Here is a 144,179-nt window from a genome sequence, read left to right as displayed (position 1 = left end):
CCTGTTGATTTTGTCACATAACATACAGATGGGCTGAATATTCTACTCTGCTCTTCCAGGATGGATTTCAAATTACAGTAAAACTTATCAAGAAATGTAATATAAAATTGGATTTTAACATTCATTCTCTTTGAGTGTGCATCTGTGTTTCAGTAATTTAGCTAATCCATATTAGAATGTAATAACGAGTCAACAACTCTTATGAATGCATTATAAGGGCAATCACGTAGTGATAAAGAGGTGAAATACTTGATTTTTTGAAAACAGATTTCTACTTTTTTTGTTTTCTAGGTAAAAATAAAGAGTATATATATTTTTTCACAGACATCTCCCTCTCAACAATGACTTCCCCATTAGCCAGTTACAATGTTTTACATATAATGTATTTTCTTCCTTTAATGACTAGTTTCCATTGTGAATGAGAAAGTTATCATAACAGTTTCCCAGAACCCCAGGACATATGACTGAATATATAAAAAAGATAAATTAGGAGATTAGGGGTCAGTGAGATTAGTAATCTGGTCTGCACCCCTCCTTTTTTTTTCCTCTCAGATTTCACAAACTGCTCCCACTTCATGTAAGGCAGGGAGTTTTAAGTTGTCAGTCCTGGCCCAGTTAACTTCAGAACAACACAGGTGCTTTGTGGAGACCTGAAGCAGCAGGGAAATCATTTAATTTGAAAATGCATGTGGCAAGCACAGACCATTCAGACTCTGAAACATGGAATTGTAAAATTTTGCTTTTTTTTTTATTGAGTATAGTAGATGGATGAGAAGCGAATATTTTTATCTGTATCCTGGGAGAGTTTTATGAGTAAACCCTTCTCACAAGGACAGAAAACGTAGTCGTTGATGGCTAAGTTGTTTGTTTAACATTTGTTGAGCATCTGCTATGAGTTAGACATTATTTGGGGTACAATAAATGAAGAGGAAGATGTTTAGGAGAAATATGTAGGGAGAACAATGCCATTTAAAATATACATATTAAATATACAAATATTAAAATGTAAGTATCTACCTAGGTGGAATATTATTCAGCCATATAAATTAAATTCTTTCATTTGTAGTAGAATGATTAGAACTGTAGGGTATTATGTTAAGCAAAATAAGCCAGACTCAGAGAAGTAAATCATATTTTCTTTTTTCTTTCTTTTGGTACTCACTATCTCATGCTTACTAGGCAAGTGCTTGAGCCACTGAGCTAAATCCCTGGCCCATAAGTCATATTTTCTCTCATATGTGGAGACTAAAATAGCAGATCTGAATATAGTACATTGAATTCTAGTCCTGGATGGGGAAGGGTCAAGGTGGATATGGGAGGGTTCAATAATAGGTACTAAAGCGTAGAACGATAAGTTTTGGTGCTCTGCTACACAGTGGGATGATTACAGCTCACAATAACCTACTATATATTTTATGAAGATGTAGAAGATTGGAGCTTGAAGGCTCAAAATGTAAAGAGAGAAATGCTAACTGAACTGATTGGGTCAGAGTATGCTATACGCATATGTTGAGACACCACACTATCCCCATTCATATGTACATTGGATGCACATTAATAAAAGTAGAATAAATCTCCAAAGAATACTATGATGAAAATAAAGCAAGTAGGGAGTGGAGGTTGAGGCACCATGGAGGTTCCCGCAGTGTGGGAGTGAGGGAAGAGACTGCTTTAGATAATGACTCAGGCTCTGGATAAGCCTGAAGTGGACTTGGTTCTAAAAGAAGGACAGGATGCTTTGAAGAGAATTAGAGGGTCCTGGATAAGCTGGAAGGAGAGTGAGAACACGGCCTGAGACAGAACAGAGGGGGAGATACGTGTGTACTGCATGCAAGTGTATTGGGTGCAGCTGTTTCCCCAAGAGTGACCAGACACAGGGGAGGTGTGAGCAAGAAGGGAGATGACTGTTCATGGTACATCAACGTGCTTGGATTAAGAGATGCCTACCAGATTAGTAAAGCACGCTTTGGGGTGTGTCTATGTAGGCCATGGAGGTGGTACTGTATATGGTTACTGGCCCTTCGCAAGCATGATTCCCTGCTTTGCTTTTGGGCATCATTGTTCTGCTACATTCTTCAGCCATGATGTTTCTGCTTTGGAGTCAGAGATTACCAGGTGATTGGATGCCCTGAAACCATGAGCCCAATTCAATCAATCCTCTTGGTTGTGAGTGTTGAGTCCTGTGTTCCACCAAAGGGAGAGCTGATTAATACAGACAGCATCCAAGTCTTGGATTTCAGCCTCAGTAGACTTCCATGTCCCACTGTGCCAAGGATACTGTGGAGACTGTTAGATTTGAAGTACACTGTGAAGACCAACTCACAGGCATGAGCTGTTTGGGCAGAGACCACTTACCAGAGCTGTTGTTGAATTGTTGCAATAAGAAAAAGCTGGGAGCCCGTCTCAGCCCTGGGAGCGTGTGTGGAGCACCAAGAATGCCTCAAGGTGTGTTTTATGCTGAGTGAAAATTACAAGCATTTTTAGTAAATAGAAGCAATTTTTATTGCACAGAGGGCATGTTGATTGAGATTCATATTGGTTTTATTTAAAGACTTTTGAACTGTATTTCATCCACTTTTACCCACTAGAAATGGTAAGTATATTTATTTGCCTATTTCGACCTGAAGATTGCTTGAATAATCTTGTTCCCTGGGGTTCCACCAAGGAGTTGACCTTTTATGGCAATATTTCAGCAGCTTAGGAAAAGTTCACTAGGGTAAAAGGTAATTTTACAGCTGAACTTTATGATGTCTTTCACATGTTAAAGTGCTCTGTGTTTTTTAAAGATGCCTGAGTTTAAAGTCTAACTTTTAAGAAGTTACTGTTTCATTGGAAAAGATCATGGAGAAACAGAATGCTACTGATGACTACAGAATGCTACTGATGACTACAGAATGCTACTGGTGACATCAAGGAATATTCTTTTTCTTTGGCAGCTTTGAATCTGAGAAAGGTCTAAATGATAATTCTAATCCCAGAAAAATGGCTATGAAGAGATTTTTGTGGTAACATTCATTATTGAACCAAAATGATTATCTGTTATGATTCATAGGACTCTAGTGTTTAAAAATCTGTGACTTGAAATATCCTGGTAAAACATGATTGATGTTTTCCTGAATGGCTGTGAAAACTTTTCTCCCTCCCATCCCTTGCAAGGAGGTGCTAAAGTGTCCTAGTTTGTCTGAAATTGAGGAATTGGAGTAGATTTAGATAATGCTTTTTTTCATTTTTATTCAAGCTCTAAATGTGGGGTCTGGGAATGAAATGTATACAGATAGTGGGAAATAATTTAGAGGAGAGGGAAATACCTTTCAAACAATAAAAGTTCTATTAGTCTTAGGTCCCAGCGAAGTGTGATCTATGTTCTGCGCTCCATGTTTATCACTCTATCTTTGGTATATTCACAGATACACTTTCACATTCTGTAGTGGGAGGAACTGCCAAATAGCCTTACCTAATCTTTCCATCAGAGAAAGATTCTAACTGAAAAGGATACAACCTGAGCCAGGGTCACTACCTGGGAAACAGATGTGGCTGGGTGACTCTTGTGCAGCTGCCTTGTCTCAGCCCAATTGAATAGAACCTCAGTGTTTCTGAGCTAAAATGGGTTGCCTGTTATGTGTTCACAGCAAGGCAGAGCCCTGGCACTGGGGAAATGTTCCTGCTTCCATATAGAGCCTTATTTGTCTCCAAGGAAAGCTAATGTTTGTCACCGAGAAAAGTGCCTATTTAATTGGTCCCCTAGTAAGGGAATCAGCAGGCTTGTCACTATCACAGGAGGGAAGCTGGAATTAGAATTGGGGGACACATGTTCACACTGGTTAATGAACTGCAGTAGGGGGGAGCACCGTCACCCCTCATCATCTGATCTGAGGAAGAAATTGAGAGCAGTTTCTTTTCACCCATGGAGTGAAAAAGGGAGAAATGCAGTGGATGAGTAGCTGAATTAGTGAGCAGAGTTAATGTGAGGGTTGTGAGACAAGGGATTTATTCCAGGAATTAGGACTTACATAGTTTAGGAGCTGTTGGAAATCTGGAAGGGCAGTTGCAGGATGGGAAAAGAAATGACTTTTTGAGAAACCTCTATATGCTTTTCCACAATGTCTATACTAATGGTCCATTTGAGAAGCTAAACATGTCCAGCCACCAAAGCGGGGCCCCAAGGGAAAGCACATGGGAAGGTCTGTGCTGCTCATGTCCCTACGTGTTGCTGCCTCTGGAGGGCCCAGAGTTAATAATGCCAACTTTTGAGAAGGAGTTGGATGCAAAACAGGATATTAGAAGAAATGAAGCCTACTAGTGCCGAAGTATTTATTCATCTCTGTCTGTTAATAATGACCCTCAGAGCCTAATGGTCATTGCTTTACTTCTGTCTTTAAAATCTAATGTACTTATTTTTTGGACAGTTTACCTCACACAGGGAAGAGGATCCAGAGAAATATGTAATCAAAACCTCCAGGGCAGGGCTAGGAACCTGAGAGAAGAAGGTCAGATCAGGAGCAGAGGGGGCTTCAAGATAGTCACCCTCATTGTGCAGGATGAAAGCCAAAGAATTGAACATGGAAAAGTTTGTATTAACTAGAATGTTAATTTTGTTCATCCCACACTGTATATTTCTCTTCTGAACTTCCTTCCATTCATAATCACATTGTGACCTAGTGTATTAGTTTTTTTGGGGGGGTTTGTATTAGTTATAATTCTGCAATTAGCAGAAAACTTAATGAGTAACTTAAAAAAGGGATTTAGTTTTTGCACAGGGTATGAAGTCTGGTGAAGTCTGCCTAGGGCTGGATCAGGGACTCAGTAAGATCCTGTAATCCTCAGGTTCTTTTGTTCTTTCTGTCTACTGGTTCTCAGCATGTTGGGTTTTGTGTTTGTGCTTATGCCCCATAGTCTCAAGACTATTTGTCCCAGGTTCAGGCTTTACCTCTGCTTTCAAGACAGGAAAAGGAGAAGAGGACCCAACGCTGTTTCTTGTTATGGGGAAACCTTCCTTTCAGTCCCCTATTAAACTTCCCTTTCTGCTTCATTGACCAAAATTATATCAGATAGTGTTTTTAGTTGCAAAAGAGACTGGAAAAGAATGTATCTGACAAAGTGAAAAGGCATTAAGTAAACTGTTTCAAATTGATCACAATCACTTTATGGGCTTGAGGGAAGGAACGCCACTTCCCTTGTCTATTTGAACAGAAAACATATTCTGATTGCACAGGGGGCAGTGTGGTGACAGTGGGGGATGGGATGTCTGTGCTTGCCAGACAACAATAGCTACAAGGTGCTTTGCTGTTCCTCATTTTTTCTTTGGTCCCAGGATATTTTTTCATGGATCGAAATGGAGAGATATCCCTTCAGTTCTTACTGGCAATGTAGTCTAGAGAACTGTAATTCTGATGGTCCCGGAGAAAAATTTACCTGCTGTGGAGAAAATAGGGCCTAATGTTCTGAATAACCTTACAATCAACAAATACAGTCTTCTGAAGTGGAAAGAGGTGGTAGTGGGGTTGGTTGTCATCTGAATTATATGTCTGTTACAGGACTTATTAAATAATACTGTGATGGTATTCATGTTTGGGTCCTCCAGGAGGAAGCAAGATCCTTTAGGGTAGGGATATCATGTTGTCTTTCTGTGCCCGTGTCCAGCATGGCTATCTCCCTTAGAGGGAATATTGGTTGTTACAAAAATGACTTTAGTTGGGTGTGGTGGTGCATACCTGTAATCCCAGCACCCAGCACTTGAGAGACTGAAGCAATTTCGAGGCCAGCCTGGGTTGCAAAGTGAGTTCAAGGCCAACCTGAACCATATAGTGAAACCCTGACTCAAAAAAGACCAAAAGGAAAATTCCTAGAAAAATGACTTTATCCAGAGAGCTCTTGTATCGATGATGATGTCTACACATCTAGATCACTGCTGGGAAATTTAAAAATCTGAAAGTTCCAATTCATAGGCCTAATAAGACATCTTGACTATGAATCTGGGATAGAACCCAGGCATTAGTGGTTTAAAAAATTAGTATTTTTAAAGCTTTTAAAAGGTGATTCCAATATGAGTCAAGATTGAGAGTCATTGTAATAGAATCACTTTATTTTTTTTCTTTTTAAAAAAACTCCCTGAAAAATACAAAAATGATAAGCAAATATCCAGTGGTGTTAAGTCTTGAGGGTGGCTGGTGCATGGGAATCTCAGGTAGGGGTTTATCCCTTATTGGGGTTTGGGCAGCAGTTATAAATTTCCACCCCCCAAAAGAGAGTGTACTCTTTTAAAAATACTTGATCTTGATAAGCACTCTTCAGTTAACCCACCAAAAATCTCCATAAGGGGAGACTCTCTGGCTTTAGGAATGAGATGACACTCTCAGAATTATGGCAGTATTAATGATAATACATAAAATAATTATCCCATTTTTTTCTTTATTGATGTCTAAGAGTGACATAACCATGACCAAGGTTTAAATCATACCTTCATTCCTTTCTTCCTGCTCTGTAGAATACAATCTCTTTGCTTCTCCTTTCTCAATTCCTGGTTGTTTTAGACAGTTTAAAATTTCTAGACAACTCTAAATTTTCATGTCACTATATAAAGTTGGCAATTCTAAAGGCATACTAGATAAGAGGACAGATTCTGTTTATATGAAGTGTCATCATCAATTTAACTACTGAAAATGTCCCCAATCCTAGTTGCATTTGAATGATGACACCTGGTCGTATATATATAGTTGATCTGCATGCGTATTTATTGAAAGGCAGCATGGTTGTTATGACTTGTATCTAGGTGTCCCCTCAAAGTCGCACATGCTCATGGGTGGCTCGATCTAGGGTGTGTGAATGTGGGTTAAGCATATGGGGCTGGGATTAAGGATGTGTACTGCTAGGTTAGTCTGCTGCTAGTCGTGGCAATGGGTGGCGGGAAGCTCCAGCCTGGGTGTGGATGGCATCATCCCTAAGGCTTGTAGCTCGGATGGGGTAAAAGGGAAAGGGAGCCTGGCTGCTTGCTACTTGACTGTCACTGCCTGTTTCTCCTCTGTGGCACCCCTCTGCCACGCCACCCTGCCCTGGAGATAGCTGGAGATAGCTGACCATGGACTGAGACTGCTACAAACTGTGAACTGAAAACTTTCCTTCTTTAACTTGTGGGTGTTGGGTATTTTATCTCAGCAGTGAGAAACGTAATCGAGACACTGGCAAAGCAGTGTCAGACAGCCCTGTCTTCGAGACCCTAATAAACTACTCACTAGTTGTGTAATTTAGGACAAATCCCTTCATCATTATGATCCTTGGGTTCTGGATCTATAACATGTGGCCTAAATGTCTTTCTTTCAACCTGTGTTCCTGTCATCTTTAAGACGTATTCCTATATTGTACCACTAAGCCAAGCTGAATCAGACAAAACGTAATAAAACCACACAAGTACCCATTGTGTTGGTCCGCTTGCACTCTTGCAACAAATACCACAGATCAGATGCCTTCAACATTTATTTCTTATGGTTGTACAGGCTGAGGATGCCAAGATGAAGGTGCCTGCAGATTTAGTTCTTGGTGTTAGCTCACTTTCTGCATTGTATGTGGGTGACCTCTGTCGCATTTTATCTCACATAGTAGAGAGAGGGAGCTCTGATTTCCCTCCCCTCTTTTAAGGGTGTTAATTCTTTCATGGATGCTACACCTACAAGATGTCCTGTAAAGTTAGTTGTCTCTTAAAGGCTCCTTTGGGATCAGGGCATCAACATGTAAATTTTGGAAGGCTACACTTACTGATGTCCCCAAAACTCACAAAATTCACAAAACTCAAAAACTGTAACAGATCTTCCGTCAGCCTCACAGTTATTTTTCTCCGAGGAAAACATTTCAAAATATCTGCCTGTTTTCTTTCTCTTTCTTTCTTTCTTTCTTTCTTTCTTTCTTTCTTTCTTTCTTTCTTTCTTTCTTTCTTTCTGTCTTTTTTTCCTTCTTTCTTTCTGAAATTTCAAGAAAAAATTTATTGAAGATCTGAAAAACAGTTCCTAAAGGACTGATTTTTCTAAAAAATTGTAACTATACAATGCAGAGCATTAGACACAAATAAAAAAACATGAAACAACTCACCATTCTTCAGTAATCTGAACAGATAAAATCTCTATCCTTTGCTTCATAAATAAGAGGCCCATGAAAGCACAGTACTCGTTCACCCTTCTGGAATTTGAGTTCGGGTCCTGCTTGGGTGCCATTAGTAAGCCAGTTGCCACCTCCTTCTCCTGCCCCTCTCCGTGTCTGTTTTCTCTCTTTTCATTTCTCAGCTCAATCCTGATGGTGCACACCCTGGGTTTGCTCACTTCCCTGTTCACGCCTCTGTTTCAGGAGTTCCCTGAACATAGCCTTAGGCCTTCCTGTTCCCACTTTGTTCTCATTATGAGTATTCTCACATGCACCCAAGCCTTCAGTTACCACTTACATGTAAATGACTGCCCAGTTCACATCCGCACCCCAGCTTTCTTCTCTGGGCCCCAACTTACCTAACTAATTTTCTGACATTTCTGCTTGAGTGTTTCAAAAGTCAAATTAAGACTCCATCAGTTCAAATTAGAGCTAAAATTTTTTTCCTCTCTAAATCTTGTTCTCATTTACTTTTCTACTTTAAGAATATGGTACCATTTTATCCTTATATTTTATAAGTCAGAAATATTGTAATATCTTTATCTTTCTCCCCTCTCCACTAAGTCATTCCTGTGTCCTGTACTCTTAAATTTCTTCCTTTTAAAACAGCTTTATTGAAGTATAACTGAAATACAAAGAACTCCCCAGATATACAGTGTATAATTTGATGATCTTGGACACATGGAAGCACCATGATATAATCACCAGCACTAAGGTACCAGTCATAATCCCTCACAAAGGTTCTGTGTCCTTTTTTTTTTTCCATTTTAGTGTTAAGAGCATTCAACATAAGATCTACCTTCTTACTAAATTGTGAAATGAGCAATATTGAATTTTTCTTTTTAATAAGTTTTTAAGTATATTATACTATATTGTTAACTGTGGGTACTGTGCTGTGCAACAGAACTCTAGAACTTAACATGGAGCACGACTAAAACTTCTTTTAGCATAGCTGAAACTACACTCAGTGAACAGCTACTCATTCCCCTCACCCCATCCCCTGGAAACTACTATTATATTCTGGATTATGACCAAACTAATTGAAATCAGAATCTTGAAGATGGATATCTGTAGTCGCATGTTTATTATTATTCATGATAACTAAGAAATGCAAACACTGTATTCATGAATAGATGGCTAAAGCAAATGTGGCAGATACATACCATGAAATATTGCTCTGCCTTAAAAAGAAGGGAATTCTGCCATTTATGAAGATGTAGGTGACTCTGAGGACATTATACTATGTGAAACAAGTCATTCGTGGAAGGACAAATACTGCACGATGCCATGTAAATGAGGTTATCTGCAATAGTCTGGCTCTGTCACTATCTCTTGAGTTGATCGATACCTACCCATTTTCACTGCTATCACTTTTGTTTAGTATATTGCTCCTCCACCATAGCCAACTGCAATAGCTCCCTAATTGGTCTCCCCATTTCTTTTCTTGCTGTCCTCTGTTCACCCTACTTCAGCTGGAGCGACCTTGAAAATAGAACTTATTGTATGATTTGCTGATGAAAACACAGCAATGCCTTCTAATTTTTTCTAGATAAAGCTGAGGATCTTTAAGTCATAATCTACAAGAACCTATGAGATCTGGTGGAAGAACACCATGCTCTTCCTCAGTCTGTGTGCCTCAGCTCTATTGATTCTCCATCAGGATACATGCACTGCCTCCTTCTCCTCGGGGTTCTGTACCCCACTCCCTCTGCAGCCTGGAATATGCTTTTCCCTTTCTGATTTATAAGCCTCTCTGTGCTCTTCAAATGCTCTATTAAGTGTGCTCACGTTTTGTGAACCTTTTCTGCATGACGTTTTACCTATTTATTAGCTTGCTGTGATTTTCATAGCAAAACACTGCAGACTGGGTGGCTTAAGCAGCAGGAATTTATTTATTTATCGCAATTCTGCAGGACAGAGGTGTGGGCAGCTTTGATTTTTCCTGAGGCTTCTCTGTCTGGTTTGCAGATGGCCACCACCTTTCTGTGTCCTCAAATGATGTTTTCTTTAGATGTGTGAACGCTTTGGCATGCTTTCCTGTGTTAAAATTTCCTTTTCTTATGAAGACACCTCAGTTTGGATTCAGTATCCACTGAAATGTCTCCATTTTCACTTCTTTAAAGACACTGTCTCCAGATACAGTTGTATTCTGAGGCACAGGCAGAGGGGCTTTGACATCTAATTTTAAGGAGATACAAATCGCCAACATAGCATACAGTTTTAATGCTGTGTTCAGTTGAATACTTATTATCTTCTCTAGTACTTTATAATCTCAGAGAGGGCAGAGGTCAGTCTGTTGTGAGCCCCATCGCTATTAACATGCTTCAGGAGTGTTATAGTCTGTTTGTTAAATAAATGAACACTTATGAATGAGAAGTGCCTAGTAGGATGTGCTCAATAATAAATGTGTTAGAAATGCTAGATATTATTAACTATGACGATGATAAACAGGTGGCTGAGCTGACTCAAGGGAATCACATTCAGTTTTGTTCTCATGATTTAGTTGCTCTTTTGTTGGTTTTTACTTCTAAATTCCCGCTCAGTCTTTGTAAAGGTTTGACTAAAATGATTATAGTACAGGGCAAAATAGTACTAGCACATCTTTGATAAATGATAATGATAGATTTTTTTTCTTGTGGTTAATTGCCTAATTTACATGTATGAAATTCTCTTAAAGCTTGCTTTATGATGAGGGAGAAGAAGGTAAACTCTTATTTTATTGTTGAAAAATATACATGAAGCCAAAAAAATGCTTGATTGGTTTTATTTTATTTCACACGATCATTTCTGTTCTTCATTATAAAGTTGCATAAGAGAATATCATAAATTAATATATAATACTAAAGGTCCATTGATATATTTTGAACCTGTTATATATTATTGTGTTAACTTATATTACTTTGCTAGACTTTTAATTTGCCTGGAAAGGAAAATGAATGTGATTTAATATTTCTCCCAAATACTGTTCATTTCTTGGTTTTTCAAATTTTTAAAGTAAACAAATAAATGCAAAGAACAGAGGAAAGTTTGATGTAGTGAATACTTTGGACTTTAGAATATGTAGCAATGTATGTTGGATTTGACGCATTTCTTCTAAAATAATTATTGGGCCAAGGCTATATGCCTTCCTTCTGGTCCATTTATTTGCCAAAACATGTTCTTCATCCTCCTGGTCACTAGGTGTCAGTGTTGCTTCATTGCAAACACAGAAGCTGGCTCTGCAGCGCCTTGGAGGATTTTATATGACTACTGATAAACACTCTGCACCCTTGCTGGCTTCCAAGGGTCAGGAAAGTTCTTTTAGAATCACAGAGCTGAGAGAGATCTTACTACCTCACAGGCTGCACAGAAAGCACATTTTTTTTTAATTAGGCAGATGAAGGAGGAATTGCAATAAGTTTAAAAGAGCCAGCTACCAACAGATTTTCAAACACTTATTGTGTGCTAGGCATGGTGCTAAGCATTTAAACACAGATTTTCTTATTTAACGTTTGTTTAGAACTGTAAGAGAGCATCACTTTTATTATACTCATATTTCAAGTGAAGAAATTGAGGCAGAGAGAGGTTAAATAATTTGCTCACCACCACAGAAGCAGAAAGTAATGGAAAATGATTCAAACACAAGGCCAACCACTGAACTTAACTTTGCCCTTAACTTCAGCACTGTGTGACTTCACCTTTTAAATTAATCACAGTGATGAAGGATCTTGTTAAAAACGGTGTGCAAAATAGTTACTTTGAAAGAAACTCCATTAGGAGTTACTGTAAGTATAAATTGTAGAGTATGGCTTATGGGGTATTGTAGAATCTGTCTATACTTTTGATTCTGTTTCTTTATCGTGATTATTCCTTTTAGATGTTTTTCTTTTAATGTGAGGTTGCACAGTCCAATGGTTCTGGTTTATTTTATGTGTTAAACATGAAAATCACAATTCTAATTAGACATGAAATGCCCAATTAAACAATTCCAACATTATAGTCTCAAATTTTTCTTTTGGGGATTTTACTTAGTGATTTTGTCACAAATATATTCATCTCCTTTAAAATACATTTCAAGTTTTGTGAAAGCTTTTGTCATGAAATTAATCTTTTATATTGGAATTATGTTGATTAAAGTATAAAGTGCTAAATGTTATGGAGCCTCTGTGTCCAAAGCCAAGGCTGTAGATGGGCACCTTTTTGTTGATCACAGCTTGAACCTGAGCAGAGGATGGAAGGAGCTGTGACTTTACAAGCGATAAATCTTGTTGAGTTTGTCTTTGATCTTCTGGTCTCTGCCTTACAAATGCTATTGGTGACAGTTCTGGGTAAATCGATTAGTTACCATACTGAAATTCATAACTCTGATGCTAAATTCATAATCAAGTTGAAAAATTTTAAATGTGTTGCAGGTAGGAGTCTTGTGTGTATGTGTGTGTGTAAATAAATACACTCCCTCTTGCTTGCTCTGTATTTCCTTATTTAGCAAGGATACTGGATTGATTTTTCCTCCGAGTAGGTATGAAATTTTAGCCATTGGCATGCTTTGGTTCATCCCATTGTAGTTGGAATTACAGCAGGCGAAGTAAATGTTGACTTGAAATCAGGATTCAGGAGAGTTTCCCACAAGGAAAAATCTGAAGTTCATGAAGTAGTGCATTGTGTAGCTGGTATCAAACCTGGTTAAATCAAGTTACACTGAGTCATAGCTGTAGCATGCAATATAGCACTGCTCAGACTGACCCTAGCTTCTATTTTCTTCCATTAAAATATCCAAAATTGAAAGTATCACAAAGAGACGCATTTAAGATAGCTATTTGGATAGAAAATGGCACTATTAGTGGCATCATTTTGTACTGGCTTACAGGGTTCAGTAACTGCAACCAATTTTTTTTCTTACTTAGTATGTTCATTCTTCAAGGCACAAGTGAAAAAAAAAAACCATAATGAAATAACTGAGATTACATAGGTTTCCCTATGTCACTGAGGACAAGAGCATGTTATTAAGAACAAGTCAATTTTTGCAATAATCCACTCAACTGTAAGTCCTTTTGATAGATATTGTGGTGTTTAGGGGTAAAGAAAGAGATAAGATGCTTATCTAAAAAGTACAATTTTGGGTTTCATTTTATGTTGTAGCAAGTAGACAAATGGGGGCCAAAGGATTCTCCCTTTAAGAATGTAAGGTCCAAAAAAATGAGACAAGTGACTATTTTAAATTATAAATGAAAATGGTAGATTACGTCCTAAATTTTAAAATTAATTTACTTAACAACTATAGACTTTGTTTACCCAAGCTGTTTAACCTAGCCTGTAAGGGGCACTATTCTAAGCACGTTCACGCTTTCTGAACACCCACTTACTTACAACATTATAGATATTGGTACAATATTTACTAGCAACCCATTTTATAGATGGGTACTAGTCTACATTGAAATTGCTAATAGTCCGAGGCAGGATTCAAGTCCAGCATTATCCCTTGGTCCCTATAGTAACTGATGACTATTGTCAGACAGCTGGGTTCGAGGAGGAGTCTGGGATTGCTCAGTGGTGTTGGCCCAGAGTTGCGAAACCAAAGTGACTGCATTCCCAAGCCTAACGGCAGCTGTGATCACCAGTCCTCCTAACAAGTGGATTCGGGTTAATTCAACAAAATAACTATTTTTCTTTATGGAGCAGCAAGGAGAGAATTTCCTTTAAAATGGGCAGAGGACTGAAATTAAAGGAGTGAAATAAGAATGTGGTGATCTTTCATATTTTTAAAAAAAACCTTTTCTTGCCCTTCAGTGTCCTTTGAAGGCACAGAGTGCTCCCTCGGGAAGGAATTAAAGCTCCTTTTCCACCTGGCAGTGTGGCCCTGGCAGTCACTGCCTAGTGCCTGTCCACCCCTCTCCTCCATTCTTTTTTTCCTACCTACCCATCAGTTACCTTCTCCTACTCTGGTCCTTTCTTCCATCTGCTGACACATTTATGGTTTTTCCTACCCAGCAGCATAATCGGCACACCTCTGATTTAGACACCTACTTCAGAAATGCTTTTGAGAGGCTTCATGGAAACTTACCGTTAGGTGCTATTTGGGTTGAAGCTTGCCCCGAAGTAGCCAGTAACTAGATTTCTATAAGGCGCAGTTTAGAAAATAGGAAAGAAATATTTTTAAGTTCTTAATTTGCTCTTAAAGTCAAGAAATCATTGTACAACTACAGAATTAGATTACAAATTAGCGACAATCAAATATTGTTTTCTCATTCTGATATCTTTTTGCAAAATAAAAAATAAAAAAGTAGGTTTTTATCACCATTACCACCACCATCATCAAGATGTTTAGAAACCAAATTTTTCAAGAAAAAAAAAAGTTTATACTGTTTTGGAAAAGACAAATTATGGTTTCAGAAATTTTTCCAGATTGAAGCCAGAACTCAGAAACATTGTCAAACAATCATTTATGTAAGCATTTAAATTTTAAATTTTGTACATTTAGAGATCCTTTTATTCCATACTGAAGGATCAGTAATAGTCTACTTAGTCTCTGTCATTTTTTTCTCCTTGAATTAACGGTATGTGGTAAGGTAAACTCACAGCACTGTTTCTTTTTCCCTTGGCTGAAAAATTTGGCTTTAGGTGAAACTGACACTGCTGTGCTGACCCTGGGATTTTTAAAGCTGTGTTGTATAAGCTATAAATGGTTTCGTAACATGCCCCTCACATCTCAAAAATCTTTGCCCACAATGACTCTGGAATAACAAAATATGCACCCAAGGATCTGGCACAGACAATGAAAATAAAAAGAAGAGAAAGGAATTTACTTCTGTGTCAGGATAGCTTAAGCAAGGGAGAGGACGAGGAAAAGGGAGGAATAACCTCATTGATCTCCATAAAAGAATCGAGGTGTTTCTTTCTCTGCAACCCTCCTAAAGATTCAATTGCATAAGGCAGTGAATGAAAACATACCCAAATTTGAAGGATTTTTTAAAAAGTATTTTTTTCTTAAATGTCCTTTGTCTCCTTAGTTTTTTCTTCAATCTCTTCTTAATGCATATATCCACTAGATTCTGTAAGGGAAAAGAGGAGACAACCTCCTTCTCATGAGGTATTACTAAGGGGCAGAGATAGGGAGACAAGGGGAAAACCAGGAAAGGATGAGAAACAAATGGATAGAGAAAGGCAATTAGTGCCTTGTAGTCATCCTGGAAAATGTTTGGCCTCCGGTCCCAGTGGGATCAATTTTAAAGCTGTTGTTTCTAGTCTCTGTGTAGGAGAGACACATAAAATGAACTTGCCTGAACACATACTTATGACTGAGTTTCAGACTCCGTATGGTTCCAGTTCTATATGTAAAATGTGATCTTAGTCTTTATTGAAATCTTGCTTTAGTAACTCAGGGACTTAGAGAGTTACAAAGCAAAACAGAATGCCAGAAGATGGCAGCTTTTTAAAAATATACCTTGGTACAAGAGACCCTTGAAACACCAGTTTTGATCCTAGAGACTCTATTAATGAGAAACTTGGCAAAATTGATTGAAGTTATTTATGTAAGGTCTAGGGCTATAACCCTGAAGTCGTGTGGAGTTAAGATCTTTTGATCTCTAGTTTCCAAATGTCCTATTTAACATCAAAACAGCAGTGCAAGCAGATCACCTGCTGTGGTATGTAGTATACCCAGAGAAAAAAATAGGTCTCAGTAATGCAGGGTTCTGAAAAGTGATGTTTGCTTAGACATTTGGCATTTTCCTCTTAAATCCTAAAATCCTAATTATGTTCAGATAAGACCAACCCAGTTTAGAGCCTAGTGGTTTATATATTCTGAATTTTAATGCAAATACGAAAGGACATGTTGACAATTATAAGAAAAATACATATTTTATTAGTTGTACATACATGTCTGCATAAACTGTAACCCTGTGAGGGACATTCTGTGGTTTATAGTTCATCTTTGAGTTCTTGATTATTAGCACAGTTGTGTGACACAGTCACAATATATGCTTATTAAATAAATGAATGAAATAGTTAAGTTATGATAACAATATCTCTCATATCCTAATGATGACTATCACTGAGTGATTGAGCATGATTTTGAGTATTTTGTTTCATTTGGATTTCCCTTTCTTTTTTCTTTCTTTCACTCTTCAATTCTTCCTGTCTCTCAGCCTCCCTCCCTACTTCTTTTCTTTCTCACTCTTTCTTTTGTTCATTCTAGGGATCCACCCTTACATTTCTCACCCTAATTGTTCTGAAACACCAACTACTTGTTTTAGGACTTTAATTAAATTCATAGTCTTTGCTTAGTATTTGAGTAAAGTCTGTTTTTAAATAATGCATCTCTATCACTTGGTATTTTGCTACTTTCTCCTAATATGCTCTTCAGAATGTGGGTGTCCTACTTGATTCATTTATTTCTATTGGGCCTTCATTATATGATTCTTCAATAGCTTCTTCTATAGCAGCACTAAGAATTTTCATACCTCCAATAGCAGTTTCACATGACTCAGTTATACTCTATTATGCAGTGAGTATCACATGGATCACACAGGTGCTTGTTGAGCTCTTATTGTATGTGGAGGACTTTTAGAGTTACAATATAGGATGTGTATTCTCATATGCCAACATTAGAAGCCAGAAGAATATAAGGAAGATAAATAAAAATGTCCAAGTTGTTGGTAAAAACCATAAGCCATCAATGTTTCCTGGTTCAGAATTATCAAGATTCTCTTACATTTGAAGAAATATTTTATATACTCTATAATTCAGTGCAGGGTTACTCTCAAGAAGGGATGATTTTATTTTTCCAACTTTGTCAAAAGACTTTTTTTTGCTGAGCATGGTGATGCATACCTGTAATCCCAGCTACTTAGTGGGCTGACACACAAAGATCACAAATTTGAGACCATATTGAGGTTACAAAATAAATTTTACAAAAGGGTAGAGATGTAGCTCAGCACTACAGTCCCTGTGTAGCAGGTGTGAGGCCCTGAGATCAATCCCCGGTACTGTGGAAAAAAGGTTTTTTGAATGAATTATTTAATACTATATGTCTATTTTTCTATTTAAAATCAGGATTTCTGAATTGTGGACTGAATTGTGGCCTTCTGTCGCTGCCATCATGATATTGGGTGGATTCTGGTTTCTATGTGTTCCTTTGCTATTGTTTATACCTTTGTTTTATAAAAAACAATTCTTCATTGTTGGTGGGGATGCAAATTAGCACAGCAATTATGAAAACTGAAATGGAGATTCCTCAAAAAACTAAAAAATAGAGCTACCATTTGATCCAGCTATACCACCGTTCAATATCTAGCTTGAGAGAATTGAACTCAGCATACTGCAGAGATACCCATGTTTACTGCAGCACAGTTCACAATAGTTAGGGTATGAAAACAGCTTAGGTCAGTGGTGGTGAACCTATGGCAGGCATGTCACAGTGGGCTGTTTGTATCATTGAAAGCTCTAAGAGGTTCACCATCACTGGCCGGGGTGCTGATCAACAGAAAAATGGACGAAGAAAATGTGCCATGTATATACAATGGAATTATTCAGACATGGAGAATATCATTTACAGGAAAAATGGATGGAACTGGAGACTGTCATGTGCAGGACTCTTATATGAGAAATCCAGAAAAAAAAATTAAACAAGAGAGATGACATAAAAATAGAAAGGAGATTATTAGGCAAGAGGAGGGGGATTGGGAGAGAGAAGAGGAAAGGAGAAGGAGGTAATAGGGAGGTGATCAAAGAACATGCCACTAATTTATATGCACTGGTAAAGAATTCTTCAGCAGCTGCTTAAAAATGATTAAGAACGTGTTGGACTTTAGCAAAAGCTTTTTCTGTGTCTATTGAGATGATCATGTGGTTTTTGTTTTTGGCTCTGTTGATGTGGTGTATTACATTTATTGATTTGTGTATGTTAAACCATCCCTGCATTCCTGGAAAGAATCCCACTTAGTCGTGATGTATAGTATTCTTGATGATTTGCTGCATTCTATTTGCCAGTATTTTATTGATAATCTTTGCGCCAATGTTCATTAGGCCTATAGTTCTCCTCTTTGGTTGTGTCTTTCTTTGGTTTTGGTCCTTTTCTTTCTTTCTTTCTTTTTTTAATCGGTACTGGGAATTGAACTCATGACCACACACTTGCAAGGCAGGCGTTTATGCCGCTGAGCTAAACCCACAGCCTCTGGTTTTGGTATCAGAGTAATACTTGCCTCCAGGAATGATTTAGGGAGGATTGCTTCCTTTTCAATTTCATTGAAGAGTTTAAGGAGTATTGGCATCAAATCTCCTCTAAATTTCTTGTAGAATTCAGCCATGAATCCATTAGGATCTAGGCTTTTCTTTGTTGGTAAGTTTTTAATTATGTTTTCAATTTCAATAGCTGATATTGGGTTATTCAAAATTGCTATATCTTCTTGGCTGAGCTTTGGTAGTTTATATGTCCTAGAAATCTGTCCATTTCCTCTATGTTTTCCACCCTATATGAGTAAAGATTTTCAAAGTAGGTATTCATGATCTTTTGAATTTCCATAGGATATGTAGTAATTTCCCCCTTTTCAGCCCTTATTGTGTGAATTTGTATTTTTTCTTTCTTTTTCTTGATAAGGTTAACTAGAGGTTTGTCACATTGTGTCTCTAGTGTAAAAAGTAATAAGAACTATTGGAGTAATAAAACCCAAAATGTGTAATTGCTATTGTAAAAAAGAGAGGAAAGGAAAGTGCTCTAAAGGATATAACTGCATGTATGTTTAAGTGTGTAAGATAGATAACCATATTACTAAGTTTTTGTTGGATCATTGAGCAGAATTGTTTGCAGTCTCACTGTTTGAATGTCTACTTTGTATGCTTTAATTTTATAACGTGAATAACTATTTCTAAGATGATAGTATGTAATTTATCAACTAGTGATTTCTTAGTGTATATTTTTTTAGAATTCTATATTGTTGCTACCCTTTTTTCTGTGTTGCTTTTTTTCTCTTTAAATAAAATTTTGAAAAAATTACTGAGAAATGAATTCTTATGATACTTTTGTATATCTTAAGATATCTATCTGTATTTTACCTTCATATTTGATCAGCAGTTTGTTTGATATGGCATTCTGTATTGAAAACATATCTTCCACAGAATGTTCAAAACATTGATTCCTTGTGTTTTAGATTCTAGCACTGCTATTCAGAAATGCTATTCCATTGCCTATTCCTTGTATGAAATATGATTTGTTTGATGTTTTTTGCTTTCTAGATCTTTTATGATCTTCATCCTCAGTGTTCTAAATTTCACAGTGGAGCATGTTGATGTGTGCATTTTTCAAAAAATTACACTGAGTCTCTTAGTTTGCCTTTTTAATCTGGGAAATATTCTTCCATTCTGGAAAAGTTTTTGAATTATTTATTTGATGAATTCCTTACTTCTGTTTTCTCTCTTTCTGGAAATCTATTAGTCAGATAATACATATTTTAAAGAATAAGATTTCTTTAAAATTTTTTTTAATTTTTATATCCGTGATCTGTTTGTTCTACTGTCCAGATCTTCACCTTTACCTTCCAAACAGTTTTTAAAAATTTACATTTCAATTCTCAAATTTTCAAAGTCTCTTTCTTTTCTCTAATTTTACCTTTTAAAAATATTTTAAAGAGAACAAAACCAAGCAAAATAAAACAGAACAAAACTGATCACAAAACTGATCAAAACAAACCAGTGTAAGTGACACAGGTCTTCAAAACAATATGAAATTAATAGTGGTTACCATAATGCCTCTTGTCTTCCAAATAGCTGTAGATACCTCCAGACATAGTAAAAATCAAACCATACAGAGCAATATAGAGCCGATAAAAACAAAACAATGAATACAATAAAGGACTTCAAAACAAGACAATAGGAAATCCAAAATGGCTACCATAATATATCTTGCCACCTTTGAAAGAACTGACTATGCCATCAGATATAACAAAATCAAATAAAACAAAACAGAATAGAATCCAATGCAACAAAACAATGAAAATGATACAGGACTTTAAAACAAGATAATAGGGAATTAAAAGTGGCCACCACCCCCAAAAAGAGATCCCCCATAGATGCCACACTGTGAACCATGATCCTCTGAATAGATGATCACACCACCAGCCCTAGACCTGCAAAGTCAGTGAAGCATCAACACCACAAGCATCAAATTGCATTTCACCTCAATAGCATGTTTCTCTGGATCAGCTAGTTGCTTACGGAGTCGGGGAGGGAGCGCAGTGTTGGCTCTTGTTTCCCAGCCTGTGTGCTGGAAAGGGCTGGGGTCTGGCTGTTCCTCTTTGGTGGCAGTGGTACACAAATAGCAATGATTCATGGGAAAAGGCTGGGTGGGGTCTGGCTATCGCCCTGGTGGTAGCAGTGGTGGCAGCCTGTGCATGGTGCTGGTTGGCAGGAGTGGCTTCTAATTGTTTTCAGAGTTTCTTTCTTTTCTCTATTTTTACTTTTTTTTTAGGAAAAAACTTTGCTTTAATAAGTGCTTTTTAAATGCCTAAGATGTTGCTTCTGGAGTTTTTGCATCCTTCACTGTCTGTGTATTAGTCACTTTCTCTTCACGGACAGGCAATACCTGACACCCACAATTTAAAGTAGGAGAGGTTTCGTGTGGTTCATGTTTGCAGTCCATGGTTGATTGGCTCCAAGACAGGAAGCACTTTGTGAAAGGGCCTAGGTGGAGGAAAGCTGCTCACATCATGGACCAGGAAGCAGGGAAGGAAGGATCCAGGGAGGGTGCTATATCTTCCAGGTCATGCCACTAATGACCCTTCTAATCAGGCTTCACTTCTTAGCAGCAAATCAGCTTTCCTGCCCCTAATCTAATCAGCTCCCTAAGTCCCACCCCGGAGTGCAAGAGGGACATTCTGGCTCCAAGCCACAAGAGTCTCTTTCATCCAGACTTCTGTTTTCAGTCTATTTTCTTCTCTACCTCTGTACTGGAGCCTTTTAACTTTCTGGTGATCCTTGCATGTCCACTGATATTTACATGTAGGCCTTGAAGGGAGTTTTCTGTATTTGAGGCCAAGACTTATTTACTGATGGCTACCATTTTAGGGTACTTGGTAAGACAGGATACAGTTTTAGAATAAAAGTTTAAAAAGGTATTATTATGTGGCTCCAGCAGTAGACTAATAGTGTGTGACCAATAGGGATTCTGGTAACTGTAATTACCTTAGGTATAAGTATATTAGACACTGAATTCATTTGAAATCTTCAAAAAGTGTTACTGTTAATCCTAAAATGGTGCTTACTATAGTTTGACATTTCCGGTAGGTGCATGCACTGAATTACTTTTTATCTGAGCATAGTAGGGATTCTGTACCATTATTATTAAGGATTTTAGTGGCTGTCTTCACTTTGCACTCTTTATTGGCAATTTTGTTTGTTTGTTTGTTTTCCTGAGACAAGCTTTTGCTATACAGTGCAGGCTGGCCTTGAATTTGTGGCAGTCCTTCTGCCATGAGTGTGAGCCACCACACCCAGTTTATTGGTTATTCGTGATAAGGTTCTTTATAGTTATTTTTCTGTCATTAACTATTTTAGTAAAATTGAAGTTGCCCATTCCTGCTCCTGCCAAGTGACTTGGAAGAGCTTGAAGGAGGCCTTGTGATCCAAATAAAGTAAATCCTATATTAAAAGTAGAAAATTTATCCCTGAAGGATACAAACCCACTGAAGGCCAAGAAAAAAGAGCTGACTCCTAAGCTTATGCTTTGGTTTGTAAAAAAGTCCTCAAGTTGGTCTTCTCAAAACAAATATAAATGTATATTATAAAATCTTCACTCCAGCTTTTTTGTTGCTTTGTGGAGGGGGGATGGAGGAGGGAGGAAAGGGAAGTAAAAAGAATTAAGATGTATTATGTCCATCATTTCTATGATGAATAAAACAATTATGTAAAATGTGCTAATAAAAGTAAAACTTTAAAACAACAATTTATTAGTCATTTTCCCCATTGCTGGGAAAAATGCCCTCACCTGCAATTTGAGGAGAGTTTATTTGGCTGATTGGTTCACTGAGCTCAGCCCATGGATGACCATGGCTTGGAAGAGAGCACAGCAGAAGAAAGCTGCTCCACTCAAGGGAGCTAGAAGGCAGAGCGGGAAAATCCAGAGAGGGAAATATGCCCTCCAAAGCCACTGTGCAGTATTAACCTCCTCCGCCAAGCCCCATAGCATATTTAGCTATAACCTTAACTATAGACTAATCTACTGATGAGTGTAATGTCCAGTGATCCAGTTAGCTGCCAGAAGCGCCACTTCTGAATGCATGAGATTTTTGGGGAATATTTGATCTCTGGCCTCCAAAAAATTGATGTCCATCTGATTATGCAAAATTCATTTAGTCCAGCTCTAGGAGTCACTAAAGTCTTAACAATTTCAGCACTACTCAGAAGTACAAGTCCAAAATCTCTTCCAAGACTCAAGGCAAACTCTTAGCTGTGAGCCCATGTAAAAGAAAAATGAAAGCTAAACATTTTCAACACACAGCAGCACAGGGTAACCATTCCAGTCTTGGAACAAAGCAAGACCAAAATCCAGCAAGACAAACACTAAACCTGTGGCTCGGTGTCCAGCACTCCTGGCCATGTGTTGGCAAAACGCTCTATAGGGCTTGGTCTGTCCCACACCAGTGACCTTGCTTCTTGTGGCCCACCTGGCCTCTTTTTTGGGTTATGTCTGCTTACTGCCTGCAGTTTTCATTGGCTGCTGTTTAAGCTTTTGGAATCTCCAACTTCCTGAGGTCTCCTTGGATTTTATTCTTATAGCTTCATGAACTGCTTTCTTGGTTGGGGTGGTGCTCCTCACCTGGCCTCCCTTTTAATTCTGGGTGGAAGTTTCCTGATTCCACAACTCTTGTATTCTCCATGCTGTTAATATCATTGTTATGTGGATGATACCAAAATTTGCTGCCAGCAGGAGCCATAATCAGGCCCCTGGGACCATGATTGTAGCAACCTCTGAGGGCTTGGAGGACTGAGCATTCTGAAATGAATCCTGGAGAACCAATTCCCTCAGAGGCTGTTCTTGAGCAGAGGGCCCAGGAGGTGGCTTTTCAAATGAAAGATTTGCCTTTTTGCACCCTTAAGCTGCAGTGTGTGAGGTGTTGCTGACTTCTGAGAGCCCCCAAAGCATTTTATATCTTGTCCCTATACAAAATACTTGGTTTCTTTTTATGTTTTTCTTGATTTCTTCTTAACAGCACTAATCTCTTCAGTAACAACACCTCCTTTGACCCCAATTTTACATGTGGTTATTTTTAGGCCAAAATTTATATTTTTCAAACATTTATACTCTGCCATTTGTTCTTAATTCTCATTGCAAATCAACTGACAGTAGCTAGCAGTCCCAATTTATGTCTTCTTGAATATTGGAATGCCTTGACATCTCCTTTGGGAGATTAATTTATCCACCACGTTTAAATTGAGGCACACACACATTTTAGGACTTGGACAAAAGGACAAGTTAGTTGCCTGAATGTAACATGTATTGACTCTACCTCATTTAGTAAGAGTCCTTGTTCCCAACTGAAATCCTTATCACCTGACCTCTGAGTCACATATTAAACTCTACTTTCAACCTTCTAGGACTTCTCTAGCCCATACCAAACCTTTCCAAACTCCTCCACAAACCAGCTGCAAGCGCTTCTAAATCCTATGGTTAGGTGTAGTCACAACAATGATACCATCTTATTTTTCAGTCACTTTTTCATACTGGGACAAAATGCTGATATCCACAAGTTTAGGAATAGAACTGTTCATTTGTTTCATTGTTTTAGAGGGCTCAGTCAGCTGGCTCCAAGGAGGAAGGGCCATGGCAGAAGCGCACAGTGGGGAAAAGTGGAGAGAGAGAGAGAGAGAGAGAGAGAGAGAGAGAGAGAGAGAGAGAGAGAGAGAGAGAACAAGAGGGAGAGGGAGAGGGAGAGCAAGCAAGAGAGAGACACAAACCACCACCTCTGAACAGTACATTTAGCTATGAACTCATTAGTGAATTAATTCACTTATGGGTGTATTGTCCCCATGATCCAGTTGCCTTTCCAAAACCTCGCCTTTGAATGCATGAGAAGTTTGGGAGGTGTTTTAAATCTAAAGCATAACATGCAAGCAGTGCCTCCAGGCCTGCCCCTGTGCCCTTCCTTGCTCAGGAGCTCCTTATCCTCCTCACTGAGCAGATCCACATCCCCAAGACCATCTTCATGCTCAGGCAGACAAGTTCCAGTGCATCACTGAGCAATCTGCCCTGGATCTGACAGTCCTTCGCCTGGTTCATCTTCACGGATGAGATCCAGCTCCTCACTGGCTATCACATCCAAACTTCACTCTTCACCTGGCATGTCTTTTACTGTTTATTTAATAGATTGATCAGTTTCTTTACTAGGCTCCCGGTCTCTACGTGCTACTCCCTGAAACCTGTGAGCAGGCTGCACATTTATTTCATACTCATAGTAGCCACGGGGCAGCTTGTTTTCCTGAGTGTAAATCCTGAGAGACTGAAAATAGAGGTCCCTAAGCATGCGGGGACCCTACCATAGCATAGGAAGCAGGGAGGTGAGGCTGTGATCTGGGTCTCCTGGCTGTAGTATGACTGTGCTGGTTTTGTCAGAAAAAGTGTCTCAAGATCCTAGTCAGAGACCATAAGCCTGGTGACCAGCATCCTGGGAACAACATGAGTTGAAAGGTTAGGTTAAAAGGTTAAAAGGTTATCTAAAAGGTTAGAGTTAAAAGGTTAAAAGGTTATCTAAAAGGTTAGAGTTAAAAGGCTGAGTATTTGGCATGCACACTCTTATTTAGAGTCACATTTCTAACTCTTTGCCTCATTCTGCTTCTTTGTCCCTGGTATCCCAGGGTCCGAGACCTCCTGGTTTATTCTCTGATAATGCTCCTCTGGTCTGCACTGATGAGCAGAAGGTGGGTAAAGGATAGTGGGCAAGGCAAGCATCACTGCTGCTTGCAGTGAGGGAGGCTGACTGTAGAAGGTCACACTCCTTTGTCACAGACTTTCAGTCACTTGCTCCATTTTAAACCTTTTGTCCAACCCCTGTGTCTCCTTGCCCTGTGTTTTTATGCTTTTCTTTTTAACATTTCTGCCACTTGAGTTGGTGCATTGCTTAGGGAGAAGACAGATGTATGGGGTTCATCTTGCAAGTGTAACACAAAGTTAATTGGTGGATTTTAAGGAGCTCTGTTAATGATAAAGAGATCTTCTGATGAACTTTGGAAGAAGTGAGGACTTATGCTTCTAAATCCTGCCTAGGTTAAGTCAGTGATGGAGCTGAACTGACAGGAGGCTTGCGTGCATTTATCTGATGTGGAATGTATAGAAGGGGTAGTTAGTGATATAGAAAAAGGTGATGGTAATGAAGTGGTTTGGGTTTTATATGTATAAAAGCAAAATGGAAAGTTTTATTTTAAAACATATTTTGTGTTCTTTGATCAGGTATCTTGTGTACTATTATGTCAGAGTAAAACTGGATGAGTATAAAGAGCTATTATATATTACCTTTCGTTTAGCTTTGCAGGCCTAGTTGATCATAAAAAGACCCAGTCAAAGTCAAAGTTATTGCTCCATCAGGTCAGCTTTGTACAAGAGTCTTTCATCATAGGTACAGATTTATCTCTTGTTGCAACTTCTGATCTCACTGTAATACCAGTGTTCACAAACGGACACAGTGATTAGGACGGTGGCTGACACCAGTGCCCCAGAATGAGCTATGACACTATCTTACTTTTTACTCATTGATGAGATGAGAGGAGGAGAAGTTTATCTAGCTAACAGTTTGTAGAGGTCTCTGTTCATAGTTAGCTGACTCCAAGGCAGGGTGGCATTGCAGAGGGGCATAATAGAGGAGAAACAGCCCATGGCAGAAGCAAAGCAGTGAAGAAATGAAGATGCAGTAAGTGACAAGAAGAGGCCTTCTTTTTGTCCATTATCCAGGCTGCTCACTGTTAGGATGGGTAACACCAGGTGGGGCAGCCTTAATCCTAGTATCACCTGTGACTCATTCCCAGCATCACATCCTTGATCCCAGCAGCACACACCCTAGATCTAGTCATCTCTGAAAAGCTCCACTATGACTGAATGAGGCCTTGGGGGCATCTAGGCACAAACCATAACAGACACCATCCCTGCCTATAAAAATAAATACCATTATTTTTGTCAGAATGTTTTTTTTTTTCATAGTTGAAAATTAAAACATTTATTGTCAGGTATCATCTTTATACTTTGATATTCCAAGTATTAAATTTTATTTTTTAATCAACTACATTTTTACAAGGCATATAACCTAATGAGGCAGAGGTCATGTTTTCTATATGGATAAATATTGAGCAAAGCAGAATAAAACACAAATCTATCTTACTTTTATTTTTCATTTACCTTTTTAGGTTTCAAGACCTCTCTTTAGGTTTTAAATTCTGTAATCTCTAGAATTATACATGAGCAGTTTCTGTGTAACAAAGGATATTTGCGTTCTTATTTGGTTCTTTTTTATGTATTTGAATATTAAAATGCAAGCTTATAGTTTTAATCCCCAGTTTTGCTTTATAAGCGGTTATTATACAAGTGTTATTTTCAGATGTACATGAAGCTTAGTCTGTCAGAAGTGGCTGAGGGATTATCAAAATGTAATTATCCCTAAATTTTTTAATTTAAAGGAACAGCTAGTTAAACTAAATGAACTTAGATTGCTAACAAGTTTTTGCCTGCAACGAACTGCATTTAGATGCTCAGACTGGAAGTCTAGTGAAATTTTGTGACATACTCCCACTTCCCATATACGGTTGGGTATTGTAACCCCTGAGCAGGAAATAGCACTCATTGCAAGTACTGATGTGAGTTTTAGGTATGCTAACATCCAGCTGATTGAGAACGCTATCTGATAGACGGGCACGTGCCAGGCAAGTGGGACCTTGCTCTCTGTGAGCTGAGAGGCTGGTGAGCTATAAAGGGAAGAGAAAGCTTCAAAAAAGCTGGAAGTTTAGAAAAAAATAGGTTTGCAAAGGTTTACACAACCTATTTTATAGAAAATAGAAAACCACTTTGGCAGTCCTGTGTTTCTTTGGCATGTATCTTGGGTCACTTTTGTCTCGGTTCACCTGGGCACTTTAACTGGAGACAGACAAAAGCGATATGCTAAATTTTATTAATGGTACATAAAATTTGGGAGGCAAACAGTCCTGGCTCTGCCAATTCTTAACTGTGATCTGCTGCAAGGGTCCCAAAAAAGCAATCTTGGTGAGACCCATAATGGCTATCAAAAAGATGAGAAGTGGTGAAGGGCAGGAAAAGATGGCCAGGATGGTCACACTGTGAAACAGGAGTGGTTCAAGATACATATGCAAGGAAGTGACAGAAATTTGGGGCTTTTCAAAGGCAAGGGTTGGGGTGTGCATAGCTGGCATTGTAAGTGATCCTGATCAAGGCAAGATTGGTATCTTAGGACTGGTTCTGTGAGGTCCTGGGAGAGCCAGTCACTTAAGGGGGCAATTTGGTTCCCATTGTGCAAGACAGCTACTGCTTAGGGAGCAGCTTCTGTTCCTGTCATGGGGTAATTGCTTCTGCTTAGGAGGTGACAACATCTTGGGTTGGTTTGTGAGGCTCTGCTCTCCCTGGAACCTGATGTGATTACCGCTGGAGGACAGAGGCTGGAGAATTCTCAGCATGGCTCTAGCAGATCTGGAACTGAATGCTGGAAAAGCTGGCAGTTGGAGGTCCCTGCGAATCCTGAAAATTACTGTATTATTATCTTGCTGTCCTTAGTCCTGAAGTGTGATGAGATAGGCTGGGTGAGTTGTGGGCTAATAAATCTTGTAATATAGACACTCCTTAAGTGAGTGACACACTTTTGTGCAGATCTGAGCAGGGATCTAATCCAGTTTTATGATAAGAAGAGAGACATGGCAAAGACCTGGCAAAGAGACAAGGCTGACATGGCAAACTGTATCCTGCTTTTAGCTACTCATTAGTCTTCTGCAGTCTCTAGGTCCCTGTTACAACATTGCAGGTTGATCTAAATAGTAACTGCTACAAAATCTGGGTAAGATTTATCATTCCAGTGATCAGGTGAACCAAGAAAGAATTGGCATTTCAATGGGAAATAAGCAACAAAGATGAAGGAGAAGGACTTGGTGAAATGTGGGGAAGAGGAGAGATATGATGAAGAATTAAACCAGTAAGGAAACTCAAATTGAACTTGTTTGGGTAGTGAGTTCACTTAATGCTATTTTTGCTCAGGTAACACATGCATGCAATGAAATAGTAAATAGTTTTAAAAAAATTTAGCATAAAGTAAAATCATTTTTATTAGCTCTATTGTCAGCTAATTAAATGAGATATGGAAGCATGTTAAGGATGTAATCTTCAAGGCATTTAATGATTTCTTTCCCCTAGAACTGATATTTTGTATAGCAGTTTAAGTGTGGAGTCTGTATGATTTTTAGTTAACCATTTATTTTCTTGTCATCTATTCACCTGACCAGTGATAACTGAAGTCCTCCTAACTTGTGGTGAATGTTTTTTTTTTTTATTCCTGGTTATAAGAACTCAAAGGTTAGTAATCATAGAAGTGACTTATGTCTTCAATTTTGTATTAAAGTACAAATGATTGATCAAGCATTATATTTATATGAATATATATCACAGAAAGTGAAAGATCATTTGACATCTGAGAGGGTAAAAAGAGTGATGAAGAGGTTATAATTTCCTATGGAGCTACCTTTATTATATCTATCTATCTATCTATATCTATCTATCTATCTATCTATCTATCTATCTATCTATCTATGGAAGGTATCATAGGATATAATACTGTGTTGACTTTGGCAGAGTATATTAGTTAGGGTTCTCTAGAACAACAAAATCAAACTAAAATATATGTAAATTAGACAAAGGAATTTATTAGAGATGGTTACAGGACCAGAGGCAGAAGAGTCAACAATGACCATCTGCAGGATCAGAAGTACAAGAATTCAAAATTTCCATGTGTGTCCTGGAGACCAGGAAAATCTAATAGTAGTTAAAGTCCAGGCTAGGAAGGTCAGTGGGAATAGTCACCAATGTGAGTCTGTACTGGAAGGCTGATGAGAATGAAGATCAGTGTCCAAAGGCAGTGGTGAAGACTGGAATTGTTCCAAAAAGAAAACACTTCTGCTTTCTTTCCCTTTTTATTCCATCCAGGCTAGAAGCCTATTGGTTGGTGCCACCCACGTTGGGAATGGGTTTTTGTTTTCAGCTTGCAGCCCTGAATGTGAACATTCAGACATACCCAGTACTTCACTAACATGCTAAGTGGTTCTTATTGAAATTAAACTGACACATCACATATTAAAACCAGAATGAGATTAGTGAATGAGCTATCATTTAGTAAATTTTATTTGGTATTCAAATTATTGGGTTGAAATTTAAAAACAATTGGTGACAAGTTTGTTTGTCAATATTATTGTGACTATTGCTTTTGTTCCCCACTCCACTCTTCCCTTATAACTCAGTTTAGGCTATGCCCTGAAACAACCTCATACCATACTGCAGGATTGGCAGGAATAGAAGTGAGTTGTTCAGGGGGAATGATCATGATTGTTAGGGCTCTGGAGAGAGGAGAGGGTCTGAAATGATTTAAGGCCCAGAGTATCTGAAATTGAGTGTTTGGCTCCAGCTAAGAGCAAGAAACAGTGTATTTGAAAATGAGCTCAATTACAAAGTAGTGATGCTTTCTCTAGTGGCAGTTTTAATTAAGATCATAGTCAAAGGAAGGAATGGGAATCTCTTTCATAGCAAGATAAAAATTAAAATGAAATAGAGGCAATTCTCTGTCTTTAGATTATTTGGGCATATATAATTTCTTTTTAAATTTTTATTTTAAAGATAGTAAAATTCAAAAAAGCAAACAGAACAAATCCAATCAAAACAAAGCAGCAAACTTGGTATAGAACGTCAAAGAGGATAATAGGAAAGCAACAGTAGATACCACAGTATATCTTGTTATTGTCACAATAGTTGTCCATTGTACCAGGTATAGCAAAATCAAACCAAAACCAAAAGAGAATAAAACCAATCAAACAAAATATTGGATAAAGTAAAACAATTAATCAGAGCAAAGCAAAACAGTGAGAAGAGTATTGGATTTCAAAGACAAGATAGGAGGAAATCCCCCATATTTGCTATATTGCACGCTGTCATCCTCTCAAGAGATGCTCAGACTGCTGGCCCCAGGCCTGTAAAATCAACCAGACAATGCAAGCATTTAGTTGTTTTATGTACCTTATGTACCTTAGGTGCTATCAACTCAGCCTGTCCTCTGAACCTTCAGGTTACTTTTGGGGGGTGCCTTGGGGCGTGTTTGAATTTCAGACTGCACACCGGTAGGCTCACAGGAGGGACTGTCTGACTTATCTCTCCCTGGAACCTGCATGGCTTGTGCACCTTACCAGAAAGGCTGGCCAGTTGACTTCTTGTTGGGTCCTCCCAGTCCCAGTGTGGCCAGTTCTCAGGAGGCGCTGACTTTTTCTCTTCATGGAACCCATGTGGCTTGTGAGGCTTACCAGAAAGGCTGGCTAGTTGGCTTCCTATTGGGTCCTCTCAGTCCCAGCATCGAGATATATTATTTCAAGTTATTAACTTTTTCTTTTTTAATTTCTTAATAAAAAAGATGTACTGGATGTTCCTAAGAATCCCCTTAAGGGCTGAGTATATAGCTCAGTAGTAAAACATTTGCCTGGCATGCAAGGGGCCCAGCACTGAGAAAAAAAAAAGGAAAAAGAGAGAGAAGATGGGGAAGAGGACAAGATGAGAAGAAGAAAGATCTCCTTAAAAGTTCTGTTGTATGTGTGTAGGAATGTGGGAAGAGGGGGAGAACCACGATCGCTGGCAGCCTACCATGGTCAAGCTCTACTAGTGCTATAGATATTATCTCACTTTAACTCTAGAATACCAGATGAGAAAAATATTATTTCTCCCATGATATAGAGGAAGAAACTAGATTTTAACAGTTTTAGTAACCTTTTCTGGGCCACATGGCAACTAAATATTAGGGTTGGATATGGATCACATATCTGACTCTTTCTGATTCTATAAATGAGTGATTTGAAGCTAGGGGTCTAGTTTACAAGAGAACTAGCAGTCTCTCTGACTTTTTTTTGGTACCAGGGATCAAACTCATGACCTTGCACTTGCCAGGCAGGCACTTATGGCGCTGAGCTAAATCCCCATCCCTCTCTGACCCTTGAAAACAATGGAAGGGAGTGAAAGAAAAATCTATAAGCAAATATACTATATGTGTAATTTAAATAATCATTTTTCTAACATGCTCATTATGTCTATATAAATGAACAAATCTTGATGCTATTTGTTAGTGTTGGAGAATTTGATTCACCAGAATCAAATTTATGGTTCTATTTGTTTGCAGGTTAAGTTAAATGCTTTTTGCAATAACTAATGTTCCAAAATCTAGCCGAATGTGTTTTAATGTAAATATTGAGGGAAAAACGAATGAAAATAACACAAGAACCTTTGAGAATAAGAAAGAAAATGCTCAAATCCATTCTCTCATCTTGTAGCATGTAAATTCACAAATACTAGAAGTCTCTGAAGAAGGTGGCATGGAGCTCGCTCTGGCGTTCTTAGCTGTGGAGAGGTGGTGATGGCTACCTCGGGCTGCATTCAACTCTCATGCAGGGCAGGAGAGCTCTTAATAGATCTTTCTTTGATAGCAAGTTTTCCAGAGGTAGCTAAATTCTCCAGCTGGGTAGTTTGGATGCAATCAGATTCTCTGTGGGAGAATAAGAGGATAAATGACTCACCTCAAACACATAGGCAGCCAAGATAAATTCATTTTAGAGCAACGAGTTTCAAATTTTAATGCAGCAGATTTTCCTGTTCATACATCTACATTTCAGTGGAGCAATTGGAATGATAGAAAGTCTATCAAAATAAAATCTTCATTTTGATACACGTTAAAAAGCTCAACCTACTATTTCTGACCCTGAAGAATATGACCCTTTTAAGGGGTACTCTTTCTGACCTACCCTGAAATTGAGACAGGATCTTAATTTTCTTCACACAAGCAATACTCTTTCAGAAAATTATAGGCTAAAAATTTCCAAGGGTTGAAACTAGTACTTAATATGGGTGGCACATTTCTTAAAACTTGAGATTTTGAAAGTACAAGAAATATTTGACTGCTATCACTTTTAAAAAAATTAGTAATATATGAAAACAGAGTTCCTCATGACCAGTGAGTCAAGGACTCAGTTGTTAGTGTTTTATGAAACATTCCATGTAAGAAGCTTCCTCTCTAACCACCTGGGCACACAGCCTTTTTAAAAAGCTTGATAATCATAACTTAAAATGTAAGTGGGAATGTTAGTGTTTCAGTTATTTGGCAATGAGAGTGGGTGTTTATTTGGGCCACTTCCCACTTTGCTCCTCTAAATGTCAAGATCAAATCTGATCTTTATATGTCACAGATGAATATTGATGAACAATGCGATGTGACCCAATCCTATTGTTTCAGACTTGGAGCACGGTCCAGCCACACAGAACACTGAACACATCACTCAGGCTAAGCAGCCTCACAGAACTCTCTGTCATCCACCTTACATCACCCCTCTCCTGACCTGGAAGGTTCTGCTGCCATTCAACTTTTCCTCTCCAGCACTGAACATTCTTTAGCTTGTTTACGTATGTTTTCCTTGGCAGACTGCAGACTTCTTAGAGCCAGAAGCTTTGAGAATATCATTGACAGCACTATCTCTGGGACCTAGAACACTGTCTGACACACAGTAGGCATTTAACAGGTATTCAATGCATGAGTCAAAAACCTTTTATGTATGACTATGTGTTTATGAGTATATCTGATGTTCTGGAAATTAATACATCCAGACAAAGTAATGAGACAGCCATATAAAAGGATAGATACACAGACTGAATCATTATTTTCACAAAATTCTATGCATTTCAAAGACTATGCTATTCTTAGTCATTGCTTTCCTTAGGGACTTTTACAAAACATAGCCATTATTCTCAGAAACAGCTCTGTTGGACTGTGCCTAATTTTTTTTCAGTGTTCCACTGTGAAGGAATCTGTCTTTGAAGATGCCAGCCTTCCTTTCTTTTATCGTTTTGTCTCTCCACTGTTGATGTGTTCTTTTGAGACAATGCTCACAAAATTTTCCTATCTAAACAAATTTGAACTTGTCTAATGACTTAATGAGGTTCTGCAATTTAAAATTTAACAAAAATTCTTGTGTGAAAAGCAGTGCTATGCTTTTGTACAGATAGTTGCATTGGGTAATTTCAGTATGGGACCCAGTTTGCTAGTATTAGGGATTCAGTTCAGCAGAAAATAAAAGAGAAAACCTAAAGAAGAATGGCTTCAACTAGATGAGGCTTACTTTTCTTATGTAGTAAGTAAAAGGATTTTGCCCTAGACAGGATATTACAGCAGTAGGAGATGGGACCAAGGGATGTGTACCTTGAGGTCACTTTCCCCTCCCCTATGACAACTTACCTGTGGCGTGAAAAAAGTCCCAATCAGCTGCCTGCACATCAGCAATGCCACCTTTAAGCACCACCCCAGTTGGAAACTGTATGATTGCCGCCCAAACTACGTTTCCAGCAGAGAAAGCCAGGCCCGGATGGTCATGGGGTTCACTCCGCATTCATACAATAAAAGCCATTTTTACTTTATATTTTCCCTTTATGGTGCCAAAAATCTTATCAATAAGAAGCCTGGTTGATGGCATTTGTTAGTGTAGGGCATTTTAGGTTGAGCTGTCTGCAATTTTTGGCCCTATATCAAAGTCAAAAGATGTAAAAAGGAAGGTAATCGATCAAAGGGCAAAAATACCTACATCGGCAGAGGCAAATTCCCTTTTCCTGAAATTCATCAGAAACCCCAACCAGGTCTACTTCCATGGCATCGATCTATTCAGTGTCCCATGGTTACGTCAGTCTGCAAGAGAAGTTGGGTAACATAGGCACTGGTTTTGTTTGTTTTCTGAAAATGAAGGTGCTATAACAAAATTAGAAGCTACTGAGTGAGAAAGGAGGAGAAAATGAGTATTGAATAGGCAAGCATAAGTTTCTGACAAAGCAAAATACCTAAAAAGTAGATGAAATTTCAGTTTGCCTTTTTCATAGAACAGAAATGATTCAGGGCATACCATTTTGAATAACAGTGTTGGAAAAATTACTTATAGAAAATTATATTTCAGTATTTTCAAAAGAATGCAAATAAAATGTCTTTATTACAGAGTACCGTTGCTCATTGTAGATTGAAGCAAAGAAGGCATGTTAAGTATTACAGCAAAAAACAATGATTATAACACCCATATGCTTTCATTCATTGACAGACATTACCCAGAAATAGTTCTAAATGTCAGCACGAATAACTGTATACTGCAAATAATTCTAGATGTATTGGTGTGAATCATAAAGATTATAGTTTATGAAGAAATCATATATGAAGTAGTTACTTAGATCTATAGTCCATTAAGTATGTTACTTAATAATTAAAATTAATACTTTACAAAAGAAATTATGTTATAGTTAAAAATAACTATTTTATAAACAGAAACAGTTTAGAATATCGGTAACATATGTTTGGTAACTAAATCAGGGAAAGTATCTCAAACAATGAATTTATGTGTCTCTAAATGGTTATTAATCCATTTAGAATTATCTCAATAGAGAATAATTTTTAATTTTTTAAATCTGAGGATATAATTCTTTAATTTAAAATCATAGTAATCCAGAAAATATATTGGGAATTCATTGGTGGTGATGAGTAGTTATTATTCCAAAGAAAAATCTTCACTGTATTTAATTAAAAAATAAGCTTTTTATTCTTACAGCTACTTAGGAAGTAACTTTTGGGAGATTTATCATTCATGCTATAAAAATAGTAAATGGAATGAAAAGCATTAAACCCCTAAAGAAGCAATGCATTTTATTTTTTAAAATGTTGCCTATAATTGTACAATAATATGTTTTAGTCCCAAGGGAAAAGTTGTTTGGGTCTTATTCTTTAATTTTAAGTGAATTGGAATCTTATTGAACTTGAGTTAAAGTTGCACAATGGATTGTAATTGTCTCCATTTGTCCTCATTTTAAATTATAGATGAGAGCTGATTTATGTTCTGTGATTTTTTTGATTTAGGAAATAAATTACAGGTGTGATGTTATTTTAGATTGAATAAGGCTCAGGAGACCTAAATGCGATTTACAGGTAGTCTTTAATAGCTTCTGTCTAATGGAGAAAAAAATGCAAGATAGTCTCTTCCTTTGTGTTTAACGGTTGTCTTAGTCCCTTTGATCACTATAACAAATTGCCATGAACTGGGTGACTTATAAACAGCAAATATTTATTTTGCATATTTCCAGAGACTAAGAAGTCCAGAATCTAAGTGCTGGAGGATTGGCTTTCTGATGAGATTTCCCGCTTCTTGGTTCATCATTCTCTCACTGTACCCTGACATGGCAGAGGGGAAAGGCTCTTCTCTGAGGTTGCTTTTATAAGGGCACCAAGCCCATTCAGAAAAGCTCTGCTCTCAGGACCCAATCACATTTTAAAGGCTCCATCTCATCATACTGGCACCTTAGGAGTTAGGATTTTAGTGTATGAATGTGTGAGGGGGTATAGACGTTCTGAAGGTATTTTACTAGATGTAAGAGTAAGGTTTGGGCATCTCAGAGAGCCAGCAGATGGTAGAGGATGAGTTGCTGCTGCTCAGGGAGTGGGAGCATATAGGGATGGTGCTGGATGAAGTGGAAGCTGACCGGAAGGGTCTTTTACCCCTAAGGACTTTGCATTTCACTGGAAGGCAGTGAAAGATTAACAGTTGTTAAGCAGCGCAGTAACAAGGTAAGATTTGGTTTTAAAGGATTTGACCTTAATGAGTCTGAAGAGGATGGATTAGGGCAGTGGTCAAGAACCTGTACACACATGCTGCAGTGGGCATGCACAGCTCTCCCATGCACAGCATGTGAGTAGGTCACCCCAGCAGCTGAGCCTCAGGTAACATTTGTTTCTTCTGAACTAAAACCTCCGCATTCAGATTTAATTGCAGTATTGGCACTTTGCAATAAATAAGTGGGTTTGGGGTTACAGTTTGGGCGCTGTATCGCTGAAAGCTTTGCCATCATGGGGGAAGGACATAGTGATGGCTGGTAAAGATCCAATTAAGAGATTGCATAGGAGCCCTGGTGAGATGATCAAAGCACAGACAAAGAGGATAGCTATCAGGACATCATCCAGAAGGGAGTGTTGGGAAATATTTTTCTCGGGGTTAAGTATTGGCAATTCAGATCAGTTATTTAATTTCTTTAAGCTTCTGTTTCCTCATATATAAGGTAAGAACAACCTTCCATATATTGTTTATGATTAGTTTCATGCAAAGCACTACACAAAGGCACAGAGATACATTATCACAATGAGACAGTCATCGAAAGTCTCTAAACAAGGCATGTTAACATTACATATTGAAAACATGTACAAAACAATAAAGGGATGGAGGGAGAGAGGAGAGAAAGGAGATGAAAAAAGGAATTAAGGTGTGTTATGTGCGTGTGCCAACTTCCCACAAGGAATGTAAAAAAACATGTACTAATAAACTAAAAAAATAGTAAATACGGAAAAAGTCTCTTAATTTTTTCTTTCTTTCTTTTTTTTTTTTTTTGGTTTACAAATGCTGATAAGGGCTGACAAAGATTCTCCTTGGACAAGCTCCTGTGAGCTCTTTTCTCGTGTGTCTCATTCTTTTTGGCCTTTTGAATTCAGTCTCAGCTAGAGGCCTGGTAAGTCCTTTTAGGGGACAATCTCCCCACTCTTGATATCTGATAACTCTTGATATATGGTCAAATTTCCCATGCTCTGCTCCTTTTTTGAGGGAGATTTTGAGACAGAGTCTCATTATATATTCCGGGCTGGTCTCTAACTCATAGTTACTTTCCTGCCTCAGTCTCCCAAGTACTGGGATTATAGTAGTACACCCCATCTTGCTTTCATCCCCTACTTTTGACCTCTAATTGTCCTAACCTGACTTCAGCAAAGATCCTGTTAAGTTCCTACCCTCGATGTCTGTTAATAACTTTCCATTGGCTGCTCCTCTCTACTTCCAAATATCAGTTCTCTTTACTGTATTTGGAGTTGAGCTGGATTTCTTTCCCCTATTGTAATACCCTGAGTGAAGTCCTCCTTACCACTCTAACAGATGTCAGTATATGTGATCTTTAGCAGATCTTTGATATGATTTTATCTAATAATGTCCAAGAGCGTCTTTAATTATGTGGCTCTCTAGAGTTCACGCAGGGGTCAGAAGCAGTAAGTATCAAATAGGCATCGGGTTGAAGCTGGGAGCTAAGAAACTGGTACATGAGGGCAGTGAGTTTGAAAACAGGGTCACCAGGAAATGGGGAGGGCAGAACAGTTCAGCTGGAGCTGTGTGTGCAGGAGAAGCCTGGAGCCGGAGAAAGAGCCAAGGCCACAGAGACAGGAATGTGAGAAGCAGGTGCTAAAGTGATCCATCTAATTCCACTGGATGAGAATCTTTCCGTGTCCAGGGATGCTTTTAACAGGCTAAGTGATTTTTTGGCTCTGCTGTGAAGCGTTTTTTGGCTATGTCAGAGTCTGACGCACAATAGACTCTGTGGGGCCTGGAAGTTGGCCACGTTGTTCCTTATGCGCGCTTGAAACTCAGCACAGGGCAGACCATGGTCCTACATGGCCAGTTAGGGAGCTGGGCTTTCACAGCTATGAGGAGTAGAATGGATAGTGATGATTTGACTTTTTTCTATACCTGTCCCATATATTTATTTACTTATTCTTGCTTAATTGCCCTTGCTCACATTTTGAACACTATGTTGAACAAGAGTGGTGATGGTGGACATCTTTGTCTTGTTCTTGATATTAGAGGGAAAGCTTTCAGTTTTTCCCCATTTAATATGATGTTGGCAGTTGGTTTGTAATGAAAAGCTTTTATGAGATTGAGATAATGTCTTTCTATACTTATTTTCTTCAGGGTTTTTAAAATTTACAGATAAATGTTGAAGTTTGTTAAAGGCCTTTTCTGTATCTATCATGTAATTTTTGTCCTTGCTTCTGTGTATGTGATTATTACATTTCTTGACAAGCTTATGTTGAACCATCCTTGCTTCCCTGGGATGAAGCCTACTTGGTGATCTATGATCTGTTGATGGTTTGTTACATTTTGCTTGGAGTATCTTATTGAAGATTTTTGCATCTAAGTTAATTAAAGAGATTGTCCTATAGTTTCTTTTTGTCGTTGTTTGGTTGGTTTTAGAATCTGGGTAATTCTAACTTCCATGAATAACTTTGGAAGTACTCTTTCTCTTAATTTCACTAAGCATTTTGAGGATTATTGGCATTAGATCTTCTCTGAAGATTTTACAAAATTCGGTGGTGAGTTCCTCAGGTCCTGGGATTTTCTTAGGTTTTTGTTTACTTTTACTACCTCAATATCCTTAACCTGTTACTGGATTGCTCAGTTTTTATGTCTTCTTGGTTTAGTTATGATAATTGATATGTGTCTAGGAATCTGTCCTTTTTTTACATTCTTCAATTTTTTGTAGTACAGTTTTTTATCGTAGTTATTAATGATCTGGATTTCAGTAGTGTCCTCTGTGATTTTACCTTTTTCATTTTTAATTGTATTAATGGTCTTTTCTTTCCTTATTTTGGTAAGTTTGGCTAAGGATTCATCTATTTTATTTATTCTTTTGAAGAATAAGCTCTTTGATTCATTGATTCTTTATACTTTTTCTTAGTCTCATTTAATTAATCTTCTGCCTGATAATTATACTTTTCTTTCTCATATTAAAGTTTGGACTATTTCCATCATTAAGTTATTTACTCAAGCTTATTCTATTTTTCTAATACAAACATTCATGGTAATAATCTTCCCTCTTAAGACTGCTTTATTTTATCTCATAGGTTCAGGTATGTTGTACTGTGATATCATTGAATCCTCGAATTATGTAATTTCCTTGATTTCTTCTGTTTGAGTATTCAAAAGTATGTTATATAGTGTGTTCTTTAATGTTCAGGTATTTGTTAAATGTCTGTGGTTCTTTTTTCATTGATTTATAGTTGCAGTATGCTATTATTTACTAGTATATATGGAATAATTCAATTCTATTATATTTATTTAAGCAAGCTTTATGGACTAGTGTGTGGTCTATTATGTAGAAAGCTTCATGTGCTGTTGAGAAGAATGTATGTTCTATTGTAGTGTTGTAGAACTCTCTCTAGATATTTATTATTTGTTCAAAGATACAGTTCTGCTCTGAAGTTTCTTTGTTAATTTTTATCTGTTTGATCTATTTGTGAAAGTGGGATATTGAGGTCACTCAGCATGACTGTGTTGGTTTTTATTTGATCTTTAATGTCCAGTAGTATTTGGTTTACAAAGTAGAGTTTACAGTATTCAGTGCATATATACTTACTAGTATTATTTTCTTTCTGTTGGATTATTCCTGTAAGTAATATGTAGTGACCATTTTTGTCTCTTCTGATTAGTTTTAGTTTGAAGTCTACTTTGACTAAGAATAAGATTGCTACTGCTGCTTGCATCGGGATACTGATGCATAAGATGTTTTTCATTTTTTAATTTTTACTCTGTGAAATTTTTTTTTTTTGATTAAACGAGTCTCTTGAATCTGACAAACCATTGGGTTTTTATTTTGATACATTCTGCCAATCTATGTCTTTGAATTGGGGCGTTTAGACCATTTACTTTGTTATTACTGCAAGGTACTGACTTATTCCTGTCATTGCATTATTTTTGTATTATTGACTCTTTTCTCTCTTTTTCGTTTAACTGCTTGACCTAGTTGATGTATTTGTTCCATAAGACTTTTTGGCTTTGCTGGATTAATTGTCTCTGTCTACAACATCCTTAGGCAGTTTTTCTGTGCTGATTTGATGGTTGGTCATGAATTGCTTAAGATGCTTTTTGTCATATACCTTATTTCTCCATCAATTTTGAAAACCAGTTTTTCAGGATACATTAGTCTAAGTTGACAGTTATTTTCTTTTTGGGTTTGAACAATGTCAAGCTCTCTTGGCCTTTAAAGTGTGTATTAAAAAATCTTCTGTAATCCTATTAGGTTTCCCTTTACAAGTGATTATTTTGCTCTTCTGTGGCAGCTTTTAAGATTCTGTCCTTGTGCTGGATTTCTCATATTTTGACTATAATGTGAGGAGTTTATTTCTTTGTAATTAATTGGTGCTCTATAAACTTGCTTACCTGTATTTTGAATTCTTCCCCCTTACTTAGAAAGTTTTCTATTATGATTTCTGTAAACATTATTTATTTCATATATGCTATCCTCTAATTTTTCTATAACTCCAATTAATCTTAGGCTAGTCTCCTTTGTGCCATCCAGTAGCTTTCAAATCAGTTTTTCTTTCTCTTGTTGTTTTTAAGGTATCCCTGAATACACCATCTTGGGCTTCTGATGTAGCATCACATCGGTCACTTCTGTTTCTGTAGTTAATAAAATTCTTATTTTCAGGATTTCTATTTGTCACCTTTTCTACTTCTCTTGTAAATTTTTCATTTATGTTTTGAATGGTCTTGATCAGCTTTTCTAAATTTTTATTTGATTCTTCTTCAATCACACTTGTGAATTTGTTAATTCCATTATCTGTCTCGTTTTGTCATCCTTAAGCTTGCTGAATTTCGTTGCTTCCTCTTTAATCATTTCATACAGTTCTGCTATTCGGTTTGATTTAATTTCTATTAGTGCCTCTTGGATGTGCTCTGGAAAGTTGGTAGGATTTGGAGGCATTTTGTTCCCTTGATTTTTTTCATATTCCAGGTGTGTGTGTGTGTGTGTATGTGTGTGTGTGTGTGTGTGTGTGTGTGTGTGTGTGTGTGATGAGGATTATGATCATATAGGATGGAAGAGACTTTGTTGTTGGTAGAGATAATTTACTTTGTGCTGATTTCCAGTGATGTGTTTCTTGGCTTTAATTATTAAGTGGTATTATTTTACTACTTCAACCTATTCAGTTTAATTGGGTTGGACCTAGTCACGGTGTTGTAAGGAGAGAATTCCTACTGCTTATAACAGCAGCTATAGATCACCTGTACATCAATCATGAACATTAAAACTTGTTTGGAAATTTTGCCTTTTTGTCAGTGTCCTTTATGAACTATACGATGTTGTTATTAGTAGTTAGTCTGGGCTGTGAAAGAAGGAAAGAGAGTCAATAAGAAAAGAATGAGATAAGAGAAATGTCAACAGGTGAAAAATAGATATGAAATTGGATTCCATTGGAGGAATTTTTATAACTGTAGTAAGGGGTTATTGTCAAGGTTTGTGAAAATTTTGGTGAAGAAGGAAGCAAGAATGTAGGGAGAGGGAGATGTAACTAGAGACTGAAGGGAGGTATGAAGTGATAGGAACCTGTTGATATGCTTGTACTTAGTTTTGTTTGACTCCTCTAAGCACAATTCTATTAAGGGTTACTCTGAATGGTCATGAATGGTACTTCAAGTTAAAGTGATGGTCTATTCTTTGTCTTTTCTGTACATATGCAGGCACCTAATATATCATAGGAACATATATATTTCATATATAGTAAATATATAATGTCTATAATATATAATATCTGAGATATATATGGTCATCTGATATATATGATAGAGAAGAGAGAGAGGACAAAGAGAGAAAATGAGGAAGAATGAAGAAAAAACAGGAAAGAAAGAAATTAAAATTTAAAAAAAATTTTAATGAGAACAAAAAAATGATACAAAATGGTAAGAAATTAACAGTTGTTATATCACATGCTGTTATCTTCAAAATAGTTGCTCAGGTTACTAGGTATAGGTATGCAAAATTGATCAAGCAGTGTAAGCACCAATTGTTTCTTTTAGTTAATAGAATTAGTAGTACAGTTATCTTAGCTATCTTGTGTATACACACACACACACATACATATATATATATATATATATATAAATATATTTGTTTTGTTTTTTCTTTCCTGCTTTTCTCTTTTCCCCCACCCCAGTTGTTCTCTCCTTTTGAGAAGTTTCTTTCCCAGAAAGAAATTTTAAAAAAGAGAAAAAAGAAGAAAAACAGAGCAGAATAAGAGGGAAATGCTTAAAAAATCAAAAAGTAGAGTAAGAATATTATTGACAAGCAAGGGCAGAAGAAAAGGAGGGGGAAGGTTCGCCAGCACAAACAAATAGAAAGGAAACAGACACCACACCCCACAGGTCACTATGCCATGTAGCCAGAGTGTCCTCACAGTTCCCTTTAGGCTGTGGTCATAGCCTCCTTGCAGGCAGCCACGCCAGTTCCCCCTTCTGGTCTGCCTGCCTGGAAGTGGTGAGGGCGGTCAAGTTCTCTGCCCACTTCCTGGCTGCCAGCCATGCTTTGAGCATGAGCAGCTTCAGACTTTGTCCCTATCCCAAGATCTGACCATCTCAGTCTGGGAAGAAAAGCCTGACTTCTCCCCTTAACTTCCGCCAGTGGCTCCTCATCCCATGCCCCTTGCTGCAGAGCAAATCCTGCTGTTGGCTCTCCATCCTTGCTCCAGAGATTTGCCTGCCCAGTGTATCGCCAGAAGCCCTCTGCCCAGGCGACTCTCCATTTGTCCTCTGCCCTTTATCTGTTCCTGGTCCTGGGCTCGAACTCACTTTCAGCCCATGGAACTTGGTATCGTCCCCGGGCCCAGGCCTCCTTGGCTTGCTCAGGATGGGGCGGGTAGAATCTTATGCTGTCTCTCATCTTTCAGGTGTTTGGAAACAGTAGAACGTGCCCACCCTGGTCTGTGGGTTCCTGCTAGGGAGTGTCATGCAGCACACAGCTGGGGTGTCCATCCACTCTCTTCCTTTGTCCATGCAGGGCGATGGCAGTGCGTCTGCTGACTAAAGGCTGTGTGTGTGTGTGTGTGTGTGTGTGTGTGTGTGTGTGTGTGTGTGTCTCTCTCTCTCTGTGTGTGTGTGTCTCTCTCTGTGTGTGTGTGTATGTGTATCAGCAATGCCTGCTTCACTTTCTCATGACCCAGATATTTGGTTTGATCTAGAGGGCTCATCTTGCGGGTTAATTTTCCATCTCTGGGTGCGATTGCTGCCTGTTTCAGATCACTGTACCTGCACTGTCCAGCGCCTTGCTCTCAGCCTCTCTCCTGCCCCTCGCTGTCTGCGTGGCCATGGTGGAAAGCCCTCTCCAAACTGATAACTTTTAATTTTTTAAAATCAGAATTCAGTGAAAATCCACAAATTGGATTTTGTTAAGTATCTAAGTAGTTCTTGGATAACTTATTAAGGTCTCTTTTTAAAAAATCAGCATATGTATATGTATTTGTTTTCACAACACAAAAATTCAGTATTCAGATCCTTGCTCTATTTTATTTAAAGGCTAAATCTTGGAGATGAGTGAAAATTAGTATATTGAATCATCATCCATTCTTTGTATATCTGCATGATGCTTTATTAGTTAATATGCCCATAGATTACTTAGTCTTGTATCTATGAAATTTGAGGCATTTTCAGTCTTATAAATAATGTAAATTATGCCATAATAATAGTCTTGTATACATTTCACATTTTAGACATTGGTTTTAAACTTTCTTAAAATACAGCCAAGAGGGCTGGGGATTTAGCTCAGTGGCATAAGTGCCTGCCTGGCAAATGCGAGGTCATGAGTTCAGTCCCTGGTACCAAAACCAAAGCAAAGCAAAGCAAAACAAAACAACAACAAAAAACTATAGCCAAGGGCTTCTGTCAATGTATCTGCTGAGCAGCAGAGAAATCTTCTTTTTTTGTTGATAGTTAGATGACTGTTCCTCCTATTCTTGCACTATTTAATCAGAAAAAATTACACATGAACTCATATGGCTTTGCCATATACTGATATAATTCCCCTGTTTATCAACAGTGCATATGCAGAAATATGTAAGCACGGTGTGGTGGTACAGCCTGCAATTTCAGCACTCAGAAGGCTGAAGCTGAAGCTCAAGCTATGATTGATGCTAGCCTAAGTTACACAGTGAGGTTGAGGCCACCCTGAAATACATAGTGAGACTCTGACTAAAAAAAAAAAAGTCAGAAGAACAATAGCAGTAGCAACAAAAGAAACGTGTTGCAGCCAGAAGACTCCTTGTACACACACCCATGAACCTATCTTTTCCCCATCCTATGTACACACCACACGTCCATATTTTCATTTTTAATGACAGCTGTATTAGTTTTCTGTCACTGCATAGGAAAGTGCCCCAAAGCTTAGTGGCTTATAAAAATGGACATGTACATGGGCTGGGAATGCAGAAAGCTCAATGCTTAATTGGGGGAGGATTTGCTTATAAGCCCACAGGGGTGGTTTGGCAGGACTGCTTTCTGCACAGGTCAGTGGGTGGGGACATCAGCTCCTCAGTGCTGTCATCTGGCTGGGACTGTGTGTGGCCTTGACAGTTCCCAGCCACTTGGCCCTGTCTGTAGGGCACTTTGCAGCATGGCAGTTGATTTCTGTTAGAGAAAGTGAGGTGGCAAGAGAGGATGGCTGAGACAAGTCAGAGCCTTTCTGAAACCCAATCTCAGAGATACTGTCCCATCACTTTGGCCATTATCCGTTGCTTGGAAACAAGTCACTAGATCTAGTCAACATTTGGGGCGGGGCATAGTACAAGGGCAGGAGTAACAGGGCAGGTACTGTGGGTTGTGTTAGCAATTGCTTACCACAATGACACAGCGTTTCATGTGTGTATTGTGATTTAGTTAACTGATCTTGTGTTAAATGGTTTCTAGTCACATCACATCAACCTTCCAGTGCTCTTCTCCTGCCTGTTCCATACTTCAAATCTCCAAAAATTGAAACTACAAAGCGATCTTTCTAAATGTACAGACTGCAGAGAAATGTACTTCTCTCCACTAACTCCTCTAGAATTTCAATGAATAACATTTTCTCTATCCTGTTGCCAGTACTATAGATCAAAGAGATACTGGCCATATATCCCTAAATATATTTTCAACTTTATAATGATATTCTGCATATGAAATGGCTTCCAATTCAATGAAGACAATATCCTCAGTAGAAAAACAGGCTGGAAACATGAAGAGAAAAAGACAGGAACCAAAAATTAAGGTGTAAAAATATTAAACTGCATTTATAAAAATGCAAGTTGTAACAAGATATTTTTTTAAATTAATTCAGTTATGGTAATTTAAAAATTGCTTGACTGACATGAACTTACACAAACAGATCCTCACAAAACAGCTTTAAAATAATTTGCATTTGTACCCTGACTCATTAAATCAATTTACAGAAGCCTTCTGTTTTCTTCTATATCTTGTATTTAACATTATATTGTAGAATTTTTTTTCAGTGTTAGCTGTCACCATGGAATCACTGCCACAAGGCATCAGAAAATACCTGTCAGTGAAGTGAGAACAGTTTATCAACAAAGGCCAGGACATGGCCACTTTGTGGTGCACAGCCTGACAAAACAATTCTCAAATTGCCACGCAGGTTAAAAACAGTCAAAACAGCGGTGACAGTCACAGCGGAAGCACAGGCTTCAGCGCTCACCACAAGGGTGTAGATGCTACCAAGCAGAACGACTGATACATGCCTTGAAAAACAGGAAGTATACTGCATAATACAGCAGGCAATTCCCATGACGTGGGAACAAAGATGTTTTTGTGAACATTATTCCCTACATTATTTTTGAGGGTGATGTGTGGAAAAGAAGACTCATTGTTATAAAATGAGACAGTGTCATGGGGCCTTTCGTGTTCATCTTAGTAGTCAAAATGAAATGAGTGGAAACTAAATTATTTTCAGATCATGGAAGGAAATGCCATTTTGCTAAGTGACTATTTCAAAATGTGCATTAATCTTTGTTACGGTATTTGTAAACACCTTTATCTGTATCTTATGATTATTCTCCACGTATGTAATAAAATTGGGGCTAGAAATCTTTTTCTCTCTGTTGTTCAGAATATAATTCTTGGCAAAAAGAATTCAGCAGGTCATTTGACATTTCTGAATCTGGCAGAGTCTTTAAAAGATTATTGTGATGTTTAAGAAGGGAGAAACTAACATACAAAAACATTTTGAATTTTTTGGCCATGGTTTTTCCCCAATTGAAGATATTTACGTTTTTGTTCTCCTCTTTCCCTAGTCAAACAGAGGAGACTGCTGTCTTTTTTGTTTATTGACTGTAAAAATACAGGGACATTGGAGTGAACATGTAATGCAAAATATTTATTAGATATTTTTACTTTGTATCTCAAGAAGCTTGATCTCTGAGAACACAATTTAGTTTCACAACAGGATTTTTTGCATCCCTTCTGTTTTTCCAAGCTTCCTTTAAAGTGGAGGTGAAAATCCTACTTCTCTTCATGCCTCGCAGGTGAGACACAAACACAAAATTCACTGTAAGCATAAGATGGCTAGTTATTCAGTATGTATTTTATTTATTTGGCTCCTTTTTCTTTTCAGTGCTTTTTAAAAGTCAAATTTCTTTTTCCCGTTCCAGATTGGTATTTTTACACATAGCTTTTAAGTATATAGTTCAATATATTGTATTTAGTGATATCCTCAGAAACTGCTATTTACCAATGTGGTAGCATATCTTTTTTTTTTATTAAGGAGAAAAAGAAAAAAAAACAGAAATAGAGTACAAGTTATACAGAATTTCAGAAAAAATAAACAATAGGAAATCACTAGTTAATAGATTACATATTGTTATCTTAGAAATAGTTGTTCAAGTTACAAAATTAAAGCATATAAAGTGGATTTTCAAACAGTGAGACTGGAAACAGTTTTGTTCAGTGATCCAACAAAACTCTGGAGATCCATGCCATGTTGGAGCTTAGGACTCTGGGAAGCCAATCCAGCACCTCCTCTCTCTGGTAAGTGGCAGTAGTTTAGCCCACTGCAGCCCTTCCAGGGGCAGAACTAGCAGTGTCTCCTGAGATCCATGCCATGTTGGAACTTAGGACTCTGGGAAGCCAAGCCAGCACCTCCAAAAAAAAAAAAAAATCAATGTATATTATATGCAAGTTGAAGTACACCAAAATGTAATCCACTATTCTGTGCAATTTACATGAATTTATAAAATCATTTTCAGATTAAAAATTAAAAAAAAAACAAAAAAAACCACCTCAGTAATATGGTTATCTATCTTATACACTTAAATATATATGTGGTTATATTCTTTAGAGCACTTTCTTTTCCTTTCTTTTGTACAATGACAATTACACATTTTGGGTTTTATTACTCCCACAGTGCTTATTACTTTTTTTTGACAAGAGTAAAACCAAATGTGACATAACAGAACAGTGTCAGTCAAATCAAAAGAATGAACATAATAGATAACGTAAAAACAAAATACTAGGTGATCAACAATGGTTACCATACTGCCTCTTGCTATCTTAAAAAGAATTGCCTATATCATCACTTATAATAAAATTGAACAAAACAGTAAGGAATAAAATCAAAACATTGGAGACACTACAGGGCTTTATAAGAAAATAATAGTCAACCGGAATAGGCATCATAATGAATCTTATTGTCTTCACAGTTGTTGCCTATACTTTTGAACTTGGTACTATCAAGCAAAGCAGAATAGAGGAAAATCAGTCAAAGCAAGATGGTGAGGGCTATACAGGGTTTCAAATCAAGTTAATAGGAAATCAAAGTGGGTTACTATAATGATATATCCTGCTTTTTTATTTTGCCCTTAATTAAAAAAAATAAAAAAGTAAATAATTAAAAAAAGGAGACAGATAAAAGAGGGCATAACAACAAAACAGCACAGGTCAAAGCATAACCATTTAAGCAAAATAGTGTTTCACCACAAGACATCCTGACATAAAAGTAGTTACCATAATGTCTCTTTCCTTGAAATCTTTGAGTATAACTTTGTATACTGTAGCACCAAACATATCAAGACAATGTAAAACCATTCAAGAGAATGACAGTATTACAGGGTATTTAGAACCAACTATCAGAAAATGAACAATGGTTTCTGTATAATCTCCTTGTCTATAAAAGTTTTTGTTTATATTATCACATATAATAAAATCCAATAAGATACAACCTGTTAAGACCAATGGAGACAGAAGAATAAAAGCTTGATGGGACTTCAAAGCAAGATGATATTAAATCAGCACTAGCTATTATGATGTCTTGTTTTCTCTAAAATAGCTGTTCCTACCATCCAATCTTCTCTGCCTCATTTCTGTTGAGCTCTTTTTCTGTCATTTGTTGTCAGTTTGTCTTCTTCATTTTGCTTTCTGCTCCATTCATTGTGGCCTCTCTACCACTGTTTCTGAAGTCTTGGTATTTTACTTTTTTAGAATATCCTGCAGTATTCTCTGTAGAGTTGAATTGGTGGTTGCAAATTCCCCTAGTTCCTCTTTATCCTGGAAGCACCTTGTTTTTCCATCAATTTCTAGGGATAGTTGTGCAGGATATATCAATCTTGACTGGAGGTTGTTATCTTTCAAAGCTTGAATTATTTCCCCCCACACTCTTCATGATTTGATGGTTTGTGCAGAGAAGTCTGCTGTAATTCTGATGGGTGTTCCCTTGTAAGTGATCTGTTTCTTGTCTCTGATGGCTTTTAGTATTCTGTTCTTATATTGGATTTCTAGAATTTTGATTATTATATGCGTGGGTGTAACTCTGTTTGGGTTGTAGGTGGCTGGGGTCCTGTATGCCTCATACATCTGAGTATCTTTACCTTTTGCTAAATTAGAGAAATTCTCTTGGATTATTTCTGTGAATAGCTTTTGTAGTCCATTTGTTTGTGTCCCTACTTCTTCTTCTTCTTTTTTTTTTTTTTTTGGTGTTTTTCATTTTTATTGGTACCAGGGGTTGAACTCATGACTGCCTGCTTGCAAGGCAGGTGCTTATGCCGCTGAGCTAAATCCCTATCCCCCTCTACTTCTTCTTTTATGTTCTTAATTCTTAGGTTATAGATCCTCTTATCATCTTCTAGTCTTTGTATTATTGCTGTTTGTTTTCTTGTTGTTTTTAAGAAGTTTTTCATTTCATGCTCCCATATTTCAAGTCTGCCCTCCAATTCAGATAATCTATCCTTAGTTTCTTTCAAGCTGTTATGCCAGCTTTCGATAGAGTTTTTAGTTTCCTGGTAATCTCTTTGAACCTGCTTCATGTATTCTATGTTTTCTCTATTTTCTCCATCAAACAATTCTCCCCTTTTTTTTCTGTTCTTCCATTCCACCATCTGTTTTTTGTTGGGCAGTGCTTAGCATTTCTCTAACTATTCTACTTATCTCTTGCTTTGTTTCATTAATACTTCATTTTTAAACTCATCTATGAGGCTCTGGAGATATTGCTTTATGTCTATTGGTGTCATGTCTGATATTGCATGTTTTCTGTCTTCCTTTGCGTTTCCCTTTCCTGGATCAGTGTTCTCAGGATTGGGGATTGAGGACCCTTTCTTGTTCCTTTCTTCTTCCCATACTTTTTTGTTCCTTTCATACAAGTGAGTGTAGGAGGCCCAATTTTTTTCTCTTTTTCAGTTACAGTTTGAATTGCGCCAGCTAAGTGTTCCGCCCACTACAGTGTACTAGGGAGACACAGACCTGGGCAGCCTCTGCTGGGCCCACCCCTCAACCTACTGAAGGCTTCACCACTAGGGTGCACCTCCAGGCGCTGGGACCTGTGTTGGTCTAGCCTACTGGGTCTAAGTCAGTGGCGTCACGTAGGCCAAGCACTCCCCACCAATCCCGCTCAAAAGGGGAATATATGACTGAAGTCACTGCAGCGCCCCGTTCTGGCAAGTCTGCCCGGTCCCAGTATGTCCTTTGTTGGAGCCTCCTACTCTATGAAAGGATCCCCGTACCCCTCACTCACCTCAAGTCCATGTAGGGCTCCCTGCTAATCCTGCTCTCAACTCCATTCACAGATTCCTGCTCTCAGAGCTTTCACGCATCTCTTTCCCTGCTCTACAGATTTGGATGCAGCAGCAGCAGCAGGAAATTCAGATTGCGGCTTTCAGTGTCACAGCTTCTAGCTTCTGCGCTGAGATTTTATCTGTTCCTGTTATAGCACCAGGATTGGATTTTCAGTTGGTTTCTCTTAGCTTAGTTCATTCCTGGGTCAGCAGGGTGTATTTCCCCTTGCTTAGTACTCCCCATACTGTAGTATTCCTGGATAGTAAGTGGGATATCTCAGAGAGCCTCCGTAGCTGCTGCTATCTCTCTGCCATGTTCTTCCAGAAGTCAGTAGCATATCTTTTTGAGTCCTACTAGTTTTGGCAATATCTTAGTACAAGATGTAGGAAATGAAAAATTAGTCTCTTCAAACAGAAGTTCACCCTGTTTGTCTTCAGAGCTGAAAAAGCTTTTCTTGTTAACAATATAGTCATTATTCTGTACTCCCCAAGGGGGCATGGTTCTAGGATGTCTTATGGGTAACAAAATTCTGCTGTGTTCAGGTTCCTTACATGAGATGGTGTAATATTTACATATAACTAACAGACATCCTCTTTGTTTGCTTATAATCATCTCTATATTACTGGTAATATCTAGCACAATTTATGCACATTAATTTATGTCAATTCACTGTCAGCACTTGACAAATTCAAATTTTTCTTTTTGGAACTTTCTGGAATTAAAAAATATTATCAACCTATCAACCTAGTTGACTCCATGAGTGTGAGACTCATTGACACAGAGCCAATTTTACTGAGTTATAGATTTTTCCTATATCTTGGAGAAAATTCACAAACTCTCATCAATTTATCTTATTAATGATCTATTTAGCATTTTCTATTTCTAAGGCCATTAATCTGATTATCTTTTAGCTGCTTTTTTAAAGCAGCTTTATTTCATATTCTTTGCTCTTGTACATGTGGACTTTTCTACATCATTGAAATAGCAGGTTTGCAGTTTGTTATTCAGATTTGAGCTTATCTAATTTATATTTTATATTTCAGGATTGCATAGGCCTATGCATATGGAAAAGGTATGTGCTTTATCTAGCTAGGCCATGGGCTGGCTGTAATACCCCATTCGGGCCAAGTGATGCTGGTGTTGAACTAGTTTAATATTCCAAATATTTGTTTGTATGAGCAAAGTTGTATGTCTTGTGCAGTGCTGGGAGTGAAAAGCGTTGGCTCTATAAGTACTGAGAGTATCAGTGCTTCAAACCAAGTACTAAAAGGTCACAGCAGATATAGGAGAAGTATTAGGAGAAGTAACATTGATTGATTGTTGTTTTTAAAAATAGGATTAGGGATAAAATTTCTCCTGTAGTACAGTATACAGTAGAGATGTGATCACTTCAGACCAAAAAGTATAAAAATGTATAAGGGAGAAAATTTGAACATTGTGACTTGAATATAGTTTATATATAAAAAACAAAAATTAAAAATATGTTTTAAGTTCCCTAACTTTTAAAATGCTTTATATTTTTCCTCTATTTGATCTTGGATTATATTATATGGGTGGGAGGTGGAAAACAGTAATTGTAAATTGTGACTCCTCTGTTAAATTGCAGTGTGCTTTTGTGTAAGACTGCTAACCTCTCCATGTTTTGCAGACTCCTTCATTCATGAAATTAGGGGGTTCTGCTAAATGATCCCTAGAGTAGCATGTGCCCTGAAATCCCTTGAGCATATCCTCTGATTTCTGATTATTTGAAAATAGCACCCCATTGGATTTGAAACACAAAATAAGCAAATGTGAAATAAGCAAATGTAAAATATTTCTGTGCTATTACTGTCATTTTAATTGTGAATCCCTTTCTTATTTATGCTTCAGTCTTTGAGAAACCTAAGAATGGCTGTTAAATAGTTCTTCTAATTAGTATGAACTGTTGTAGCATTTAAAATCCTTGTCCTGCATTTGATAAGATCAAAATGAGAGTGAATAATATGCCTTGGTTGAACATTAGCATGCAAATCATGTAGCTTGAGAAGATGTGTTTAGGCACTGAGAATAAAGCAGAAGCCAGCACATTCTGACAGCTGGGAGAAACACAAAAAATATTAATGGTGGCAGTTAGAGAGTCAGACAGAGAATAGCAATGCACAGGTGCGTTTCCCCTAGTGCATATATTTCTTCTTTAGTATTCATGATAAGTTTTCAATGCCTTCATCTTTCCACAGGAATTAGAAACAGTTCAGACTTATTAGTTTGGCTGAGCAATAGCCTAGGACAGCTAAAAGAATAATGCCTAAAGGGGTATATATATTTGTAATGAAGTCATCCTCTATGATAGTGTGTTAGTTATCACCATAATGACATTCTTCCCTTCTAATAAAGCCATCATTATAACAGTTTTATGGTTCTCTTAATTTCATTCTTAACATCTTATCTGAATAAAGTGAAAAGTTACATTAATTGCAGACTCTACTTGTCTCACTAACACTACCTTTAAATACAAGGTTCCAGTGTCCATCTCTCAACATTTTGACTTAACGATTAAGGAGCAACTTAGGTTTTGGGTAATTGTGTGGAAAAGCTTTTAAGTCACTAGAAACCTATCACTTCAGAGTACTAAAATATGCAGAAATAGGAAGCTTGAATTTTCACTTCAGTATGTTTGCACACATGTTTATATTGAATCCCTGAGAACATCCCTCAAAACTCCATCAAAACCAGAAATAGATACCCTGAGCACTCTCTTCTCTGTTATCGGGAGATATGAAACATTGCACAATTAGGTTCAAGAGATAACCGTATATCTCTCAATGTCAATGAAATGTGAAACATTTGGATCTTAAATGTCTAACACAGATCTTTTCTTATTCTCAAACTTTCAATCAACTCAGCTACCAGAGAAAGAATAATGCAAATGGTGTCACACAGCCAGAGAGACACGAATAGTAGAATTCAGCAAAGCCATGAAATAAAAATTTTCTCTACAGAATCCAAAATGAAAATTTGTATGGCAGTTTTTCTGAATTTACACCTTAGGGGAAAGTGTCAGGTCTCAAATATTCTTTTATGATTGCAACCAAATGTCTTAGAATGTGTATCAAAATCATCTATTTAGAATTCCATTGAAGTGTATATGACTTTTAATCTTTAAGTGTGACTGAGCCTTAATTTCTCTTCTTAATTTTATGTGTTTAAGACTTAACTTCTGTTCATAAGAATCCAGTTTGAATGTGATGCTGTTCTAACTACAGCACATGGCTGGCATCAGTTGCTTTTATGATGATATCTCTCATATGATACTTTTGAAATTTATCACCTTAGGATAAGTATTATTGAAGGACCTTCCTGTACCTCTTCATGGTTTGGTGAAGTTTATATGTGTAATTCCATGGAAAAGTTATTGGGTTTCCAATAAGTTAATTCCTATCTACCCCATGGCGAGAATAAAGACACTAAGGCACATCTGTAGTTGTGGGGGTCCAAGGAGGTCCTATGTCCAGCTGGTACAATGGTTAACTGTAACAAAGGCCTTCAGCCAGATTTTATTAATTCATGAAAAGGGGAGTGCCTGAGTGGCAGGAAGTACATGTTTGCTGTGAGCTGGGCTAGCTGAAATCACCTCGCAAAATGCAGAAAAAGGATATGCAGAAAGGGTAATCTGCATAACACAATTTGAGGTAGTATCTAATGTTTTAACGTTGGTTCTTCAGCTCTGATTGTAATTTTTTATACCCTGGGAGCTCAAGGCTCAATTCCAGTAGACAGCGTGGAGCATGGCTTCCTTCCACCCAGCTTTTTGAGAGCTATGAGGTGGCAGCACTGACCTGTCACCTTGCTTCAAAGACCACACAACAGCACTTCTGCTAGACTGATTTGTTTAAAACCAGTTGAGGGGATAAGGGGGAGTCCTAGCCAGCTCTGTTCATATCAATACACAGAAATAGGGCCAGGTTTAGCCCAAATGGATGTAACTGTTCTGGATGAGAGTCATCCAGGTCCTCCACAATGCATGTTTTATAACTTTGGGAAAAAGAACATACCTTCCTTCAAGACATGTTTTTCTTTGCTGCTATGAGGCTCCAACTCTCTGACTCCTGTTCAATGTTTAAAAAAATTTTTTTATAGTTCCTTGGGATAGAAGCCAGGGCTTGTGCATGCGAGGCAAGAGCTCTACCACTGAGCCACATCTCCAACCCTGTTTCATATTTCTTTTGTTCCTGAAATTCTTCTGAAATCTCTCCTTGCTTGCTTATGATGTAGCAGTACAGAGTGGTACAATTTCCTCAAATTTCAAATTTCCAGATGTGTTGTGTCAAATGAGACTTGAGACTGTCCATGAGATCACTAACGAGTAAATGTGAAATGTGGTTGAAAAGTACAGTGAATGTTTAACTTAAAATGTTTCAGTGAATAATGCCTTGCTGTTAACATGTTCACAATAGGGCTGTAATTCATGTGTCTTCCTGCTGGGCAGCTTAAACTACCAGTGGTACCTGCATGACTGTCCCATTGGGTGGCTTGTACCACTAGTGGTACAAACAGATTTAATCATGTTTATTGGTCTTTTTACTAATAAAAACCACCCAATAGGTCTGTAATGCATGTACCACCAGTGGTTCAAATCAGCAGAAATCTGTTAATCCTTTTCAAAATACTCCTCCTCTTTTTGAACACATGCTAACTTTCGTGCCACTTTCTGAAGAGTTTTGGAAGCTCTGTTCTGTGAATGTTTTTGGTTGTACTGTCATGACTGCCCAAATGTCCTCAGCTGAGTCAAAGCATTTACCTTTCATGTCATGTTCTTTCATGGAACAGAGCCAGAAGTCACATGGTGCCAGATCTTGGGATGTGGTGGTTGAAGGCGCATTGTAACAGTTTGTAAGCCTGCTTTTCTGTTGGATGACACTCCAAATAGGATTTACTGTGTGTTTGCTTACAACTGCTAAAGATGCTTATGAAAGAGGATTTTCAGAAGTACTTTGGAAAGTGGCAAAACGATGAGATAAGTGTGTTTCAAAGAAGGGAAATATTTTGAGGAAGAATAATGGCAGTGTAAATTACCATAATAAAGTTTTAAAAATTTAAACATTTGCCATATATTTTGATCATCTCTTGTATAACACATACATAGAATTTTCAAAATAATGCATTGAATTGATTTTTATTATCAAGATTCAAATAAGATAAATTTTTTTTATCAGCAACTGTATATTGGTAACCCATGTTGCCAAGTTTTAGCTTCATTCTTAGAAAAGTGATAGGAAGTCATTGCTAAGGATATTTCTTAGGTGTAAATATTTTGATTTAGTTAAATTTTAAAAATATATACTTTTTGTCTTCCAGTTGGAAATGATATCTACCACTATCACCTTATCTTTGTGATAGTCTTATTTTTTCTTTTTAATATCTATTCTATTAGCTATATCTATTCTCAAAATTAGGATTAGCTATATCTATTCTCAAAAACAGGACCAAGCTGGAAAATAATGTGCCTTGAAGCCTGGACATCAAAAATGCCATCATTGTCTTAACTTCCATCCCTATTCTCTTGCTCCTGGGCTACTCTGTAAGACAAGAACAGGCTGATTTGGACTGGCACTTTTTGTGGGTGGGTGGGTTTGTGACACGGTCTTGCTATCTAGCCTAGGCTGGCCTCAAACTCACTATGTAGTCCAGGTTGACCTTGAACTCACAGTGATCTTCCTGCTTTAGCCTCTCAAGTACTGCAGGTGTGTGCCACCATGGCTGGTTAAGACTTGGCAAAGCTGGCACTTTAGATCTCTAGTTTTCAAGGCTGAGTATTTTCTGTCTAGGTCTTATTTTGGAGGAAATATGGTAGAGTGGACCTCAGTATAACAATTCATTGTTTCTCTGATTTTAAATCATTATAGATGTGCTTATACTTCTCCTTGTATTCTTTCTGAATAACAATACTTTGAAGAATGTTAGCACAGATTTGTAGATGATAATTATTTAATGGAAGGATTTCTGTAGGATTTTGAGCAGTATTAAATATTAGAAAAAAACTATTTCTACTATATATGAAATAGTTACCCTGTATTTAAAAATATTTTTGTAGTGCAAAGTGGTTCTACAAACTCAGTGATCTCATGGTGATATCGGCAGACAGTATCAGTAAGTGGGTAGGTTGTATTAAAGTCTTTTCATTTATGACATGTGGTGTGAATGGGGTTGCTCAGGCTGTTGCAGCCAGTAGGATCTCTCCGATAGTACAGCAGGTGATTCATTTCCTGGGTTACGAAGGACTCTGTAGAATCAAATGTTTGTCTTTAGCTTGATTTTACCACAGTTGAATCTCATACCCTCATTACTCCTCTTATCTGAGTAAACAGTGTATTCTTCAGTGTCACATTATCTCTCAGAACATAGTGACTATTAGTGTTTTGACAGAATATAAAATCTGTACTAATTAGCCTGATTAAGGGAAGCTTTCCCTGTAGTTTCCTACCTTGAAAAATTCTGTAAATATTTCATTAAAAAAATAAGGCACATGCTTTATGGATTCTGTGGGTACCTAGCTTTTTTTCTCATTCCTAAGTACAAGCCAATACCATCCTCCTACTCTCACCATATTTTGTAGATGTGATTAAAGATTGAAACAAAATTAAGGGCAGTTTTACAGAGAATCTTTGTAAAATTATGTGTCTATATGCAAGAGAAGTTTGCATAAGAAAAAGAATGAGAAAACTATAGGCTTATGGACCTGAATTGCATCTTGAAGGTGGATAGTGGAGAAATGTAGAAGGCTGGTAATTACTGGGAACATAATGCATAGATTTTGCATCACAACGACACATCACTGTGCACACAGTTTATTTATTCTGTTAAAAATAATCATAATGTCACATGCTGGGATTGTGCAGAGAAACTAGATGTCTCACATTAATATTGGTGGGAGTAAAAAACAAAATAACCATTCCAGAGGATATGAGTTTCTTACAAAACTAAACATACATTTAACACATGACACAGCAGTTGTGCTTATAGAAATTTATCCCAGGGAAATGAAAACCTATGTTTACATAAAAAGTTATAGATAAGTGTCTGTAGAATATTTATTTGGAATAGAAAAATTTGAAATAACCTAAACGTCCTTCAGTAGTAGAATAAACAATTTGTAGACATCCGTACAGTGAACTGTTGCTCTATAATAAAACAATCTGTTCACACAAATAACAACCTGGATGCATTTTAAGTGTATTATTCTTAGTGAAAAAGTCAACTTTAAAAGGTTGCATGTTATTTGACTGCCATTTATATTACTGTTGTTAGGAAAAAGGAAAAGAAGAAACAGAGGTACGAGCTCAACAAGACAGGTTTATTGCAGAACAAACCTAAGAAGTGTGGCTCTGACTCTAGAGACCAGAGCAGATGCTCCTGTATAGGATATGGGGTCTTTTGTAGGGCCATGGGGAGGGGAAATTCAGTGACAGGGTTTTGTGGCTGCCTGCCAAGAACAAGGCTTGAGGGAGCACAGATGGTAACTGTCACTCAAGGTTGAGGCTTGGGAAAGTATAAGAGTGCTGGCTGCTATCCATAGCAGGGCTGATAGAGTTGTGAGTCACCAGGTGCAGCTGTGGTGGGAGGGGGTAATTTAGATCAGGGTGGTGGTGGCCAGATTCCTCTAATTGTCATGAAACAAACAAACAAAACTCTATAGAGTTGGAGAACAGATGGTGGTTTTCAGGAGAAAAGAATAGGTAGAGGTAGGGTGGGTAGTCCCAAGCATAAATGATTAGTATGAAGGTGAATCTTGCTGGACATGGAACAAATCTGTATCTTGATTGTAGTGATGATTTCACAGATCTATATATGAGATAGAAGCATATATGCATGTGTTAGTTACTTTTCTCTCATTGCTGAGACAAAATACACGATGCCCAAAATTAAGGAAGGAAAGGTTCATTTAGCTCACAGCTGTGGAGGTTTCAGTCCATAATCCCAGGCAAGGTGGCATGGCAGAGTGGGAACAGTTCAAGGAGGCAGACTATAGCAAAGGCAATAAAAGCAAAAGCATGGAGCAAGCCTCTCTTCTTCCCTTAGGGTAGATGTAGGCTCCCCTTGCACAAGTTTGGGATGTTTACAAAGTGGAAACCCAGGCCCCTTGCTGACTCACTCGAACTTCTAAACTTCTCAAGTTGACACAATGAACAACATCCTAGAGGGATAAGGGCATGTTCTCTATACCCTAAAATGTAGAACTGCCTAGTTACTTAGTTAAGCTTCTAAACTTCTCAAGTTGACACAGTGTATCAACCATAACAGTGCTATACACACGTGGGTATGCATACAAATGCAAACATACACGGAATGAATATATCTGTTATAAATCGAGTAAACTCTCTGGTTTAGTTAGTATTATAATTAACATTACCTTACCAAACGTCCAGTTTCTGGCTTTGATATTGTTTTATACTTTTTGAAATTTTATTTAAAAAAAGACTAAACAAAACAGAAAATAGGTAGAAACAATACATACGTTCAGAGAAAAAAATAAACAATAAGAAATCACTAGTTGATGCTTACATATTGTCATTTTACGAATAGTTGTTCAAGGTACAAGAGTGGAACATGTAAAGTGAATTGCAAAGGGAATTCAAAGAGTGAGACTGCAAACAGTTCTGTTCAACTGTCCAATAAAAACTTAGTGACATGGTTGTTAATCCTATACACTTAAACATACATGCAGTTATCCATATCTTCATTTATGTTTAGATTAAACAAACTAAAGCAGGTTAAAATCATTCTGAACAAAGAATAATAGTATTGCTGGATTTCATACCATGACACTCTGTGATCAGCGCTGGGTACTGTAGTGTCTTTTTTTAAAAATTTAATTTAAAGAAAGACTATACAAAACAGAAGACAGATAGAAATAATACATAATTTTAAAGAAAAAATAGAAATCACTAGTTAATGATTACAGATTGTCTTCTTACAAACAGTTATTCAAGATACTAAAGTGGAGAATATAAAGTGGGGATTCAAACAATGTGATTGCACCCAGTTCTGTTCAACTATCCAACAAAAACTTAGAAATATGGTTATCAATCCTATACACTTAAACATACATGCAGTTATCCATATCTTCAATTATGTTGAGATTGAATAAACCCAAGTAGGCTAATATCACTCTGAACAAAGAATAATACTATTGCTGGGTTTCACATTATGACACTCTAGGATGAGCACAGAGTATTTTAGTGTCTCTTTTTCTTCAAAGTATCTGTTCATTTCATCATGTGTCATAAGATCAGTTCTCATAAACTGTTTATAGATTTTACACATGAATGAGTCTTAACATGTATTTCTATCCTTTCTATATTAGAGGGAGAAACAAAACAAAGCAAGGCAAAACAAAACATATTCCTATAAACATAAAACAAAATAAACATATAAGACCATTGTACAAGAGTTCTGCCATTGTTCCTGTGTTGTCTCTTGTTATCTCTAATAGAATTGGCTATATCATCAGACATAGTATAATTGAATATATCAGTACATAATAGTATTAATAAAAACACAACTTTACATAAAGTATAGAACTTCAAAAACTGGCAGTTATCAAACTAGAATGTGTATCATAGAGTCTTTTTATCTTCAGTGTAGTTGCCTATACTCTCAGACTTGATACTATCCACCATATCAGTTTTGAATAAAATCTTCTCTGCCTCATTTCTGTTATGCTCTTTTTTTGCCATCAGTTGTCTGCTTATCTTCTTCATTCTGTTTTCTGCTCCATTCATTGAGGCCTCTCTGCCACTGTTCCTAGAATCCTAGTACTTTTCTCTATCTCTAGAATGCTCTGCCCACTCTCTAGAATCTCTGTAGACTTGGATTGGTGGTTGCAAATTTCCCAAGTTCCTCTTTGTCTTGGAAGCATCTTGTATCTCCATTAATTTCTAGAGACAGTTTATCAGGGTATATCAATCTGGGATGGAGGTTATTTTCTTTCAGGGCTTGGAATATTTCACTCCAGGCTCTTCTTGACTTGATGGTTTATGTCGCGAAGTCTGCCGTTATTCTGATGGGACTTCCTCTATAGGTTATCTGTTTCTTGTCTCTAACAGCTTTTAAGATTCTGTTATGTTGAATTTCTGGGATCTTCATTATTATATGCCTGAGTGTAGCTCTGTTTTGGTTGTAGGTGGCTGGAGTTCTGTATGCCTCATATATCAGAATATCATTTTGTTTTCCTATGTTTGGGAAGTTTTCTTTAATTATTTCTGTGAAACCTTTGAAGTTCCTTTGTTTGTACCCCAGTTTCTTCATTCACATTCTTTATTCTCAAGTTATAGATCCTTTTGTTGTCTTCTATCCTTTGTATTGTTACCGCTTGTTTCCTTGTTATTTTTAAAAAGTTTTCCCTTTCATACTCCCACATTGCCAAATTGTCCTCCAGTTTGGATAATCTATCCTTAGTTTCTTTCAAGCTGATTTGCCATCTTTCCATAGAGTTTTTAATTTCCTGGTGATCTCTTTGAATCTGCTTCATGTATTCTATATTTTTTATATTCTTCATCAAATGGTTCTCTCTTTTGAGATCCTCCCTTCTTCTGTCTGTGTCTGCTTGTGGGGTGCTTGGTATCTCTTTTATTAATTTTCTTATATCTTGCTTTATTTGGCTAAATATTTCACTTTTGAACTCATCTATGATGTTCCAAATATATCTCTTTATGTCCACTGGCGATGTGTCTGATATTGCATGTTTGTTGTTCTCATTCTCCTTTGTATTTACCTGTCTTAAGTCAATGTTCTCAAGGTTGAGGCCTGGGGAGTTTTTGTTGTTGCTTCCTCTTCCCATCTTTTTTGGTTTTTCCAGGAGGCCCCAGGTTCTTTCTTTGTTGGTTACAATTCTTCTGAAGTGTGCTGGCTAGATGACCTTTCACTCTGCTGTGTGCTAGTGAATTGCAGACAGGGACAGCATATGCTGGCCCCTCCTCTCCAGGTCAGTCAAGCTGCTGTGGCCTGCACTGTATTACTTTGCGCCACCTCCCCTCCAGGTTGGCAGCAGTGGCAGGGGCAGGGGCAGGAGCAGCCAGTGGATGCCTAGTTGCTCCCGGGCCTGGGCGACAGGTCTTGCTGGTGGCCTGGAGGCACTGGAGGCGGGGACTGGAGCACAGAGGCACAGGGATCAGTCAAGTTACTGTGGCGTGCACTGTTTTTCTTTGTGCTGCCTCCCCTACAGGTCAGTCAAGCTGCTGTGTCCTGCACTGTCAGTCAAACTTCTGAGATTTCACTGGGTTAGTGTGGTTAGTGTGCGCCACAACTGTAGGCACTTGATTTCGGATAACCTATTGGGTCTCAGCCCGGTCATGTGACCCAGGCCTAGCTCACTCCACCAATCCTGTTTGGGAAGGGAGCATTTGACTGAAGTCGCTGCTGCCCCTTGTACTTGCCAGTCCTGCCTGGTCCCAGAATGTCATCCGCTGGAGCCCCCCTATTTATGGAATGGCTCCACTCCTGTCACTCACCACAGGTAGATGTAGGCACCCTTTCAACTCAGCTCTCCTTTTGGCTCACTGACCCTGAACTCAATGTTGAAGTGGCAGGACCTCAAATGGCTCGGCAAGTCGTGGCGGGACCTCAGCAAGTCGCAGCGGGTCCTCGGATGGTCCGCAAGCCACCTTAATTTCTTCTTGGGATGAGAGAATTAATTTCCCTCTGTTTGGGGCTCCCCACTCTGTACTATGTTGAATTCTAAGTTGACTATCTCAGGGAGTGTCTGTAGCCAGTTTTTATCTATTTGCCATCTTTGTACCTCCCTTATAGTTTTAAGATATTACTGTTGGGGGAAGCTAGCTTAAATGTACAAGGGATTTTATATACAAGTTTTGCAACTTTCTACAAATTTATTTCAAAATAAAGTAACTCAGTGGTTTTCTTTTCAAATGAAGCACATAAAGGTCTCCCTGTCTGAATGTAAATGCTTAGGGTGTTGTTAGTCATGTACAATACATTTTTTTCCACTTTTGAAGGGTTGCATTCATTTGTACTTATATGAGGAAAAAGACGTTGGTGTCCAATGCCAACTTAAGATGTCAAAATTGTGTAGAACTGAAATATAGAGCAAGTAGCACACTGAAGAGGACCAGCAGTTCTCTTCAAAGGGCCCAATACAGCTGGATCTCACACTAGTCCTGAATTTTAGGAGTGGACAAAGTGGAAGTAGGTGTGTGTACTCTGTTGTTCTAAGAACATGGGATATTAACTTCCTGTGTATAAAACAAGATGGTCTATTCATAAAAAAGAACAAAAGGCTGGATATCAAGTCATATTGTAGGGGAAAGAATTCTGCAAAATTTTACTGTAAGATTAAAGCTAACCAAGAGGAACAGCAGGTCTTTAGTGAGCATTCTCATAGTAGCTTATTCTGGGGAGGATAAAAGTGGTTTATCCTAAGTCAGAAGGATTAAATAGCAAGAAAAACTTAGGTACATTCTGATGGACATGAACAATAAGTAGAAAGCAAATGACTGAATGACAGTTTGGTGCTTCCATTCCCTGTTTGTGTAGTCACCTGAACAGGTTGAAAGCCTCATCAGACAAGATGCTGGATTCATTCAGTAATGGTTTCCTAATTATTTTGGCTCCAAGTCTGTCTCTAGGGTTTGAAATTGTTGAAAAGCCAATAATTCTCTACAGAAGCTGCACAGCTGAGGACCTCCACCCTCCTTTTTTCTGTCTGAGCAATCATGTGTTCTACCAACTGAGATGGGTATTGGTTATATATGATGAGCTATGGCTAATTTCTTTTTTTACAAGCAGATAAATAATTTCGTGGCTCGTTACGCTGGTCATTTCTCTGATTCCTTTGACCTTTGCTGTGCTTTTTATCAGCTGGTTTTCTGTGGCCTCATTTTCCCCTGCAAAGCTTTAGTAATCAAATGAATTGCTGGGTCTGTCAATCTGATGCCATGACCTGTTAAAATGGGATTCATCAGAAGAATTTCATTACGTTTTAGTTAGAACAGTTGTCAGAAACCTTTCATTCCGGCTCTCTAGTTCCACTGAGTGACAGATGACTGATATGCACATGAAAGAAGTGAAGCAGTTATTGAGAGGTTTAAGTTGAGATGCCAGCTGAGTCAAAAGCTCCTCATCCTAATATCTTTTGAAAAAAATTCTGTTATCCAATTGTAGATAATTAAACTTGAGGTCATCTCCTTTGGAAAGATGAACATAGGTGGGAAACGTACTCTCAATTTAAATACCAATCGTGTGTTTGGGCAGTAGCAAATCAACATTAAAGTTGAAAATGGACAACAAACAGCACTTGTGAAGGTTACCTTATGAATCATCATTCATTGAAGCAATTAACACACAGAGTAGTCATGGGCCGAACCAGCAAAAAAATGGAATCCTTACAGAACTAAGTGCACATAGCTCTCTACATGTCCTTTGGAGGCTGAAACTAGTGAACAAGAAGGTTTTAACCTTCTCCACTAAACTTTAAACCTACGATCTCTTTTTCTTAGTGCATTTGCTTTAGGAAACTTGAAATTTGGAGTTTGAATGGATAGGATTCTACTACATGGAGTGGTTTTCCTCAGACCTAGGAGCCATTGCTCTGAAATATAACATCAGGAAACACAGAGTTACCCCTCCTGCCTCGTGGGAAGTAGAAGCCTAACTCCTGTAAAAAATGATGACCAGGTGCAGATGGCTCCATGGCATTGTGAGCACCCTGCTGCTGTCCTTCAGGACTTGTTCTTGAGCTCACTTAGGTATTTTAAATCTTTTTGTTTCAGTGGAATTTCCTGGTTCAGGTCAGCAAACCTTGTTAGAAAGATGAATGAAGATGTGAGAGAGGATATCTTGGAGGGTAGGGGATCAGGATTCTTCATCAGAATGGGGTGAAGCCCTGAAACTGATTCAAACTCCTGGATTTATTGAGGAATACAAAGATGATACAGTTTTGCTGAACGCAAATGTTTGTTTTAGGTAGCAAGGCAGGTAAACTACCTAATACTTGGCCGAATACTTTAATCTGATTATTCTCTAAGGAACTAACTTCCCTGTCCCCACCCCCACCCCCAGGTCCATCTTTGGTAGAATTGGCAAACACCGGTCTTCAAGATGTTTGGCTGCTGGGGTCAGCAGTCTTTCTTCACCTCTCAGTTAAATTTGAGCAGAAATCCACCTGTTGAATGTGACAAGGAATTCCACAAAACTGAGCTAAGTATCTCTCTCCTGTTGCAAAAATCTCTCCCCTTTATTGCAGTGATTCTGAGTCAAGTCTTTCTTGACTGTTTAGCTGGTCTGGTCCAATTTTTCTTCCCAGTAGAGTCCAGATAATTTCTTTGACTTTATTTTTAACTTCTACACATCTGTTTGTATACATTTTGAAAATGAACAATTTGTGTATTTGCTTAGTTTTGACTCAATGTCTCACTTTAAAAAGTCATAAGTATCACTTAAGAACTAAATTTCCATTTGAAAGAAAATATGTAATGCCAGGGTCAACCTTAGGCAGCACTGTGAGGTCCCTTTCTGCTTGTCTAATGACTATTTTTCCCTGTGAGTAAGAGGCCTTCTCTGTAGAGATGAGTCAGTAAACTAGCATCCCAGCTTCTGTCTGTCCTGGACTTGATCCCCGGCTCTTTAACCTTTGATATTTCCTTTTATATCTCCTTACTGACTTGCTTTTGTCCTAAGAATGATCTTTTAAGGAAAACATCTGCCACTGATTTCAGTGGCTTCTGATTTGGAGACACAGTCTACTGCCCACGAAAACATCAACACACTGACCTGGCCTGTCCTCCAGAATCAGGAAATGTTGAGTTTTATTATTTGAGAGTGCATCAGTGCCTGAGCATCACAAGGACCCAGGGTCTCAGCAGAGGATCACTAACTACTTACCTTGCCCTGCTGGGTTAGTGTTTTAGATCAGGGAACCAAGTTCAGCATGCCTTTATATTATGTAATGGAGTAAATGCCATCTTAAGCAAATGGAGTGTGGGAATATATGGCTCTCAGTATTGAGTACTGGTAAGGGGCAATGGCTCTATGTCATCTCAAAAGAGGCCTGGTAACATGTACTCCTAGCCACCACCTTGACTCGAAAGTGCTGGACCATGCTGTTAAACTGGGCAGGGCTGGCCTGAGGTTTCTCAGTTTCTGTTTTCTCTGCTCATTTAACCTTCGCCAGTTACTGCCCTTGGCTGTTGTTCCTGACTCTTCCGTGGGCATTTGTTGGTTTATATTTTGATACCGGGATAATGATGTGGCTTTTCTCCTCAATTCTGTCCTTGCCTCCTAAAGTGAGTTTGACAATTGCTAAAATTTTTGCAGAAATGACTTTACTGTGATTACTATTTTGGCCTCACCATGACTTGCCCTAGAAAACCTTGGAATTCAGCCACTGTGGAAGATGGGAGTTTCCATTCAATCAAGAAGATTTTTTTTTAAAAGATGAAACTCAGAATGAGGCCAGAAAAATATTTTCATATTATTTTAATATTACTAATACCAACATACTGACTTGTGCTTTATTAATTGGAAAACACATCCACATGTAGCAGATATAACATGATATCCCAGATTTCACCACTCTGTGAGCACAAAATATGATTACATTTACTTTTTTTAAACATTTACTTTTGATAGTTATGGTAGTTAGAACCCTTACTAATCAGTTCCTAAAATTAGCCCCTTCTTAGTGTCTACTAGTTATTTCTGTGAGACCTTAAATGTCCACAGTCTATTCGGGGGTGACTTTTCATTGACAATGCCCATTCTGTTATCAGAATTCCAATGTCCATGTCAAACATGGGGTCTCTCAGTGCTTCCTGTCATGGCGTGCCAGAGATTCCCTGGATGCACTGCTGAGGCAGGAAGTCTAACACATTGTCACACTTTGTAGCCAGATCCTAGAAATTCTCTCTTTAACAGTTTTTGATATGAGCTATTATGATGGTTAAATTTAATTGTTAGGGTGATTAGATTAGGAAGAAACTCCAGGAGAGGCGATGGGTCATTTAGGACTATCCCTGTCAGTGCTAATGTTCAGCCCAGGTGGTCACTGGGTGCTGCCCTTGGACAGTATCTCTCTTCCTGGTGCTCTTCCCCTGTGCTCTGCTTCCAGCCACAATGAAAAGAACAGTTTTGTCCACTGTGCCTTTCTTCTATGATGTTCCAATTTTAAAGCCAATCAGTTATGGAAAGAACTTTCTGAAATGGGGAAGCAAAATAACACTTCTCCGCCTTTGTGTTACAGTGTCAGGTGTTTTGTTCAGCAACAGGAAAGCTGACTAATACATCTACATCTTAATACATCTCATATGAAAAAAAAGATTTCATACCCATTCTCGGTGGTCTTCCTTTATTCTTCTTCCCCAGCTCCTTTAGCCATCAAATGCTTCTTTGCACCCCAGCTGTAAACTAAAACTTTTGGGGAAACATAGTAAAAAAAAAGATACCAGAAGGGATATGAAGTACAGGAGAAGAAAGATGGGATACTTTTGGCTGTAACAGCATCTGGGATACAGCTCACTGAAACAAAAATACTGTGGTAAGCTAACAAAAAGAGACTTGGTAAACTGTAAACCTCTTCTGCATTAAAGCCCTTGCTTCCCTTTATTTTCGATTCTGTTTGGCTGCCCTGATTCTTTAAAGGTGATTTTTGCCAGCAATTAGACCAAAACCATCATGCAAGAACTCTAGGAGAGGTGAATGTAAGGGAGATGGACTTAGCAGGTCTCAGATCTCTGAAACTGAGGGCACAGTGCCCCTCTGATCAGGATTTTAGTGGACATTGTCAATACTCTTCTGCTGCTGCCTCTGCCCTTCTAGACAGGGAAACCAGTCAGGAAAAGAATAAGAAATTAAGGGAGAAAAAAAAAACCCAGCAGAGGAAGAATCTGAATTATTTGCTTGAAGCAAGAGCCTCTCAAAACAAAATGAAGCATTATTTTTCTCCTGTAGAAGTCTGAATTGATATGATCTTCTGAATCATGTCTAATTGTTTTCTTCTCTCTTGCTTAAGAAGGGCAATTGCCAGAGAAGCTGCTTATGAATCCTGTCCTCGCTGGAGCTGGGACTGGGTGTATGTATAGTTATCTAGTAACAACAAACCAGATGGTCTTGTTCCTTGAGACTGAAATTACAGGATTTGGATAGCCCACTGATATATGAAGATTTGAGGGTGAGAGATGATTTGGAAAATGATTATGTTTCCTTGTGTCTTACAAGGTACCTAGGACTGCCCTATTGTCCTGAAACTAAAACAAAACAAAACCCCTCATATTTAGAGAAGCTTGACATAAAAACACTTTTCATTGACAGAAAAGTCTCATTTTGTACATTATAGGTGCAATTGTGTCCCCATGCCACTTACTACTTATTTAAAATTTCTCAAAAATCCTGTAGGTAAAAAATGAGCAATTCCAACTTTAGCACAGAAACGACTTTCAATATAAAAATTTATAGAATTTACAAAAAATTCTTCCATTTTTTTAAATTCAAAAATTAAGTTGTAATTATGACAGGAGAAATCAGCAAGAGGCATTTTATTAGGAGCAATACAATTTCCCAATTATAAACTCAGTATTGTCTTTTAGAAGTTGTGACAAATGAAAATGGTTTTTCTCAGTGAGAAAATATGCTATGTTCTATCACAAAGATAGAAACTCATGTTGAACTCAAGATTGAAACTCGTCGTGACTCTGAAGAATGAATAAATCAGGTTAGTTTTAATCATAATTACTAATTGTCTTTTTCCGTCTATCAGTACCTAAATTATTGCACAGTTAAACTTTCATAGAAGAGTTTTGGGAGAGGCATGTGCTTTCAAGGTATACAGGAGGTAAAATACTATATAATTTAGAACATAGATTTTTATAGAACCCAGACCTGGCTTTGAAACCTGGCTGCACAATTTACTCACTGCGTGACCCAGGTAAATTTCTTTCACATACTGTCTTTTTTTTTTTTTTTAATTTGTGAATAACACTTTAATGGACTTTTGTAAGGGTTACGATATTCTGTAGAGCATATATTTAGTTCTTGTTAACTTGTATTTATTTTGATTAGCACTATGGAGTTCAAAATCAAGCCACTAAAGCAAGATTGAAATGCTTCTTATTATGTGTGATGTAATGTGCAAAAAACCCCAAGCAAACAATCCCCCCCCCAAAAAAAACAAAAGTAAAACCAAAGTAAGACAAAAAAGCAACAAAAAACATAGAGCTAAACTTCATTAATTTGGAAATCCAAATTATTGGCATAGAAATAATTTTAATTCCAAGAACACATTATGTTCCAGGCTCTATGTATTTATTGCAGGTGTTAGGTCTCACAGACTTGCCTCCTTTGAGATACTGATCCACTATCACTTGATTTTGACCACATATTTCCATTGTTCCCTCTGTTAGTCTTCAGCATAATGTTCAGATCTCTCCTATCATTAAAAAAGAGAGGAAAAGTAAATGGAAATTTTTTTTTGATCTTGTACTCTTAACTCTTCATTAAGGTTTCCATGTAAGAATTCTGACAATTATCCCAAGCCTCAAATTCTTTATACCCTCTAACATCTAACTGATGAGACCTAGAAATCTTTTCACTGTATCCTGTCTTCTCAGACCGTCGAGATACGCTGTGACCCTTCATTAAAGTCCTGCCAAAGCTGTCATGGAAAATGCACATCATTTGATGCTCATTATCCTTCTTACAATCCTTCAGTTCTGTCTAGGATAAGGTCAAAACTGCTGAACGGAGCACATACTAATTCTTTACATTCTGGGCCCAACCAGGATCTTTTTGATCTCTTTTGATTTCTTCCCCCTCATTGTCTTTGAATTTTACCCTCTGCTCCAAACCTCCCACGATATCCAGAAAAGCCCTGGTAAGGAGCTCTGATAGGTCAAAAGTTGCCTCTCTGTTATGCTTAAGAATTCAGCTGTGCTGCAGTTTGAGACACATATTAAGTCAGTTCCTGATTAAATCAGTTGCCAGAGTACTGTAACCAACGTTTTCTAGTAAGTGTGAAATTTAGGAGTCAAACCCGTCTTCTGATGTAACCTAACATGGAATTTCTCTAACACCACAGTGCTTTCCCTAAAGGAATTTTGATGATTGGAGTCCTCTGCATCTACTCTTGTAATTATTTTCTTTACTCATTTCTCCAGGAGTTTGTTGACATTTTGGGGGGAGGGCATAATGTGTCTTTTATATTTCACAGTCCTGGCTCATCAGTCCATAAAGGTTTTTACATGAAACAACAAATAGATGCAAAGATAAATGAACAAACAAAAGCTGCAGGAAATATAACAATGTTGCATAATCATTCAACTTGAAGTTTTTTTGGGTACAGGAAATTGAACTCACTGCACTAACCACTGAGCTATCTCCCCAGCCCCACATAATCATTCAAAATCAAATTGTTTTCTAGGCTTCTTTTTTTTTCCTTCCTGTTTTCCACTCACCCCCCAGATTGGTTGAGGCATGATTGACCAAAACTGCATATATTTAATATGTACAAGAAGATATTTTGGTACACATATACATTGTGAAATGACTACTACAATTAACCTAATTAACATAACCATCACTGTAGTCACCGTATTTTGGTAGTAAGAATGCTTAAGATCTACTCTGCTAGTAAATTCAACAATACATTATTATTAACAATAGTCACCGTGCTGTGCAGTAACTCTCTAGAACTTAATGTTAAAGTTTGTACCCTTTGACCAGAGTCTCCTCATTTCCACCACCCACCAACCCATGGTAAATACCCTTGGACCCTGGGGCTTCTTGTGCACCTTCTTACTTATCTCATTTCCAGTGGCTAACAAAGAAGAAAAATAAGTGACAGAAGCCAGTCAACAATTACGAAGTGAGTATTACCAGTCGAGTGTAGTTACCAGCCTTGTTCATATTCATGGATTATATTACAGTGAACATTCTTTGAATGAAGAGTAAAGTAAGGATGACAGTAAATTCTTGATGCCATCGAAGTAAAATCCTTTGAAGACAGACATGCTGTTATTACTTTGTTGTTTACAGCTGACAAATATCTTGTATGTTTACTATACTACTGTATTGGGACACAGAATTTCACCTTGTATTACATGATATTTAAAATGAAGAGATAAAGGCAAATTTGGGAGACCTAAAAATTTAATTTAATACGGTTGCCTGGAAAAAGTCACATTCTGTTTTCATATAACTGTATTGGAACTCCAAGGATTCAGTTTAGGAAACTGTCTCTCAGAATGCATTAACATACAAGCAGGTTAGCTGATGAGCATGACATGTAATTAGCAAATGAGTTGATTTTTTTCTAATGGATTCCTGGGCTACATTTTATGTTTTAAAAAAGATATTTATACTGGATTTTTAAGCACTCTGAGTAAGTAACAAGCAAGGCAGAACTGAAATGAATTAGCCTGTAATATTTTATTGATTAGGATGTCAGTTGGCTAATTTAATTTAGAGGTTAAAATAATACTGACTTAGAAATACAGGAAGTTTTTCTCTGAAGTGAAAGTCTGGCACAAAGGTAGTCCAGGTGTCAAGGCAGATCTATTCCACAGACTGTCTCCTTGGCATCTTCTAACTACCCTGTGATGTAGAGCATTGGCTGCGGCTGCATGTCCTAAGCTGGATCACCATCAACATACCTATGTTCTTTCTCAAAAAGGGAGAAAGAGGTAGGGGGAGAGTGGTGTAAGTGGCTTTCACTTTAGGTTGTCCTGTTGGCTGCAGAGGACACTCAGAAATGCAGAATTAGTCTACAACCAACTGCAGAGGGTTCACAAAATAGAGTCTCTGTCTGTGGACAATTAGGCACATCTCAAGTTTGAAGAATTATAATACAAAAGAAAGAGTGGCGTGATGGGTATGGAAGGGGAAGTTAACAGTCTGAATCACAAATGTGTAACCTCAGAAATGTCAAGATTTTTGCTGATAAATCAGTCTCTACTCTGTAATTCTTTGGAGTAAATTAAATCTTTACAATTAAAGAAATCAAGGAGAGAGTGAAAGAACCCAGAACTCTTTCCTGGGAGAATCAACTACATGAGGAGAATACAGATATCTTGCCCACAGTTGTGTATAATGAATCCATAGTTTATATATAGCAATGCTGCACAACATGGAAAAAAACGGAGAGAAATGAGAAGCAGCAGTAACAAGGTTTGGCTTTTAAATCTTGATTATGCACAGTACAAATCTTTCGCTTTAGAAATAGCAACAATGCCAGCATCAATTCCTCGGCAACTACCCACAATGCATAAAAAAATGGGAACTCAAACCTCCGCGGAAGCGTGCCTTGAAGGGAAACGGTCTGGGTTGTTTTGCATTACGCATGTTCCCTCATAGTGACTTCCTAGGGAAATTTGATGTCTGTCTGGATTTCATTGAAGTTGTTCCTCAGGAAGAGAAAACAGCTCCTGGGAAAATGAAATCCTTTCAAGTTCTCTAACTGCCTCCTGTTGACCTAGTTACTACTGACTTCAGATAAACAGGTTGCCCTGCTTAGCTTCCCAATTTCTCTATCAGGTGGCTACGAAAGCACATCTTCTGACAAATCACATCGGTCATTAGAAACACCTTTAGGCAGTGGATGACATCAGAGTATTTTATATCAGAAACCCAATTATTCACTGAGATTAATTAACAGGTTGGTGCTCAGAGAATTAGCAGCACCACTCCTGATGCTAGGTGCAGTTTGTGTCCCCTGCAGGGATGACACTGAACGAAATCTTGCAAGTCATTTCAAAATAACATAGCCCTCTGTGAGAAGTGAATGTGCTCTAAGCCAGTCCCAGAAAATGCTTCAAAAATTGCTTGCAAAGCTCCCTTGTTTGCATGTGTTAGGTTTTGGTTAACTTTGCTCTAATTATAAGTTTATAACCAACCTGAAAGTGAAAGGAACTCAGCAACTAGAGCTGCATACAAAAACGTTTTCTCTCACACTGTCTGAATAGCCTTGATAAGAGAATGGATCTCTGAAAAATTAGAAATATGGGTTGATAGCCTTGCTATATGTCTAATTTGTTTGATCAGACCTGGTTTGTGCTTGATGCCTCGGTATACCTCGTAATAATATCCTTCCTCTGTCCCAAGGCGCTTCTGCTTGAATGACAAATTATATTGCCCTCTGAATTATAATGGACATAAAGACATTTCTCTTTTTAAAAAAGTACATGTTATTAAGTAAATTCAGTAATGCTTAGGGTAGATTTAGAATTTAGTGAAAGGTCTAAAATTTGAGCAGTGGAAAACACCCCTTTCTCTCTCTCAATCCCAGGGCAGTGTTCAAGTTGTCGTGAACTTGGACTTTAAGCTTTCATTGATTTGACATTTGAAGACCCAGAGCATATCACAACTTACAGTTTTGATGAGGCACGTGCTACAGTCTGACTGCTTTGAATCTGTATTGCCACAACCACAATTCATTGGAACTTTGCTGTAATTTAACTCTTCTAAAGTCCAAAAGTCTTTGATTTCTATACAAAGAAGCTATCATCTGAATTTCCATTCAAGCTCCATATTAGTATAATAGAATCTGGAACTTGAGAACTGAGGCAGTGTCCCTTGTATGTATTAGTTTTTTAAAATATTTTCCACTTGGAAGATAATTTTCTTCTAAAGTGTGGTGCAAAATATTTAACTTTTAAAGTGTACCCTGTAAAGGATTTGAGGTTTTGCACTACTTAAAGGTTAAGAGGTTGAGTTGTCATGGTTTCATGGATGCTGATAAAAAATATGGGACTTCTGAATTTCTGATAAAAAATACGGGACTTTCTGAATCTGAAAAAGGAACTAGTACTTAGGGACCATAGGAACCAACAGGGCTATAGGAAAAATTTATGCAGGGTTGGCTTATGGGCTCATGGAGGCAGAGGAGATCTACAGTCTGTCATCTGCAAGCTAGGTGCCTAGGAAAACCAGTGGTGCAGTTCCAGTTCAAGACTAAACATCAGAAGAACAGAAGAGCCAGAATGATATAAGTCCCAGTCCAGATCCAAAGACTTGAGAACCAAGACCACCAATGTCTGAGAAGGAGGAAAAGGCAGGAGAGGATGGATGTCTCAGAGGAAGGAAAAAGTGAATTTCTCTTTATTCCTTTTTGTTCTATTCATGCTTTCAGTGGATTGGAAGATGCCTATCGTGGCTGGTAAGGAATCCTCTTCCTCTATTGATTCCAATGTGAATTCCTTCCTAAAACCTCCAGAAATATGTTTCCCAGATACCTGGGAATCCTTTGCCCGTGCAAGTTGACAAAATTAACCATCATAGAGTGACTTATAGCGAAGACATGCGACATAGGGAATTCTAGTCTTGCATGATGGTTGTAAACATAGATGTCCAATTTTTCACTGTGGAGGGAGACATTCCTTTATTATATTGGACAGCAGATAAATCTGCCCTCTGTTTCCAAGGGAGATGCTTTATCCATTTCTCAAGCCTGCATGAGAGACAGCCTTGAAAATGTGGTCTGCATAATAGGAACTTTGTATTTGTTGACCAAAATCTCCCTCCCCTTCGGTCGCTGTCAGCTGGCATACTATTTTCTACTTTTTTGAGTTGGACTACTTTTGATTACACACCTAAATGAGATCATGTGGTATGTGTCATTCCTTGCCTGGCTTATTTTACTTGACATAATGACCCTTACGTTCATTCACACTGTTACAAATGTCAAGATTTCCTTTGTAAGGATTGAAATCTATATCTATATATCATCTTTTCCTTATTCATTGCTTCATCAGTGAACATTTAAATTGTTTATATATCTTGGTTATTATGAATAATTTTGCAGTGAACTCGGATTTGCTGATATCTTTTGGAGATCTTGATTTAATTTCCTTTGGTATATACACAAAGGAATTGCTACGCAAGATGGTAAGTTCTGGAGACCTAATATATAATAATGTGAAAATAGCAAAACTATGTTGTATGCTTGACACTTATTAAGAGACTAAGTCTTAAATTTTTAACCACACACAACCACAAACAAAATGATAACTATGTGAAGTGATGGATAGCAACTATCTTGATGTGGTGATTATTTCACAATATATACATACATCAAAACGTTAAACCATGTATCTTAAATATGTATAATTTTATATATCTATTATAACCCAATAAAGGTGGTAAAAGGAGAAAGTACTGTATCATTTTAAAGAAATAATGCAAAATGTTAGCCTGGAACAAAGGCTACTGCTGTTGTTGCTTGTAACACATGCAGAAACATAAGTCTCATGGAGAAGTTTCTTTCAACATGTCTGTGCAATACATATTTGAGTTTCTAAGTACATATGGAATTTTATGTATAACATTAGCAACCCAGTTACTAAATTTTCACTTCCTGGCTAGCTACAATCTTAGATTTAAGAGAAGTTATTCTTATCTCTTGGGTGTATTCATTTTGTTTCATAAAAATAATAATGAAAAGGAAATGCATGTAGAAATCTGTTAAAAGAGATAATATCTGCTTTCACTCCACCTTATTGCTATTTAAATATTTCATAGATATATGGGAAACATGGGCAGTATTTCTAGGTAATACATAGGTGTATATGCATCTTAGAGTCATTTTCTTTGCTTGTGCATGGAGGAATGCTTACCATAATCTTGATATTTTTATGCTTAGAAGAAGCCTCCAGCAGTAACCATAGCTCAACAAATATTTTGATCCCGTAAGTGAGGTTGCCAGATGTCTTTGTATCCTTTATTTCCTTATACACTTTCTGCTTTATCATGTTTCTGCTTCTCTTCCTCTCATTTCCTCAAAACCCATAAACTCCTATTGATTCCGAATTCAAATAATCAAAAAGTCCAGATGCTGAATTTTTTTGGGAAGGATATATAAAGTTTATACTACATTTTTACAAGGAGAAAAGAAGAAAGAATATAAAAGCATATGTAACAAAGTCCTATCAGAAGTTCAAAAGCATAACCTCTGTGGCACGTTTTAGGGTCAGTGCAGGTTTAGTTTAGTTCTTTTAATTTAATGATAGTACATACAACAGCTATAATGACTACAATTTATTGAAAGCAAATTTCAGGGTACTTGCCAGGTGTTTTTATATGTTATTTCTAATTCTCAGAACAAGCCTACAGGGAAAGTTTTATCTCCATTCTCATATCCAGAATTGAGTTTTGAGATTAAGGTCATTTGCCATAGGTAATGGTTTAAGACCTTTCATGGTACTGTAATTTTCTTTGAATTATTAGAGATAGAGGTTATCATGTTTAGAGTGGCTCTTGAAAATTAATAATCCTAAGTATGGTATTCCTAACAATTTCTGTTCCAAAACACTCAATTCATTTCCACACTTTAGGTAAATGAAGACATAAATGATACTTTTCAAGTAGCTAAATATCTGAATATATATGGGTACATTTACACATAGGTATGTATGTGTCTCTCATGGTATATATTTCTATATTTAGCAACAGTTAGTGGCATAAAGTTTTTTTAATTGTAAAAACTTTCTCTGTCATATTTTGTACATTATTGCTTATCCCTCTGTGCTTACTTAAAGCTATATTTATCCTCTGTGATAGCAGATAACATACTGTCTAGTAATTAATTTTTTAGGTGACTTCTCTGCTTATGTATCCTCCTGGAGGGACTATTTCCTTTTTATCTCTTTATCCTTGAGATCTAGTCCAGTGCCTAGAATTTAGTCAATGTTTAATAAGTTTTTAAATGAAAGAAAAAGTGCTAAGTTTATATGCTGCATTTTAAGAATGTCCATGGTTCTACATTTTTGCAAATAATTTATGCAAAAGCTGATTATAATTCATCAATGTTGCTTTAATAGCATTGAAAAGTCACTGTGTGAATCTTAAAATAACTAACATATCCTATAGAAATTGCTGACTGACCTAGAATAGGAACTGTATTGCTTCTCTCTGTAACTTCTTTCTTTCCAGCCATGACATTATACTAAAGACTATAAAACCAGAAGGCTTGGAGGAAATTTGAGTGGTTATATAATCTACTGCCTTATCATTAGGCAGCTTGAAACCTCAACCAGATTAGACACTATTCTCTTTTTAAACACTGCATAAAAAGACAATTCTACAGTTTTCCTTGGCACCACATTCTATTCTTTTGTGTCGCTGAGAAAATGTTTCTGAATACATAATCTGTGTCTTCCAATTTGAAGTTCCAGCACGATAGGCTAGGCCAAATAATCTTGAGAAGTGTAGAACCTCCTTAGTGCCTTTATATTAATCAAGCCAGGCTTATGTTCTTCTTCAGCAAACAATCCTTAGCCTATGTGGTTTAAAATGAAAAAAGTATACATCTCAGTCACAGTATGTCCATGTCGGTAACCTGGGGTGCTTTGCATTTCTTTGTTTGGGACCCAGGCCAAGTGATAGCCACTGTCTGGAACATAGCAGTGACAGGAGGGAAAGAGACGTGGTAGCATTGCATATGCTGGCTCTTACACTTCCACGTAAAATTGGCACATGTTACTTCTCACATTTTATTGGCCAAAGTATGTGCCACTTCTCACAGACATACCTAACATCAAGTAGGCAGGAAAGTACATTCTTACCACTTGCCTCCATTGAGAAAAAGCTAGGATGTTTGTGATAGCTCCCATGACTTCCAGAGAGTCTTACACCATTCTTTCCATGCTAACATGAGATGGATTCAGAGCAAAATAATTTTGATCACCCAGGCACACAGACGAACTTTAAGAACAAAGATTTTAATAGTGTATTTGATTATCTGAGCCACATTTGAGCACTTGTAAGGCATAAAATGATACAGAATGACATAATTATACTATAGTGATTTCAAATTCCACCATATTGCTCAGTTTAGTCCCCAAAAGGAAACAGAATTGTTCAGAATAATGTCAACACCATGATTTCAGACATGTGACCTACCCATTGTTTGTGATTTTCCATTACTCACTCATCAGGTGTATATTGAGTATCCAGTAATGAGCAAAGTGGACCTGATGGAAATGCTTTGGTGCTTGAGAGTCCCCTGGTAATGTGCCCACTTATTTGTTCTGTTGAAATTCAGTGGACGTTTTGAATTTGTGAATTCACATCTTTTTTATCCATTTCTCAGTCATCACGTCTTCAAAAATGGACTCTTTCCTATTCTCTCTCTTCTAGAACTTAGTAGATTTTGTTAAACTTTGTCATGTTATCTTCTAGGTCTCTAAATCAATTAAAATTTTCTTTTAGTATTTTATGTCTCTCGGCTTCATTGTGATTGATACTTTTTTTTGTTTGTTTATCAGATGATGTTTTATAATTCCTAGTTATCTCTCTGACTTGTGTCCAATCTCTTGTTATGCTACTCACTGTTTTAAATTTCAATTATTACTTTCACAAGTAGATATTTTATTTGGTTTTATAAAATTGGCTTGGGTATTCTTTATAGTATTCTGTTCCATGTTCATTTTTCCAGGTTTGGGTCTTAGTTCTTTATCATCATTTTATATTCTGGATCTGTTAATTCTAATATCTGAAATACTGGAAGTGTGATGCTTCTGTCTTGGTGCCTTGTTCTTTAGTGTTTGGTGATATTTGACTGTGAGGCACTCATTTGTCTTTGGAATGCTGGGGCTTCTTTGGCTTGCATATCTGGTTGCACTACCAGTCCAGAATCATTTTAGACTAAACCTTTGCTTCAGGTTTCTTCCCTTCCTCAAAATTAGAAAAAACTAATGAAAATAAGTTATTCCTAATTTGTAGCAAGTTCCTCCTTCATATAGAATTGTGGTCAACACATCTTTTAACTATGCAAATGATGGTACTAAAGTAAGTTCAATGTTTTAAGTCTCACTTAAAGCATAAAAATATACTGTAAATATCAAGACTGCCAAGGACAGCAGTGTTTCCTAGATAAGTACATAGATGCTTTTGGAATTTTATTGAAAGAAGAAAAGTAAAACAACATATGCTTGATTAAAGTTACGCAGGTACCTAAAATCATTAGCTTTGTTTTAATATGATCACAATTTTGTTGACGATGTTGTATGGAGATAAGTACCCCAGGGGCTTAGAATTGGACCTACCACCACAGGCCAGTGTTTCCTCTTTTTTCTTTCTGTATTGCTATTTCTCTGTTGCACACCGTTCTATCTAGCAATAATAGGAGACAGTAATAATAAATTAAGCAAGTTAATATACTCTAAGGTACTCCAACCCCATGTATGAAGTATTCAATGGCAATGCAGGAAAAGCAAAAAAAGAGAAAGAGAAAGAAAATAATTTCTGTGTGCTCCCTGTATACACAGCAAAATATCCAATATGATCTGAGTTTGCAGGGTAAGATTTCTGTCTGAGTCTTTGATCTCTTCTTTACAGGAAACAAGTGTTTCCTCAAGGGAAGAACAACACAGAATGTCAGCTTTGTGGAGGACGTTGTTTCCAAAATCATTTTTCTTAACTGACATCCCCATGTGGATCCCTCTGAGCTTACCTTATCCTTTCTGGCTGTTTCTGCCACTCCATTGCTTTCCTTAACCTTAACTGGTTTCTCCACCGCGGGGAGGGCAATGCCATTGTGCCAGCAGCTCCATGGTTCTGCATCTTCCTTGGTTGCTAATGTCGTCTGAATAGGCCACTTCTCACAGCCTGCTCTTAGATGTCATCATTAGCCATGGCCTTTTGCTTTCAGGAAGTCATTCTTCCTGTTGGTTTGTGAGAAGGGAGAAACCAGTCTCAACTGAAGAGTAGGTAGGGGGAGGCTCTGCCTTTGGGAAGAAGTTACAATGGGGTCTCTGGCCAGTTTCACTGACTAGGTCACAGAGACTGACAGATCAGAGCAGAACCTTGGTTTGTACTCCATTATGTTACCTTTTAATGCTCTGTATTTAGGAGGAAGTGGTAAAGGCTTCAGAAATGGGCTTTATAGATCACTGAAGTAATTGTTTTGATTTGCTCTCATTTTTCCATTTGCAAGGTCAGGCTCCAGTCAGGTAAAAGAAGCAGAGGCTGGCTGTAGGACTCCTAGAAAACAGTTTAGATAGTGTATTAGGTCAGGGTTCTTTAGAGAAACAATTAATACCATTCTCTCTCTGTCTCTCTCTGTCTCTCTGTCTGTCTCTCTCTCTCTCTCTCTCTCTCTCTCTCTCTCTCCTACTCCCCCTTTGTCTCCCGTCTGTCTTTATTTACTTATACACTGTCTGTCTGTCTATCTGTCTGTCTTTCTATTTACATTTCTCTCTCTCATTATCAAGAGACTTTAAGCAAGTCACCCATGTGATTGTAGAGCCTGGCAAGTCCAAAATCTAGGGCAGCTCAGCAGGCCTGAGCCTCAGCCAAGGCTTCTATGTTGCAGTCTTGAGGGAAATTCCTCTTTTTTTTTTTTTTTTTAAACTCTTGTTTCATCAGCTTTTCTGGCTCAGATTTTGATGTGCTGAAGCCTTAGAAGTCAGCCTCCTTGAGATCACTCTGTCAGTTCCTTCAGTTATTATCTCTGATTACTTTGATAGTTTCCTAAATAGGGAGAAGAAGCACATAAGTGGTATTCAGTTTACTTTTGAAAGGCGGAGGAACTGTAACTAGGTACTGTATAGCCCATTCAAGTTCCGGGTTAGTTGGCTTTATGCTGTTGCTCGATTAGATGGTATGTTTTCCAGTTAAGTGAAAAGTTGACAGAATCAGGCAAGTCAGCCAACTGCGTTCATGTTTGGGAGATGATGTCATCAAACAAGACAACACAGGTTTATTTTAAAGCTATACATAAACGTCTTAGCCAACTTTGGTTAGATTTCATATGACCAAGGCCTTCAAATATAACATTATTCCTGTCCTGGTTATTTTCTTGTTGCTGGGACAAAACAGCTGACACCCACAGTCAAGGAGGGAAGGTTTATCTAGCTCACGGTTTGTAGAGGCATCAGGCCATAGCTGGCTGGCTCCAAGGCAGGGTGGCTTGGCAGAGGGGCATCACGGAGGACAAAGTATCCATGCTGAGGCAGCAAGAGGCAGCAGCAGCAACAAGCATTCCTCTCTCTTTTACCCCACTCACGCTGCAAACCTTCTGGGTGAAATTAAACCCTGGGTTTTAATTATCTACACCTAGATCTGTGCTAAGCCAATTTTGTTATCACTTGCCCTCAATCACAGGATCACACACCTGTGATCCAGCCACCTTTCACAAGCCCCAGTAAAACATTAAATTTGTGCTAGTCTGTTACTGCAGCCATTAGGAACATGAACTCAGGCACTTTGCCTCCATATCTTCACCATTTGATGCTGTGCCCTCTGCTCTGGCTACTCTGCTATCCTGTTCTTTCATGGTCTCTGCGATCGACTTACCCATTGGTCACCATATCCAGTGACTTCTTTGTAATGTTTCTAAATGCATGGGTTATTGTCTCTAGAGAACACTTCAGAAAAAGCTCCTACACTAACTACTAACTTTGTCTTTTTTTTTTTTTGAGACAGGGTCTTGTTAGGTAGTTCAGGCTGACTTTTAACTCACCTTGTAGCCCAGGCTAGCTTTGAATTTGCAGTGATCCTCCTGCCTCAGCCTCCTGAGTGCTGGGGTGATAGATATATTAATTTTGATATTTGAAATTATTACTCAATTTGTTAGAGTTAAAAATGAAATGCACAAACAGTAACAAATGGAACAATTGTTCTTTCACTCTCAGGCTCACTTTATGTATCTTATATTTTTGAGATCAGTAAATATTAGCTATCACTTTTCAAAGGGCTTTATATTGAAATTTGGGAACATTTACAAATTTAGTTCATTGACTCACTTAAAAATTTCATCCTAGCTTGATATGGTGGTATATTCCTGTAGTTCTAGCACTCAGGAGGCTGAGGCAAGAGGATTTCTGTGAGTTTAAAATCAGCTTGGGCTACACAGTGAGTTCAATGCTAGCCTGAATAACATAGCCAGACCCTGTCTCAAAACACCAAAACAACTTTTTTCTGCCTCTATTTATAAACCTAATGCATTTGATTTGCCTCATAAATACTTCAATTATCTGTTTTTATAAGCAAAATTTTCTCAAGCTCATAATTTGTTCTTATAAATCTAAAATAAAATCAATACACTTACTAAGATGGTAAAATTTAATATTTCTTAGGAGTAAGATGCCACTTAAAATTTTTTGTCTAGGTTCAGTGTACATTTTAAATAGTCTAAGCTCTTATTTGAGTAGGCCAAGATATATGCATATAAAGCCAATGTGCAAACAAATAGTCATGTGAAGGTTTTGATTCTCTTAAACATTTCTTTACTTAATTTAAAATAATTCTAGGGCTTAGACCTACTTACTCGTTTGGGAAGCAGTTATGTTTTACAGAATAATGGTTGAAGCTTCATAACAATAATGCATTTTAGCTAAGACTGGACTTTTGTTATAGATACTGATGAGATCAATAACTGATTCATAGCTGTAAAGGTGTTAAAAGAAGCTAGCTCTAATGCTTAGACTTTGCCTTTCATTTTTACACATTGGTATAATCACCTTAAGGTTCTTCACATTCATCACATCTTTAACATGGTGCTTCACAGACTGATTTTTCTGTAAAAATGCACTTTAATAATTTTTCATTAAGAAATCTCTGTTTAAAACAGTTTGTATAGTACATTTTTCTCTGTTTACTTTGGGAGAGTCTTTGCTCACATTAGTGCATTAAAGACTTTTACTAATCTTATAAGAAAGACATTTGTTGACCTTGATTCAACTTAGCATTTCTAAAATTAAGAAACAAGAACCTTTTTCCTTTTACACTATTATTTAGAGCTGCTCAGAGCCGTTTCCTCCTGTCCATTCTTGTCACTCACTTTAATTCAGACCCTGATTGTCTTCCTCCTAGTTTACTGTATTAGATCTCCTAAAAAGAATGTCTGCTCCGTGTGTGTGTGTGTGTGTGTGTGTGTGTGAGACAGGGTCTCCCTATGCAGTTTAGGCCAGCCTTGAGCTCACTGTGTAGCCCAGGCTGATCTCCAATTTGCAATGATCCTTCTGCCTCAGACTCTCGAGTGCTGGGATTATAGGTGTGCGCCACCACACCTGGCTTCTGCTTTTTTCCTTTCTCATGTTCAGTCTGTTCTTTAGGTGCTGATAGGGTGATCCTCACATAACTCATTTCTGAATATGCCTCAGAGAGGAAAGAGTGTTGCATTGGAGTCTGCAGACTTTTGCTAATTTCTTGGCATTGCCATGAACTAGCAGTGGAATCTTAGCAGATTCATATTATCTCGCTTAGACCTCTTACAGCTGAAAAGTCAGCAAGTTGTTCTAGGTGACTCTGTATTTCCTTTGCCTATGCAATTCCATGTGTCTAGGATGATGCAGTTTCCTTCTCTTACCTTTCATAAAACTACCCTGGCCTACCTCTTTCTAACAATTTGTTCTTCTCTTTCTCTCCTGAATGTCATAGTTCAACCAAACCTGACTGATACTTAGTGTTCTGTGTATCTCGCATGCTATGCAATGCGTTTCCTTGTTTTTCCTGTCTTTTATGTCTTGCATTCCTTTTGTCTGGCCCTGTATTTCACTGTCAACTTTTAAGATTTGCTTCAATTATTCTTGTCTTCAGGGAAATTTTAACTTCCCTAATCACTCGGAATTCTTTTCAGCTTTGACTTCCAGTTCTTTATAATTCCGTCCTAGCTCTTGTCATTCTGCTTTGATGTGTATTGCTATACACATGTCATCTACCCAGTAAGCTGTGAGTAGTAAGTGACTGTTATTGGTGAGCTTGAAACAGAAGGCAGAAACTGCTTTGTATATGTATGTACTTATGTGTTTGTTTGTAGGCTTTTTATAGTATCTCTTTTTATAGTATTTCCTGCTAGTGTTTGAGATAGGCGAATACATAATATTTAATCAGAGTAAGTTAGGATCCATTAAAGATATGCTAGGGTAAAATCTGAACCTATGATGAAAAGACTCTCATTTTATTTGAATATAAAATGTCATGTGAAGAGATCATTAAAAACTTCTTAAATGTATATTAGCAGTAAGCTTTTATTGTCAACTATATATAAATTCATAAGTTTTGAAAATATCCTTCAAACTGTTAGGGGTTAGGTGCTTTTAGGTGCTTTTCTCGTCTGGATGGCAGTCCCTTTTGTAGCAGTTTTTAGCTCTCTAGTTTTCTCCTATAATGCTTCTTTGGAAATAGCAAGTTAAGTAAATAAAAATCCTTCTATTGATAGAAAGAGCGAAGGCTGGGGTAATCTTGTCTATTTGGCTATTTCATTACCTTCCAATTTGTCTTTGTCTGAGATCTGAGTCCTTCATCTGAACTTCATTTTGTGGGTGCTCCTGAGACATTACATCCCAAGCCCCAGAGTACTCAAATTAAGCCAGAATAATTGTAATTCTGTGTGTATATTCTACATATTGCTTTTATAACAAAATAAAACAAAAAAGCTTCAAACAGCTCTTTTTTGTTTCTTGTGTCTTATACACATGTATATACATTATAGAAATAAAATCCTGCCACCTTAAATTTCTCCTCATAGATTAAAGATGATTTTTCTTTCTTCCAAGAGCCTGGGAATAGCTTCTGTTAGCGGCTAGCTGCTGTGATTAGAGAAGGGAACAGTGCCGTGCCTGCCATTTGAATAAGGATTTAGTGAGGTCTGTAATGCTGAGCTAGTCATAGAGAAGCTTGAAATATACATCAAAGGGAATTTAATCTAGGCAGAGCTAAAAATAAAAAGGCCCATTTCATGGAGACATGCTAGTAAAAAAACTTATGAGTGTGAAAAAGGGACTTATCATTGGGAAAAAATAATCTGAGAAGAGAGGACATCAAGTTAGCTGATGATAAACAAAATCCAAGAGTCTGTAAGCCTCAAAGGACTAGAGTTCACATAGAAAAAGTACATACTAATTTTGAGCTTCATTTCCTTTAGCTCTTCCAGAAAGTGTCAGTATTCACTGATGACTAGAGCTTTGGCATTCAGTTCTTGAGAGAGAATGACTGTGATCGTGATATCTGTGTCATCGGGCTGCTCACTGATACAGGAAACATCACTGATCTTGAAATTTCTATCACTGTGATAAAGGAGCACCCACATCACATTCAGAATGCACAGTTTGCTTGGCTGAGTTAAGGTTATGGTGTCCCTCAAAAGTCAAATGTTTATACCTAACTTCATTTTACAGTATTTAGAAGAGGGACCTTTGGGAGATAATTATATCATGAGGGTTGGGCCCTCAGGAATGGGATTAGCACTCTTATAAAAAGAGCCCTGGACCTTCTCACCGTGTGAAGACTGCTGTCTGTGAACCATGAACTGAACCCACAGTAGACTCTCAATCTGCCGGTATCTTGGACTTCCTCACCTCCAGAACTGTGGAAAATACCCATGTGGTAATAAATATTTTTATCATCACAGACTAAGGGACTAAGACAGTTCATGTATCTTTAAGGTTGGCTATCTTTGCTGCCTCTTACCACTCTCAGTCATTGGTTCTATTCCTTCAAATCCTATTTTATTTGACAGATTAAATCTCTATTATGTGGCTATGCACATGCCAGAATTTCAGATAGGTCACTTGTCACTGATCAGAATGTGGATAGCTAAGAAAAAAACCTATTTTCTTGTTTGGAAAAACATTCCAAAATGCAAGTTATGTTGTTGGCAACTCAGTGACTGTGTTTTCATACATAAAATAACTGTGTGTGCCTGAATGTGGAGGGCATTTTAAAAATCATAATACGAAGAGTGAGCTCTTGATGCATAGCTCACAAGCCGTTCATTCAAATAAAGGATTTTCTTACAATCATTATTACCAGATATTATATTTCTAGCATAGTGCTTTGGAAGAATCCTTTTTGTGATTATTTGGAAAAGTATGTGTCCAGTGCATCTGAAAATAGAAGATGCAAAGAGAAGAGTGAATTTTTGTCCTTTGGATCTCTGTATTCATTTTATTTAAACAGTTGATCGCTAGCTAGTTGAACATATAATCATCAACAAGTGGAAGACCTCTAATAAAATTCTATGTACTTGCACAGCTTAGAGATACATGACATGGGGAACGTATTCCTAACTAAAATTGCAGATTAACAGAAGAGAAGTGAGTTTCATTGCAGTTCTATGTGAATTTGGCGTTGGAGTTTAGGATACCACACCTTTCATTTGAAAATTCTTGCAGCATTAGCTTTGCTACTTATAGCTAAGATCATTCCTTGTGAAATGCATAGCATGCAACATAAATTAACTCTGACAAAAATAACAAATGTTAATGCCATAAATGTTCTGGTATTAAGGCTAAACATCTTTATTATTATGTAAGCATTTTTTCTCTATAATACAATGGCAATTGATATTCATTATTATGCCTATGAAATAGTCCAAGATACGAAGATACTGAATTAATAAAAATTAAACTATATTGGATGCAGTTTTGGAACTGGTGTATTTGATTGCATCCTTTTGACAACTGATTATTCATGTGTGGTGTATACAGTGACTTTCAATTTCCCAGAATAGAGCCTATAAAACTTATGAACAGATTGAGTTCACAAAATATATTTGTATATCAATTTGTTTGGAAGTAGGAAATATGTTTCCATGAAAACTATGCTATATTGTTTGTACAGAAAAGTTTGTTGTGTATCTATTATGTGCCAGGCAGTACAGGAATAAAGGAAAGATAACTAATTCATCCTCAAAGACTTCAGCATCTCATGAGAGTGAGAGAGAAGTAGCAGAGGATTAGTGTGGCAGAGTGATGTGGGACGCAGACAAAGATGTGTGTGTAAATTATTCTAGGGACCAGGAAAGCTCTTCCTCAGAGGGAAATGGTCACATAATTTTAAAGAAAAGGTGAACATTAGCATATTGGTTTGTGCAGAGGAAGGAGGGTCATCCACCAGCAGGATACAGCTCTGTGAATTCACGGTGGCACGGGACACTAAGCTGCGGCAAGGGAAATGCCAGGGGTTTGATGCAACCAAAGCTTTTGGGCCTGGGGTGGAGGAAGATGGTAAGCTATATGTGTTACTCAAAAGCTGTGGACAGCCTTTGGCATTTCAGCCCCGGAGAATAAAATCACTGTGTGAGTTCTCTGGAAAGACTGTTTCCATAGCTTGATAGAAGGCCAAATGAAGGCATGTTATCATATACAGGGAAGGCAGGTGTCCAAGGCTGAGGTGGTGGAACTGTAAAGACTCCAGTAATCACTTTCATCAAGTCAGCCTCAGCTTTTAGGCTTTCATTTGCATTTTATTGTCTACAGAGGGTTGGACTTAACTCTTTGAACTGGTTTTGAAAAGCATTGCTCTCTCCCCCGAGTTTTGGGGGCCCTTAACCTCTCTCTTTTTCTTTAGCCTCTCCTGCAAACATAAAAAGCAAAAAACCATCAACCTTCAGAGAAACAGACTGCCTCGTGTGGATGGAGAGGGACTGTGGGATGGAACTGAGATAGTCAGCTTCTCATACCAGGTTTCTGGGCCAGGCTTTGCTAGGGCCATTTTGATCTAACAGATGCATGAAATTTAGTGCCTGATTGAAGGTTTGCAGAATGAGAGGTAAGAAACAGTTCAGAATAATTCTTTTTTTAGCTCAGATGATGAGAGTATCATTTATTGATAATATTATTGTATTTTATACCCCTCTCCTGTGAGGGGGCATGTAAAATGAAAATGCAAGGTAACTTCTGTGATTATGCATCTTTGGGGCATCCAGGAAAGACCTGAAGAGCAGTTCCCTTGTGCAAGAGATGTGGCCGGTGGGGTAGACAGGAAAGTCATCTGCATGAAGGCTGTCATTAGGGATCTATGTGTGGTCACAGCAGTTCACTTAGGAGACTGATTAAAGAACGGGAGACCAGGAAAAGGGATGAGGAACCCTGAAGTTTCAGAGGGCAATTTGAGGGAGGAGCTTTACAGAGATGAATTTCTTCATCAAAACAGGACAATAATAAGCCAACTCTAATCCAGACATTTAAACCTCTCAAACACGAGGCTCATTTCCGCGACAGAAGAGACTGTATGCATTCTGTGTTGTGCTTTCGGTGACCTCACATAATCCATAAATTACAAAGTAAAATTATGATGCATGGAAAAGTTATGAATGGGATGCAATAAATATATAAAGCTCTTCAAAGACCGTGTTTGTTTTGGGAGCAATTTTATTCATTAGAGTCAGAACAATTTCAGCTAAACTGTAGATAAATATGCCAAAGAGAAACTGCCAAAGTTCAGAGAATTCTGCAGAATAAATTCACTGCTCGTTAAAATGTTTTGTTCTAACAGTCACAGTCTAGCATGAAATATTCTGAAGTCAGCGATTGTGAAGAAGCCTTGCTGTTCTGAAGGGCAGATTTCTTCCTGTCAGCTACAACAGAACAAAGTAATCCATAATGAAGAGAAAGCAAGGGTAACACAATTTTCCTTGAGAGAGTTGTTTGTGGAAATTCTCTTTAGTCTTTGTTATTTGATAAAAGCCTTTTCTCCAAGTAAACAAATTTACAGGGCTTTATTTACCAAGAAGTCTGACCCTTTGCGTGAACCAACAAGTATAATTCTTACGGAGGTGAGAGTTGTCTCACAAGTCTGTTGCTGTAACTTTGGCTTTCTAAAACTTCTTGCTTTGGAGGTATTTGCTACACAAGGGTAATTCCAATTGGAAATAAAAAAAAAAAAAACCCTAAGATTTTTTTTGTTTGTTTTTTTGAGGCAAGGTCTTGCTGTCCAATTTAGGTTGGTCTTGAGCTCACTTTACAGCCTAGACCGGTCTTGAACTTGCAGTGATCCTCCTGTCTCAGCTTCTTGCATGCTGGAATTACAGATGTGTGCCACCATTCCTGGCAAGTACTTTTCTCATACAGCCCAGTGTACCAAGGTTTATTCCCATTTCACATATTTCAACATTTATGCTTGAAATTTGGAGGTCTAATGCGATGGAAAACTATTTAATAAATCACCGACATAGAAAGCTAACACTTCATAATTAATATGTAAACTTTCTTAAATGGTCCATAAGATTGATAACTTTTTAAAAATCACTACTTTCTGTGTTTGAAGGGATATGTGACTGAATCTTGTTCCATACTGGTTTTTTCTTTGGTTTTTCAAATTTTTTCTTTAATCAGGGATTTTATTGGTACATTTTATATATATATATATATATATATATATATATATATAAAATAATCACATTCATCATAGAGATTCTGTGTCTGTGTGTTCCATATTGTTGAATGATAGGATTCAGTCCTTCATACTGCATTACTTAGCATGTAATATTCTCTTTGGCAAGCTAACATCCTTTCTTCTTGAGATATGACCAGCCCAGGGAAGCAGTGCTGACATCAGGCTCTATTTTGCTGATGTTACACAAAACTGCAAGATTTAAAACATGGCTTTGCTCCAGAAATATATGCTATTTTTTGTAGACAGCAACACAATAAAAAGTCACATCTGGTGTAGTTGTCATCTTATTTATCCATTCATGTCTTTATCACCAAGACATCAACTTTTCAGGTGCTCCTATAAACCTAGAATTCCATTATTTATATGGGTTAAGGAGTTAAAGCCATCCCTCCAGTACATATTCAGGATTCAGAAATACTCATGAATCGATTGCTTGGCACTTGCAATATATTTTCTCATTAAAAAAATATACTGTAAATGAGTATTGCATTTCCGTGCCTCTAACCCATTATGCGGCTGAAGTCTTAAACATACTGAATAAATATGAGACAACACCGTGATGTCACTGTTTAAGTATCATAAAGTGTACATAAATATAAAGTGTGTTAAAAATGGAAAGAATAAAGTTGACAGTTTCAATATTAATAAAGCAGGTATTTATATGTAACATGGCTTAACTACATGTGTACGTAATTTATTGATGTAGTCCATGCATTATCAGCCATGTACTAAAGAGAGAATAAGTGGATTAAAAGCAATAATTTTAGTATTCTGTTCTCTTACCCAGGGAGCTCTACAGTCCATGCTCTCTGATTCCTGGCGCATGATCTGTGAATAACTGTGACACAAGGAAAAAGACCTGAACTCCTGGATTATCAAATGGCCTGTGGTTCTCTAGCGTGGCTCTTGGCACTGGTACTGAGTCTAGATGAGAAGGGATCACAGTTCCTGATTCTTGAAAAACAGCAGAGTAGAAAACAGCTGGGCTTGAAACTTTGCCAGGTGGGAGCTCTTGTCCCTAGGCCACGTCTGCCTTGGTGGGGTGCCTGTCTCGGTCTATTGCCAAGTTACTCCAAAACTTGGGTTTTAGAGGATACAGATGAACAGGCAGAGGGTGACATACACAGGGCAGGCAGCACATGTGGGAAAAGAATTGGTCTGCATTTTTCATCTCCATCGTACCGTTCCCTAGAATGCATCTATTTTATCATCTCATTTCTTTCAGCCTCTCTGAAGACTGCCTCCTTCCCCAGAGCCCCGTGCCTCCCTGTCCCAGTTTTAGATTCGATTCTCTCTCATCTTGTCCAAAAGCTGTCACACTGAGACTTCCATTCGGTGCTTTCAGGAGAAGTCTATTAACAAGCTGAATGTGATATCACATCTGCCCCTTGCCACCTACCAGTTTAGTTGTAGAAGAGAAGCGGTGAGGTGGGCACTTTTTTTGTAGTTATAGAAAGCTTTAATGGGCAACCATCACGTTATTTTCTTTTGTACATCAGCAGCCATATCTGTCCCCACCCCCCCAGCTATTTCTATTTCTTAGCATAGTGTTAGGCTAATTCCAGTCATAGACTGTTTTCATGTGGATTCTGTCTTAGATGCATGGATTCCTGCTTTTCTTCATATATTTTTTCTCTCTTCCTTTCTTTGTATTTCTTAGAGCCAAACAATGAAGTGGTCAAGTGCATAATTCTTAGCGATAGATGACCCTGGTGATGGATTAACTGTATAACTGTAATCTGTCCAATAATATTTGCCTTCTTTTGAAGGCAAGTGTACTTTGTGATGTACTTTTCTATAAAATGGGAGTAATGACAGCACCAAACGTACTGGCACTCCCCACATGCCCAGCATCCCTTGTAAGAATGTGTGATGAGCCTTGGGCATGGAAGATGGCAGGAATATGTGTCTTGAATGAGCTCCCTTGCTGGCCAGTGCGCCTCAGGTGGAAGAAATTGATTTGGAAGAAGTTGTAACATCATACTGAAGTAGAATGCACACACCAACAGACGTCAGGAAATCATCCAAAAAGGAGTCAAAGGAAAACAAGGAAGATTGTTCTCAGGCACAGTGTGTGTGCCCCATGGAAATATTCATAACAATCAACATTTTTTTCGTGTTGTTACTCTTGTGACTCATATTTTTACATGCAGAACACATTCCAGCAATCACATCAGTGTATTTTTTATTCAGCCGATTTCTATTCAGCTGTTCTCTTCCTAAGAGCTTTAGTTAGCTTTCCTAGTACCAAATCTGTACACACTGCACAGTGCTCACTACCATAAATTAACTTCAAGTGTATAATTTGACAACAGAAAAAATTAAAGAGAAATAAAGATAATTAAAGATTTTCTGGCATTTCAACAAAACATTGTCGCTTTGTCCTTTTATCCTGTGCTTGAAGTCACCATCAATGTCATACATTAAATAACAGATTTTAAACAAAACTCTTCTCTGATTTTAACATAAGGAATTAAACACAAACAAAACATGAGAGAGGTAAAAAAATGGTATACTAAATGGATAATAGAGTTTGTGTTGTTCATGCCACAGTCTGTGAGTCATAGTTTCAGTCCCTCAGTTTATTATGACCAAGAAGAAATGCAGAAAAGGAAGGGAAATGAAAAACATTCATTAAGATACAAGGGAATGCGTAAGCAATCATAAAAAGAGGTAACACGTTCATGGGACTTACTATATATTAGCGACAAAGTGCTTTGCATGATTGAACTTAGCCTATACAGTGACCCTATGACAGGCATCCAATGACTGTATTTCCAGGCACAATTAGGAAAGTGGAAGCCGGAATATGAAACCAGTGATGTCTGAGTCCAGAATTAGACAAAATCCAGAAAAGATTCCTCCTTAACAAATAGGACTGTAAAAACTGGTTGCCTGCATGCAGAAAAACAAATCTAGATTAGTATCTCTCATTCTGTACTAAAAGTCAAAATGGATCAAAGACCTAAGCAGATGCACTGAGTCACTGGAAGAAAAAAATGAAAAAATTCTTGAAGACATACACAGAGGCAAGAACAGAACCCCAGTTGCATAAAATACAGTGATACCAAGAATTAACAAATGTGATTATCACTAAACAGGTTTTGCCTGGCAAAGGAAATAAACAACAGAATGGAGAGACAACCCTTAGGAGAGAAAACATTTTCCAGCTGCTGTTTGAACAGAGGGCTAATATCTAGAATATATAAAGATGTTGAAAAAATTAGATCGCTAAAAATAAGAACAGGCAATTGAAATGAATAGACACTTCTTTAAAAAGTACAAATGGTCAAGAAGTTTTGCATATGACAATACATTTTAACATCTTTGGCCAGTAGAGAAATACAAATCAAACCAACATTGAGATCACATCTTACTCCAGTAAGAATGGCTATTCTTAAAGACTTAAAAATAAATTCTGGTGAGGTTGTGGGGAAAAGGGAGCCCTTTCTCTACATTACTGGTGTACAGCCACTATGGAATTCAAGTTGGAGATTCCTCAGAAAACTAAGCCTGGAAATTCTATTTGATCTGTCTGTACTTCTTCTGGATTATCATCCCCAAAGAAATAATATCATTATATTACAGTGGTTGATGTGTGCCCAGGTTTATAGCAGCACAGCTCACAATAACTTTTTATGAGAGCAGCCAGTGTGCCCATCAATAGATGAATGGACAAAGAAACTGTGAGACATATATATATAGCCATAAAAAAGGACAAATTTGAGTCATTTGTAGGAAAATGGATGGACCTTGAGATGCAAATGCTAAGCAGAATGAATCACACACAGAAGATAAAATATTGTGTTATTTCTCTAATTTGAGAAACCCAAAATATAACTAAAGAGCAAAATAAAAGCGATGGTAGGAAACAGGGAAGTGGACTGTAGAGATGGGGAGGGGATCTGGAGACAGAGGGGGAGCTGGTGGGTGGTAGGAGGAATGATCCAGAGTGTCTTATGTATATGCACTGGTTCCCCCAGATGAATGTGACTGTTGTATATCACAAGCATATATCAATAAAAATTAAATGTAGATGTGTACATATGTATTAAACACAATTAGAATATGAAGTAGAAGAAATTGCCTAAAAATGGAATAGAAGAGGCAGAAAGGCTGAATCCAGGAGCTCTGTGCCAGGGCCTGGGAGTGCTCTCCAGTGTCTGTGCAGTCTGCTCTCTGGGCTCCTCCCTTTGTTACGTTTCCCAGCTTTCCTTCCGTTCTGGGACCTGGCAGAAGAGTTTCCTCTACAGCTGACCCGAGCATCTCCTGCAAGATCCTTTGTGTTCTCACGTACAGGAGATGTTGCAGAGAACGCAGTAAAAGGACCAGTGAGTCACTAACTGGTGGAGGTGGTTGGTGTCCCCGAGCCACAGCTGTCTCCCTCATCAACCCACGTTTATTGTCACAACAGTGAGAAGTAAACCGTGTGTTGTGTTACTAAGACTTTGGGGTTGTTAGATTATTTAATGTATCCTGCTAATACAAACTACTGACAAATAAGAGTTACCAAAACAGAGGGCAGACAAAAGGAAATGGGAAACTATTAAAGAAAAATGAGCTCATTTCTCAGAATTGAAAGACATAACTCTTTATATTGAGAGTTCACAGAAACATAAACAGCATAAAAGAAAAATATAGCAAATGATCAGAAACCTTACTGTGAAGTTTTATAATACCAATATCAGGAGTTGAATTGTATCTCTCCAAATTTTACGTGTTGGGGTTCTAAGTCCTAGTATACTAACTAATGTGACTATTTTTATTGAAGCACTTTTATAGAGGTAATTAGGTTAAATGAGGTCACAAGGGTGAGTCCCAATTTAGTACAACCAGTGTCCTCACGACACTGACAAACACCAGTGCAAAGATACAGAAAGGTGGCCATTCTTGGGTAAGCATAAACCTGATACATTGAGCTTGAATTCTGGCTTCCAGAAAGACAAGGAAATAAATTTTTATTGTTTCCATCACCCAGTGTGTGACATTTTGTTATGGCAGTGCTAGCAAACCAATACTACAGAGAATAAAGATAAGCTCATAGATGGTTTCAGAAAACAAAAATACGGGTTAAGGCTGTAGCGTAGTGTACCAGCTTAGTGTGTGCATGGGCCTGAGTTCAACCCCCAGCACTGTATGTACAAAACCAAACCAAATCAAACAAAATGACACAAACACATCTCATGCAGAAGAATGAGAAGCAGGATGACCTGGGATTTTTCATCACTAATCCTGGATTCTAGAAGGCAATGGAGCAATGATTTCAAAGTTCAGAGGGAAAAGTTCTTGTTTTAATTCAGAATTCTAAACTCGGAGTAACTAGCATTCGAATGTGATAGCAGAATAAAGAAACCATCACACGTGGTAGAACCTAGAATGTTTTACCTCCCACACATCATAACTCGTGACGATTTTATCAAGGGAGGTGTTATTCCAATATAGAGGAAGAGATCAGTTTCAGCAAACATAGACCAACACAGCAGGGGCTGGAGGAGGGTACTGCGGAGGGTGGGCAGGGCCAAGCTCAGCTGGAGGGCTACAGATGGTCAAGTACTGACCCTGTGGGGCCAGAACAAAAGGCCTCAGCCTCCCTACTCTAACCTTGCCAGTTTTGGCAAATAAAAAATACCCCACAAAATATTTGAGATGCACTTATAGTAAAACACTACTCGTTTATCTGAAAGCCAAATTTAACTGGATATTGTACCTTCCATCTCCCAGCACTATAATATTCTGAAGGTGCTGAGTTTTGTTTCTTAGCGTCTCATACACAGTGCCTGGGACCTAAGAGGCACTATTTCAGTAGTGAATGAAATGTCATCCAGAAAACTACAGTTTGAGTATCCCTACCCTGGAAATCTGAAATGTTTTAAATTCTGAAACTTTGCGCATGCACGTGATATCACAAGTAGGAAATTCTGCACCTGACTTGGTGGGATTGGTTGCAGTTAAATGCAGGCAAACTACAATAATATTTAAAATTACTTTCAGAGTATGTGTAGAAGGTGTGTATGAAATGCAAATGAATTTGGTGTGAAGACTTGGGTGTTATCTTCAGGATATCTCATTACATATATGTGAATAATCCAAAATAAAAAAAGGAAGCTTCTTTGATCAGAATATTTGGGATAAGAAGTTCTTAGTATTATTAGGACGATTTAGAATTAAAAATCCCAATGAATAAGCTCAAGGAGATCTTTTAGAACTTGAACTATTTCATAATTCAGCATAAATGCACAGACAAAATGTGATTTGACAAAGGTCACCTGAACTTTGACATCGTTAGCAAATTCCACAATGGATACTGAGTTCAAATACAGTGTACTTATTTGCTCAAAACCTAACATTTACCTTTTATGACTTTGTAACTTTAGCTTTTATCTTTAGAATTACAGTTGAAAATAAAATTTATTGTATTAATTTATTCAAAATAACATGCTCCATTACATAGCTTTGAGTTACCCATGAAATTATTTTCTATTGAAAAAGACACAGAAACAAAATTTATTGTTCAGCAGGAGATAATTTTGGTTCGCTTTCTGAAATAATTACAATTTTACACTTTACTATTATGTATTACAACAGGAACTCTCGGTAATGTTTCAGAAATAAATTTTTTGGCTTTTTCTTGTTTTGAAGATGTGGTAAAGTAATAAACTAAAATTCACAGTTTAGCAGTGTGACAGAAGATTAAAAATAGAGAAATGCAGAAAACTTTTATCTTTCTAAAAATATAAATGCTTCTTTATGAATTTTTCAAAGTTTGTTTTCCTCTTCAGGAAAAACAGTTGATCTGCATTTGATTGATTGCAAGACAAAAGTCAAGTTGGTCTAATTTAAAGTGACTCGCTTTATCATGCAATGTCATCTCTTATTGTCAGCAGGGAGAGAAGAAACTGAGTGAGAGAATTGAAAAATCATTTTAATGCTCCCCAAAGAAATTGTAACATGAGCTGGAACATATGGGTAATTTGTGCGGTAAAGTCAAGCTATGGAGTCTAATCATTTTCAATATAATTTTTGTGACTGAAATGTTCCAAACCAAGAAAAGCCTTTTCTTTTTACTTTCTGATTTTTTTTGGAGATAAACTCTTATCAGACTTCTTCGAACTTTTTGTCTCCTTTGTCACAGGGTGTTGAACAAGCTGAGATACGACCAAGTGAGCTTTGCTTTTGCTTCGATTGTCCCTTTATGATTTATACACTGGAATGATCTCGCCTTCCCCTAGACTGAGGGCTGCTTGAAGTACCTCTTGGCTTACAAATAGAGAATAGAATGCACTAAATCATTGTTCTGATCAAAGTCAGTCTCATTTCAAACATTAGGATGTTACTCTTCCCAACAGTGATCAAAACATTGATGCTAAAATTTCCCCTTCTTCCCCAACTGGGCCCATTGTATTGAGAAGAGGGGCGGGGGTCCCCCCACCCTCATCTGCATCAGTGTGCCCATTCCCTGCTTGGGTTAGGGTCTCCTCCGAGGAGGGGAAATAACACAGTCTTAAGTATATTCCAGGCACACTCAGATTTGGTTACATAACTTTTAGTACAAAATGGAAGGCAGGGTACCTTATTTAAAAAGCAGGGAAAATACCTTTCAAAGTGCTAAATAGAAAATGTTTCCTTCTCTGTCTCTTAGCTTGTCATTATGTTTTTATCTTCTGCTTCATGTCATTTGAAGAATAAAAAGTTAAGGTAGCATGATTTTATTGTTCATCTTTAAGCCAATTTTCAAATCAAATGCAGCACTGAAATTACACTGCTTGTAGTTTGTATTTGGGGTGTACATGTACAGAACAGTGAAAATTCTCTTCGAAACTAGCTCAACATTTTTTGTACTTCTTGAAGTGTGTGCACTCTATTAACTCTCTAACCTCTGCGGAGCAGTCAGTAAGGAAGGATTGAAAGAGAAAAGACCTACAAGTTGTCTTGTCTTTCCTTCTGTGTTTCATTGTCAGTGTAAATTATTTGCTAATTCAGAGGAGTAAACTAAATGAGAATGATCGGTCTCCTTGTTTGTGTTTCTTGGCATCCATTGCCTTTTTGTGTTCAAAACAAACTGATCACCTCAGAGTTTTGTTACCGTAAGGGGAAGCTGACTGAGACAAACTACTAAGAATTTCAAATCGCAGGAGTGTGGGAAAGGCTTCTAAGCGCAGGCTCTCACACAGCTGCAGAGGTCTCACACTGTGGAATCCACCCCATGGGCAGTTTTCCCTTTTACACGCAGCTCTTGCTGAGAAATCTCGCTGACCTCTCCAGGTGGTTGAATTGGGCAGGTTTCACCTGGCTTCTGTGAGGTGACAACTGGTTAACTGTCAGTTCTCATATGTGGTTCTGCTGTGGTAAGCAAATGCAGGTATCTGTCCCGTGCAGCCATGACCCTCCCTTACTGTGTCACTAAAACAGCTCCCTGTTTTGCTTTTCAGGTGAATTCAGGGAAGAACCTGTTTCCCTAGGTTGGGAGAGGAGCAGCAATCTCTCAGTCACTGGTCTTGCTGAGCTGAGGGTTAGGGCTCACGATGTGGCATCTTTATATTCCTACCAACTCTGTAACTTTCTCAAATCTTTTATACCTCCCTGTGGGTGCAAACTAATTTCAGACCTTGATCTGATCTTGAAACTCTGTACGTGGTGTTTTTTTTTCCCCTCAAAAGTCATTTGGTATGTAATATCAGTGCCATCTTATTGCCTCATCTGAAACTTCAAAATTAAATATTCCGTTTCATGTAAAGTATCACACGGAGTGCTAAGCGTGCCACGGGTGTGAGCAGTGAGTGTGCGTTAGGTATTTTTGAGTTCTCTGATACAGATTTACACGCATATGAATCTGGTTCCTGAGAAAGAGATGCTTCTAAAATTTCAGTTGTCTTGAAACACATAACACGATTAAGAAAACATCCTCATTATATGTTGGTGTGAGGAGTTCGAGCATTTTCTAATGCTTCACCAAAGGAAAGCTATTTCTAGGGAAATAATATTCCAAAGGGAAAAAGGCAGGACTGTGGAACCACGGAGACATGTGTATGATTTCTCTGTTTTCTGCTTCTTTATTACCTTGTGGGAGCCGTTTGACCTTCCTCAACTATGATTCCTCATCTCTCAATAATACCAATTTTGTAGTGGTATTTGATGACATAGGACACGTGCGAATCCCAGAGTCTGAGCAAAAGCTACTTGCTTTGAGGAACATCAGTGATGCGGTGGAAGGTTTTTCAGTTTATTTGGTAGAGGGAAAACCACTTACACTGTGACTCAAAGAAATGTCTTCTTACAGAGCAGCATATATTGCCTCTGGTTTAGTAAAAATCTTAGTGATGAAGATACTTGTTTATGAGACTGTAGGCCTCAGGGTGCTGGAAAGCATTTGGTGAAATAAGAAGAGGGGAACGAAAGCTCTGGTATAAAAAATTCAGGAACTTGGAGATTAATACAAACGTGGCACAACTCTCCCGTTTCCCACCCAAGCAAACGCGTGTCATTAGGCAATGATAGCAATGCAGATTTCACTGGCAATCAAGGCAAGTGTGGGGATATTTCACAGCTCGGAGGAATAGACTTGCTTTTCAGAGGAGTCTGCTAGATATAATTTTTATCTGCCAAGTTGCTTTCCTCAGTGTCCAGGAAAATTCTGGCTACTGGTTCTACATTCTTCCCAACTGCCAATCTTTCCTTTCTTTTATTTTTTATTGTGATGAAAACCTCACATAACATTAAATTTACCATCTTGACCAATTTTCCACTGGGGACTGATTCTGGGTCTCTCTCACACAGAAGCTTTCTTTCTCTAAGTAAATATATTCTACTCTTAACTTCTATTGTTCCTAAAATTCATTCTTCAATTTTAGAGAACACGAACTTGTACTGAAATCTAGTAGGTTGGGACTTTTGTTCCCCTATATCATCCTGAGAGTCTGTATGAGTTTTAGGGTAACCTTTTTTATTTCTGTAGTAACACCATTGGAATTTTGATAGATTGCACTGGATGTGTGAATTACGTTGAGTAATATGGATATTTCCACAAGTGTCTTCTGACCCACAATGAGGAACAGCAATTTATATGCATCTTCTTTAATTTCTTTTGTCAATGTACCAGTCTCTGTTTATTTAAGTTTATTTCTTAAGTGTTTTATCTTTTTTGATGTTAGAGCAAATAGGATTGTTTGCTTTTTTGGATTTTTTTTTCTGGACTGCTTTCTTAATTTCCTTTTCAGATTGTTTTTTATTAGTGTACAGACATGAAATCGATTTTTGTATGATTCTGTGTCCTGCAACTCTGCTGAAATCATTTGTCATGTGTAACAGTTGATCCCGTGTTGGATCTATTTATTTATTTACTTTTGCAGCAGAAAAACTGCTTGGCAAACAGAGATAGTTGCTTTTTCTTTTCCATCTTGAAAGTTTTTTGCTCCTTTTGTTGTCTAGTTGTTCGACCCAGGGCTTCCGAAGCTGTGCTGTACAGAGGTGGTGAAGGTGGGCACCCTTGTCAGGGTCTCAGGGAAAAGCTTTCGGTCTTTGCAGTTGAGTGCGACGCTTCCTGTGGACTTCTCATTTATGCCTCTTTCCTTTGTGTGGTTTCCTGGAGATAATCTCTACTCTTAGGCCCTTAACTAAACCAGATTTCCTGGTTTCTTTTGGAGGTTTGTTAATCTTCATTTCAGATACTGACATTTAAAGGATCAGTCACCTTTCCCAGGTTTTGTAGTCTGGTTTCACGCAGGGAGAAGCTTCTCAACGCAGCTTGGCTAGAGATTCTGGAGGCTCCTGAGACCTGTTCTGCGGATGCATCCCCGCGGGTTCCGGTAGGAGCTAATTAACAAGGTTCTCCAGTTCCTGCTCAGGTGCTCCCTCTGTCGTCTATTTGCCATACTGCAGCCCCGTGACAGACGTAAGCTACGGTAGTGTGCGCCCCCTGGTGTCTACCCTGTAGCACTGCCCGGTCTGGTGAGTGAATCACGTTTTTGGTTAAAGGCTCCCAAACTCGTTTGCTTTTCTTCTAGTCCATGCTTGAATTCAGGCCAGACCCATTTCTTGGGAATTCCTCTCAAAAGTTAGAATTTTTGAGAAGACAGGGTCTGGGGATTTGTGAGAACCTTGACTGGCTTTGGATTTCACACAGGGTCAGTTGGTGTGCATCCTGTTAATTCCCTACCTTCTCGGTGGAAGGAACCCGTGGGATTCCCTATTTCACTATCTCGAAATCAACTCCTTCATATTTCTTTTCTTATGCAATGCGACTTTACTCAAGTGTTGCTAAGCTGCATCTTCACGCTCTTCACTGGCTTTTGTCTTAAAGTATGTGTGCAAAAGTCACCACATTAAAAACAGGATGCTCCAAAGCTCTTTCTGAGGAGTTTGGGAAGCCAAAGTGTTTTTTGACTTCTAGGACTCACTTTCCTTTGAATTTGAAAATTACGAATAATTGTAGGCTTTCCTTTTCTTTTTCTTGTCCCAGGAGTTGCCGGGATTAGCTTAGAAAGGAAGGACATGGGAATGGAATGTAGCTCAGTGGTAGTGGCCTAGCCGTGAGGCCAGGGCGTGATCCCCAGCACTGTGTGTGTGTGTGTGTGTGTGTGTGAGAGAGAGAGAGAGAGAGAGAGAGAGAGAGAGACAGAGAGAGGTGAGGGAGGGAGAGGGAGACAGAGAGAGGCAGAGACAGAGAGAAGGGAGAGAGAAGGTTGCCTGCAGAGCTGTGTGAGGAAGGCCAGAAGAGCAGCTTGTGCCTTGTACCCTTGTGCAGCTCCAGGCAGGTGTAGCCTCACCTTAAATTGAAGAACTGAACTTCAGCCCCTCACTAACCCTTTTACCCAAGGGTTTGTGCAGCAAACAACTTGGATAGCTCTGTGGCGGCTCTAAAAAGGGACCAACATAAGAAAAGTAATGAGTAGGGCCCTTGCTGAGCATGGCCTGTGAGGAGCTGACATTTCTAGGAGACTCTAATGATTTTAAAGACAGGAATGACTAATGGTCAACTTAAAGTGACCTGCTGAGAGACATTATAGCGATTCCAGGAACCCTGGAGCCATCATGAAAGTTGTGGATGAAGAGAGCCTTGAGTGGGAGGCCTTTGAGGAGGAAAGGAATTGAGTGTGAGTACAATGGATCAAACAATGACTATGACAATGACTATGATGGAGACTAGAAGCAGCCGTGACACTTTGATGAAGCAGCAATGGTGCTGAGGCTCACTGTCCTCTCTCCAGATATCCTGGGAAGCAATGCTTTGGCTAAAGGAGAAGACTAACAGTCGGGTTGCATTTTTGTCAGTGCAATCCATGCTTTAGGGAAACATGCTCAGAGGAGGCATAGGGTACAGTGACGAAGGGCATTGGTTCAGATCCCTGGAATCATCCCAGTGTAGAACAAGGAATCCAAAATGGCCCCGCAGGTCTCTCCTTCCTGGTATTTGCACTCTTGCACAATCTCATGCCCTTGAGTGTACACTGCATTTAGTGATTTACTTCTAGGAAATGGCTCTGGAACTTTTGATGTGCTCTTATAGAGAATAGGATACAGACTGACTATCACTTTCTTCTTAGATCCTTTCTTTTGCTCTTACCTGCTGTTATGTTAGACAGTTCGCTGCCATGTTTCCAATTGCTCTATGGAGAAGCCCACATGACAGGAAACTAAAGATCACTGGCCAATATCCAGCAGTGCATCAGATCTTTCCAGCACGTATGTGAATGAATTTAGAAGGAGAGCCTTCTCTAGATAGACCTCAGATGAAACCTTAGCCTTGGACAACATCTTGGCTACGTTCATTCATAAGAATACAAAGGCAGAGGTACCCAGCTTCATTTCTGTATCAGTTATCTGTTGGTGAGTCATAAGATACATCAAAACTCAGTGGCATTGCAGAGACATTTGCTGTCATACAATTTCTATGGTCAGGAGTTTGGTAAGTCACTCACATGGATGATTTTCACTTCGGGTCTCACAGGCAGTTGTAGCAAAGGAGCTAAGCAGGGTTTTTGTCAGGAAGGAGATTGCTTGGCGTTGGGAGATTCACACCCAAGGTAGTCAGTGCCATTGCTGGGGAAGTTGATGGTGGCTGTTGGTTCTGCACCTTCTCAGTGTGGCATCCAGCAGATAGCACGATCCAAGCAAAGCTGAAATGTTTTTTAAGATTTAGCATGAGAATTCACAAGCCATCAGTTTTGCCATGATTATGGCACGTGTGCTGCAGCTGGCTGCTTGTTACTGAAATCTCTAAAAGTGCCCCGTCCCTGCCATAGACCGTCTCTATCCAAGGGAATGTGAGGAGAATCTATGCAACCAACAACTAGTAGGAGGCCAGAGATTTGACCTTGGAGTAGTTGCTTAAGATTCTGAGCTTCAGTTTCCTGAGCTTTGAAAGCTGGATAGTTGTTGACAGTTGCCTTCTAGGGTTGTGAAGATTAAATATAAAACTTCAAATATTAGGACTTAGGACCTGACTAGGCAAGTTGTCTTTTAGACAACCTTTAGTAGTCTTTTAGTAGTTTTAGAACAGTGTATAAAAGGTGGAGAGTAATAAACAGTTCTAGTACAGCCTTTCTGAGTTATAAAAGCAGCTTATGTCTATACAGATTAATTGTTAGCTATTTTTTATCATTGTTATTACTAGTTAGGAGGGTGTTACTACTTATATGGCTTCTGGCCCATTATTTTTTAACACAGGTTTAGATGGATTCCGTAGATGATTTACTGTACAGTTATCTTACGTCTGAAGTTCACTGGGAAGCTGTTTAATGGCACCTCTTGATTAAACCACATTTAGCACATTATGATTTAATAAAACATCCTGGCCAGTGACACTGCCTCATTAGGTATCGCAGATTAAAAGCATGGCTTCCGGCTACCTTCTGGTAGAGAGATTTTGCTGACAGGGTCAGCAGAACACAGAACAGGCCTGCTCCACACTGTCTGCAGGTCAGTTCAGCCAGTCTGAGCTTAGGTTGCAGAGGCTGCATTATATTTGCATGAAAGTGAGGTACAGATTCTGCAGGGAAATGGCTTGGAGTTTGAGGAATAATTCATTGCAAGGAGCAGAAATTCAATCAAGATTGCTTGAGAGTGGAGAAAACCCGTTGAAGTGTTTGGAAAAAAACATACAGAAGGTAACTATTGGAAGCAGCCCGATCTCAGGAGACTGGAAATCCATCAGGCGATCTTTCTGCCCTGCTGCGTGGTCTTGCCTCTTGGATTCTGTCTGATATGCAGCTTCTAAAATGGTCTGCAATGAGTCACCAGGCTGGAATTCATGCTTTCATATAATCTTTTCCCTTTTAGTACGGGCTCAACTTGATCTCCCAGTTTTTAACGGTAGAAGCACTGGGAAGCTACCTTTTAAGCTAGGTTAAAAAAGGTGCCTTCAGTCTTGAGGGTGTGTGTTTTCTGTTTCTCAGAATACTTGTGCTGGGGTAAATAGTATGCTGTATTTTCAGAAACAAGATGGATAGGTCCACATGGTGTGGCGAAGGATGGAGATCCCCAGTCCAGCAGTTTCTGAGGCACTGATGACCTCAGTCTAAAGCCCATATGAACTTGGAAGTGGATCCCTGACCCTCGGTTGTGTTGTTGAGACATGAAACGCTTGAAGCCCCAGCTCATAGCCTGAATCCAACCTTCTGAGATATTCTGAGCCAAAATTACCTAGCTTGCTTCTAATTTCTGAGTACAGAAAGAGTGAGTTAATCCATGTTCGTTATTTTAAGCTGCGGATTTTTGTTCTAGCTTTTTACACAGCAGAAGTTAGCAAATATGTACTGTGGTGCCTGTTGAGTGCTACCACAAGGAAAACCTAAGTTGTGGCTTTGGAGCTGAGCACTGGGTGTTGAGCAGTGTTAGCAGAATTCTACAGTGCCTTGGAGAAACTGTGAATAGAAGCCTCTTGGTATTTTATAAGGCTGAGAGCAAATGCTGGTGGTAAATTAAAGGAAGGAGACATCCTGCTTGTAAAGTAGCAAACAATGTTACAACATTGTTGCCTGCAGTCATGTTGCAGAGGCAACGTGGAGAAGCTGCTTCATGAACTGAGTGATCTTGTGGAGACTTTTCAGCAAAATGCTAGGGGTGGTGCTGGGTTTCTTCTTGCTGCTTATAGTGAAATAGGGGAAAGAATTAATTTGAGGTAAGGACTGTTGAATCAAAAGGAGCCACGACGATAGTTTTGACAGTTATCAGTCTTTCCATATGGCAAATGGAAATAAACAGCTTCTGAATAAAGATCAAATCCACAACACTATCAGCAGAGTGGCAGCCTAAAGGCGAAATAAAGAATGTGACTGTCCGAACTTCTTGTCCTGGAGTTCTGTTTGGTCACACAAAAGATCCTGTACATGTAGAGATTAAATGGTGTGTCTCACAGGTTTTCTGAAACAGTGCCTCTAGAAAGCTTAAGAGTATTGCCTCTCAGCCAATCTTATGGTTCATATGAGAGAAGAGCTTATTTCTAGATTTTTGAGTGTACCTTTTGTCTAATGGAGTGAATCCTTGAAGGATTTATAGGAGATGTAGAAAGTTCTTAAAAGAATTAGCACCAACTTGAACTCAGGCAAACCATGGAGAATAGGGAGTTGACCCGAGGACCCTGGAGTTCCACTGGAAGGAAGGAGTTTATGATAACCACTCGTCTGTCTACATCGCTACCTTTTGATAAAAGCAAGGAAGGCTGACTCAGAAGATGAGAGCAAGGGCTGAACAGGCAGTCAGGGCGGGGACAGTTACACCAAGACCTTGAAAGGGAACCAAGGGGGTGTCAGCCCCTGTCAGCTGAGTTTCCAAACTGCTGTGGGCCAGGGATTTCTTTATGTCCCATCCCATTTTTCCAAATGTTGTGATAAGAAGTTTTCTAAGACCTGGCCTCAATGCATGGTGTGTGTATGTGGGGCTTGGTGAGATAGATAATTTATATTTCTATCCTCAGGTTGACAGATGAAGAGAAATGGTATCTGAAGAGCCATGTGTGAGGAACTCTACCTCGAGAGACTCAGCAGTTGGGCCTGATTTAGAGGACGGGAGTCTGAGCTCACACTGTAATGGGAAGGAAACTGCTAGGACCTCGGGGTGGGCCTTCAGGGTTAGGGTTAGCATTTCAGGGTGGCATTTTTCCTGTGGCAGAGCTGTGACTCACAGGCTCATCGGGAAGACTGCAGCAGGCTTCTTTGAGGTGGCCCCCCTTCCATCCCATCCTGCCATTAATTCCCTTGAGTATTCTTTCAGGATGAACTGGACCTTGTGACTTACTTCAGCGAGGGCAGGCTTCTGCTTATGAATTAGATCAGAAAGACTTTGGCTTCTATCTAAGTGTAAAGGTAGGCTGGCTTCACAAGCAGACCCACCGATGGTTCACGGTGTACAGCAGGGATCAAGCACCTTAAAGGTGTTCAGCATGTGAAACACAATCACCACACCAGCAAACACAGAAACATATCCTTTAGCACTAGGGATAAGAGGCTTGAAGTCCCATCCAACAGCAGGACCACAGTCTTTTTATTTTGGCATTATTGTTTTCGAGATACGATTTCTCTGTGTATTTCAAGTTGGCCTGGAATTTGTTACATAGCTCAGCCTCTCCTTAAACTTGAAGTCCTCCTGCCTCAGCCTCCCAATGTGGTGGGGGTGGGTGCTGCTATGAGAGGTCATGCCCCCACGCTTGTCTGACTGCCACCTTTTGAAAGATCCTGAACAGAATCACCCAACCAAACCACTCTCGGACTGCTTATCCTCAGAAGCTGACGTGTGTAATAAATGTTTGTTGTAAGGTAATTTCTTATGCAGCTATAGATAACTCGCATAGTCTTTTCCCGTTTTGCAGTCTGCTGATTCATCTGCACTTACATGAGGTTGTTTTGTTTGCGCACTTGATTTACTGGTTCAGTGTCTGGGTTCCAGAGAGAGACTGTTACTCATCTGATGTCACAGGTCCTGGCTTGGGTTGCCTTCCTTGCCTGGAGAAGGTGGACCGTGGAGTCTGCAGCGCTGTCTCTCTCTCAGGCTGTTAGCATGATGTGTTCTAATAGAAATAACTCAGTGGAAGCCTGGATTTGTCCAGAATCGCTGCTTGGAGAAAAGAAGCCCCAGAACTGTTTCTGTGTCTGGCAGAGCAAACTGGATTATTCACAACAGTACATCGAGGGGCTGTGGTATATTCCAAAGATTCTGAAAACTGCCACAGGATGCTGTAGTATTAGCAGCGATACTTTTTAAAAATTTATCCATACGAAGTGGAAGTTAACTCTGGCTGCAATTCGGCAGTAATTAATAAAGCCATTTCATGGTATTTTCACAAAGGAGTGGAGGAGACTGTACTTTTTTCAGGGAATAACAATCAGGGGATGACTGAGCTGTCTGGTGCACACCTCCGTGACTCTTTGGGGAGATATTTCCTTTCACCAGGAATGATTCAGAAGTCTGTTAGGGAGGAATCGGCTCACACTTCCCTTATGGAAAGGAGGACTGTTATGTATACCTAGGGGGACAATGAGTTACTGTTAATATTTTATGTTTCTTTGGTGCTTTTTCCTAGCAAATAGCAGTAATTTTTTTTTTTTTTTAGAGCAGGTTGAGTTCAGAATTGTATTACAGCCATAAAGGACAGTCTTGTTGCCAGGACCCCCTCCCTTTTTTATTTTGTTAGGGCTACCCTGCACAGCCCAGGAACTTGAATGTTTTAGAAGGAATTGTAAACTGTACCTAGAAAATAAAAATAAAAGTTAAAAAGACCCCTGTGTATGCATTTTGGTTTCAGAAATGTTAAGGTGGGGAATAATAGGTAAAACAGATCAAAGAAAGCCAAACATATAATATCAAAATGACTTTAAAAGTGAGTGGATACAATAATGTTTACCTATAGCTGATAAACTAGCTGATTGTGTAATTGTGTCCCTAAAGCTCATACAGCGAGGGTCAGTTACAGGTAAAGGTAAATTTGCACGTGTATCTCATAAACCTTGGGACACTGGGTCAGGCACTAGGGGTCCCAATACCCTGACGGCTCCTTAAAGTCCTTAGAGGTGGCAGTGAAGACCTGGCCTGGGATGTACCTCTGAGACATTATTAGATTTGTAACTTTGTGAGAAAGAGGACAGAGACTGCTGTAAATATTGAGCAGGTCCTGGGGAACATGGGCGGCTCTGGGGTGGGACAGCGTTGAGGGCACGAGTCCCTTTACAAACGTGGGACGCTGAGAGTGTGAAAAAGTTCAGTACACCACCAGGTCAGCCCTGACTGTTCATTTCATACAGCAAAACTTCGTGTTTCTTTCCCTAGGGTGGAATTTATAGAACTCACAACGCAGCGTTGTCTTTTAGGACCTGAGAAGCTGTAATCATGAAGATCAGAGGGCAGCTGTAATTAGTTGAAAAACCATTTCTGCTGTGCATTGGAAGTTGAAGATACAGAAACAAAAGCAGGAGCTATTGGCAGCTTTAGAAAGGGTGACCTGGACAGCAGCAGGCTGAGCTGCAGAGGACCTCAGGGAGGGCGCGGGTGTGGGCTGACCAAACGCGCAGTTCTTACTGACTGTGGTAGGGGGTGTGCAATTCGGTTCCTTTGTGTCAATTTCAACTAGAAAGTGGTGGGAAAGATGAATGGGTAATTTGAATTAATAATAAAAGCCAAAGTTTTGTAAAGAGAGGAAGTGGGGTTGAAGGAAGAGGAGGGGAATCCTCTCCAAAAGGAAAGAAATCTGTACAGACACAAATTCCCTCGGATGAATGTTGTTCACTATGTGTATCTCAATTATATCAATAAACTTATTTTAAAAAAAGGCAGAATGACTTTTCCAAACTTGGACCAAATAGTCTAAAAACAGTCTTGTGATCCTTTAAACTTGTTTCTCTGAATGTTAACATGGTCTGGAGGAGAAAAAAAAAGGTTAGTTTTTTCCTGTAGAAACTTGTAGTCTAGTAACCAGAGACCACAGATTGTCATCCAAACACTAAGAGATGCTGCTTAAGGTGTGGTTTAAATCAAATGCACCTGCCATGCTGATGTTCAGATTTGCAATACTGGCCCAGAGTGAAAACACACCCTGTACAGGGCAGGCAGTTCCCCGCTGGGCTGAGCTGGCCGCTTCTTCGTGGCTGGGGCAGGTGTGCTTTCTGTCCACTCTGATTCTTTTGACTTTCCCCTTGTTACATGGCTCTGACAAGGTTCTCCCAGTAGTAGTCAACTTCTAACTCTTCATCTTGCTATTATTACAAAAAGAGGCCTCTTTGGAGAAAAGAGCAACAAGATGATGAGTTGGCACAGTGTTTTCACATCGATTGCTCCCCATTCTCCTTCCCCTGCATCCTACACAGCCACGACCTCTGCCATCCTTGATGCCATCCCGTGGGTATTTCAGAACTAACTTGATGTGGGACAGAATTCTTTTCTTACTGCATCAGAAGGCAAGCACCTACACCACTGAAACTACTGCTTTTATTGCATGTCACCTACTGTCTTTTTTCACCAGCAGATAGCTGGGACATTATTCTTTTCACTGTCCACTCAACCCCACACCAATTTTCATTACAGTTGCTATTGCTACTGATGCTGATGAAAGCCATCTGAAAATGAATGGCTAAAAACTATATATTTATTTAGCTCATGAGCTTACAGGTGAGCTGAGTGGATCTTTTAGGGTTTGGCTGCGGTAATTCATGTATTAACTGATCATGATTGGGCGTCTTCCTACTGATGTGCTGGTCCACCTGTTGTTCTATCTCGGAAGGTCCTAGAGAGTATGATTGGGATACCCTGGCTTTTTCTCATGTTTTACTCCCCAGAACGCTATCCTGGCTTTGTTTTCTTGGCAAGGGGCAGAGGGGGGAAAAGAACAAATGGTAATGTATATGTACTTGTTAAGGGGTTTTATTTGCCACTAATCCAATGACTAACACAGGTCATTTGATTGAACTGAGAAACCACAGTAGGATAGAGTACCCAGAGGGGGAGAGTGCTACAGGATTAAAGACAAAGAATGCATGCAAGATGGGCATGTGTATGTGTGTGTGTGTGTGTGTGTGTGTGTGTGTGTGTGTCTGTGTGTGTGTGCAGAATGAATGCAATCAACCCTGCACATTCTTTTTTCTTTGTTCCTCAATCTTAAGTGAAGGTTCGTCCTACACCCTTATTCACAATCAGAGTCCTTATAAAATTGCCCAAGGGAAGATTCTATTACATCTAGATTTAATTCTTATATTAATCCTTGATTAGAATAATTTTGTCTACATTTCTAATTAATGATAGCTACAGTAAGAATAACAATAGCAATTATAAGAATCTCTGTAACATCGTTCAGATTTTTTTTACTGGCACTATGGTATTATTTAGTCTTCATAATTACTCTTTTAGGAATTGTTGTTCATATGTAAGAGCTGGGGAATAAAAAAATTAATGTGACATTTTAGTAACTGATTAATGGAGAATTAGTTTCATTTATAATTCCAACTGATTAATATAGGCTTGTAGAACCAGACTACATAGGGAGCTGTAAGTAATAAGATGCTCATAACTTTGCCCCAAACTAAATTCTTGTCCAACATCATCTAATTTCTCTTCTGACATTAATTTCACATTATTTTCTAATTTTCATAAAATTTAAGTTCATGAAGATACGCAGAACTTTACAGGATATAAAAACTCACAGAATCTGGGTGTGTGACACATGTCTGTAATTCCAGCACTCAGGAGGATGAGGCAGGAGACTTTCTAGTTTAAGGCTTGCCCAGCCTATCCAATGAGGATCTGGGAGAAATATAGAGCAAAATGAACTATAGTTAGGAAATTATGCTATTGTTTTCCTCCATCATCTTGCAAAAAATATACAAGGTGAGTAAAAATAAGTTCATTTGTGTAAGTGTAGAATATATAAGCACAAGAAAATGACCAGTAGTATTTCAGTTCTGAACACCTATCATAATTAAGGGATAAGATTTGAGCTCATGTAAAAATATGTTATTACTGCAGGTCCTCGGGATTTCTTTCTGTTTCAGACTGCGTTGAGTCTTGATGAAATTTACCTCATATGCTGAGTGAATATTAAGAGAAGTTCTCTGAGAACCAACCTGATGTGATGACATCAATAAAGCAGTTAGAAGTGAACCGCTAAAATGAATGTTCCATATTATTAAATTTTATCACTTTTAAGAGCCAAACTAATTATTCATATTTTCAGCATTTTTAAAGGAAACCTAGCACAAACATACTATGTTTTCTGTTTCTTGAACTAAGAAAACTGCAAGCTTTATTCACTTTCTGATGACCAGGACTCAGATCATCCTTATGAATAATTTTGTTTTTTATGTTAGTACAGAGTTTCCTTTAGGGGCAATTGAATTAGATGGGTCTGTTGGATTTGATTAATTACCTTGGATTTTAAAATAAGGTCTTCTACTTCTCTTGCCTATGTTGCCTTTTCCTTACTCTAGGTTGTTTTCGATTTGACAGTTTCCTTTCCTTGATACTTTTCGTCTACTTTTTTTTGGTTTTGTAACTTCTGCTTCACTATAAATCAGAAAAACATTCAAAATAATAAAGTATATCCATATTAAATTATAATTCAGTAGCCTTTTGGCCAACAACCTGAGCCCCACAGTTCTGAAAATATATGAAATGGGATTTATTTATTCAGAATATGTTTTGAAGCTCAACTACCGCGTATTCTACTGAATCCAAGGTTTCAGTTATGGTACAGACTATTGTCATATGGGCTGCTAGGAAATGAAAACGAGTGTTACATTTTATAAGATGGAGCCTCCACTGAGAGTTATAATGTGTACAAGTGCAGGTGTTAGAGGAGCTGAAACATGGCATATTTGTGAGATAATATTCTGGGAGCTGAAGATCCACCAACGATCAAGGCAGATACTTTCCCTACTGTTTTGGAGCTCATCCTCTAATGGGGAGGGCAAATGGCCATGTCAGGTGATCTTCCAAGCTCCGAGAGAGGAGCTGGACAGGGGAAGGACGCGGCCCTGGAAGTGGGGAGCGTTCTCTTTATGTAGAATAGCCAGGGAGTCCCAGAAGGCACATCTGGTGAGGGGGTATTTGCGCAGAGACCAGCAGAAAGGGAAAAGAGTGAGCCATGGAGAGTAAAAGAAGACAGCTGCATGCAGTGGGGATGCTGAGGTCAGAGGCCCGGAGGCGGAGCTGGGGGAGCAGAAGAAGCCATCAGGACTGCCGGGGCAGTGAGTGGTAGGAGATGGCACTGGATGGCATAGGAGATGGTGAGCTCTGAGTTGGGTCAGGTCTTGCAAGAACTTTGGATTTCATTGTGCTAGAGACCGCAACCTGTGCAGGAGTTCTGAGCAGAGAAATGCATGATCTCTTAGTGTATTAAGAAAAACATTGTGACTGCTGTGTGGATGCAGACCAGAGGGGAAGGAGTAGAAAGTGGAGGATCAGTCAGGAGACTGCTGGGACTATCCAGATAATAAAGAGCCAAGGTTAAACGAGGTTAGCAGTGATTCAGTAGAGAGCAGTCACATTTGGGATACAGTTTAAGGTCAGTCATATAGGATTTGAAGTTAGTGGATTTGACAGTGAAGGGTGATAAAAGAATGGAGTTTATATTTATTGAGACTGGGAAAAATCGAGGGAGAAAGAACAGGGTAAAATCAGAAGAAATGAAGACTCTGGTTTTTGTACATGTTAAGTTTGAAATGCCTGTATTATCAGGTGCAGAAATGAAGTAGGCAGTGGAATACGTGAATATGGAGTTCAGGGCAGAGGTTCAGCTCGGTGAAATAAATTTGGGAGCAAAGGGAAAGAAAGAAAGGAGGAGAGGTGTCGGTTGCTGCTTGCAGTTTGAGTAAAAGGAGGGCTAAAACTTGACACGTATTGTTTGTGAGACAGAACAGATTCATGTGGATTCAGGACAGAGCTGAGAGGTGAAAAAACGGAGCATTTTATGTCAAGTTTTGCTGTAAAGGATGGGGTGGGGTAGAAAAGTGACATACGCCACATCAGTTTGTAACCTTTTCCAGTTATGTCAAAGACGTTGAGTTGGAAATCATAGCAACAAAATATTTGGGCTTTATCATAATCACATCTTAAAAGACTCTGCCAAAAAATGAAATAAGATCAAATATATTTTTTACTCAATGCAAAATCATGTGTTCCTCATCATTTGCTTTGCCTTTTGACAATTTAAGATGGCACTGAAGATGAAAGGCAGGTTTTCAATTACAGGGTCCAAAAGTGTTGACTACCTTTTAGAAATCTCCACATTGCTCTATGTGGAGATGTTAGCATTAATAGGTGTTTAAATGTTAACTTGGGCGTCCAGTACTTCTTGTATATATTGATACCTTATTGGAATTCAGTAAGAACTCAGAAAAGCTAAAAATACAGGGCTGCTTCCGTATGAAATTCATATTAGGAATTCAGGTAGCTGGTGTACTTTTACAGTGGATAGCTATAACCTTTAAAAAAGTATCTGAGGATTGAGTCATTGTGATTCAGTAACCTGCAGTATCCAGAAGGTATAAAGATGATTCACAGATAGGCAGTTGCAGAGTTTCGCTGGCTGGATAATCTCCCCCACCGTGACCTGACTACTCTGTCTCCTCAAACTCTAGTCTCCCATGTGTCTCTGAGGAGTGTTTCACAAGTGTTCACGGGTCAGTGGCTGCTGTCACTGCTCTAACGGGTACCACACCACCCTCTGTACCCTAGATCTTACATCTAGCAAGCAACTTCAGGCTCCTGAATGCCCCCTTTCTTCTGGGCTGGGGCAGGGCCTAATAGCCACTTTGATGTACACACAGTAGGCACTTGGTGCTAGATTTCAGACTCTTACTGAGTCTGGTTCTTCATGTCAGATATCTTTTTCTCTTGGAAAGGTTTATTTTCTAGGGACTCTGCATTGTTCCTGGGCAATTTATCTTATCCTTTTCCCTATCTTTTTTTTTTTTTGTGTGTGTGGGGGATGAGACGAGACATGCCATCTATGTTTGAAGTCTAATTCTGGATCCCATTTGAGTTCTTTGTTTTTGAGATTCCTCACTGTCATGTCAATCAGTGTATATAAAGAGATCACAGGGTCTGTGTGGACCAACTGCGTGTGTCAGATGGACTCAAGACTCCTCTCATTTCAGGCTGGTTGGAAACCTAGTAGTAAAGGACTTTGTAGAAAGGAAGAGATGCCGTGGGTATGAGGTTTCTTTGTTTTTTCCTGTTTACCTAAGCTGCAGTAGGTCAGGTTTTTGGAGAAAGAAAGAGATAACAGGAATTTATGTTCTCTACCTTACTAAAGAAACCTGTGTTAGTGGCTTAAATTGATGGTGAGTATTGCTGAAATGTGAGAAAAAGTTGTGCCTCTGTGTGTGTGTATGTGTGTGTGTGTGTGTGTGTGTACGTGTGTGCACATATGTCTAACTGCCTTATAGTCTGAAAACAAAATTCAGTTTCATTTTCCTTTATGAGTGTAGGACATGACTTAAAAATAAATCCTTGACTGATTTTGCTTTTGGAGCTTTGGGAGTTCAGATGAGTGGGGAATGTGTTAGATTTTCATTTAGAGTTGCTATTAAAAAGCCTATGTATATAGACGATGATGCTACTGACACATACTCTGGCAAACGAAGTGTTTAGTGACTGTTTTTGTTCTTGCCAGCAGCAGGGGTAAGTCTGGGCTGAGACATCCCTGCTACTCTCTAGGTCTCCATTTGTGAAATGGTTTGCTGATTCCAGGGAGGAAGTAGCTGCCTGAGAACCATTTTCTCCTTGCAGTGTGAAGTGCCCCTTGTGGACAGCACTGCCAGAGGGATGACAAAAACCTGGAAAATTATTGCTCATCTCAAGCAGCTACTAATGTGCTTTCCCACTGAGGGGAAGTGGAGGAGGCTGCAGCAAGGAGGGGTGATGCCTTCTTTTTGGTCCATCTCGGAATGCTGGGTCTCGCTTTTGTGGACTCAGTGTCCATCTGGGTAACACAGCCCCTGGTTGCACTCCTTACAAACCAGCAGGATGACAGGTGGTGAAACACTAAAATGTTATGCTATAAAATATTTAGAGAAAGCTGTAACTTTAGTAATCTTCTGATTAGCTCTCCAGATCTATCCTTTAGTAGCTTTGCAAAAGGGCCAGAATCAAACCGAAGATATCCCCAGAGTCCATTTAAATACTTTGCACTATTTACTTAATATTTTAAAGATAAAAACACGTTGAAACCTTGAGCAGACCAAAGAACAAAATCTATTTATGGACCCTGAGGGCATTTCACCTTTAAGATAGCAAAGCCGTCTGAAAACCAAAGAAATCTTTCATTTTTATAGCACCAGATAAATTACAGGATAAGTTAGCTTCAGTGGTGTCTTTTTAACTCATTCTGCTTTGGCTTCTTGAGTGTCGAACATGACTGCTAGCAAAATGTCTCAGTTTGGTGACAGTGTTTTTCAACATTTCTGGTTTAGAACACTTGAATGAAAGAAGACAATCAGATATGATTTGCTGTGATACAGGGCTTGAGGAAGAAATGAAAAACCTGCAACAGATTTGCTCCTGATTTAGCAGGCCTGGTGCTGGAGTTTTGTAGTTCTATAAGTGCAGGAGAATCTTGCCTGCCAACTTCATGAGGTTTGACGATGGTTAAATTACTTGTTTCTTAAACCAGGTGTGTTCACCTCTGTAACATAAGAAGAATTAATAACCCCTGCTTCACTGGAGTGTTCTGAGAGTTAAGAACAGTGGAGATGCCAATACCTAGCACCAAACCTCGCTTTTACAAGTGTTCAGTAAATGTCAAATGTTACTAGGGTTGAAAATGAATCATTTAGTTTCCTCTTAACCCCGTTTTATCTATTTGGGAAGTGGTGATAAAGTATATTGCGTAGAGTTATTATAAGGCTAAAATGAATCCTTTGTGTACTAATTGCCACATTAAAGGTAACATATACTTATAATCCTAATAGATTTTGAGAGCTGGCTGAAGAGGATTGGTAAATAACAAGAACACAAAACACAGAGCGATAGCAGAAAAATTGGGAGCACGCCGTGGAGTGGTTTGTACATTATTAGGACTAGAAAAATGGATTTAAAACTGCTGCCCAAATCCAATCAAACCAAAGTAAAAATTCTGTCAAAACCCAAACAAAATGCCCAGTCCAACTGCACTTGCTGCTCCTCACATCTTAAGAATATAATCAGTATAATTTCCCTCTGGGGAGAACTCACTGGTCAGTGTTTCCGCTTCTAATCTAATTATGAAAAGAAAATTGTGAATTTGGAGTGAACACAGCCACTGGAGAACTTCCCATAGACTTTCCTATTTTAGTTCCAGACTGCTTCTGTGACCAGCGTGGTCCCTTCCCCTCATAGTGATGTCACTGTTACTATTGCATTATAAAGTAAGATTGGCTTTAAGAGTTAAGTCTCAGTCAAGTTTACTGAAGTCTTTCTCTTTAGAATAAGAGCATCAATATTCTTCTTTGTGTGCTATAAACCTTAGCATGCGAGGCCTCCTATGTATACAGGGATATATAAAAATCTTTTCTCTGACCCTAAAGTTATTGGGCAGATGTTAATTTGTTGTGTCTTGAAATCATTTTTCTTTCTTCTGGTCATGCATACAAATGTGTAAAGAAACAAACAAACAAAAAATGCCGTGCAATAGAGAAGTTAACCAGAACAGGTAAATGTGTAAACCGTCAGGAGGTGGGGATGGAGTTTTGAAATCAATAAGGAGATTAATGATTAATTAATCACTATAAGTGAGTTCAGGCTCACAGACCAAGACTCAATCAAATCAAGCTACTGTAAGTTAGACATTTAATTACATCTAAGATATGGCTCAAAATAATAGTTTGTATGGTGTTTGTTTAGGCTTCCGATTTTCAAGCTTTGAAATATAAAGGCTTGAGTAAAAGTTCAGGACCTATGTGAAATTTTATAGAGTGGAAATAGCTGATTCATAATGGCTTCTACAATGACATTTTTCCTGTAATGTACTGACGATTGCAGATAAATATTGTTTCTCCTTTTATTTGTGTATGCTAGTGGACTTGACAAGTGGGTCACTTATCTAGATGCCCACAATAGTATATGAAGTGTCACTGCAGAGATCCTGAGAGCTCTGTAAATACCTTCTGCCTATCAGAATGTTAGGAGACTCTGTGAGGACATAACTGAAGCAAGCATGAGGATTAAAGAAAGATACTCGATTCAACAATTAAAAGATCAATATTGACAACTTTCTCCTTTGTTAATCTTCAACACCATGATCCCTGAGTTCCTAGGAAACCAAAATGCATCACCCACAGGCTCTCGTGCTACTCTGCAAGGCAAAGGTAGATAAAAAGTCTCTACTGGCTGGAGAATAGAGCCTTGAGGATACCGTCAGGTGCGGAGCAGAGGTAGTGCACCTTATTTTCTTCAGTGCTGTGTTACCAACAAGTTGTCAATGGGAGCTTTCAAGACACATTAGTCTGAGAAAGAATAAATTAGAGAAAAAGGTCTAGTGTTGGATATAAATTAAAAGCTGTTCATGTGAATTGCAAGTGCCTATTTTTCTCTCACATACGGAGGATTGTAGATTATTTCTTTTAAACCCACATCTGAAATTTGGCATTTGTGTCTCTCAATGCTCAGGCCATTTATTATAAGTTTTTCTTGAGGTGTTAGAATAATCCTTTAGAGGATGATCATGTAGATGCTTTCTGAGCCTCTGGAGATGGAGCAGAATAGGGAGTGATTTAGGGGCAACCAGACAATGCTTCATTACCCAGGAAACTGACCCTTCTCCAGTCTGCTGTAAATGAGATCTGAAAACTTTCTCCATCCTATTATCTTGTCAATTCCTAGCATTAGTTTCTAACAAGAGAGTTGAAATGCAATATAGTTTTGGCTGGTTAAAAAAAGTGCTTAGGATTTAGTGGACTGTAACTTGACTGCAAATCCAAATGGGCAATATTTAGCTTGTAATATGATTTTTCTCATGCAGATCACTGTGTTTACATCTTGTAATGAAGCCCACATTTCTTTGTATTAGTGGTTCTCAAGTGGAAAACCTTAGAGAATGGCAATATGGACCTAAACACAGTTTCTCCTGCTCACCAACATCTAAACAGTGACACTTTGCAGAGTCAAAGTCAAACATTTTCTTCGATGAAAATTGCCCTTATTTGGCACTTGCATCCATTTGGTATCCCATATACTTTCAAAGTTTGTGCTAATAAACTCTTGCTTCTTATAGCTGTAGAATCCTTTCATACAGTCAAAGAAGCAGTTCTTTCTTTTCTTTTTTAGGAGGAAAAAGTAGATGAGTGAGTAGACAGAAGTGTTCTATGTGGAAATAAAGGAGATTGTACATACATTTCTAATAAGCTGGTCTAGTTAGACTTTTGATTGTAAAGAACTCAGCCTGAATAAAACGGGTTTGTTGTAGGGTGATGTAGTGGATTGTAAACAAGAAATGTAAATCTCCATCTATCCCTGTTGCAGCACCTTTGTGATGTAACATGGCAGCTCCTCCTAGGAAGAGGAAGTTTCTCTATCTTTGATCAGTGCCAGCTTTATGATTGGTCAGGACAATAAAACAGATGCACAATTTGCACACTGTGTCCTCTAGAGCGATTGAATACTTTTTAAAAACCTGCCTTGTGAATATGTGTGAGTTAGGCTTCTGGAGGCTGAGAGACCAAGCAAACAGAGATAAACAGTCCCCACTGAGCCATTTTAGACTAGCCAGTCCTGAGTCACCTGACAGCTCCCTGCAAATGCATGCTGGACCCCAAATGAGACCATACACACTGGCTCAATCCACCAGATCATCTGTGAGTACAGTACAGGTGGCTGCCCCACATAATCGTGAGCTCAATTACTGCTGCTTATTTTAAAGCGCAATGCTGTAAGCGATGGCTGTACTATTTTTGGGTTAACTGGACATTCTAGTGATTTTGCTAGCGTTAGGATTTAAAACGTGGTTGCCTGCCTCTTTCTCAGGCTATAGGAGCAAGGCAGTTTTATTTAGAAAGGAACTTATGCTTTTATTTATGCAAATAATCTTACAGAATACCTAAAATAAGCCAGGTACTCTGCTAAGCACTAGGAATGGAGACAAAAAAGTACCTGTAGTCCCTGCTACCAAGGAGTTAATAGTAGTGAAAAAATGAAACTTGTACTCACACAGGCAATAAACATGAATCATATAATCACCCAGAAAAAGTATTTAACTACAAACTGAGATAGGACTCTTAGCAAGGACACACATTTTCATAAGAGCAACAGCAAAGAACCAGATGATCTCGAGGGCTTGCAGAGTGATGTTTGAGCTGAGATCAGAACGTGGGTCGAGTTGGTTAGGAGAAAGAGTTGGGAAAGATGCTTGTGGATGGAAGGCTCTAGTTGAGTGGTGGCAAACTTATGGCACACACGTTATTGTGTTTTTCTTTTAAGAAAAAAGATGTTAATGTAGAGTTGTTTTTTCTAAGCTACAACCTCAGTATTCTGGTTTAATTTCAGTGTTAGCACTTTGTGAAACGTAAGTGGGTTTTGGGTTGCAGTTTGGCCCTCAGCCTCTAAAGGGTTCACCCTCATTGCTCTAGACTGCAAAGAAATAAATGGCTGTTGTTTAAAACAACCAGTCTGTTTGGGGTGAGCAAGCAAAATGGGTCGGAAGAAATCATTGCTAGAGATTGTATAGAGATATCTGAATTCATAGTATTAGTGTACTTTCCTATAGTAACAAGATATGGGGTGCAATGATGGGGTAGACTGACTTTATTATTATTAAGTTAAATAGAATAAAATATTGTGGCTAATAGGATGGAAGGCTTCCCTCTTTCGATTTTCTTTTGTTCCCTGTCTTGGTTATATCTTCCTTGGGCTCTGTGATTGAGGCAGAATTTCCTAAACCTAATTGTCCATGAGAATCATTTAAGCAAAAGAAAAATTTCTCATGTCTGAGCTCTGAAAAATCTGATTCATTAAGCATGTGTTTGAGAATAAGAATCCACATGTTTAACTGTCATAAGTTATGGCTTTTGTCTGGATGTTCCTCCAAAACCTCATGCAGTCAGGGGGCAGGCTTGCAGAATTTGTATCTATGGCCTTTATTTATTTACTTTGAGAAATTAAGGGATTATGTAAATATAGGACATATTTAGAGTATCCTTACTGAAAATTCCAGGCAATTTTGATCTATAGATCATCTGCAATGTGTCTGTCAGCCATGTTGCCAATTTCATCTTGACTTCCAACTATTTGATAGTAGTAGTTAATATTTACTGGGGATTTACTTTAGGCAAGGAATCCTTCATGGTTTGATGCAGATACAGATAAGGAAGCAAGATTAATGAAGAGTCATTTATGCTGTCAAAGATAAGAAGTCCAATTGGCAAGACTATATTCTTAAACATCATTGTATGAGCTCTCAGCTCTAAATGCGTAAGTATGATATGTCTGTTTTAGACATGCCTTGTGCATTTTTTCCTTGGCTCATACTATTCATCTAGTTTGGAATTCAATACCCAATTTTCTTCATTTGTATCTTATCCTCCATGAACCCTCTTTTACCAAGTATTCCAACTGTCCCCAGACCATTATGACTTTTACCCCATTGTCTAGATAGCCTTTTGCAGAGTTGCTTTTAGATATGTGAGTAATAAATGATAAAGATCATAAGACTAAAAACTTATAAGCCAGGCATGGTGGTACTTGCTTGTAATCTGAGCTCTTGGGAGGCTGAGACAGGAGGATGGTTGCAAGTTTGAAACCAGCCTGGGCTACAAAATGAACTCAAATTCAGTCTGAATTGCATAGTGAGACCCTGTCTCAAAAAAAAAAAAAGAAGGAAAGAAAGAAAAAGAATAAAACATAAAATTTTATAAAAGAAAGTAAAATCTAGAATATCTGGCCAACTGTGCATTTTTATCTTCTTTTTTGTTTTGGTGTGTGTGAAAAACTGCATCAGTTCAGTGAACTCAATAACAATACCATGACTGCCTTAAATGACAGGGATGTATTTAGGGATATGTTAATTCTTCTTTCTTTTCTTTCTTTTTTTTTTTAAGATAGGGTCTCCCTATGGGGTTCAGACTAGCACTGTGTAGCCCAGGCTGATTTCAAACCTGCAATGATCTTCCTGCTTCAGCCTCCTGAGTGCTGGGATTACAAGAGCGTGTCACCATTCCTGGCTCTAATTTTTCTAATGCATCTCTCACATTACCTTCCATTTGAAGGATCTTCTTAGGTTGTAAACAATGAAACTGAAATTCCCATGTTAGTTCAGCAATAATATCAGGACAGTCAAAGGACCATATTTCGAAGGAAATGAACCAAAATGTATTATGTATTAAGGAAAAATGGTTCATATATTTTATTTCACCTCAAAAATGTCGCTAAATTTGTGACCTGTGCATCTTTGCATCTTTGCTACCTGTGCACAGTGGTCGTGGGACTCTCTTGAAGGTTATTTAGCCAACTCAGTTTCACATCTAAGCTTGTATTGATTTCAGAGCCCTTTTCAGCTGGCACATCTTGACATAAACCATACTCAGTATTTTGAATTCTCAATGCATATTATTAGATCCTTAAATCAATTACTACTAATATGATGAGAAATTCAGAATTTTCAACCACATGTGCAGAACTTCAACTTGACAGCACATGAGATTGGAAAATAGATGAACTGAATTTCATCTAAGTTTTCTGACTCCTAAATCAGGTTTCTTTTCAGGGGACTGCTCTATTAATAGGTAATAATTTACTCTGATCCTCACAAATTAAGTGAATTGGAGATCACACCTGACCAATTTCCTCAGATTCATGTACTATGTGAGAAGGGCAGCCAGGGTGAGGGGGAGGAGTGCAGAGAAATTTTGGGCAGAGTTCACAGGATTTTGGTTGTTTACTTTTTAATCCAAATTTGCGTGTGGGCCCACATCCATGTTTCTTTTTCTTTTTCCTTTTAATTGTTTTTGTTTTTTCTCCCTCTGTTCTTACTTTTTCATTTTCGCTTCTCTTCCATTACTTATCTTTTGTTTGCTGAATTTAATGGATAAACTGCCTCACTTGAATTACATCTAAACAGTAAATTCATGAGCAGCTGTTTTTCCTTCTCTCCGAAGAGAAACATAATCTCTCCTTTTAAAAATGTGCACAGTTCAGTAGTTTTCGTATATTCACAGAGTTGCACAGCCATCACCACTATCTAGATCCAGAACGTTTTCTTTTTCATGTGTGCAGTAGCTGGAGCAGTTATGTTCACAGAGACAAAATGTAGATGGTAGTTGCCAAGGACTGGAGGAAAAGGTAGAGGAGCAGTCAGTGTGAACTGGGTAGCAAGAGCTTCAGTTTTGCAAGATGAAAAGGTTCTGGAGAGGATGGTGGTAATGGTTGCACGCCATGTGAATATATGTGATATTATTGAACTGTACTCTTAAGAATGGTTCAGATGGGAGAGAGTGCAAGAAGGAGGCTAAGATTCTCCAGCAGTCATCCATGGATACACCGTGTTGAACAGCTATTCATATGTCAAACTACTTTCATAGGAGCTAAGAAGGCTGAGACAGAGAGAGAGAGAGAGAGAGAGAGAGAGAGAGAGAGAGAGAGACAGAGACAGAGAGACAGAGACAGAGAGAGACGGAGACAGAGAGAGAGAGAGAGAGAGAGAGAGAGAGAGAGAGAGAGAGAGACTAGTACCTCCTTTTTTTATACTAAGGAGACCTGAAATCCACCATGGTGAATTCAGATACTGTTCAGACCCACACAGTCCACACAATCCCTAATCCCAAATCAATACCCACACACTGTGACCCTAGAACAGTGATAGGCCAGTGATCTGGTACTTCTAACACCTCTCCTTCAATTTTGGGTGCAGTGTGGGGAGAGCAGGGCGCCAAAGCTAGCACAGGCCTTTGTCTAGAGCTTAGATCCAGGTATGCCTTAGTGACCCCCAGCACCAGGCGGAAACCCAACGACCTATAGTCTAGCCAGGGCTTGCAGTGGAGCCTCTACACTCACCCCAGCATCAGACAGGTGCATGATGGTGGGACATACTCGAATTACAGCTTGCATCATTGCCAGCCTCCAAATAGGTCAGGAGCCCTGCTGTGATCCCCTGACTAGGAAGATTCATATGGTTATGAGACTCAGGTGTCAAAGAGTTAACGCTGTTGAATAAATGGAACTTTCACTTTATATAAGAGGCAGACGTTAGTTACATATTCAGCCCTGATGGTTTCCATCACCCATTCCCCAACTTCAAATTGCACAGCTATTCTTAGACCAGTACTTTTAGTTGGAGCCTCTAGTCCTGCCCTGTCACCAGGCAGAGACCTGTACTACAGAAGGACAGACTCCTGCTTCAACGCACATCACTGTCTGCTGCAACCTGGGCCCCACTTCCCACCCGAGACTCTGCAAGAACTTGTACTGTGAGATTTTGGCATGACTCAGCTCAGCATTAGACTGCAGTGCAGTAATTAGGAGGGAGAAACTTGGGTTTTAGAAGTCCTGGATTCAAATAGCAACCCTTTCATTTATGTGCTTTGTAACTTTGGGGAAGGTACTTAATCTTGATAGGTCTTGATCATCTCATGTTTAATGCAGAAATTATAAGTAATACACAATTCACTTTTGTTACTAACATTAAGTGAACTAAAGAACTAAGTCACGTAAAGAACAGAGAGTATTTTGCAGTAATACTGAATAAATATAGCCCACTCTTATTCTTATGTAGCTGCATAAATTCTTAAAACAATCAGGGTATTGTTTATAACATCTTTCTATATTTTCTTGAGTTATTTTCAACCTTGTCTTGGGGAATTCTGTCTACTTGTTTATATCATTAATATTTGCCTTCTCATTTGGGTATTCTGTTCTTCATCTCCTCATCTCCCTCTTCAACAGTAAATAAATGAAAAACTAACATGGCTGATGTAAACAGCGTTGCACATATGTCTATTTATTTTTGACATTGCTTTAGAAGGGTGAGAGTTAAATATTGGATTCTTCTTGTGTTCATTGAATCTTTCACATAGCACAGAGCATAGATATTTTCAATGTAGCTAAAGAAGATTAATATTTTATTTGTCTTTGCATTCTTTTTCTGGGAAGTTTTTGAGAGGGTTTCACTGTGTAGTTCAAGCTGGCCTTGAACTCACCCCGTAAGCGAGGCTATCCTCAAACTTGCAGACTGTCCTGTCTCAGCTGGGATTTCAGTTGTGCTCCATCATGTCCAGCTTTTTAGGCACTTTTGTTCAGTAATGTGATGACAAGTGTCATCTATTTACCAAGGATGCTATGATCTTAATTTCTAAAAGAACTCCTTCCACACCTCCAGCCCCCCATTTCTTTCTTCTGAACTTAGAATTCTCTCATGCACAACCTGATATTTCCCTAACTATGCCAACACATCTTGTTTCCCACAGAATGCACTTTTTTTCTAATTTTGCTTGTGGTCTCCTCTTCTTAGAGGTAACTAATTCATTTAGCCATTCAAGTCAGAAATCATGGCATCACATTTTTCCCTCTCCATCTGCTATGGCTTGGATAGATGTCTTCTAACATAAAGGACTATGTGTAAAAGGCGTGGGACCCAGGGTGGCATTATTAGCAGGTGGTGGGACTTTAGGAAATGGGGTCTAGTGAAAAGTCCTTGGGTTACTGTGGGTTCCCCTTGAAGGGCATGGTGAGGCCTTGGCCTTTTCCTCTACACTTTCTTCCTGGCTCGTGGTGTGAGTAGCTTTCTACCCTACTCCCCTGCCACTGCCACTGCCATCTGCTTCACTACCAGGGGACCAGAGTCGTTGGACAGCCACTTTTGTACTGGAATACACAAAACTAGGAGTTACTTATAAGTTATCATCTCAAGTATTTAGTTACACTGATGGACAGATGACTAGCGCATTGTCTATACTTAGCCATTCAGGGGCGAAGTCACATACTTTACCTTGAAGTCTGTATCCGAAACACGTTTTAGTGTGTACTCACCTCTTCTCCACTGCCTTGGAAAAACTTGATGTTTTTAATCAAGCCTTTCAGTAATCTTCTATTAGAGTTTTTCTGAACAGTCCAAGTAGACTTTTATTTAAGCTAATTGAACAGTCTTCTAGCCAGTCTCTGTAGCTCCAGTTTCTTCCCCATGCAATCTATTCTCTATACTTACCACAGTACCCATCTTTCTATAACGTGTTGTCACTGCACAGAAGCTTTGAGTGACTTTGCATTACCTGGATAAAGTCCAAATCTCTAAACCTTGAATGAAGACCTTACAAAATCTGGGCTAGATCTGCTTTTCTGATTGTTTTTTTTGGCCAGTCTTTTGTAAATCCTCTCTACCATTACTTTACAAGAAAGAGGGATAAACTTTTGAACAGTGTGTTTTGTATTTCACCTGCATTGTTTTCTGTTCTTAGAACATGCCATAGTTTTTCATGACCTTATGTCTAGTATGTTGTTTTCTTTACTTGGAGTTCTTTTGTTTTGTGTTCAATGTTTTCCTGACTCTATTCTTGTAAGACCTCTAACTCTCTCCCTATTTTTTATAGCCCACAGGAGTACCTTTATTTTTCACTGAGATCAGCTTACCTCCTAGATCTGAATGCTTTCAGAATCAGGATTCAGCCTCATTTCTCTAGGCTCCAAAAAGGCAGTGTCTGGAACAGTGACATATTAATAAATATTTGTTGAATAAATGAACAAATTGAAAACACAGGGTCTATCTAACAATTTATATTCTGCTGATTACATTGTGATAATACTTTGTGTGGGTTTAAGTGAAATGTGACCAGGGGGTTTTAAGCTTCAGAAGACTATTACATATATTCTTGTGATGTTTGACATGTTAATCTTACCGAACTGGATTAATTACAAGTGCTATTTCAAAGGGCTTAATTTCTTATCGTAAGGTCATTGCTAAAGGATAAAGTTGATGAGATTGTGCTGAATAATAATGTGCAAGTAACACTTCTCTGAATGATCACGCTGTGAATTAAAATAAAAAGCGAAAGGATTTGATGCTATGGGTTTGAGACTCTGCTTATTGGCACTGCCAGCTCAGGTAGCATATGGATTTATCTATTCAGTATGCAGATTAAAATTCTTAAGAATTTCATGGTTTAAAGTTAATGCTGATAATTATTTTTTTCTTTTAAAAAGTAAGGTGAATTTCAAAATTTTCTTGATATGCATTCAGTTAAAGAAATATGTGTGACATAAACCAGATTTCTATTTGGTATTATTGAGTGCTATTGCATAGTAGTAACATACATTATAAATATGGTTGCTGCTTTATGTGTAACATGGAAAACAACATCATGTACAGGTTTAGTTTTCATGGCCATGTTCACAGTCATTAATTAAATCCTAAGGTAAATAATACTGGATGGTATTGCATAAGGAGTGGCCAATTTTGTGCAAGGATTGAACATAATTACTGAAATACTGTGTGCTCAAATATTTTAAATGATACCTGGGGCAGAAAAGAAGAATTTGCACAAATTTAAGTAATAACAATGACAGAAGATTGACTTTTAACTTTTTAAAAATTTTTTGCAGATCAGAATGATCGTGAAGTAGTTGATTCCAGAGATTCACAGAAAGTGTGGATCCTCAAACACTACGAAATATTTCAAGTTATGCATGTTTTGATTTATACTAGATGTTTCCTTTCTTTTGTGTGAGAGGAAGAAGAAATTTAGTAAAACACATGAACTACCATGGAAATTTGTAGACAAGACCCACAGTGATGAAGAAAGAACTCAGCTAGAGGTCATCGTGTACTGACTCTAGTTCTGGCTCTGACAAGAACTTTCTAGTGCTGGGCACGCTTCTCTGTCTCTGAGCTTTTCTCTCCATATGAATGGCATGATTATAATACCCCCTTCTTTCTATTTCTCTCCAAATTCTATCTCACAATCAAATGAGATAATAAAAACTTTCCCAGACCACTTATCTACAAGGTTCAATAGGTGCAGCGAAGAGGCTGCATTCTGACAAGCGATGTCTTCAGGGCTTTGTGGAGAAACAGTAAATTTAAATAAGTAGGTGGATGGCACAGGGCAGAGCAAGGAAGAAAGCAGGGGAAGATGAATGGGATCTTCTTGAAAAACAGCGCTCTGAGAATAAAACATCATCATGTTACCCAAGGCTTTATGAGCTGTGTGTCAGGTAAGTATAAGATGAAATGGTTGGAATAGTCTGTTTTCTTCAGCTATACTCTTAAGAGCACTTCAGTTATTTTAAGTGATAGGATGGTGTCTTACAGAACAACCACAGAATTACAAATGTGAATTCATGCTTTTATAATGTCATTGATTTGGGAGCCATGAGTGAGCAGCTGAAGCAGAAGATGAGAAATGGAGAGAGTAAATGGGTAGTACCTTTTAGAGTCGGTGATACAAAAATATTTCTGCTTCCCTGAGCAAAATTTTACATTATATCATAGAACATGACATGTATCACAGAACACTCAGGCCCAAAATAAGTACCTGGAATCTCCTAATTCATTAACTAGGGACTAGTTATGTTTCAGTGCCATAAATACTTAAAAATTCCAGGAAGAAGGGTGACTTGAAATTCCAAGGGGTGATCCAAAAATACCATTAATGATTAAATAAAAAACCTGTAACAGGAAAACGCACTTTGTTATGAATCCCCTTCAAATCATTCTCCCCTCACTTGAAGCACATGTGTCTAATCACTGTTGCTACTTTCTAAGCAGTTCTGGAGGTCTGTGTAGACAAGTCTTCTTAAATGTCTTTAAGAGAGGTGATAAAAAATACCATGAGTGTCATCCAGCAAGAAGGCAGTCTTATAAAAACATTATGGTGTTTCCTCACCCACCTTATTCACCAGATCTGGCACTGGACAACTTCTGGCTTTTCCCCAAAGTCAAAATGATTACAAAAGATAAATGTTGATTTGATTCAGGACACTGGGGCAGCCATGATAGCACAGCTAAAGACATTCATAGAACAGGACTTCCAGAAAGCCTCAGAAAGTATCAAGACTGATGGGAGAAGTATCTTTGAAGCAAGGGGGAATATTTTTAGGGAGATAAATGGCCATGTGTGTTGAACTATAATTTTTAAAAATTTAAACATTCATCACATATTTTGATCATACCATGCATTTAGACACTAGTATCTATCAATTATCAAAGAATGAAATACTTTATTTTCATTAATTCTTCTATTTATCAACATCTAATTAAATATTAGAGATAAAGAAAATGGTTTTATACTTGAAAATAGAGAAGTGTAGATCTTTGATTGCCTTGTAAATGTCAAGGATCATACACACATCTCACTTAGATCTAGTTCTATTCCTTAATGCTTTAGTTTGTAATTTGCACCATGGCAACATACAAATTGATTTTTTTGAATTATTTCATAATATTTTCCAGAAATCATTAAATAAGGATGTTATAAATGTCATAACTTACCAAGAAAAAGATGAAGGGAAGGAGAATACAAGGGTCAAAGAAGAGCATCTTATGCTGTAACCCCTGGATTGTGTGCTCACAGCCTCAAGGATAGAAGTCTATAATCATCTGATTCTCAAACTTTTCTGCCTTTATAGCACTCTAAGCCAGAGACCTGGAGGTGAATAAGGCTTCCAAAGTGCACTTTGGGATATTTTGGCATTTCATTCTTTTCACTTATTTTTCTTTTTCTTCTTTGTACATAATGTGTCTCTAGAAAGTGCGATTGCTACAATGGAAATAAATTTGAATTTGTTATAGGGGGTAGTATATATAACTAAAATAAGTAAATTTTTTTGTAAGTACAACTTAAGGTAGTGGTAAAATTAACATTTTCCTTTTCAATGAGAAAGGATCATTTTGATTCAAAGAATACCTTTCCTATATGGGCATAAGTATATAAAAATACATTTCAACAACAGTTTAATTATTCAACTTCCACAAAAAGTTGATTCTAATTCAGAAAAGACTTTAAGTAAAAGATTTGACCCCTTCTTTTAGAAAAAAGAAATTATAGCCTTAGTTTATCTTTTCTATCCTACTGACTTAGCTTTGCTGTCTCTGAGGGGGGAAAAAACTTGTTATCCACAGTTTTGATGAAGAGAGGTTTAGTCTGGTTTACAGTTTTAATTTTTTTGTTTTTTGGTACCAGGGATTGAACTCGCGACCTCACGTTTGCCAAGCAGGCGCTTATGCCACTGAGCTAAATCCCCAGCCCCTGGCTTACAGTTTTTTTGGGGGAGTAGATTTAGTCTACAGCAGAAGCAGCACAGTAGAAGGGCATGGCAGAAGAGCACTATTCACCTGGGTGCAGCCAGGAGGCAGAGAGAGAGGGAGGAGCAGAAGAAGGAGATGACTCCAAAGGCAGATCCTTAGTGACGGACCACCCATAACCACACTCAGGGCACTGAGGATTACTTGGCACACGTGTCCTGGAGTCTGGTCATGCTTGCTCCCCCAACCAGCTTTGCTGTTCCCTGCCTTCCTGCCTCATTTCTCCTTGAGAGACACATATGCTCACACTTCCTTAGGATTTCTGGGGGAGTGTATCTTCTGTAGCTTCTTCCAGCTAAGAGGGACTGTAGATGCTATGTACTAGGAATTCTGTGTTTTGTTACTACCCTTGAGGTTTTGTGGCTCATTGACTGGGTTGAAGAAAAAAAACCTGTCAGAAGACAATGAAAAAAGAGTTAGAGACCCTTGAGCTGCCTGTTTGATAACAGGAAGAAACTTTACTATTAGCCCAAATAGGAGAGCAGGTTGATTTCCATGCTTCTTATACAGGAGGATGTGTGTCAAAGAGGGAATACCTTATAAATTATCAGCAGTCTGAGAATCATGACCTTAGCAAGGTCCTTTTACTTGTAGCAGCACTGGCATCTTGCTTTATGAAGAGAAATCTTGAGTCTTCCAGCAGGTCACGTGAGGAACTTTTTCCTTTTGGGTGATTGTGTTTTTCAGAGATTTCAGGTGGGAATTGCTTTATTCTAAAATGATGAATCCAGTTATCTATGTCTGCCACCTTTACTGCAGTCAGTGTGTCAAGGATCACTGAAAAGGAGCTCTTCCATTTTGACCTCAGTTGGTCTGTGGGATTCCCTTGTCTGAAAGTTTTTATGAGCACTTGGTCTCCAAGATGGACAGGAGGTGCCTGTAGGGCCAGGAGCTGGCAGGACTCTGTTCCTATACATTTGGATGGTGTGTGGTAATCAGCCCAGAGTAATGTGATATTGTGTCAGAGGGTAGACATGGCCTCCTGTACAACATCTCCGTTGAGCTTGAGTTTAGCCCAATTTCGGAACATTACAAACCGTCACGAGCACTATTGACAGCAATTGGAGGCAGGACTCAGATGTCTTCTGGCAAAGTTTTGCCAGCGCTTGCTTTGGGTCTGGTTAGTTCTCTCTACCTTTCCAGGAGATTGAGGCCACTGGTGGAATGGAGATGGCGGCCACTGGTGGAATGGAGATGGCACTGTACTCCTAAAGCCTTTGTCCTCCTGGAGTTATTTGAGAGTTAAAAAAAGACCCAGTGTTAATCTGAAGGGACTGGCGTAGTTCACATTGGGGGATAATTTCTTTAAGAAGTAGGTTGATTACCTCTGTAGCCTTCTCTGAATGTCTGGGAAAGAATAAAATCCAGCCTGTAAAGGGGTTGGTTAGGACCAATATCTATTTAAATCCTCCACATGGTGGTGCGTGAGTAAAGTCTGATTTCCGGTCCCTCCCAAGGTGTGTCCTTTTCCTCTGTGCAGGTTCAAATAAAGGAGGTGGTTTGTACTTGCCCAAGTTACTGTAAGCACAGTTACTGTAAGCACAGAGTGGGCAAGCTTTGCAGACCTGTCAGGGGCTACTGGTCCTAGTCCTGCAAAAGCTCAAATGGCCATTTCCAATGCAGCATCTCTTCCCATCTGGAAGGAATCATGAAATGTTTTATGGCCTCCCACCGTGTCTCTTGAGGAAAGACCATTTTGTTTTCTTAATACCCCAGCATTCCTTTTTAATTCTCCCCTACCCTAAGACCCATTTATTTTCCTGTGGAATATAGACTGGCTTTAATAGTTCTTTAGGAACTGGGAATAAGGCTAAAGTCTTACAGGGTGATAGCCTGCCCGTTTTGCTTTCCTATCAGCCTTTTTGATTTTGCAAGGAGACTTCAGACATATCTCTTTGATGTCCTTTATAGTGCACGACCAGCCTGCTTGGGAAGATGGACTATCTGTAGGAGTTGTAAAATTTCCTGTTTGTGCCTTTTGGATGATTTCTCATTAGTCAATAAGCCTCTTTCTTTCCAGATTGCTGCATGGGCATGTAACACCAGAAAAGCAGGTTTGGAGTCTGTATAAATACTTACTTTTTTGCCTTTTCCTAATATCAGTGCCCAAGTAAGAGCTATTAGCTCTGCATTTTGATCAGAGGATCCTGGGGGAAGAGGTCTAGCTTAATGACCTGTTGTTGAACTGACCAACTGCATAACTTGCCTTTTGATGTCCTTTTGGACAGAGCTACTTCCATCGGTGAACCACATATCCTCAGGGTCTTGGACAGGCAGGTCACTGATGTCTTGCCTGTGTGTGCATAGGTCTGCGAGATTGCTTGTTCAAGGAATGGCTAACTTCTGAACCTGCAGACATCAAAGAGAGAGGACTAAGAGTCATGCAGGTTTTTATAACCTTAGGGATTTCTGAGAGCATGGCCTAAGCCATTACCCTGCTGAGTACCAGCAACTTTAATCTAACTTCAGTCTCACGAAGGAAATGAAAGACCTTGCATTGAAAACTAGAGTACACTGAAAAAGGGGATGGATGAGGATCTGAGAAAATAGAAAGACATCCCCAGTTCTTGGATAGGAAGAACCAATATAGCAAAAATGGCCACGCTTCCACAACTGTTATACAAGTTTAATGCAATCGCAATCAAAATACCTATAGAATACCTCAGAGAATTAGAGAAAACAGTCCTAAAATTCATATGGAAGGAGAACAGACCTAGAATAGGGAAAGCAATTTTGGACAATAAAGCCAAGGCAGGGAGCATCCTAATCCCTGATTTGAAGTAACAGTACAAAGCTACTGTCATAAAAACAGAGTGGTTCTGGCAGAGACATTGGCCCAAGGATCAATGAAAAAGAATAGAAGATGCAGAAACAACCCCAAACATGCTCAGCCACCTTATCTTTGACAGAGGGCACAAATACCTCTACTGGTAGAAAGAAGGGAGCTTTTCACATGCCAAAGGGTGAACCTAGACCACGAATCTCACTAATTTCAGTAGGCTGAAATTAAAAGGGATCAAAGCTCTCTATATAAAAACAGAAACAACTTGATGGAAGATAGAACAGGTAACGTCACAGAAAACCCTACAAGGAGTAAATAACCAGGGTGACAACAACAAAAAAGCTTCTTTTTTCACAGCAAAAGAAACGATGTACAGAGTAAAGAGACAGCTTAAGGAATGGGAAAAATATTTTACCAGCTATTCCTCAAAAGACTAACATCTGGAACATATATAAAGAATTAAAAAATTAGAAAACCCTAATTTAAAAACTCTATTGAGAAATGGCCACCTAAAACAAATAGACACAAACAGGTGAAGAAGTGTAAACAACAAATAAATATGAAAGAATGCTCAACATCACTAGTCATTTGAGAATGCAAATTAACAACACTGAAATTCCATCTCACTCCAGAAAGTATGGCTATTATCAAGAAGTCAGTCAACAACAAATGCTGGCGAGGCTGTGAGGAAAAAGAAACACTTCTCTATTGTTGGTGGAGTGTAAATTGCTGTAACCACTATGGAAATCAGTATGAATATTCCTCAGAAAACTAAAACTAAGGGTTCCATTTGACCCAGTTGTGTCCCTTTTAGGTGCCTTTCTGGATGAGTTAAAAGCATTATATGGATACCCATGTTTGTAGCAGCACAATTTATAGTAGCTAAATTTTGGAAACAGCCCATATGTCCATAAACAGATGAGTGGATAAAGGAAATATGATTTTATATACAAGGGAGTACTACTCTGCCATAAAGAAGAATAAACTTGAATTAGTTTACGTACATGGATGTACCTTGAGATCATAATGTTAAGTGAAATAAATTGGACAGACAAGTTTAACTGTCACATTGTTTGTCTTGTGTAAGAAACCCAAAAGGTAAATAAGGAGCAAAATTGAGGATTGATACTGGGAAGTGAAAAGAAAATGTGCAAAATAGGAAAAGGGCAAGAGAGGAGGGTGGAGGAAGGGAAGCGAAGAAAATGGGGTTAAAAGCAAGAGAATAGAAGGGAAAAATGGCAACACAACTTTTGTAAATGGAGAGAAGATGAAGGGTTAAAGGGAGGGGATGGAAGTGGGAAAAATGCCGAATTAAGATGTATTATGTACAGGCGCATATTTCCTATGACAATGGTGGTCATTATGTATGACAAGTAGGTACTAGTAAAAATACTTAAAAAGATGGTCTCTTTAACAAATGGTATTGGGAAAGTGGATATTCACCTACAGACATTTGGAACTGGATTCCTAAGTCTCATTCCGTACAAAAAACAATTTAAAATAGAGCAATGACCTGGGTATCAGACCTGAAACTGAGATTGCTAAAAACAAACACAGCACAGGTAAAGATTCCAGTAGCACCTGAAATAATAGAATCAACCAATAGGATTATATCACATTAAAAAATTCCTGCATAGCAAGAGAAATAACTAGCAGAGACAGCCTACAGGACCATCATGGAATCTTTTCCAACTACTCTTCAGAGAGGGCATTAACATCTATCATATAAAAAGAGTTAGCAAAAACCCTGCACGCTAAAACCCAACTAGCCCAAACAATAAATAGACAAATGAATCGGACGGACAATTATCAAAAGAAGAACTGCAGTGGCCCATAAGTATATGAAAACAGTTGAACATTTTTAAGCACTAGGAAATGCAAATCAAAAATACATTGAGATTCCAGTCAGAAAGGCTGTGGGGGAGGGGAGGGGCTACTAAGGGTGTTAAGATGGATGCATACGGTGGCATGTACTGAACCTCTTTCTCTTAGATATGAAACTGAGGAGAGGCAGGGCACGGAGTATGATGGAGGCAGGCTAAAGTGACCAGAGTATTTTAACTTCATGTACAAATGTATCAAAATGAAATCCACTACTGTATATAATCACTATGTACTAATAAAAATGTGAAACAGATGAGAACAGGCACATTAAACTACATGGGAAGTGCTTCCAAGAATCAACAATTGGGACCTTATTTTATTAAAAGGTTTTTGCATATCAAAATAAATCACCATAGATTGGAAAAAAAATTAGCTAACTAACCCCTCAGACAAAGGAGTACTATGTAGAGCATATAAAGAATTGAAAAAAATTCAAAGACCCAGTGCAAAAATGGGCACGGGAGATGCATATGCTCTTCTCAGATGAAGAAATACAAGACAAATAAATATATGAAAAAATGTTCAGTGTCATTGGTTATTTGAGAAATGCAAATTAAAACAACATCGAGATTTCGTCTCACTCCAGAAAGAATGGTTATTATCAAGAAATCAACCAATGACAAATGTTGGTGGGGCTGTGGGGAAAAAGGAACCCTTCTTTACTGTTGGTGGGAGTGAGATTGGTACAACCAATGGGGAAATCAGTGTGGAGATTTCTCAAAAAATTAGGGTTGGAGGTTCCATTCAACTCAGTTGTTCATCTCCTAGGTATTTTCCCAGAAGAATTAAAAACATCATGCCACAGTGATATATGTGTACCCATGTTTATGGCAGCACAATTTGTAATAACCAGATTTTGGAAACAACCCAAATATCCATCAATCAAGGAATGGATAAAAAGGGTGTGGTACTTTTTAGCAATGGAATACTACTCAGCTATGGAGAAGGATAAACTCTAGGCTTTCATAGGTAAATGGATGCAATAAAGACTATACTTATAAGTGAAATAAATAATACTCACATGTATAAACATCATATTGTCTCCCTAGTGTAAGACACTGAAAGAAAAAACAAGACCCAACATCTACAACAGATATCGTAAAAGGGAAACTGTTCAAGAGGAAAGAACAATTGGAATGGAGGAAAGGAGAAACAAAGGCAGGAAAAAGAATATATATATATATCAGATGTATATGCTAGCTAAGATAATTATACTACTAATTTCTTTTAGTTCATTGAAAACAGTGATTTGTGGTTATTGTTTGATCTGTTTTGCATGCATGTATCTTGTAATCTGAGCAACTACTTTGAAGATACCAATATGTAATATATTAACCATTATTCATTTCCTATTATCTTGTTATGAAATTCTCTCATTGTTTTTATCTCTTTGAAATAAAAAATGTGAAATAAAAAGTTTTTGAAAGTAGAGTAGATTGCACTGAGAAATTATAAAGTTCTCAAGCGTCAATTATCTAAATATATATTAAATAAGATATAGAGCTAGAGGACCATTCAGACGTTAAGTATCTCAGTATTTTTTATACTGAAAGCACATTAAGACACCCAGGTCTGGTGGCCCACACCTGTAATTCCAGCACTTGAGAGGCTGAAGCAGGTGGATTGCTGTGAGTTCAGGGCTGGCCTGGGCCGCAAAAAAGAGTTCAAGGTCAATCTCTGCACAGCAAGACCCTGTCTCAAAAAACAAAAAGCAAATGAAAAGAAAGCACATCAAGAAAATATACGGGAAAGCATGTTAAAGTTTTTTTCACACCTATCATTAGATTTCTAATGAGGCAACACTTCCTACCCTCCAAGCGACATAATTAATTGCTTTTTTCCATGGTTGTTTTAGTCCTGTGATAGATTTATTTCTGTCTTGTGAAAATAGTGATATATGGAATGGATTTCTTATTTACCGCACAATCTTTTCTCTTTATCTGCCTTCTCTCCCAGTGTACCGCCTGCTAGAGCACATAGGCTTCCCTTTCTCCCGTACCCTGGCAGCCACAGTGGCCAGATAAGCTTTCTGCTGCAAGTGGATTGTCTGTCTAGGGAGGGCTGAGGCTCCTGAGTATTTGTGTGTGGAGAGGATTTCAGGAGGCAGGCTGTACTCTCATTGTTAATTCTAATGTGCCATCGGTGTCACCCTCACATAATCACAGAGACTGTAGTCAGGTCTAGATAGGGGAGTAATCATACAGTAAGAAATCAATCTATATATTAGCAGAGAAGTTTCAGCTCCTGATAGTAATTAACCTAGTCATCTTTCATAAATATTAACAGGCAGTCAAGAATATAGCCAACATGTTCAGCAAGCCAACAACACAAAGGAAAGAGATCAAAGAAATACCAGGATAATTCAGGAAGCCAAAAATAGTTTAAAAAGTCGTTGTTGAGTTCTTCAAGGGATTTAAATCATAGCTGAGGATGCCGCTATCAAAAGGAAATAATTAGAAAACAAAGAGCAATTGAAATCTTAAGTATATATACTAAAATAATAATTGTTTGGATGAATGAATGGAGACAAAACAATCAAAGAAGCATCCCCCAAATATGAGCCAAAAGCCAGAAAGTAGTAAAATATGAGATACAAATTTATGAGGCGTGAAGGATCAAACATGAGTGGTTCATTATATCTATCTAATAGAGTTTTCAGAGAAAGAAAACAGAAGAAATTAGATAAAAATCAGACTTGGTGCTCCTGAAAGATGACACAGAACTTTAGATTAAAAAAAAAAATGGAGTTGAATGAGATTGCAGAAACTATATCCTGCTGAAATTCAAAGACACTGAGTAAAATGGTCAGGTTCTCAGAAAGGACAGATTACCTGCAAAGGAAAGCCTGATTGGTTTTTTGATTGAGTAACATCACAGGGTCTACTGGGCACACAGGATGCTGGAGTAGAGAGTAGTCCTATGTACTTCAGAGAGGCGACTGGAACCTTAATGCCAGACTGTCACATAAGAATTGTGAAGATGTTTCCAGGGGTCTGTCGTCTTGGAAAGTTTACTTCATTCTTAGCTTTTATTTCAAAGTTATGGAAAAGTGAGTTTTAAAAATTACTTTTAAATTGACACACAAAAACATAAAAATTACATGTTTGGCTTCTCATGTAATGTTTTGACGCAGGTATATGTTGTTCCTATACCAAACAGATTAACATGTATCTGTCTTGTCATTTATCTATCACCTTGTTGTGGTGGAAATGTTCAAAATAAGTTCAGGGTTTTTGAAATATATTGTACTTGTCAGTAGCACATCAAATAAACCGTGCGTCTCTTGAAGCCAGAATCTTCGCACTGAGCAACATCTCCAACCCTTTTTTAAACTTCTTTAATTTTTATTTTGAGACAGGGTCTTGTTATATCACTAAGTTGAGTGATTTAACCAGGCTGAGCTTGAATTTGGGACCCTTCTGACTCAGCCTCCCAGAGTGCAGGGATTACAGTTGCTCATCACAGTATCTGACTCAGAACTTTCTTGCTCTGGTCTGGTTATAATACCAGCCAACCTTCCCTCATCCTTCCCATCTCCCCACTCTCCCTGGCCTCTGCTAACCACTATTCTACTCTCAACTTCTGTGATAGTCACATTTTTAGATGACACATATTAGGGAGATAATTCATTTTTTTATACTGGGAATCAAACTCAGGACCTCATGCTTGCCAGACAAGCGCAGGCCACTGAACTACATCCCCATCCTGCAATATTTGTTTTTCAAGAGTGAGTTTTAGCTAAAGAGAAACAGAGCACAAGAAAAATCAAATTATGAATCTATGAACAGAAATTGAGAGAGTAAGCTCGCTTCCCGAGTTGACAGGCTTGGGAAACAATTGCCGTAAACTAAAACTAGAGGTTGGGAGGAGGTGTCTTCAAACCAGAGGCAAACAGAGGGTGTAAATGCTGGGTGGCTTCAGCTGCTTCACATGGAGCCAAAGTCCCTGTGGAGTCAGAGATTCTTGTCAGCATCCAAATCCATGAACTTTGTTTATGTTTAGAACCTCTAGTTCTGGATTAGCCTTATTTTTGTGTTCTTTCTTTCAGTTCTACTTGTGAACTAAATGGTAAAAGTGACCCCCACTGTTACATTTCCTATGCAGTAGCATACGCTTACATTATAGTACAGAACAATTGCATTTAACAGTTACTTATTTGTACTGTTATTTTTTTGTTCAAAATTTGTTTTCCTAAGATATGAAAATATTTGCTGCTTTTTGAGATTGTTATTGAAAGCAGATGTCTTTTGGGTAGACCATTTCAGTTGTTTTGAGTAATGTCAGTATATCTCTTTTAAAACCACAAAGTAAGACTTCTTTCTATTATTATCTTACTTATTTTATTCAAATTGATTTTGTGACTGTTTCATTAAATCCAGGACTTCTCAGTAACGAGCATAACTAACCAAGCCTGATACAGCCCATAATACAAAAGTGAGACATCAGAACCCCTTTATAGGTCCAGAAAAACATGATGATTAATTTTGAAAACCCAAGGAAGTAAGTTTATAACCCACACTCTTAAAAACATATATTTTTAGAGTACCCACATCCTAATACATAAACTACTTTAGGAGAGAACAATTAACTTATCCTAAAATAAATAGATTATGGGTAGGATCAAATATAAATACTAAACATTCTCCTATTCCAGAATTTAACTCATCCTAAAATTGACCCTTCCTTGGGCTTTCATTGGTGATATAAGAGAGAATGAGCACTTATGATTTCAGGCAAAATATTTATCTTGAGTAATAGAGAGGCATTTAAAGGGAAATGAGTTAGAAATATTTCTGTATTGAATCCTCTGTTCTTGTGAAAAATAACAGGAAAGCATTATCATTGGAGAACTATTAATGCCAAAAGAACATTTTTAGAATTTAAAGTGACATTTGCTAGGACCATAGTTAAAAGGTGAAAAAAATTTATTAGAAGTATAATTTATGTATCATAAAACTTGCTCATTTTAAATGTATAGTTCAGTGACAGTAAATTTAGAGTTGTGCAATCACTGTCACAATCTAATTTTAGAACATTTCTATCACCCCAAAAAGAAATATCCTGTCCGTTTGTATTTACCTTATTCTTAGCCCTCTCCCTGACCCCCAGGCCCAGGCAAACGCTAGCTTGCTTTCTTTCTCTATTGATTTGCTTCCCCTGTTCACTTCCTGGAGATCAAATTCTACAGTATGCAGTCTTCTGTGTCTGGCTTCTTCCCTTAGCACAACATTTTTGAAGTTTATCCTTGTGTGTCAATACTTCATTTTTCTAAAAACAGAAGAGGCCATGAAGGGAATTTGCATTTCTCATTTTTTTATACTTAAGAGAGTTCAGACTAACTGAAAAGACATAGTTGTATAGATAATTGTTCCTCTACATTTTCATATATAAATTATTTGACTGCTCCAAAATAGAGTTTCTGATTTTTGCTTTGTTTTTTTCCTGAGATTATTATCTACTTTCTCCATTTATTTTCATGTATGGATATAATACATTCAATTTCTTTTGAAAATTATAGTTCTTTGGCTGTAAAAAATTAGAGTTATTGTCTTGTCTCATAATTTAAGTACATGTATCAATTTTCTCCTAATACTTGTCTTGCAATGAAAATTTTTCAGAATTTAAAAATACAGTTTTATTTATTTCTCTAACGACCTCATCATTTTGCCAGAATGATGAGCTGAGGTGAGTTGGAAAAAATGTGTCCAAAGTCACTGTAGAGAACTAGAGAAAGCAAAATAAAACAAAGAACTCAACAACCCAGCAACTCTTTTCTGCTCTAGTCTTCTAGTGCCTTATGATTATAGCCTTATTTTCCTTAAAATGTCTAAATTGTTTTTAAGTATGAGGGCACTATGATTGAACTCTTAGAAAATAAGGAATGTTCTCAGTAGGGCTTATCAGCTCTAGTGAAGATGTATGTCTCTTTATAAACCTGTGTATTTATGCTTGTTCATATTGACCTAAGGTACTTTAGCTTGTATGTTACCTAATAGTTATTTGTGATTTACTTAATTTTTCTGTATGTTTATGACACTAATGGGTTTTGGTGATTTTCTTTCCTTGCTGTATGGGAAATGTTCATTAAAAATATTAAGGGACCAACAATTTCATCTTTTCTTTGTAAATCCCTGAAATAATCATATTATTTAGTTTAATAATAATGGCTAGAGAGATCACTTACACTTTGGCTGCAAATACTTTCAAGCTGCTGTAGCATTGGGCTCTTTATGCTGTAACTGTTGAACTATTTGTACCTCTAATCAGTGAACTAGAAAACATTTTACATCCAAATGAAGTGATTACATTGAAAGGACTTAGGGTGTAGAGTTAGTTTGAGTGATTACTACTTTGCTTTCTAGCTGTGTAATCCTAGAGAAATGTCTCTGAGCTTTAATAATTTCATCTCCAAGGTAGGGCCAGTATCATCTTACACAATTGACAAAAAGTCAATTGAAGCTTTTGGATATAATGTATATTGAACAAATATTATTTGATTAATGTTGGTTGAAGAGATCACTCTTTCCTGGTGTATTTTATCTTTTTCTTTTCAATGCCTTATTTTATATTGCTCTCATATTTATATATTATATAAACGGAGCTATATTTGAGTTTTACTGAATTATTAACTAAACAGTGATGATTGTCAGGATCTGGGACCATTATTAGTTAAATAGATGCCACATTGATCTCCATGTAAAAGCAAATAAAAATCATTTAGAAGCCCTGATCAATATTCTTGATCAATACTTATGCCACAAAACAAATTTAGTGACGCTCTTGACCACCTAATTTAATAGCTGGTCTTCCTGGAGGAAGTTGTATGGATTCGAAAGGCTTTGGTCTTAACGTTTAAAAGTATGTCTTATTTTGTTTCATCGTACCAGCTATTTCCCGCAGATAAGTTCCTTAACATCCTTGCATATTGATAGCGCTGTTTGTGTCTGCTCTCATTAGGCTGCCTGGTGTAGTGTATCACCGTGCTAAATGAGTGGTTAACAGTTTCGCTGACCATGAAGGTCATTTTACAAATGCATCTTCCAGCAACTTTTGTGTCAGTGATTCACTATGAATTCTTTCTTCAAAATTCATTTTCTTCACATAAAGCGTTGGTGCTCAGAGCTTCTGCAGGTTCAGTTAAAGAAGTTCAAATAAAAAAATATGAAAAAAATATGCAAGCAAAATTAAAAATCAATCAAACAAGAAAACTATACTGGAAGCTCCAAATAGGCTGAGAAATTTGAAACAAGCATTATCATCTTTACCATTCTTCTTCATACGACTTCTAAATGGAAGAATAAAAAAGAAGAATTAGAGGCAGAGAAGGCATTAAACATTTTTTCAAGGCAATATGTGGGCCGTAAATACTAACCAGGGACTCACATTTTGACAACTACCCAGGAGTTCAGAACAAGTTCCCTTATTTACTGCTAAATGTGGAAAGAGTCCACTCCATGTAATATTTTTTATCTTTCTTTGTATAATATTTATGATATTCAAAATGTCTCAGTGTCTCTTTCCCAGGTGATGTTCCCTAAGGTCAAGATAGCCTGTGATTAATATATGTCCAATTTTTCGGAAAGTGAGGCTCAGAGATGCAATGTGACCCTTTCTTCTGTATATTTTTTTGTCTTCTCATTGTTGAAATATTGTGAGAAATAGTGTCTGTTATGGTCAGATTTATTCATCGATCCATCTTATCTCCAATGCCATTTCTCATTTCTGCCAGCGTTGTGATCAAAGAAGCATATTGATCTGTCAGGATAGCTCTCTGGGCTGGGAGAACTAGCCAACCTGGGAAGTCAAATTCTTTTCAGTTTTCTGGTTGTCATTTGTTGGCTTGCACTCTCTTTTACAACCATCACTACACTTTCAGGTGATAGTAACTCAAATCCCAACTGAAGAATTCAGTTCTGCTTTGTAAATCTCTTTTTTGTATGAAGTAATAAAATATGTAAAGTTTGGGTAGTAATTTCCATTTAAAATGAATTAGAGAATGAATTTTCAGATGTAGAATTTCAGAGATTGAGTCTGTAAATCAGAGACAGTTTTTAATATCAAGGATTCCTTGGAGCACTTCAGTTTCATAACTGAGATGAATGCCATACTGTTTACACAAAAGTTTCACTCATCATTCGACAGCTACAAGCTGGGACATTATATGTTTATAAGTATTTAAATGAGTCAACTGAATGTTTGAGCTCATTAGTTCTATATTTGGGTACATTTCTGTGGCAGGATCTCTGGTACTGCAGGGTATATCTTAGACTAATAAAAGTACAACAGGGTATGATAAGGACTCTTTGACCTCTGTAACCATATCCCTTAGGTCTATGTACCATGGGAATTAATGTAGCTTTAGCGTTACAGTGAATCATGGTTGATCACTGAAGTGAGGCTATCTTGAGTTTCAGTTCATGTTCTTTATTTTTGTAAAATTGTATCTTCTACCACCAGTTTTGTATGGCAGCATTAGATTACAGTCATGTTAAAATGAAAAGTGAGACCAGTTAAATTTTATAAAGTTTATTTGGGGAAGAAAAATGTTCTAGAACTAGGCATCATTCCAGACCAAAATAGTTCAGAGTGCCCCAACACATGTTCAAGTTTTATTTATAGCCAAAGAAGACTAAGTGACAAACAGAAACAACCCAATTGGCTGTTGTCAGCATTTGCCTAATATGGACATAGTCTGATTAGTTAGCAGCTTGTGATTGGTTAAAGCTCAATTGCTTTGATTGGCCAAGACCCATTTGCTTGGCGCAAAGAGTATAATCTTAAATCAGGTCACAATTTGTCTACACAAGCTGGGCTACAGTTCACTACATGAACAGACGATTTTAATCTGATCAAGTACAAAGGCTGGTTTAGGCCAAATTTTGGTTCCAATGGTCATGTCTCAAAGTTCTCAAAATTTGATAAATCCAAAAGGTATTTTTATATAACAAAGATAAAATTTTATTTTGAAAATTTGGTGATTGTATATTCTCCTGTTGTGGGATTTTATGCTTTATTATAAGGTTGGACAGAGGGATGCATAATGGAAGTCTAGAAGATGTACTTCTAATACATTTCCAATATACTTTCTCCAAGAATAAAAGTGCATGGAAATTTTCAGAGCAGGGGAGAAGTGTGCTGGTATAATGGTGCAGCAGTTTGTGGCTGTAGACTTTCCCACATAACAAAGAATGACAGCCAACTGTAGCAGGAGAGCAGAGTTTCAATGCCAGGCCCCACTGATATGTCAAAACCTATGACAAGAAGCCTGCTGTTCCTGGGATCTGTTAGCCAAGCCTGTCACCCAATGGGACTAGCAAGATTCGATGAGTCAGTGCCAGTATTACATATGGACATTTACTGTCCAGGTGAACACGACTAAATATTTGTTTCTCCATGTGTTCTTTTCTCCTCCTCCTCTTCTTCCTCTTCCTTCTCCTTTTCCTCCTTCTCTTCCTCCTCCTCCTTCCTCTTTTTTGTGGAATGCAACTCCTAATGCTTTCAAGTATCAGCTCCACTGTACAATTGCAAAAAGCTACATTTATCTTTAAAAAGAAGTATAATGTATTCAAGAACTTAGACAGATTTTTGGTTATGAGCCTTGAAACTGTGTAACTAAGGTATCAAAGATATAATCTCAACATGAAAATACTCAAGGGCAAGTATTGTTTTGCTGTAATAGAACTTCAGTGTGATTTCTATAGAAGATTGGATTTTTATAAAAATCTGTGTTATTGACAGTACCAAAAATTAACTACTAAATATATTTTTGTAAGAGTGGACTTACTACATGGAACTTTTTGGGCATATTTAATTACAGGACAATATTAGACAACTATAGATTTAGGTCTATATTAATGCTTCTTTATGATAATTAGCCACATTATCTCTTTTTCACATTCCACTGCACAAGTAGCTTCTTCTATGGGAACTTCTACTTTATGATAATAACAGTGTATCAGACCCAAGGAAAAGGAATAATGTATTTCCAAAGCATGCATGGTCTGGACTGGTAGGAAGTGGGGAAAAGAAGCATTTTCAGGGGGATCCCACTCATTTCTAACATTGATGCTTTCTTTCTTTTTTTTTTTTTTGTACTGGGAATTGAACTCAGGACCTTGTGCTTGTCAGGCAGGTGCTTCTGCCACTGAGTTATATTCCCAGAACTTGGTAGATGCTTGATGGGAGTTATACCTAATATTTTAGGACTTTCTGTTTCTTTTAATGCTCCCCAGGGGAGATATAGAAATAGTCCTGTAATGTTTTGTGTTCCTGAGCTAGTCCTTCTAGTTATTTCATGGCTTCCTTTTTTTTTTTTTTAAATTTGGCTTCTTTAGTTTGACTGTCCAAGTTATACTTGGGTAACTGTATCTGTTGAATTTCTTTCTTTGTCTCCCATTGATATTCTGAAATCTTTCAGGGGTCAAACATCCTGTTGTATTCTCCAGTGGCCTTAGAATTACAGAAGTTGTCATCTCTTTTGTAAGAACCAGGAAGGAAATGTATTCTTGCTTTTACGTTTACATTTTTTCCATATGGATACCCAAGCAGAGTTGTTCATACCCCTGTACTCCCCAACTACTGAGTCCTTGGCTGCCTGGCCGCCTTCATTTCTTCGGACTGGTTGTCTCCAGGAAATGTGCCATTTTTTTTCATTCTAACAAACGTCAAGTGGAGTGTTTTGACTTGTAAGGATCTATAACCTGCACCTATGAACTCACCAGCCTCTCCCTTGTTTACTTCTATACACTACATGTCAGCGTTAAGTGAATTTCCAAAAAGAGGATGCTCCATTGTGCAGAACCAGCTTCCTACTGCCAAAGCCAGAGCTCTGTCAATCAGATAGGGGCAGCAGTGCCTATTCCATCTCAGAGATTTTTTGGGTACTCCCCAGAAACTCCCCACCAAGCAGAAAGGTAGGTGGATCAGGGTGGGACTTGGAGCAAAGTTTCTAGTAGGGGTAAAGCTGGCTGGGAAAGAGGATGGTAAGATTTGGAGGAGGCTCAAGAAGTAGGAGAAATAAAGCAGTAATTATCATGTTGAGTATTAATAGGTGGCAGATTCTTTTTCATTAGATAGAAAAAAATCAATAATGAACCTTCAAAAGAAGGAGGTTAAGAAGTTGAAAATTACAGGAAAAAAGTATTATAACATTTATTAAATTCTTTCCTTTTATATACTACAAATACTAAGCCAGGTAAATGAAAAATTTCAAATACATATTAATTTTACTTAAAAAAATCCACATTTGACCCGTCTATGTCAGGGGAAAATAGTAATCTTGGGAATGAATAAAGTAGGTTATATTTGACTCACAGGAAAGATATTTTCAGTTCAAGGAAAAAGTTTCAGGCTAAATGGGGCCGATATGAAATAAAAATAAATCAGAGTTATTTTCCTTATTATCTTGAAAGGAATATGTATTTTTTTGAGGTGAGGGGACTATATTCTTAACCAAGAGTGTGTTTTCATCCTGTTTATTTTGAATTGTTCAAGAGGCCCGAGCAGTGTGGGGAAGGTCAACATGTTGGGATGTTTTCCTTTGTGGATGAAATGTCTGTTGCACCACACCCTCCCAGAACTCCCAAATGGACTCAAGGCTTCCTTGAGGCCATGTGTACATGTTTTGGGGTGTTGCTTTGAACTTTCCTGAGCCTTCTCCTCTATTCAAAAAATGAGATCATAGGAATAAGCCAGTGATCCTCAACTCTGGATACGTACTGGGGCCTTCTGTGGAGTAAAAACAGATTAATTGCCCAAATCTCATTGCAGAAAGTCCTGACTGGTAGTTCTGAGAAGTGGGTTTGGAGTTTCTGATGTGTTGCCAAAGTCTAGTGACTGTGCCTGATTGACTAAATAATCTCATGCTTTTAAAAGATGGAAGCAGATGTGATCTGGGGAGAACAAATTAGGGCTGCCTGTGGAGACTTCTCTCACTTTATTTGGCAAGACTTTACCTCTGAAAATGAAATTATAAGAGTTTGCTTTTCTGATCTGGTAATCGTTGTCAACTTAAAGCCTGTCACTTGGTCCAGCTCAATGACCAGGTCAACATTACTATTTTGTGACATGACATTCCTGGCACCAAACCTTTGATTTATGTTTGTTTCTGTGAATAAAGCAAGTGCTCTTTGCTTACAAATAAAGGAGAAATAGTCTATTAATATAAATTGGTTGAAGGTTGCAGAGAGAGGGCTGCCATTACTAACATCAGGATATGAGTTTTTTCTCTCAGCTTCCTTATGGTAGTGC

Source organism: Cavia porcellus, unplaced genomic scaffold (assembly GCF_034190915.1).
Source record: "Cavia porcellus strain 051 isolate PalLab524CR breed Dunkin Hartley unplaced genomic scaffold, mCavPor4.1 scaffold_1, whole genome shotgun sequence".
NCBI classification, from domain to species: Eukaryota; Metazoa; Chordata; class Mammalia; order Rodentia; family Caviidae; genus Cavia; species Cavia porcellus.
Note: the sequence above shows the minus strand (reverse complement) of the source record.